This window comes from Rhinolophus ferrumequinum, chromosome 9, assembly GCF_004115265.2.
Source record: "Rhinolophus ferrumequinum isolate MPI-CBG mRhiFer1 chromosome 9, mRhiFer1_v1.p, whole genome shotgun sequence".
Taxonomy (NCBI): Eukaryota; Metazoa; Chordata; class Mammalia; order Chiroptera; family Rhinolophidae; genus Rhinolophus; species Rhinolophus ferrumequinum.
Genome location: NC_046292.1, coordinates 8,597,019 through 8,738,820, shown reverse-complemented (window position 1 = coordinate 8,738,820; position 141,802 = coordinate 8,597,019). Strand labels below are relative to the sequence as shown.

Genomic DNA, 141,802 nt, shown 5'->3' with positions numbered 1-141,802 from the left:
AGACCTTTGTCCTTTCCATTCCCCAGAGCCTGAAACAGGGCAGGCGCAGAGTATGGGTTCAGTACGTATTTGCTGAACAATATAGAACTCACTCTACTGCTCTACATTCATACCACGGAACCTTTGCAAGAGCTGTATCCATGCGGACGTGGGCTCAGGGGATGTGCATCTTTATATTTATCTGAAAATACCGGAAAATGGCCCATTTCTTTGGTTCATTTTTCTTTTTCAAGTTGTCCTGAGGACAGAGGATTTCCTGAAACTTGTCCCAGGATTGGGCTGGCAAGGCCTCAGCCTTCCTGCCACTCGTTTCCAGATTACACCCCCCTCACCTTTTCCTTGCATTCAGCAGAGTGCCCTGCATAGAACAGGTGACCCATCACTGTTTACTGAATAAAAGCCTCATTAGATGAATCTGAACAAATGAGGTGGTGAACACTGCATGCAACAACCCCCCAATATGGAGACCTCAAGCAGCCAGAAAGTAAATAGTAACGTGAAATCAGCTCCAGCCTAGCTTTTGTCAAAGTCGGAGAATTCAAAAACTGAAAGGGAACCCGTTTTATAGGTGAGGGCTCCCAGGTGCAGGGAGGTTAAGAAAACTGTTCTGAGTTACTGAGGGCTGCGGGCAGCTGCTGACTAATTCAGCCTCCTCTCCATGTATCCAGCTGCCTCGACTGCTAAGTCACAATTTGAACATGGGAATTAACAAGTATTTAAATGTATCTTCACTTCCTGTGGCTGGCTTGGCACCCCTTCTTCTCTCTTAGATGGCATGTTTCTGCTCATTTGTCCCTCGCGACACCCTTCGTGAGCCATCACCCACCACCTAGACCAAGAAGTCAAGTAGTGTCAACGTATGGTCCAGTTGCAGTGTGCATGCCATTTATATCATTTCGTTATATTTCATTTTCATAATGAACTTTCCAGAGGTGCATTATCTTCAACCCCCCTGCCATTTCTTTTCTGCTGAAGAAGCTGACACTCAATAGAGCTCAAGGGCCTTCAGCAGGATGGGGACCGGAATCCAACTGTCTGCCTGATCCCAAAACAAAACCCACGTGGCCCCCTTGTGTCACCCCAGGTTCTCAACCTGGGCACCGTCGACATTTGAGGCTGGATAACGCTTTCTTGTAGGGGCCATCTGTGCAGCCTCTACCCACGGGATGCCGGCACCATCTTCCCTGTAGTGACAGCCAAACAAGTCTCCAGACGTTGCAAAATGTCCCCTGGGAACCAAAATCACACACACAGCCTCTCACGGAGAACCGCTTCACTACATCATGGCACCTCTGATCCTAACGCACAGCATGTCACTAAACATGGACCCACATCGTGGGACCCCGCTAAGAACACAGATCTTACTTGGCCTCCCATTTGTATAAAGAGGCCGTTTAGCATAACGTTCCTTGGCGTCTGAACACAGCCAGAATGCCTGGGTCAGATCCTGGCTCTGCACCTCACTAGTTATTGACTTTGGACGAATGGCTTACTCTGCCAAACAGGGATGATAATATTACCCGACTCATGAAATTAAGTCAGATTAAATATTTAAAGACTATTGTAGGGGATCAGAAGATGCCACCCCAAAATATGCCACTTTGGCATAAGGATTACTGTGAGCTACAGACAACTGAGAAACAGAGACCTCCCCCCACCAAAAAAAGCTCTCTGCGCTCCCTCGTTTGCCTAAAAGTAGGACACAAATTTCCCTTCATGAAGACAGCTCCCCTCTCCTCTCCCGTCTGAGGAAGGGCAGAATGAGACAACTTTAGACAGTCATCAGCCCAGAGATGACACCAACAGAAACCTACATAACACAACTTCCTAAAATAAGCTTGTCTGCCATCAGCTTCCCCTACACTTCTTACCTTCGCACAGTTTGCCACCCCTAATAGCCGAAACCCCTTTTCCTTGGCCATTTCTCTGGAAATGTACTGTTCTTTGTCAAAATGGTAGATAAGCTCTCAGGCCTCACCACTTCTTTAGGGTTTTCATTTCTTCCTGGACAGCTTCCTGTGCCATGTGAAAATACCAATATCAAATAAAATTTGTATGCCTTTTCTCTGGTTAATCTGTCTTTTGTCAGTTAAATTTCATGGCCCTGTACACAGACACTGAGGAGTAGAAGAGTGTTTTTCCTCTTCTACACCACAGAAGATAAACTCTACCAAGAGCAGTGCTCGCCGCCGGGAGGACATTAAAACCTAGTATTGTGCTTCATGATGGTTCGAAGCATCTAAGACTGACAGACAACCACAAACTCTGAGCTATCCCATCATGCTGGATTCTCACTTCCCACACTGACCGACAAGCAGTGTGTTTTAACCAACTGGGTATGGACTTACAGTCATTGTGCCCCCTGCCCCCCACAAGTAGGGCCACCACGTACGTACTACCTCTTCCCAATCTCTAGCATCGTCTCTAGAACCCCTAATTCTTTCCCAGCAGTAAATACTCCATGAATTTGCTCACTGTTGGCTGTTCCCTTGCCTGACGTGTAAATCAATTCGGAGCTCATTTTGATGGTCACTTACTGGCCGTCGTCTCGCCTTTAACAAGTCTTTAGCACAGTGCCAGGCACATAACAAGTCCTCAATAAACATTAGCTAATATGGTCATTACTTTGTAGCCCGATGCAGATGCTCTCCCGAGGCCTCTCTTATCTTTTCTGAGGTTCTCACCCCTTAGCAAGACAGAGTCATCAGAAAACAAAGCTTTACCCATTTTATTGTCAGCGGGAAGACGCAGTAGAGAAGCCAACACTGGCTGGCTGATGGGAAGAGGGACCTGGGCAGTGAGGAAATGCTCACCCAGAACTCACACGCCGACCCCCAGACCCACGACACGCACCAAGCAGTGACGAGGGTCTGCTGTCAAGTGACTCTGGTGCTCTTGTGTTTTGACAGTGAGCAGAGGAAGAACTGTCACCTGGAGGAGACTTAGTGTAACTCTCCCCTGCAGGATGACTCCAGGGCCTGTCTCTCCCCCGTAGACAGACACTTTGGCAAATCAAACCATCCTTATGGAAAGTGTCAGATCCTAGCTGGGGAGGCCCTGTTTCTGCAGGAGTGGAGGCCTGGCACCTGTCCCCAGGAGAAGGAGTGCTTAACACCACCGTTCTCGTCAGGAGACAGGCCGCAGGGGAGGTCTACTGGGTCAGGAGCCCAAACCCCGGCTGGACTCCTGGGATTGCAGAGTCATGTCAGCTGCCTTGGGCTCTTGTCTCAGTTATAAAATCAGAGATTAAGAGAGCTGGCCAGTGTGCCTAGGTCAGCCTGGGTGAGGAAGAACAAATCTCAGATGGGAGGCATTCAGCCCACCCCATTCTCTCCTCTCCTGACCTTATTGACTGGCCTGACCTTCTCAAGCTAATGAATCAGCTTCATAAATACTCCTCGTATTAACTTCTATGTGGGGTTTTTTTGGCGGGGGCAGTTCTGATCCTTTATTTTTGGGGAGGGCGTTTCTGATCCTTTGACATCTGTGGCCCTGCTGACTTCGAAGGGACAGCCCCACCCAGGGTTAGCCAATGCTTAGATAGAGACAGTAAACAACTTGCCTGGAAGTGTGCCTTCCAAAGGCAAACCAGCTGGTCCAGAACCCACACCCCCTCTATCCAGCTGTCACACTCTGGCCACTATCTCTTGCCCTAATGCCCCCAGGGCCAGGTGCCAGACAATTAGCGGCAGAACCTATGCTGCAGAGCCACAGAAATTATTCACACCAGCCAGTCCTAAGCCTGCTTGCTCTGCTTCATCTGTGTTCTCCATAGAAACCACAAAAAAAGGCTCTTGCCCACCCTTCCCCATCTCTCTCTGCCCCCTGATGCTTCTTCCTGTGGACTGGGGGCCAAACCCCTGATGGAATCACCAAAGTGGAGAGCTGTGGCTTCTCACCCCGTTTCCAAACCTAAATCAGTTCACAAACCCAGAACCTCTTGACTGAAGAGGAGGCCAGGTCCCTTGAGGAAAGAATCTGCATTTTCCCTCAAGTAGGTACCTCACATCTCCCTCTAAGACGTCCCTGAAGGCTTCTGCAGGCATTCACCAGGGTGACTCTGCCAGGGGGAAAGGCAATACGCAGACCTTTCAGGACTCACTAGACACCAGTTCTGATCTGATACGAATCCTGGGACCAACAACGCGACTGTGGCTTCTCCTGGTCACAGTGGGGGCTTACTGTGGTCAGGTGACAGACGCAGTCCTGCCTCGTCCAGCTCACAGGGTCCCCATTGGCCCACTGTTATGTCTCTAGTTCCTGAAGGTACAATTGGAATAGACACACTTGGGAAGCCTGCAGAGTTCCCACACTGGCTCTCTGACCAAAGAGATGAAGGTCATGGCTACACTATGACCGCTGGAAGGTCCTGGGTCTTCCCCTTCCTATCAAGATAGTAAGCCAGAGGCAGTGCTACATCCCCAAGGGAACTGCCGAGATTGTTGCGCCATGAAAGATGTGAAAGAAACACCTGTTTAAGTCACCCAGTTTACGTCATCAGGTTGGAATACGCAGAAGTCACTGGATCTCGGAGAATGACTGTGAGTGATCCTAAACGTAGGCAGTGACCCTGACTTGCAGCTGCTCCCCCAGCTGTCGTATCTTTATTTGGAGCACATAAACACTGGCACGTGATTTGCAGCCAGTGACCTGGCCGATGTGTTTTCCTCCACACTAGTTTGTAAGAAATACCAGAGCAATTTTCCTTTATCTGGCAGGGCCAACAGTACACCTTTACAATCTCACCTCAGGGCTTTATCAGTTCTGCTTTTTCAGGGAAGTGTACAGTGTGCCATCTCTCTCTACATAAAGTTTGTGTAAGTATACATAGTGTGCAGCGATCGTGACATTCTACCAGACATCATACTGGCCCACAACACTGATGACAAAATGTGCAGATTGGATCATTTGAGCAGAAAGTAGCAAATTCTTTTTTCTGAGAGATGGGAAAATTTATGAAAGCAAATTTAATCGATATTTTAAACTTTATCTCCACAGGGGTTACACAGAAAAGAAGTGAAAACCCAAAAGAAGCAGCCAGGCTTGGAAGATTACATACCGTTTTAACAACAGTTGATAAATTGTGAAGTAAATAGGTGAAGGAAAAGGAGTCTGGGCTTTTTAGGGGTGGTAAATTGTGGGAAAGTAAATATATGGGGAAACTGATGGAAGATAAGGGTTACTTTATTTAAGGTTTGTTTATATAGATCCATCTCAGTATCATCTCTGTTTCCAGTGATAAGGGTTGTTTTTCTCTTCTTAGTACAGGAGAGAGGAGACACCTTTACAAAGGAAATTCTTTTCCTCCCTAGGAAATTTTTCTTTATGGCTACCTGTGGTCCTTTTTAAAAAATTATTTCTTTTTCAGTTACAGTTGACATTCAATATTATTGTTACTTTCAGGTGTACAGCATAGTGGTTAGACATTTATATAATTTATGCAGTGATCACCCCAGTAACTCTAGCACCCACCTGGCACCATACATAGTTATTATAATATTATTGACTATATTCCCTATGCTATATTTCACAACCCTGTGACTATTTTGTAAGTGCCCATTTGTATTTCTTAATCCCTTCACCCTTTTCACCCAGCTTCCTAGCCCCCTCCCTTTGGGCAACCATCAGTTTGTTCTCTGTATCTATGAGTCTCTTTCTGTTTTGTTTTCTCATTTATTTTGTTCTTTAGATTCCACATATAAGTGAGATCATATGGTATTTGTCTTTTTCTGTCTTATTTCACTTAGCATAACACCCTGTAGGTCCATCCATATTGTCACAAATGGTAAGATTTTCTTGTTTTTTTATGGCTGAGTAATATTCCATTGTACATATGTACCACAATTTCTTTATCCAATCATATATTGATGAGCACTTAGGTTACTTCCATATCTTGGCTGTTGTAATTAGTGCTGCAATGAACATAGGGGAGCATATATCTTTTCAAATTAGTGTTTTGGAATTCTTCAGGTAAATACCCAAAAGTGGAATTGCTGGGTCATAAGGTAGTTCTAATTTTAATTTTTTAAGGAACCTCTGAGCTATTTTCCATACAGGCTGCACCAATTTGTAATCCCACCAGTAATGTATGAGGGTTTCCTCTGCTCCACGTCCTCACCAACACTTGTTGTTTGTTGGCTTATTGATGATAGCCATCCTGACAGGTGTGAGGTGATATCTCATTGTGGTTTTAATTTGCGTTTCTCTGATGATTCGTGATGTTGAGCATCTTTTTATGTCTATTGGCCATCTGTATGTCCTCTTTGGGGAAATGTCTATTCAGATCCTCTGTCCATTTTTCAATTGGATTGTGTTGTTGTTGTTGTTGTTTTGGTGTTGAGTTGTGTGAGTTCTTTATAAATTTTGGATATTAACCCCTTATCATATGTATCACTGGCGAATATCTTCTCCCATTCAGTAGGCTGTCTTTTCATTTTGTTGATGGTTTCCTTTGCTGTGTAAAACCTTTTTAGTTTGATGTAGTCCCATTTGTTTATTTTTTCTTTTGTTTTCCTTGCCTGAGAGATAGATCAGAAAAAAATATCACTAAGAGCAATGTCAGAGAGTTTACTGCCTATATTTCCATCTAGGTTTTATGGTTTCAGGTCTCACATTTAAGTCTTTCATCCATTTTTAGTTTATTCTTGTTTATGGTGTAAGAAGGTGGTCCAGTTTCTTTTCTTTTTTTTGCATGTATCTGTCCAGTTTTCCCAACACCATTTATTGAATAGACTGTCTTTACCCCACTATATGTTCTTGTTTCCTTTGTCATAGATTAAATGGCCATATAGGCGTGTGTTTGTTTCTGGGCTCTCTATTCTGTTCCATTGATCTATGTGTCTGTTTTTATGCCAGTACCATATTTTTTATTACTATAACCTTGCAGTATAGTTTGATATCAGATAGCATGATACCCCCAATCTTTTGTCTCAAGATTGCTGTGGCTATTCAGGGTCTTTTTTGATTCCATATAAATTTTAAGATTATTTGTTCTAGTTCTGTGGAAAATGTCACTGATAGGGATTGCACTGACTCTACAGATTGCTTTGGGTAGTATGGACATATTAACAATGTTAATTCTTCCTACCCATGAGTGCACTACATGCTTTCATTTATTTGTACCTTCAATTTCTTCAGTGTCTTATATTTTTCTGAGCACAGGTCTTTTACCTTCTTGGTTAAATTTATTCTTAGGTTTTTTTTTTGGTGCAATTGTAGATGGGATTGTTTTTTAAACTTTTCTTTCTGACAGTTCATTATTGGTGTATAAAAATGCAACCGATTTCTGAATATTAATTTTTGTATTCTGCTACTTTACTGAATTCATTTATCAGGTCGAATAGCTTTTTGTGTGTGAAATCTGTCAGGTTTTCTATAGATAGCTTCATGTCATCTGCAAATAATAACAGTTTTTCTTCTTCCTTTCTAATTTGGATGCCTTTTATTTCTTTTTCTTGTCTTATTGCTTGGGCTAGGACTCCAGTACTATGGTGATTAATTAAAAGTGGTAAAAGTGGTCATCCTTGTCTTGTTCCTGATCTTAAGGAGGATGTTTTTAGCTCTTCCCCATTGAATATGATGTTAGCTGTGAGTTTGTCATATATGGCTTTAATTATGTTGAAGTATGTTCTCTCTATTCGCACTTTGCTGGGAGTTTGTATCATAAGTGGATGCTGCATCTTGTCAAATGCCTTTTCTGCATCTATTGATGATCATAGGATTTTTATCTTTCATTTTGTCTGTGTGGTATATCATGTTCATTGATTTACAGATACTGAACCAATCTTGCATCCCAAGAATAAATCCCACTTGATCATGAGGTATGATTTTAAAAAGATTTTTATTAAAATATAGCTAACATACAATATTATATTAGTTTCAGGTGTACATCATAGTTATTCAACAATACCCACCTGGCACTATAGATAGTTATTACCATATTATTGATTATACTCCCTATACTTTACATCCCCGTGACTGTTTTATAACTACCAATTTGTATTTCTTAATACCTTCACCTTTTTCACCCTGCCCCCAACCCCCTCCCATCTATCACCCCAATAGATCTGATTCCCATCTGACACCTCATATAGTTATTACGATATTATTAACTATATTCCTTATGCTATACCCTACATCCCCATGACTACTGTGTAACAACCCTTCCCCTTTTTCATCCACCTCCAATTCCCCTCCCATCTGACAACCATCAACATGTTCTCTCCTGTTTCTACCTGTTTCTCTCATGAGTTTCTACCTGTTTCATTTGTTTGTTTATGTTCTTCTTTAGATTCCACTTATAAGTGAAATCATGACATTTGTCTTTCACTGTCTGATTTACTCAGCACAATACCCTTTAGGTCCATCCATGTTGTCACAAATGGCAAGATTTCTTTCTTTTTTCTTTCTTTTTTTTTGTTTTTTACAGCTGAATAATATTCCATTGTATATATGAACCACCTCTTTCTCCATTCATCCATTCAGGGACATCCGTATCTTGCCTTCATATCTTGCCTATTATAAATAATGCTGCAATGAACATAGGGATGAGCACATCCCCTCAAAGTAGTGTTTTAGGTTTCTTTGGATAAATACCCAGAAGTGGGATTATTAGGTCCTTCTCTGTCTCCTGTTATAGTCTTTGTTTTAAAATCTATTTGGTCTGGTATAAGTATTGCTACTCCAGTTATTTTTGTTTGTTTCCATTTTCATGAAATATCTTTTTCCACCCCTGTGTTTTTCAATCTGAAGTGAGTCTCTTGTAGGCAGCATATTTAAGAGTCTGTTTTCTTATCCATTCAGCTCCCCTATCTTTTGGTCGGAACATTTAACCATTTATATTGAAAGTAATTGTTGATAGGTATGTAGTTATTGCCATCTTATTCGTATATATATTTTTTCATCTTAAAGAAGTCTCTCTATGATTCCTCGTAATACTGGTTTGATGGTGATGAACTCCATTGCTTTTTCCTGTCTGGAAAGCTCATGATCTGTTTTTCAAATCTAAATGATAGCTTTGCTAGGTAGAATAATCTTGGTCACGAGTCCTTGCTTTTCATCACTTTGAATGTTTCCTGACAATCCCTTCTGGCCTGCAAAGTTTCTGTTGAAAAATCAGCTAAAGTCTTATGGAGAGCTCACTTGTAGATAACTGTTTTTCTCTTGCTGAATATTCTCTGATTGTAACCTTTGGCATTTTAATTATGATTTGTCTTGGTATGGACCTTTTTGGGTTCATCTAGTTTGTTACTCTGTGCTTCTTGGACTTGTACATCTATTTCCTTCACCAGGTTAGGGAAGTTTTCCATCATTAGTTCTTCAAATGAGTTTTCAATTCCCTGCTCTCTCTCTTCTCCCTCTAGTACCCCTATGATGCAAATGTTGTTACATTTGATGTTGTCCCAGAGGCCCCTTAAACTATCCTCATTCTTTTGGATTCTTTTTTCTTTTTGATGTTCTGATTGGTTGTTTTCTTTTACATTGTCTTCTAAATCACTGACTTGACCCACGGCTTCATCTAATCTATTGTTGATTCCCTATGTATTTGTCATTTCCATTATTGTATTCTTTATTTTTGACTGGTACTTTTTTATGTTTCCGATCTCTTTGTTGAAGTTTTACCTGAGATCATTGAGCATCCTTATAACCAGTGTTTGGAACTCTGCATCTTGTAGATTACTTGTCTCCATTTTGTTTAGTTCTCTTTATGGAGGTTTGTTCTGTTCTTTTGTTTGGGACATGTTTCTTTGTCTCCCCATTTCAGCTCCCTCCCTGTGTTTGTTTCTATATATTAGGTAGGGTTAGGTAAGGCTGCTCTGTCTCCCAGTCTCAGTAGAGTTATCTTATGTAGTAGATGTGCTGTGAGGCTCAGTGACACACTCTTCCTGGTCACCCGAGCTGCACACTCCCGGTGTGTCCCCTGTGTGGGATGTGTGTACCCTTCTGTTATAGTTGAGACTTGGTTGCTGTTTGCACTTCAATAGGAGGGATTGACCCTCAGGCTCATTGGTTGTGAGGACTGGCTATGACTACAGTGGAGGAGTTGTGGTATAGGGGCTGACCCTACAGAGCAGGATCTGCCTCAGCAGGGCTCTGGTGCCTGTACAATCCATCTCTTGGGTGTATCATCCTTGGAGGTTGCTAGGTGATGCCCCAGCTCATTTCAAAGCTGGACACTGGGTGTGCCAGCCCCAGGGCTACCTGGGAGGGGAGCTACTGCAGGTCAAGTTCAGCTATATCTCATGCCCCACCCAGGGCCACCCAGCAGGAGCCACGAAGTAATCCAGGTGATGGTAACCTCGTGCAGATGGCCACCACTTGCACCGCGCTTTGATGTGCCTCAAGAGGCCAAGCCGCAAACCAAGGCCAGCTGCTGCTAATGCCGGGCTTAGGGCTACTCAGCCAGAGGTACAGAGCATGCTCAAGCCAGATGCTGCTTGTCTGGGTTCTGCAAACCTTTGAGAGACCCTAGGAAAGTCTGTAGCATAAGGAAAGGCAGGCGGTTTGTATGAAAAAGCCACTGGAAAGAGCTTTGGTGTGTCCAAATGTTGGGTGGAGTAGGGTCTCAGAATCACCAGGGCATGGAGAACAAATGGCATATGTATGGTGGCCACCTGCATCTGCATGCTGGGAAAGGGGAGGGCTCAACAAAGAAACAATGGCTTCTGCCAGCTCCTCCGTCTGGGAGAAAGCTGCCCCTCCAGCCCTTGTCCTGTAGCCAAACAACTCAATTTCTCACGCCCTCCCTTCACCCTTCTTATGTCCCTGTTGCCTCTCCAACCATTGCCCCAGAGCTGGAGCTCAGAGCCAGTGAGTAAGTCTGTGCCCAGTCCCTTTAAGAGGATCACCTGGGACTCCAGCCACCCTCCATTTCACTCGGCCACAATCTCCACTGGTTTTCACAACCAGAAATTATGGGGACTTCTCTCCCTGGCACTGGAATACTGGGCTGGAGAGCCTGGTGTGTCACTGGGACCCCTTGTTTCTATGTGCGGGACCTCAGCAGCCAACATATCCCTCCTAATTTTTTTTTTTTTAAGATTTTTTTGGGGAAGGGGAACAGGACTTTATTGGGGAAGAGTGAGTACTTCCAGGACGTTTTTCCAAGTCAAGTTGTTGTCCTTTCAATCTTAGTTGTGGAGGGTGCCATTCAGCTTCAAGTTGTTGTCCTTTCAGTCTTAGTTGTGGAGGGCGCAGCTCAGCTCCAGGTCCAGTTGCCATTGTTAGTTGCAGGGGGCGCAGCCCACCATCTCTTACAGGAGTTAAACCGGCAACCTTGTGGTTGAGAGGATGTGCTCCAACCAACTGAGCCATCTGGGAGCTCAGCGGCAGCTCAGCTCAAGGTGACGTGTTCAATCTTAGTTGCAGGGGGCGGAGCCCTTGCGGGACTCGAGGAATTAAACTGGCAACCTTGTGGTTGAGAGCCCACTGGCCCATGTGGGAATCGAACCGGCAGCCTTCGGAGTTAGGAGCACGGAGCTCTAACCACCTGAGCCACCGGGCCAGCACCCTCCCTCCTAATTTTCAATGGTCACACGCTGGTGTGGGACCAGCCCATTCTGTATCTCTGCCCTTCCTACCAGTCTCAAGGTGGCTTCTTCTGTATGTCCTTAGTTATAGGGCTTTGGTTCAGCAAGATTCCAGGTGAATCTCAATGATGGTTGTTTTGTAGTTTAGATGCATTTTTTTTTGTTTTATTTTCCCCCCCCTTCTTCTGCCTCTCCCCACCCCCACTCCAGTTCAAGCCATTGTTTCTCAGTCTAGTTGTGTAGGACACAGCTCCCTGGCCCATCCTGGTATTATGAGCCTTGTGCTCCCCCCGACCCCCGCTGAGGCAGTCAGTTGCCAGTCGTCGGTCAGCAGCTCACAGCAGCTCACAGCAGCTGCTGGCCACTCACGATGGCTGCTGGCCACTCACACTGGTCACCAGCCGCTCGCGGCAGCACATGGTAGCCCATAGCAGCTCACCACAGCTTACGCCGACCTCCAGCTGCTCATAACAGCCCAGCTCCAGGGAGAGCTGTTGTTCACAATCTTAGCTGTAGAGGGCGCAGCTCACTAGCCCATGTGGGAATCTAACCAGCGACCTGGCATTAGGAGAATGGCGCTCCAACCACCTGAGCCACTAGGCCAGCCCTAGTTGTAATTTTGATGTGGTCATAATAGAAGCGAAGCACAGCATTTACCTACTCTGCCATCTTGACTATAACCTAGTGTATGATTTTTAAATATATTGTTGAATTTGACTTGCTAATACTTTGTTGAGAATTTTTGCATCATTAGGAATATCGGCTTATAATTTTCTTTTTTTGTAACGTCTTTGACTGGTTTTGGAATCAGGGTAACGGTAACCTCGTAAAATTAGATTGGGAGCTTTCCTTCCTCTTGAAAGTTTTGGAATAGTTTGAGAAGGATAAGTGTTCATTTTTCTTTGAACATTTGGTAAAATTCACCTGTGAAGTCATCAGGTCCAGGACTTTTGTTTGTTGGGAGTTTTTTGATTACTGATTCAATTTCATCAGTAGTAATTGGTCAGCTTAGATTTTCTGTTTCTTCTTGATTTAGTCTTGGAAGATTGTATGTTTCTAGGAAATGTATCCATTTCTTCTAGATTGTTCAATTTATTGGTATATAATTGTTCATAATATTTTCTCATGATCCTTTGTATTTCTGTGGTGTCATTTGTCACTTCTTCATTTCTGATTTTATATATTTGGGTCCTCTCTTTTTTATCTTGATGAGTCTGGTTAAAGGTTTATCAATTTTGTTTATCTTTTCAAAGAACCAGCTCTCGGTTTCATTGATCTTTTATATTGTTTTTTAGACTCTATTTCATTTATTTCTGCTTTGATATCTAATATTTCCTTCTACTAACTTTGCGCTTTGTTGCTGTTCTTTTTCTAGTTCCTTTAAATTTAAGGTTAGCTTGTTTATTTGAGAGTTTTTTGTTTGTTTGTTTGTTTTTATTAGTTTTAGGTGCACAAAACAAAGTAATAGTTAGATGTTTATTATTTATATCCCTCACACTGTGTCAACCCCCCGCCCCCCATCCCACTATCCCTCTGACATCACACACAGCCATTACGTTTTATTTGAGGGTTTTTTTGTTGTTTCTCGAGGTAATCCTGTATTATTATGAATTTCCCTCTTGGACTGCATTTGCTATGTTCCATAGCTTTTGGGTCGTTGTGTTTTCATTTTTATTTGTCTCAAGGTATCTTTTGATTTCTTTTATCTCATTGTTAACCCATTCATTATTTAGTAGCATGTTATTTAGTTTCCATATGTTTGTGTGTTTTTCAGATTTCTTCTTGTAATTTATTTCTAGTTTTATACAATGTGTCAGAGAAAACGTTTGATGTGATTTCTATCTTCTTAAATGTATTGAGACTTGTTTTGTAGCCTAACATGTGGTCTATGCTGAAAATTGTTCTATGTGCACTTGAAAAGAATGTATATTCTATTGCTGCTTTGGGGTGAAATACTCTAAAAATATCAATTAAATATGTCTGGTCTAGTGTGTCATAGGCTTCTGATCCCTTGTTGATGTTCTTTCCGATAGATCTGTCCATTTACGTCAGTGGGATTTCAAGTCCCCTACGATGATTGTATTATTGTCTATCTCTTCCTTTATGTCAGTCAATATTTGCTTTATATATTTAGGTGTTCCTATGTTGGGTGCATAAATGTTTACAGGGGTTGTATTTTTTTGTTGTGTTGATCCCTTTATCATTAGGTACTATCCCTGTTTGTCTCTTATTTATAGTCTTTGTTTTAAAGTCTATTTTGTCTAATATAAGTAGTGTTACCCCAGCTTGTTTGTTTGGTTTTTTGCCATTTGCATGAAATATCTTTTTCCATCCCTTTACTTTCAGTCTGTGTGTATCTTTCAATCTGAACTGGATCTCTTGTGGGCAGCATATGTATGGGTTTTGTTTTCTTATCCATTCAGCTATCCTATGTCTTTGGATGGAGCGCTTAACCCATTTACATTTAAAGTGATTATTGATAGATACATAGTTTTGCTTTTTTATTATGCATCTTTGTGTTCTTCCTTCTCCTTCACCTCCTTTTCTTCTTCTTCCTTCTCCTCTTCCTCCTCCTTCTCTTCCTCTTCCTCCTCCTCCTCCTTCTCTTTCTCCTTCTTCTTCTAGAAATTCCTTTAACATTTCTCATAATACTAGTCTGGTGGTGATGAACTCCTTTAGCTTTTTCTTGTCTGGGAAGCTCTTTATCTCTCCTTCAATTTTAAATGATAGCTGGGTAGAGTAATTTGGGTTGTAGATCTTTGCTTTTTATCACTATGAATATTTTGTGCCAATCCATTCTGGCCTACAAAGTTTCTGTTGAGAAATCAGCTGACAATTTTATGGGAGCTCCCTTGTAAGTAACTAATTGTTTTTCTCTTGCTGCTTTTAAGTTTCTCTCTTTGTCTTTAACCTTTGGCATTTTAATTAATTTAATGTGTCTTGGTGTGGGCCTCTTTGGATTTATCTGTTTGGAACTCTCCACACTTCCTGGGCTTGTATGCCTATTTGCTTCACCTTTCTGTCATTATTTCTTCAAATAGATATTCAATTCCTTGCTCTCTCTCTCTCTCTTCTTCTTCTGGTATCCCTATGATGCAAATGTTGTTATGCTTGATGTGGTCCCAGAAGCCCCTTAAACTATTTCAATTTTTTTTGGATTCTGTTTTCTTTTTGCTGTTCCAATTGGTTTTTTTCTGCTACCTTGTCTTCCAAATCACTGATTCAACCCTCTGCTTCATCTAGTCTGCTGGTGATTCCTTCTAGTGCATTCTTCATTTCCGTTATTGTAGTCTTCATTTCTGACTGGTTCTTTTTTATGGTTTCTGGTGTTCTTTTTAATGCTTACTTACTATTTCTTGGTTGAAGTTCTCACTGAGTTCATCTATTCTTCCCCTAAGTTCATTGAGCATTTTTATAACCATTGTTTTGAACTCTGTATCTGGTAGGTTGCTTGCATCCATTTCATCTAGTTGTTTTTCTAGGGTTTTCTCTTATTCTTTTATTTGGGATGTGTTTCTTTGTTTCTTCATGTTGGCTGCCTCTCTGTTTTTTTTCTATGTATTAGGTAGATCTGCTACGTCTCCCAGTCTTGGCTGAGTGACCTTATGTAGTAGGTTCCCTGTGTGGCCCAGGGGCACAATCTTTCTGGTTACCTGCACTGGATGCTCCAGGAGTGTCCTTGTGTGGCTTGTGTGTGCCCTCCTGTTATATTTAAGCCTGGATTGCTAATGGCATGTCAGTGGGTGAGACTGAACCTCAGGCTGACTGGCTATGGGGTTTGGCCACGTCCACAGCTTATCAGCTGTGGGGGAGATTACCCATATGCAACAGGATTCACCCCAGTGGGCTCTGGTGCCTGTTGAGAGCTCTTTGGGTGTGCCACTTGTGGGGTTAATTTTGTGGTGCTCTGCTGTGGTCTGAAGCTGACCTCCAGGTATGCTGGTTCTGGGACCTCTTGGGAGGGGCTCCAGTGCAGGCCCAGGTCAGCCACTGCCTGTGACTGGCCCGGGATTACCTGGTAGGAGCTATAAAGTGATCCACAGTGGGTCACTGCCTGTGCTAGATCAGGAGGTACATGGGAGAGGCCACACTGTGAACTGAGGATGGCTGCCACCTCACTACCAACCCTGAGGAAGTGCTGCAAAAAGCTCAGGACACTTCAAGGCCTGCTGTTGCCTGCTGGTTTCCGTGAGGCTCTACACTAATAGAACCTTGTGCAGTAAACAAGCTGGGTGAGGCAGGGTCTCAAGGAGTCATGAGGGTGGGCCAAGTGGTGTTCACTAGGTTAGCTTCTGGTTGAGTGTCAGTGCTGAGTCTGGAGCTACTCAGCAAAAGTCTCAGAGAACACCAAGGCCAGCCACTACCCACCTGCAGCCTACAGACCCACTAGAGTTGTCCAAGAAAGAGTGCAATGTGGGTGGGACTGGCTGTTCACCAAGAAAATGCCTCTGGCATTGTGCGAGTTGGGTGGGGTCTCAGGGAGCCGTCAGGGTGGGGTGAGTGGTGCTCACCCCACCAAGTCAGGTTCAGATTTGGTACATGACGGAGGGCTCCACATAGGAAAGATGGCGCCTGCCTGCTGGCTGCACAGGAGGAGGATTCTACGCAGGGAACATAGTGACTGTCCCTCCAGTCCTCGTTTTGAAGCCATACAATTCAGTATTTCCCTGTATGTCTCTGACACCTCCTGAGTCACTGCCCCTCCACTGGAGCCTGTGAGAAAGTGAGTTTGTTTGCAGGCCCTTTAAGAGGACATCTGGGTTTCCCACAGCCTTCCATCCCACCCAGATGGTCAGAATCCCCACTCATTTTCATAGCCAGGTGTTGTGGGGTCTCCTCTTCCTGGCACATGTACTCCAGGCTGGGGAGCCCACTGTCGGGTTGATGTTTCTTACCTCTTGGGGGTCATACCTCAGTGGCTAAGACATCCCTCTCGATTCTCAGCCACCACAGCAGGTGTGGGGCGGTCCTGTTCCACATCTCTGCCCCTCCTACCAGTCTCAATGTGGCTTCTTCTTTATATCCTAGTTATAAAACTTGTATTCAGCTAGACTTCAGATAGTTTTCCAGGTTGATGGTTCTACAGTTTAGTTGTAATTTTAATGTGGTCACTGGAAGAGGCAAACATAGTGTGTATCTACTCCACCATCTTGGATCCTCCTACAAAGGGGAAATTCTAGCAAATTCTGTAGATGCTGTATTGGTCAGGGTCAAACTGGACACAGAAATAGGCAGTCAAAGATATAATGAACACACTACTCCTAGGGAAAGATCCAGGCCTTATTATGGAGGGCATGACCATAGCTAACTGGAAGGGTTGCCAAGGGAGCCCTTCATGGGTAAGTGCCTCATTGGTGGCACCTTGATGCAAAACTGCCTGAATTGGACCAAGGGAAGCTGCTAGTCACTAAGTGTGCTGGCCACTGTGTACTGCAGGAGCCAGGCCCTGGAGGAGCCACTCAACTACAGGACCCATATGCTGGAGAAACCTTATGCTGCAGGTGCCAGGTTCTAAAGAAATCAGGAATTGCAAGAGTGCAGCTAGAAGAGCACACCAGAACCAGGAAGATAACCCTGTCCTTTCTCAATGCTCTTCCAGCACCCTCTATTCACAAACCTTAACATTGTTCCAAGTGGCAAAGGAGAGCTATGTAAAGGGCATGTAAAGAACTATGAAATAGGTCTGAGCTCTTATCTTATTTGCCAACTAAGTTAGTGTGCCTCAATTTCATAGACACTGTCAGAAAATATGAGATACCCTGGTCAGATTCAAAGACTTTTATGACTTCCAGCACAGCAAACAGAATGAACCTTATTCTAGCATTGATTCTCCTTGCCTATGAAGTCCCATGACAGTGACACAGAGGTGTACATACAGTAGGTCTGCATCACAGCTGGGGGACCCTGGCATTGGAGAACTCAAATCTTTTTTAAGGAAGCAAACCTGCCTGACCTTTTCCCATTGTTTTTTTTTCTTTTTTCTTTTTTTAATTAATAAATTTTATTTTTAGAGGAGTTTTAGGTTCACAGCAAAACTGAGCAGAAAGTATAGAGAATTCCCATAGACTCCCTATCCCCATATGCATACAACTTTCCCCTCTATCATCATCGTGCACCAGGTAGTACATTTGTTATAATCAATGAACATACACATCTTTATCACCCAAAGTCTGTAGTTTCCTTTAGGTTCTGCTCTTGGTGTTGTGCATTCTATGGGTTTTGACAAGTATGTAATGACACATATCCACCATTGTATTGTCATTCAGAGAAGTTTCACTGCCTTGAAATTATTTTGTGCTCTGTCTATTCATCCCTCTCTCCACCTTAACCCCTGGCATTCACTAGTCCTATTACTGTCTCCACAGTTTGGCCTATCCCAGAATGTCATATAGTTGAAATCATATAGTATGTAGCCTTTTTACATTGGCTTCTTTTCACTAAGTAATATGCATTGAAGGTTCCTCCGTGTCTTTTCACAGCTTGATAGTTGATTTATTTTTAGCACTAAATAATATTCTATTGTCTGGATGTACCATAGTTCATTTTATCTATTCACCTACCAAAGGACATCTTGATTGCTTCCAAGTTTGGCAATTAAGAATAAAGCTGCTAGAAACATTCATGTGCTGGTTTTTGTGTGTACATAAGTTTTCAATTTATTTGGGTAAATACTAAGGAGCACAATCACTACATCATATGGTAAGGGTATGTTTAGTTTTGTAAGAAACTGCCAAACTGTCTTCCAAAGTGGCTGTGCCATTTTGCATTCCCACCAGTAATGAATAAGAATTCCTGTTGCTCCACATCCTTGTCAGTGTTTGATGATATCAATGTTTTGGATTTTGGCCACTCTAACAAGTGTGTAGTGATAGCTCATTGTTGCTTTAATTTGCAATTCCCCGATAACTTATATTGAACATCTGTTCACATGCTTATTTGCCTTCTGCACATCTTCTTTGGTGAGGTGTCTGCTCAGGTCTTTTGCTCATTTAAAAAAATCAACTTTGTTCTTTTATTGTTGAGTTTTATGACTTCTTTGTATATTTTGGATATACAAATGTATCCATTGCAAACATTTTCTCCCAGTCTGTGGCTTGTCTTCTCATTATCTTGACATTGTCTTTCACAGAGCAGAAATTTTTAATTTTAATGAAGTCCAGCTTATCAATTATTTTTTCATGGATCGTGCCTTTAATGTTATATCCAAAAAGTCATCACTGTACCCAAGGTCACCTAGATTTTCTCCTTTGTTATCTTCTAGGAAGTTGATAGTTTTACATTTTATATTTACATTTATATTTAGGTCTATGATCCATTTTGCATTAATTTTTGTGGAGGATATAAGATCTGTGTCTAGATTCATTTTTTTGCATGTGAATGTACAGTTGTTCCAACACCATTTATGGAAAAGATTATCCTTTCTCCATTGTATTGCCTTTGCTCCTTTGTCAAAGATCAGTTGACTATATTTACCTGGGTTTATTTCAAGGCTCTCTATCTGTTCCACTGATTTATTTGTCTATTCTTTTACCAATACCAAACGGTGTTGATTACTGTAGCTATATCGTAAGTCTTAAAGTCAGGTAGTGTCAATTCTCAGACTTTCTTCTCCTTCAATACTGAGTTGGCTATTCTGGGTCTTTTGCCTCTCCATATAAATTTAGAATCATTTTGTTAACATCCACAAAATAACTTGCTGGGATTATGATTGGGATTGCATTGAATCTATAGATCAAGTTGGAAAGAAATAGCATTTTGTCCTATTCATGAACATGGGATATCTCTCCATTTATTTAGTTCTTCTTTGATACCGTTCATCACAGTTTTGAAGTTTTCCTCATGCAGATCTTGTACATATTTTGTTAGATTTTTACTTAAGTATCTCATTCGGGGGGAGGGGATGGTAATGTAAATGGTGCTGTGTTTTTAATTTCAAATTCCACTTGTCCATTGTTGGTATATAAGAAAGCAGTTGACTTTTGTATATTAATCGTGTGTCCTACCACTTTGTTGTAATTGCTTCCTGGTATTTTTGTTTGTTTTGTTTTGTTTTTGCCAATTCTTTTGGATTTCCTGTGTAGATGATCAAGTCATCTGTGAATAAAAATAATTCTCTTTCTTCCTTCCCAGTCTGTACACCTTTTTTTTTCCTTATCTTATTATATTTTGTAGGACTTCTAGTACAATGTTGAAAATCAGTAGTGAGAAGGGACATCCTTGTCTTGTTCCTGATCTCAGAAGGAAATCTTCAAGTTCTCTAACCATTAAGTGTGATGTTAGCTGTACGTTTTTTGTAGGTGTTCTTTACTAAGTTGAGGAATTTTCCCTCCAATCCTAGTGTGCCAAGAATTTTTATCATGAATGAGTTTTGGATTTCGTCAAATGTCTATTTCTATTGATATGATCATGTGGTTGTTCTTTAACTTGTTGATATAATGGATTACATTAACTGATTTTCAAATTTTAAACCAGTCTTTCATACCTGGGGAAAAACCCCACTTGGTTGTGGTGTATATATAATTCTTGTTATAGATTGTTAGATTCAATTTGTTAATACTTTATTGGGGATTTTTACATCTATTTCATGACAGCTATTGGTCTGAAGTTTTCTTGTAATGTCTTTGGTTTGGTAGTAGGGTAATGCTGGCCTCATAGAGTGAGTTAGGAAGTGTTCCTTATGCTTCTGTTTTCTGGAAGAAATTGCAGAGAATTGGCTTAATTTCTTCCTTAAGTATTTGGTAGAATTCACCAGTGAGACCACCTGGGTCTGGTGTTTCTATTGGGGGAGGTTATTAATTATTGATTCAATTTCTTTAATAGATATAGGCTTATTCAGATTGTTTATTTCTTCTTTTGTGAGTTGTGGCAGCTTGTGTCTTTAAAGAAATTTCATATAGGTTATCAAATTTTCAATATAGAGTTTTTCAGAATATTTCATTATCCTTTTAATGTTCATGGAAACTATACTGATGTCCCCTCTTTCATTTGTGATATTAGTAATTTGTGTCTGATCTCTTTTTCTTAGTGAGATTGACTAGAGGCTTATCCATTTTACCAATCTTTCCAAAAAACAAGCTTTTAGTTTTGTTGATTTTCTCTATTCATTTCCTGTTTTCAATTTCATTGATTTATGCTTTAATTTTTATTATTTCCTGTTTACTTTGAGTTTAATTTGCCCTTCCTTTTCTAGTTTCCTAAGGTAAAAGCTTAGATTCTTGATTTTAGATTTATTTTCTAATACATGCATTCAATTGTATAAATTTCCCTCTAAACACTGTTTTCTTTCACTGCAGCCCACAAATTTTGATAAGTTATAGTTTCATTTTCATTAGTTCAAAATGTTTTTTTTTTTATTTATATTGAGATTTCTCCTTTGACCCATGTGTTATTTAGAAGTGTGTTGTTTAATTTTTTAAACACATTAAGAATTTCGGGATTTTTCAGCTCTCTTTCTGCTGTTGGTTTCTAGTTTAAATCAACTGTGGCCTGAAAGCAGACATTGTATGGTTTCCATTCTTTTAAATTTGTTGCGGTATGTTTTTTGGCCCAGAATGTGGACCATCTGGGTGAATGTTTCATGTGCAAGTACATTATAATAACAAAACATTACTAATTCCTCTCTCTCATCCTTTGTATCATTGTCATACATTTCATTCACACATAACCATATATAACCAAATACACTGTTGTTATTATTATTTTGAATAAACTGTTATTCATTAGATCAATTAAGAGTAAGAAAAATAAGAGCTTTTATTTACCTTCACTTTCTGATGTTCTTCCCTTTTTTACATAGATCTGAACTTCTAACTTGTATCATTTTTTCCCCTCCAAAAAACTTCTCTCTTTTTTTAAACACTTTTTAAATTTTATTTTATTGGGAAATATTGGGGAACAGTGTGTTTCTCCAAGGCCCATCAGCTCCAAGTCGTTGTCCTTCAATCTAGTTGATTCAATCTAGTTGTGGAGGGCACAGCTCAGCTCAAACTCCAGTTGCTGTTTTCAACTGGCAACCTTGTTGTTCAGAACTCGTGCTCTAACCAACTGAGCCATCGGCCACCCCCAAAAAAACTTCTTTTAACATTTCTTGCAATGCAGGTCTATAAGCAATAAAGTCCCTTAATTTTTCTTTGTCTAAGAAAGTTTTAATTTCTCCTTCATCTTTGAAGGTAAATTTCACAAGGCACAAAATTCTAGGTTGATTTGTGTTTTTCTCTTAATACTTTAAATATTTCATCCCACTGTCCTCTTGCTTGGTTGGCTTCTGAGAAGGTAGGTGTAATTCTTATCTTTGTTCCTCTATAGAAAAGGTGGGTTTTTCCCCCCTTTGGTTTATTTCAGATATTTTTCTTTATCTTTGATTTTCTGAAGTTTGGATATGATATGCCTAGGTGTAAGTGTTAGGGCATTTATCCTGCTTGGTGTTCTCAGTGCGTCCCAGATCTGTAGTTTGATGCCTAACATTATTTGGGGAAAATAATTTTTTAAGTCATTATTGCTTCTGTTCCTTTCTCTTTTTTTTCTCCTCGTTCTCAGATATTCTGTCCTGCTTTTTTTCAGTCCTTTTTCTCTTTGGTTTTCAGTTTTAGAGGCATCTATTGTCATATCCTCAAGCAAGATACTTTCCACAACTGTGTCCACTCTATTAATTCGCCCATCAAAGGTATTTTTTATTTCTGTTATAGTGTTTTTGATTGTTAGCATTTCTTTTTTATTCTTCCTTAGAATTACTATTTCTCTGCTTACATTTTCTATTTGTTCTTGCATGTTATCTGCTTTTTCCATTAAAGCCCTAAGCATATCAATCATAGTTGTTGTTTTTTTTTTAATTTCTAGTCTGATAATTTCAACATCCCAGCCACATCTGACTTTGGTTCTGATGTTTATTCAGTCTCTTTAAATTATATCTTTTGTCTTTCAGTATGCCTTGTAATTTTTTTGTTGACAAGTGGACATCATGTACTAGGTAAAAGGAATTGTGGTAAATAGACCTTTAGTGATAAATGTAGTGTTAAGGTGTGGGAGGAGGGAAACATTTTATAATCCCATGATTAGGTCTCAGTATTTTGGTCAGCCTGTGCCCTGGACTGTGGGGCACAGTCCCCTCTCAGTGTGGGGGCCTCCTAATGACAGTCACGTCCATGCTGAGCCTCCAGCAATTTGTCAGTTCCAGTTCAGGTTTTCCTACCCCAGCACTGACTCCCATGGAGGTCTGTAACCTGGATGCATTTCAGGGCCAGGGCAATGTTTCCTTAAACACTTGCAGGCCTCCCATAAGGCCTTCACCTCTTAGAGGGTACAAGTCACTGTACTGGGGAGGAGAGAGACAAATTAATACATGGCTTCCACATTAGAAGTATGGTCCCAAGGACACACAGGGTACCCCTGAAAGAAAATGTGGTTTACAGTTTTGGGGGTCACCAACAGGGACCTACACCTACATCAGTTGTAGGACAAGGTGGTGAGTGCTTCCAATGGATGCTGAAAAGAAAATGTGGTTTAAAATTTGGGGGTTCACCAAGTTGGACCCACATCAATTTTAAGGCACAGGTTGACAGTGTCTCCAACAAATACACGGGTTGCCTGGTAATATGCAGTCGGGTTTCCTAGTGGCAAAGCAGCTTCTGGTATAGCTTGAATTGGCCGCAGAGACTTCTCTTGCTCTGGTCCCCACTCAAAACACGCAAGCAGGGTATAAGGAATTTTGTAGCTGGGTATTTTGCCTCCAAAAATGCTTTTAGCCCTTCCTACCCCATGACTTTCATCTTTTGGTCAAAGAGCCAGTGTGGGAACTCTGCAGGCTTCCCAAGTGTGTCTATTCCAATTGTACCTTCAGGAACTAGAGACATAACAGTGGGCCAATGGGGCCCCCTGTGAGCTGGACGAGGCAGGACTGCATCTGTCACCTGACCACAGTAAGCCCCCACTGTGACCAGGAGAAGCCACAGTCGCGTTGTTGGTCCCAGGATTCGTATCAGATCAGAACCGGTGTCTAGTGAGTCCTGAAAGGTCTGCGTATTGCCTTTCCCCCTGGCAGAGTCACCCTGGTGAATGCCTGCAGAAGCCTTCAGGGACGTCTTAGAGGGAGATGTGAGGTACCTACTTGAGGGAAAATGCAGATTCTTTCCTCAAGGGACCTGGCCTCCTCTTCAGTCAAGAGGATCTGGGTTTGTGAACTGATTTAGGTTTGGAAACGGGGTGAGAAGCCACAGCTCTCCACTTTGGTGATTCCATCAGGGGTTTGGCCCCCAGTCCACAGGAAGAAGCATCAGGGGGCAGAGAGAGATGGGGAAGAGTGGGCAAGAGCCTTTTTTTGTGGTTTCTATGGAGAACACAGATGAAGCAGAGCAAGCAGGCTTAGGACTGACTGGTGTGAATAATTTCTGTGGCTCTGCAGCATAGGTTCTGCCGCTAATTGTCTGGCACCTGGCCCTGGGGCATTAGGGCAAGAGATAGTGGCCAGAGTGTGACAGCTGGATAGAGGGGGTGTGGGTTCTGGACCAGCTGGTTTGCCTTTGGAAGGCACACTTCCAGGCAAGTTGTTTACTGTCTCTATCTAAGCATTGGCTAACCCTGGGTGGGGCTGTCCCTTCGAAGTCAGCAGGGCCACAGATGTCAAAGGATCAGAAATGCCCCCCCAAAAATAAAGGATCAGAACTGCCCCCGCCAAAAAAACCCCACATAGGAGTTAATACGAGGAGTATTTATGAAGCTGATTCATTAGCTTGAGAAGGTCAGGCCAGTCAATAAGGTCAGGAGAGGAGAGAATGGGGTGGGCTGAATGCCTCCCATCTGAGATTTGTTCTTCCTCACCCAGGCTGACCTAGGCACACTGGCCAGCTCTCTTAATCTCTGATTTTATAACTGAGACAAGAGCCCAAGGCAGCTGACATGACTCTGCAATCCCAGGAGTCCAGCCAGGGTTTGGGCTCCTGACCCAGTAGGCCTCCCCTGCAGCCTGTCTCCTGAGGAGAACGGTGGTGTTAAGCACTCCTTCTCCTGGGGACAGGTGCCAGGCCTCCACTCCTGCAGAAACAGGGCCTCCCCAGCTAGGATCTGACTCTTTCCATAAGGATGGTTTGATTTGCCAAAGTGTCTGTCTACGGGGGAGAGACAGGCCCTGGAGTCATCCTGCAGGGGAGAGTTACACTAAGTGTCCTCCAGGTGACAGTTCTTCCTCTGCTCACTGTCAAAACACAAGAGCACCAGAGTCACTTGACAGCAGACCCTCATCACTGCTTGGTGCGTCGTGGACCTGAGGGTCGGCGTGTGGGTTCTGGGTGAGCATTTCCTCACTGCCCAGGTCCCTCTTCCCATCAGCCAGCCAGTGTTGGCTTCTCTACTGCGTCTTCCCACTGACAATAAAATGGGTAAAGCTTTGTTTTCTGATGACTCTGTCTTGCTAAGGGGTGAGAACCTCAGAAAAGATAAGAGAGGCCTCGGGAGAGCATCTGCATCGGGCTACAAAGTAATGACCATATTAGCTAATGTTTATTGAGGACTTGTTATGTGCCTGGCACTGTGCTAAAGACTTGTTAAAGGCGAGACGACGGCCAGTAAGTGACCATCAAAATGAGCTCCGAATTGATTTACACGTCAGGCAAGGGAGCAGCCAACAGTGAGCAAATTCATGGAGTATTTACTGCTGGGAAAGAATTAGGGGTTCTAGAGACGACGCTAGAGATTGGGAAGAGGTAGTACGTACGTGGTGGCCCTACTTGTGGGGGGCAGGGGGCACAATGACTGTAAGTCCATACCCAGTTGGTTAAAACACACTGCTTGTCGGTCAGTGTGGGAAGTGAGAATCCAGCATGATGGGATAGCTCAGAGTTTGTGGTTGTCTGTCAGTCTTAGATGCTTCGAACCATCATGAAGCACAATACTAGGTTTTAATGTCCTCCCGGCGGCGAGCACTGCTCTTGGTAGAGTTTATCTTCTGTGGTGTAGAAGAGGAAAAACACTCTTCTACTCCTCAGTGTCTGTGTACAGGGCCATGAAATTTAACTGACAAAAGACAGATTAACCGGAGAAAAGGCATACAAATTTTATTTGATATTGGTATTTTCACATGGCACAGGAAGCTGTCCAGGAAGAAATGAAAACCCTAAAGAAGTGGTGAGGCCTGAGAGCTTATCTACCATTTTGACGAAGAACAGTACATTTCCAGAGAAATGGCCAAGGAAAAGGGGTTTCGGCTATTAGGGGTGGCAAACTGTGCGAAGGTAAGAAGTGTAGGGGAAGCTGATGGCAGACAAGCTTATTTTAGGAAGTTGTGTTATGTAGGTTTCTGTTGGTGTCATCTCTGGGCTGATGACTGTCTAACGTTGTCTCATTCTGCCCTTCCTCAGACGGGAGAGGGGAGGGGAGCTGTCTTCATGAAGGGAAATTTGTGTCCTACTTTTAGGCAAACGAGGGAGCGCAGAGAGCTTTTTTTTCGGGGTGGGGGGGAGGTCTCTGTTTTTCAGTTGTCTGTAGCTCACAGTAATCCTTATGCCAAAGTGGCATATTTTGGGGTGGCATCTTCTGATCCCCTACAATAGTCTTTACATATTTAATCTGACTTAATTTCATGAGTCGGGTAATATTATCATCCCTGTTTGGCAGAGTAAGCCACTCGTCCAAAGTCAATAACTAGTGAGGTGCAGAGCCAGGATTTGACCCAGGCATTCTGGCTGTGTTCAGACGCCAAGGAACGTTATGCCAAACGGCCTCTTTATGCGAATGGGAGGCCAAGTAAGATCTGTGTTCTTAGCGGGGTCCCACGATGTGGGTCCATGTTTAGTGACATCCTGTGCGTTAGGCTCAGAGGTGCCATGATATAGTGAAGCGGTTCTCCGTGAGAGGCTGTGTGTGTGATTTTGGTTCCCAGGGGACATTTTGCAACGTCTGGAGACTTGTTTGGCTGTCACTACAGGGAAGATGGTGCCAGCATCCAGTGGCTAGAGGCTGCACAGATGGCCCCTACAAGAAAGCGTTATCCAGCCTCAAATGTCGACGGTGCCCAGGTTGAGAACCTGGGGTGACACAAGGGGGCCACGTGGGTTTTGTTTTGGGATCAGGCAGACAGTTGGATTCCGGTCCCCATCCTGCTGAAGGCCCTTGAGCTCTATTGAGTGTCAGCTTCTTCAGCAGAAAAGAAATGGCAGGGGTTGAAGATAATGCACCTCTGGAAAGTTCATTATGAAAATGAAATATAACGAAATGATATAAATGGCATGCACACTGCAGCTGGACCATACGTTGACACTACTTGACTTCTTGGTCTAGGCGGTGGGTGATGGCTCACGAAGGGTGTCGCGAGGGACAAATGAGCAGAAACATGCCATCTAAGAGAGAAGAAGGGGTGCCAAGCCAGCCACAGGAAGTGAAGATACATTTAAATACTTGTTAATTCCCATGTTCAAATTGTGACTTAGCAGTCGAGGCAGCTGGATACATGGAGAGGAGGCTGAATTAGTCAGCAGCTGCCTGCAGCCCGTTGGGTAGCTCAGAACAGTTTTCTTAACCTCCCTGCACCTGGGAGCCCTCACCTATAAAATGGGTTCCCTTTCAGTTTTTGAATTCTCCGACTTTGACAAAAGCTAGGCTGGAGCTGATTTCACGTTACTATTTACTTTCTGGCTGTTTGAGGTCTCCATATTGGGGGGTTGTTGCATGCAGTGTTCACCACCTCATTTGTTCAGATTCATCTAATGAGGCTTTTATTCAGTAAACAGTGATGGGTCACCTGTTCTATGCAGGGCACTCTGCTGAATGCAAGGAAAATGTGAGGGGGGTGTAATCTGGAAACGAGTGGCAGGAAGGCTGAGGCCTTGCCAGCCCAATCCTGGGACAAGTTTCAGGAAATCCTCTGTCCTCAGGACAACTTGAAAAAGAAAAATGAACCAAAGAAATGGGCCATTTTCCAGTATTTTCAGATAAATATAAAGATGCACATCCCCTGAGCCCACGTCCGCATGGATACAGCTCTTGCAAAGGTTCCGTGGTATGAACGTAGAGCAGTAGAGTGAGTTCTATATTGTTCAGCAAATACGTACTGAACCCATACTCTGCGCCTGCCCTGTTTCAGGCTCTGGGGAATGGAAAGGACAAAGGTCTCGCATGGAGCTTACCTGCTAGTGGGAGGAGATGGACAACCAGTGAATGCACTCAGCGGCCCACTAAGACAATGTGCTAGGTGGGCAAGGTGTTTTGGAGAGGGCAAGGCAGGTAGGGGGATGGAAACTCCCGACCCAGGAGGGCCTTGATGGGGCTGCTTTGACCACTAGCTGAAGGAGGTGAGGGAGTGAGGCAAAAGCATGTTGGAGGAAGAGTGGTGCAGAGGGCATGTGTGTTTGGGGAACAGCAAGAAGGCCCGTGTGGCTAGGACAGAGTGAGCGGGGGGGCATCAGACAGGGTTGTGGGGTGGGGGACAATGCAGGGCATGGAGGATATTCTAAGGCCCTTGATGTTTCCTTGAGTGAGACGGGAAGCCACACGGAGGATCCACAGGTATAGATATGCCACTTAGAGACAACTCCTCGTGCTCTGCCTTTGAGCAGATGACCGTGTTTGCAGAATCACATGGCAAGCTTCCTAATTCAGTCCCAGCCACACCTGGTAATAGAGCTAATCAACTGATTTCTGTGGGACGTTGGGGTCACTAGGTTCCAACAGCACATTTTCTTCCTTCAGGAATCAAGACAAGGAGGGGCCTGCCTGGTGGCTCAGGTGGTTGGAGCGCCGGGGGTGCTCCTAATGCCCAGGTCGCTGGTTCGATTCCCACACGGCCAGTGAGCTGCGCCCACTGCAGCTAAGATTGTGAACAACGCTCGGCGTGAGCAGCCGGAGGTCGGTGTGTGTTGCCACGTGCTGCTGTGAGCGACCAACGGGACCGACGGCCTCAGCCAAGGGGCTGGGGCAGCGCAAGGCTCATGATACCAGCACGGGCCGGGGAGCTGTGTCCCACACAACGCGCCAGGGAGTTTTCTCTACCAGATGGTAACCACATACTACAATGCAAAGGCAGAGAAATAAAAGCAGCAGGATACCAGTGTAGGAACTGCCAAAGAGACCCACGGAACAGAAAAACGTTTTCAGAAATAGACTTGATAGGTGATAGCTGGTACCCCAAATCAATGAGGAAAAAGGCGGGTTGTGTAGGAGCTGGTGTTGGCATCTCATTCAAGATATGGAGAGAAATGAAGGTTGATGACTACCTTACACTATCAACACTTTGAATAGAAGTGGAACCCAGATGGCCTAAGAACCCCAAGATGAGAGATAACACTAGAAATCTACTAGAGGATAGTGTGGAAGGAGATTTCTGGGGCATGGACTTGGCAAACAGGTTATTAAATAAAACCGAAAGAGATAAACTGCTGGGCAAAAAGTGATGTGAATTTGGCCACACAAAGCTTAAGAATTTCTGCTCAAGACAGACATCACAGAGAAGTTATCAGAAAAATGACCATCTCAGAGAAAAATAAAACATGCAGTGTCTGCAAGTAGCAAGAGATGTCCAGCAGACATAAGGAATTGCTGAAAATCATCAGAAAACCAGAGAAACCTACCTAAAAGTGGGTAAAGGATGTCACCAGGCAATTCACAGAATGGGAAACAGAAGTGCTACGTGTGTATGAAAAAAATGTTCACACTCAGTAAAAATAAAACATGTAAATTAAAACAACAGCAAGGTGTGCCTTTTCAATCATCAGACTGGCGAGAATGAGAAAGAGGGCAACTGTCATTGAGGGTGTCGGGAAATGGAAACCGTTGCTTATTGCTGGTAGGAGTAAATAGATACAGCTCCTTGCTGGAATTGCCATTTCCTTGGGGGGATGGAAAATAAGCAGGCAACACAAACAAATATAATTCCAAATTCAAAAGTGCTTGGAAGGGAAGGGGTAGGGAGCCGTGACTGAGAATAATAAATAGGATTCATATACATGTGTTTGGCATCTAGATTCGAAAGGCCCAGGGCTGTGAGGGCTGCAGGAACAGGAAGAGTCACGGAGAACTCTAGGGATTCTGGTAGGACCCAGAGCACGGCAATTTGCTGAGATGGGAAAGAAACGGGACAGAAAAGGGCACATGAAGAGGACAGTTGGTTATTTGAGCCTGAAACTCTGGCGGGAGCTTGGAGCTGAAGATTCAAATGTCTGTGAGCAGTCCTTAGAGCCATGGGAGTGGAGAGTGTTGTGGAACGAGAGAGAGGGATTTCTAAGACTGGTCAGACAGCCCAGCGCTTACATTTGGCTAGAGAAAGCTTCCAGCACAGGTGGAAGTGGGGGTGGAAATAGATTCAAGCCTCCCTCCAAATCTCCCCTCTTCAAACTGGGTGACCAGCACGATTCTTGCTCACAGACGAGTCCTTTTTATGTTTCTCAGCAGGCGATGCTCACGACATACGAAGCTGGGAGGATGGGGCAAATCATGAAACTGCCTGGTCCAGTGCCTGCCCTTCCATGGAGGTCAAGGGGGAGTGAGTTTTCCCTCCTCCAATGCAGGATACAAATGGTTTCAGGGGGTTGAGAGTATTACCGAGAAGAGACAAGAGCATGTCAATCACTGGTCTTTGATTCCTCCCCAGATACCAGAAATCCATGAACACAGGTTCCAGCCGTGTGTATTGATCATCTGAATGCTTCTATCATCTTGCTGAAGACTCTGAAGTCCTAGTGGGGGGACCCCATCCTGGTGGTCACCTGTGGAGAGAGCTTTGTAGGAAGTCCGGGGGCTCTGACTTGCCAAATGAGCCTCCCATGTCACAGCAGCTCAAGATTCAAGCCCAGCTCTTCATCTGCCCAGATCTCCACTTGGTTGTTTCCAACTGCCTTCCTATCAGCAGAACCAAAACGTGACATTCCTCACCCACGCTTTGTTCTTTTAGCGTGTGCAAAGGGTTTGGCTCAGAGCAGGGACCTCAGCATCATTTTGTAGGAGAAACTGAAAACAGAGAGAGGGTGTGTAAACAGCCTGGTGTGGAAGTGCTACATTGGAGCAGAGCTGGAAGAGCCCATGGGTGTCTGCAGTCTGTCCTTTCACTGTCCCTCTCAGAGGGTGGCGGGGATGCACGGCTCAAGTGTCAGAACCAGTGGCTTTCCTGGGAGGAGTCCTGTGTTGAGCAGTCAGAGGATGAAAGCCCAAGGAAGTGAGCAAGCGTTATGCAGAATTGAAGTAAATTTCGACATTGGCATTGCAGCAGTCCTCCAGAGATGTCCCGCTGTCTGTCCTTGCAGCAGGATGAATCAGGAGAGGCTAGCTGTCGTAACAAATAGGCCTACATCTGCAGAGCTCAACACAACAAACCTGCATGCCTTGACCATGCCACGCCTGGCAGGTGTTGCTGCCAGGGTCCCCTCCTGGGCCTCTCACCTCCAAGAGTGACTCGGGGATCCAGGCTCTGCCACTGTGGGGCTCAGCCGTCAGGAGTCCTTCCCTTCTGGAGAGAGGGAGCACAGAGGATCGTGTGGACACTACGACCAGGCCTGGAAGGGGCCCACAGCATTGTCACACCCCCGCTGGCCAGAACACATCACCTGGACCCTCCAGAAGCAGCAGGGGGCTAGAAAGCGTTGTCCTCCTGTGTGCCTGTGATGTGTGCCCATGAGGAAAGTGAGGGGTTTGGAGAACACGTGTAAGTGTCTCAGCCTCACTCAGTGACATCGAGTGAACGTTCCCACATGCTGGGCTCGTGTTCGTGCTTTACAGTCCCGGGTGCCGTCAGTAGGCCCAACAACTCCATGAGGGGGGTACTGTCAGTATTATCCCCATCTTACAGATTTGGAAACCGAGGCCTAGAGGGCATAAGTAACTTGCTCGTGATCACAATGCTGGCATCGGCAGAGCCAGGATTTAAATCCAAGTCCTAGCAACTCCACGTCTGCATTATTGACATGTTGGACCAGGTCACTTCCTGTGGTGGGGACCATCCTGCACGTTGTAGGATGTTTAGCAACGGCACTGGCATCTACTCACGAGATGCCAGTACCAGCCCCCACCCCTCACCACGTGATGACCCCAAAACTGTCTCCAGATGCTGCCAGATCTCTCCTGGTGGGGTGGGGCGTGGGGGGTATGTGTAAAATCTCTCCTATTGGAGGACCACTGCTCTGATCCCACCGTGGGGAGGTGGGAGAGATGGCAGATGTCATCACGATTCCCACGGATGTGGGACTTGGTTGTTAGGGAGGATTTCGAACAGCGACATGTGTCTCTGACCTAACCTGGAAAGCTAGGTGAGCCCATTTACTCCTGCTGTACGATAAAAAGGACAGCGTCTATTTATTCATTCCTTCATGCCATAGGCATTTGCTGAGCACCTACTAAGTACCAATCTGGCCTCTGGGGGTGAAGCAAGGAAAAATAAACCAAAATTCCTATCTTCACAGAGGTTCCATTCTAAAGACAATAAACAGACAAGTGAAGTACGTGTTGTCTCAGGTGACATAAAGGCCATAAAGACAAAGTATGCAGGTGGGGGGAGGGCATAGGAATGGTGATGGGAGTACAATTTTTTTTTATTTAAGTTTTTTAACACTAAAATTCTCGTCACTTCTGGTGCAGTGTCTGCCTCTCCACTTTCTGTCTCCATCCTTCCCTCCAGCGCTTATCAGACCTCACTGTTTCTCCTGACTCTCCCCACCTTTTCCTTACACACCTAGATGTGGTTGGAGATCTCAATAAAAGTGCAAATCAGGGGATTACAATGTTAAATAAGATGACCAGGGACAGCCTCACTGAAAAGGTGACGTGTGAGCAGAGACACGCAGTAGGGAAGGAGCTGGAGGCAGCTGACACCTGTGGGAAGGATGTTGCACAGAGAACAGCAAATGCAAATGCCCTGGGGCCTCCTTGGCAGAGGAAGGCATAGCAAGGGTAGCCAGGAATTAGGAGGAGGGTGAAGAGGTCAGAGGACAGGTGGGGGGATGTCTGTGATGGCCATGGTGACATCTAGCACCAGTGCCAGGATGTAAGTTGGAACCTTGGCACTCTCATGTCCAGCTGGGTCAGCCGGCATGAGCCATTCTCTCCTTTTCGTGGGCTCTGTTAGAAGCACCTCTTCACGTGAGACTGTGACTCACCTGGGCAGGGTCAATGGTTGCGGGAGCTGAGGAGGTGGGGAGGGCAGGTTGTGCTATAAGTAACGAGGTAAGCTGGCTCCAGTGTCCTGCGCTGCGCACAGACTCACCTCAGCCTCGTCTGTAGTGGAAACAGCACGATGGGGGTTCTCCTGGCGCTGCTTGTGGCAGCCGGCGTGTTCTTCTGCGTGTCCTTCGTGGGGGTTGGGCTGTGGGTACTCTACACCCATTTCACCACTGCGGACATCCCTGCAGGTATCAGCCACCCCAAGAAACTGCGGGTTTGCCACTGCATCTTCCTGCTGTTGGTGGCATGGGTGAGTGTTATGTTTCTTTTGTCACCTTGTTGTGAGGGTTAAGGAGAGAGTGGGAAAACATACCAGAAGCTTCTAGCTAAATTGACACTAATGTCATGGCGGTAGAGGCTGACCGTATAGTCTCAAACCTGAATCATTTCTATTAGGTGAACAGTGACTTCTTCCCAGGGATTCTCAAGCTGAATGGGCCGATGGCCCCAAAATTCAAAGAATGATTCGCTTTCTCATTTAGAAAAAATAGAAGGCCTACCTCCCACCCCTTCTTTGGCCCTGCCTCCGGTCTCACTGTTTTACAGCACTCACCACGCTGTGTAGTGCGGAGCTAGGCATGAATTATTCTGAATCTTTGGGCCCCTGTTACTACCTACCTGCCAGCTAGAACGGGCCAACGACAAAAGAGACGGACACATCGGCCAATTAGTAAATTAGTACAGATGAGTGACGCTACAGAATGTGACTTAAAATACGTACCGTTGTTTTGGAGAGATGGGAAACTGTTTATGTAATTAGTCAAATTCTGCTTGTCAGTCTTGATGTGTGTAATGTATTAGGTTGGTTCAAAAGTAATTGTGGTTTAGAAGATTAAAAATAATTGCAAAAACCGCAATTACTTTTGTATAAAATGCTTGTAGAGAGTTCACAGAGAGAATCGTGTCGTGTTTGACAGTAGGATTTGCTGTGCTGTTCCAGAGGGCTGACGGAAACTGAATATAGAAAATATGTTTCTTAAGTATGTTACATAATGAAAAGCGATTCCAAGCTCCTATTCTCATGCGAAGCTCTGGATGGAGAAGAACCCAGGGGCCAAAGGTTTCTTCCCTGCAGAGCCAGCTTTTACGGGAGGCCACGATTCCGTCCTGTGCCTTTTGTGGCCTCGACTCTCATAGTCTCTAGTCAGGCTCCTCAAACACAGGGACTTGGTGTCCTCATCTGCAAAACCAGGGGAAAAAATTGTCCTGACTCCATAGCACTTTGTGGGGACGCAGTGAGTTGAGCCGTCTGGAATGTGTGTTCCCATTCCCGGCACAAAGTAAGCGCTCCCTAAATATTAGCCTTCTTCCTATGCGTTGATTTGTTCTTTCTACCAAGATGTGTTGTGCAACTACTGTGTGTCATCCATCAGTGCTAGCTCTGAGGTTCAGTGATGGGCGAGAGAAACAAAGTCCCAGATAGAGCCCGCCTGCAGGGAGCTTGGAGACTCCTGGTGGGGGCAGGGAATAGCGGGGTGGGGGTGAGATAAGGGGAGACAGCAACACACAGGCAGAATGAGACACAGAGTGGCACATGCTGTGAGGAAAGTAAGACCAGGAAGTCGGGCTTCTCCATGCGTCCCCCGAACCTCCAAGGGTGACAGAATGCAAGGGGTCCATGAATCTGGATGGGGTAAGAATCACCCCATTTTCACGAACTATCAATGAAAATGTAGTATTTCCTTCCATTATAAAGGAGGGTAACAAACCACAGCTGTGACAAGAGAAGCTGCAAGTTTGTCACCTAGAGGAGTGACATATTTCCCGAGCATATTAACAGCTATTGCAGATATTGTGAAAAATCACGTGTGTACCTCTTTCCTTTGAGATTACAACAGGATTAGACCAGTCACTAAATCCCGCTATTTAGTATGCGAATAAGGAAGCACACACAATATTACATTACATATTTACTTCCATATTTTGATAAGTATATTTAAATAAAGCTGCCTTCCTTTGTAATCCCACATCCCTGTGTATTCAAAACCATTCTGCAACAAGGTCCCCAGACTTCACTAAAAGCCAAATGGCCTTGGCACAGGAAAGGGTTAAGAAACACTGGAAAGAGAGTAGCCAGGGAGAGCCCACTTTGATTGTTCATTTTTATATTTTATTATGCAGACTTCAGGCATCCACGAAAGGAGACGGAGACTGGAAAGGAGCCCCAGGTCCACACCCCATTGCGTTCATGATTATCTATTCCTCGCCAACCTCCTTTCAACTGTGCCCCACCTTGTCTCACATTCCCCTTTCTTATAAAGCAGATCTCAGACATTGTATTATTTTATCCAAAAGTATTTCAGTAGGTATCTCTAAAAGATAAGAACCCCCTGCCTTTAAAAAACATAACCACAATGCAGTCATCACATCTTAAAAATAGAAACAAATGCTAGGGGGGCCACATTGGCCAGGGGGGTCCAGGAGGGGCTATTTCGATCATGTCCCGGCCCAGCTGGAGCAGGGACCTCAGGGGGTGGGGATATCCCAGGTAGAGGGACCCTCGAGGGGTGGCCAGAAGCCTGGTTTATAGGGCTGGGGTGTTGGGGTCTACGGAGAGCGATTTGAGAGGGGCGGGTGCTGGGGCAGCGGGGTCCTGAGATTTTCTGTTCTGCGGGTGTGATGGGGACACAGAGAGGGTCCGGCCGGGCTGTGGTCCACTTTGCCCTCTGTAACTCTGCAGAGGGTACATGTGGCAGCCGTACTCCTCCAGGACTCCATCTGGGACACGCTAAAATCCTTCTCACTGCATTTCCTCTTCTCTCACCAACAGGGGAAGATTTTTGAGAAACTGCGCATCTGTTCTATGCCCGGATTTGTCCGTTTCATGCACGACCTGCTGCCGCTAAAGGAGGATCCGGATGTCATGGTCACGGACCTCCTCTTCGGGACTATCCCGGTGAAACTGTACCAGCCCAAGGCGTCCTCCTGCACCCTGAGGCCTGGCGTTGTGCTCTACCACGGCGGTGGGGGCATCATAGGGAGCTTGAGTAAGAGTTCTCCCCCCAGACCTGGCTGCACTGCAACCCCTCAGAGAGGGAGGGTGGGCACCGTCCTTCCAGCAGGAGGCAGCACTCCTGCCGTCTGCCTGGCGTCTAAAAGCTGCTGTATGACCAGGGAGCACCAGTTAGTGGGCCCCAGATCATTCAGGTGGCAAAGATATGGAATGTACGGATCTTTCTCTGGAAATAAGGAGCGATATGGAATACGTATGTACGTACACATAGAAGGTATGAGGTCTGACAATTGGGTTCGCGAACTCATCCTAGAAAAAGTGCTCCGTACCTCACTGCTGAGTATCACCATGGTCACCTTCCAAGTACTCCCCTTGGGAAGCTATGCAGTGACACCAGCGCCTAGTTCACCCTTCAAAGCAATTTTGGAAGTCGTTTCCTGGAATGGCCATCAGAGCTGTCCTCATATTACCCTTGATGTCCTGAATGTCATCAAAATGTCTTCCTTTTAGTATTTCCTGTATCTTCTAGTAAAGAAAGAAGTCATTGGGGGCCAGATCAGGTGAGTAGGGAGGGTGCGTCAATACAGTTATTTGTTGACTAGCTAAAAACTCCCTCACAGACAGTAGTGTGAGCTGGTGCACTGTTGTGATGTGAGAGCCATGAATTGTTGGTTGAAAAGTTCAGGTCGTCTAACTTTTTCACGCAGCCTTTTCAGCCCTTCCAAATACTAAACTTGCTTAACTGTTTGTCCAGTTGGTACAACTTCATAATGACTAATCCCTCTGATATCAAAAAAGGTTAGCAACAGCGGCGCAACAAGCTCGTGAACTTCCTTGTCAGACCTCATATGTGTGGATGTGTGTGGATGTCTCTGCAGGTTTCCCTGCTATCCAAAAGTAGGGCACTCCTATGACATCTTTTATAAGCCGAAACGAGGCAAAGCGAAGCGGTTATCTCCGGACCTATGTTGCTAACGGACACACAGAGTACGTTGAGATGCAGCCCAGATGCTCAGGGACGCAGTTCAGAGCGCCGGGGCCTGAGGCTGTGATGCTGGGTGGAGTTCCTGGGACAGGGACAGGGTGGGGCCACGCTGGCTGCTGGGGTGCCGGCTGCCCCTGTAATGGCTCCCTGCACAACAAACGCTGACGCTGTGTTTGCTTTTCACCTCCTGGTTTGTAAAAGTGAAATCCTCTTCCGATTCTTTTGGTTTGTGAAAACAGGCACTAATGTAGAGGTGTCGGAAAAGCAGAGAGGCCTGAAGCAAACCTGCGGAGAGCAGGGGTACCTCAGTGCAGAGGCAATGCACACAACACAAAACTCACGGTTTGGCAGCGTACGACTTAGTGCCATTAGTACAGTCGCCGTGATGTGAGACCAGCACTGCCACTTAGTTGGAAATAAGGATTCTTTTAAAAATGAAAACACATCATTTTGTTTCACATCAGGTATTGCTTGAGACCAATTGTGGTAGAGACAGGAGGACCAAAGAGTTGAGGAAAACGAATGAGAGCGAAAACAAAAAATTGAGGCAATTTTATTACCTTAATTCCCTTGCCCCTCCGGGAATGAGGGGAAAAACACCTTTATAACGCTTTCTAATCTGTGGGATGCCAGGAGCCATTACAGTAGAAGCCTTCGAGAATAGGGGATTGAATGTAACCATGGTCTTGGTACGGGCTGCAAAATCCACTATAACAGCCAGTATCTATGAATTGATTTCTATGAATATTAGTAGTTACGTGGCCCGCCTCTTCTTACACATGAAAGCTCTTTATGTGTATTACCTCGTTGAAACTCCCACCAGCTCTATTATTATCATTATTCCCATTTTACAGATGAGGAAATCAAGCCTCAGGGAGTGAAGGGACTTGCCCCTGCTCTACTTCAGCTCAAAATAAAAGGAGGCAGAGTCACGATTAGAACTCGGGTCTGATCCCAGAGCTCACACACTGACCCACTCTGCTGTATGGCCAAAGAGCTGCTCAGAAATTGTGAATGGATAGTTGTAATCCAAGCGCTCTGTCCGCGGTGGTTGTCAGTGAGAAGGGGGCAGCTGATGGTGAGGGTTTGGCTCGGCTAGACCACTAGCCTTCCTAGTGAATTTGAAAACCTTTATTTTCTAGAAACCCACCATAAAATATGCTGTCGTCTGTCCAAGGAGAGTGACTCAGTGGTTCTGTCAGTGGGGTGAGTACATGCGGAGGCTGGGAAAGGGCGGGGAAACCAGGCTGTGACCTGGGGGGATGGGACGAGATGGGAGGTAGGAACTCCAGCAAGAACAGGGGAGCCCGCGAGGAGGAGAGGAAGGCAGAGGGGAAGACAGAGAGGCTGAGCACACGCACTCCTTCCTGAGGGTGGCCGGGGGTACGTTTCACCAGGCCGTTCTGTGCGTGGCATCACTTGGAAGCTGGGGAGTGGGTTTAGGTAAGCAGCTCAGGTGCCAAGCTTCACAGCCAACGTCCTGCACGTTCCAGACACTCCCTCCACTAAATGCCCACAGTGCTCTGCACCGTCACCGGGGCACCCGGCACATTTCCAAGTGTTCCCGACAGGGAGTCCACCCAGGTGAGATCCACCGAAGGAAGTGAGAAAAATGAAAAAGCCACTCACTCTCCTAACTGGTCTGAGAGTTACCCCTCCAACCTGGAACCTCCAAGAGGGCTTGGGGGACACAGAGTAGGAGAGACCTGGGACAGCCCCTCGCGGAGCCTCCACGTCAGACAAACTGGACACCTACAAAGAGTGGTCACTGTAGAGGTGTGGGCTTGTTCTCCTGCCCTGCTGCCTGACACACTGTCACACTGTGGCATGGCGGCTCCTCCTGATGAAGCATTTCCTGCAGTTTCATTTCAGTGCACATGCCATAAAGAAATACCAATCGTCCGCATCTCGGTGGGGTTACATCCCCCCGCTTTCTTGTGGCACAGCTAGTTGAGCAGAGTGAAAAAATACAGAAGTCAGTCCTGGATGAGGCAGAGAGACAAGGAGAAGTCCCTCACTTCACAATTCTCGGCCCCAAAACCATTCTGCGCGGGGTCGAAGTCTTGTTGGCCGCTAGGTGCCTTCCCGTTCTGGTTGTGCTGAACCAAGAGGTCGTGAGGAGGTTACACTAGCAAAGCTCTGCAAGAAGGTTATTTTATGGCTCAAAAGTAGACAGGGTTTAGGAGCTGAAAGCATTGCTCTCCCGGATAGCTAAGAACAGAGGGCATCAGAATGGAAACGGTTGGCAGAAGGTTTGTTGATCTCGGAGAGCCTTCCTTCCTTCCTTCCTTCCTTCCTTCCTTCCTTCCTTCCTTCCTTCCTTCCTTCCTTCCTTCCTTCCTTCCTTCCTTCCTTCCTTCCTTCCTTCCTTCCTTCCTTCCTTCCTTCCTTCCTTCCTTCCTTCCTTCCTTCCTTCCTTCCTTCCTTCCTTCCTTCCTTCCTTCCTTCCTTCCTTCCTTCCTTCCTTCCTTCCTTCCTTCCTTCCTTCCTTTTTTTCATTTGAGGCCAGCGTTTAAAATAGTGAATTTTCTCATCAAATCCAGATTTCTGGAATCTCTTGAAAAACGGGAAGGTCTAATAATGCCGAGCTGGTGAACTCTCATGGCAGCAACCTGAGCATAGAGCCATGGGCGCAAGGGCAGGTGGCTGGTCCGGAGGCAGCCCGTCTGTGATTTGCTAGCCCCTGCTGGCATTTAAGTTTTCCAGGTCCCCCCCAGAAAACCTGTGAGCGTGACAGGGTTAATTAGAATCTAAACCCAGGCCAGCCTGAGGTTGCTGATAAAAGAATAAAAAACCGGAGCAGGTGTGCATCAGGGAGGCACCATCAGGTATGTTCAGAAGGACGGGGCTAAGTTTCTGGTGGAGAGCTAAGTTGTTGTCCCACAGGTGATGACAGGGTTCTTGTGGTCACAGCCTGTCCCCAAATTGGTGTCGAGACACGGGAAATAGCAACTAACACTTACTGATCCCTTGTGCCAGCACTGAGGGCTTTGGTTCTTTCAGTTCATTTAAGCCGCAAACCTTAATTTCACCTGCTCAGGCTTCAGAAAGAGAAGTTAATGGAAGAAATTTGGGCTCAAAGATGCTAGATACAGGTGTTTTGGGCTCTGCTACGGTGATGAGTGTAAGCTGTGTCCCTTGATTTCTTTTTAGGTATCGCATGTCGCCGCAGAGTAAGTTTCCGACGCCGGTAAGAGACTCTATCGCGGCCACCATCCACTTCCTGAAGTCTCTCGAGACTTACAAGGTGGATCCAGCCCGGGTCGTGGTCTGTGGTGACAGCGCGGGAGGGGGCATTGCGGCAATAGTTTGCCAAAAACTAATGGACAAGCCAGATCTCCCTAAGATCCGTGCTCAAATCCTGCTCTACACGGTCATCGAACTCTTGGATCTCAAACTCCCTTCTTTTCAGGAGAACCAGAATGTCCCGCTGCTCACTCACGATTTTATCTATTACTGTTGGTTTTGTTACTTGGACATCAGTCCCTCCTGGAAAAGCGTTGTCATGGAACGTGGCCATTTGCCTGCCCAAGTCTGGGAAAAATATAGAAAGTGGTTGGGCTCAGAAAACATCCCGGAGAGGTTTAAGAAGAAAGCCTACCGGCAGGCATCCCCTGCGCCCCTGAATGAGGGTGCCTATCTGGAGACAGAACACATTTTGGATTTGATGTGCTCACCCCTGATTGCAGAAGATGAAGTGATATCTCGGCTCCCGGAAGCTTGCATTGTGAGCTGTGAGTACGACATTCTGCGGGACCATTCGCTATTGTACAAGAAGAGACTGGAGGACCTGGGAGTCTCGGTGACTTGGCACCACATGGAGGATGGTTTTCACGGCGTGCTGAACACCCTCGATATGGGATGTTTGCAATTCCCCTGCTCCACAAGGATTCTGAATGCCATGGTCCGTTTCCTAAAGGGGTTGTGAGCATCTCTCCTTCCTGCTAGAGCTATGAGAGCGAGGGCCCTCCAGGAGCCCGTTCCCAATGGGGCGCTCTTGCTGACGTAGGTGATGCTGAGTGGGGCTAGGGAGGGTTATTTAGATCGCTTTTCTCCTTCTTGCTCCAGGTTCTAGAATCGGAGGATGCTTGTTTCTGATGTCTGAAGGGAGAGGCAGGTTTGGGGGAAGGTGAGGCTGTCTGTCCATGTTCACTGTGGGGAAATTTTGAGCTGAGAGTCTTCAGTGGCTATTTGCAAAAGTGAATGAGAGTGTAAGGGTTGCCCATGGCCTCCCTGAGGGAGACTTCTGTCTGCTCCGCCTGACCCAGGCTGTGGGTGACAGGACTGTCCCCTTGGCTGGCCTAGGAATAACCCAGGGGCAGCATGTGCACTCTCCTGGGCCTTTTCCAATCTGGCTCAGAGGGTGGGCCCTGATGTTCTAGACTGCTGTATGGAGGTGGGAAAACTGGTTCCATTCTCCTCTGTTTACACAGTGACGCTTTCTGCTGTTCCTCTGTCTCTGGGTTCAGAGTCTCAACTGCCTGTGCGGGAACAGTTAGGATAGCATGGGTCAGTTTTCTGTGGGGGTTGGCACCTAGTGGCAGATAAAAATAGCCCAGAGTCACTGGATTGGGGGAGCTCTGGAGCTGTGGGAGTCAAAAGTCAGGTTTCCAAGGGCCGGGAAGTGACGTTGTCAGTGTCAGAAGGGAGGAGGTGGGAGGGAATCTGTGTCCTGAGTAGGAGACCCAGAGAGATTGCGTCGGACCAAACTCAATCATAGTGGAAACTGAGGGAGGGCCGAAGGGACCGAAGATGTGTTAGCAAGGGCTCTTTCTGTTTTAGGACCCAGAGCCAACCCAAATCGACTGAAATCAGAGACAGGATGTATTAGATAATGTAACAACGAATTCTAGGGATAATCAGGCATGGTTTGATGTGGAAGTGAAACAATGCCACCAGCTACCTTCTCTTCTTCCTTCTAGTCGATGCTTTTCTCTAGTTAATTCACCTTCACCTTTCCATATGGTGGCCCGAGCAGCTCCATGCTTACGTGCTCCCAGAGTCGAGTCCGTTATTATGAACTTGCCTCATTCCCAGCAGAAATTGCATTGTCTCGAGGGCACCGTGCGCTTTCTGAATGGTGTACCCAGTTGCCACAACCAAGGGAATGAAATGTTCTGACTGACCAGTTGCAAGTCCCATGCCTTCCTGGGAGTGGAGAGTGGGGTCAACTCCACCTGGTGCTTGAACTAAGCCCGGCGGAGGGAGGGGGGACTTCCCTCCCACCAACACTTACTCTACTACAGAAGCTAAATTGAACCCCGAGCCGAGGTACTTGGAAGTGGCAAGAGACGTCAAGGACCACGGGGCAAGTTGACTACGTGCCTGTTAGGAATAAAAATTCCTTTGAAGGGATGGCCCATGCTCCCATGCTGGCCCTGCCTGGTATTCAGGAGGCTCTGCTCCTGGCTGGCCAGTGGTTTTATAGACCCAGGTCCCAGTTTACTGCACAAGGACCCCGCGCACTCCTTTAACTTGCTTTCAGTTGAATGTTTGTGCCGACACACAGAGCAGAGACACCCCCTGGATGGCATCTCGATCCATGCACAACAGGCCGACCAGCAAGTGGCTGTTTGGAGAAACATGAACCACTCACTGAAAGAATATAATTTGGTGGCCACGCAGCTGTTGGAGAGCATTAGGAATGTCCTTCTGAGACAGGTGGCTGTGTTGAGTCTGGGTTGATTTCTCTCCCGGAGTGTGACCTTTGTTTCACCCCTGCCTCTGGAGATGGGTGGACAGACATTAGTTGACCATTACAGTCTTTCCTGTAACCCATTCGTGAGGTTCAGGGAAAGGAAAAGGGATAGAAATGAATGTTCACGAGCGTCAACTACATGCCAGGCACTGTCCTGGGCTGTTTAGGATTGCCACCTCATTGTGAAGAGAGAACATCGATTGTGAGTTGCTGCCCAGGCATTTTATAGCATGACAGCCATGCTCCCACCTAGGCTTGGTATTTGGGGAAGAGCCTGAGCTCAGGATTCCCGCCACAGTTTCCTGCTTGGTTTTCCTGGGTCACCTTTTTAAGTAAGCACTTAGAGTGGAGTCTGTGAAGCTGGTGACCTTTGCCCCAACCGCCTTATGAGTCAGAGGTCCTTGCTACCCTGCTCTCTATCTCCTGGTCACTCGTGACCTGGGATGGAAGCCTGGCCTTCCCCTGGTCCACTCCACCCCTTGACCCCCTGCCTCTGGGATTTGTAAGTAATAAAATCTTGTGACTTCACTTCTTCTGTGTGTGTCTTGAAATTGCGCCTTCAGTCAAAACGACCTGGGGTTTTCACTTCCCCAAGTGGGGGCTGAGATGCTGAGGGAGCTACCTGCCGACTCTGTGAGGGCAGCGCGTGCCTTGTCAGTCAGCAGGTCCTAATGTGCACACTCTGGGGGAGTTTTCTCCAGAAGTTCTCAGGACTTCCCAGAAACATTCACCAGTGAGTCTAGGGAAGTGCCATCTGCTAACGGACAGTGTGTTCCATCACAAATTGCTGTCTTAGGTCAGGAGGCAATTGAGGACAGGTCTCGGGCAAAGTCAAAACATTGGCCAAATTCGTCTCTGCCGCTTTTCACCCCAGTTCCCTGTCAGCATCCTCCTCAGGGCGTTCCTCACCCCCCGCCAGGACCTCCCTGCCTTTCTGACCCCAAACCTTGTCTCCCTCTCCCCCTGCACTCTCTGCTCCAGAATGCCTGCTTGCTCTCTCCTCTTCTCCCTGGGCTAGGATAAGCTAGTAGAGGTTAGGCTCTCTGCAATGACAAATGGCCCCAGAGTCTCAGTGGCTTATGAAAGCGAAGGTCTATTTCTTGCTCACGTTACACATTACACAGCCCTCCCAGGATGGCTGTAGCTCTGTTCCACACTTGTCTACTCGGGGATCCAGGCCTCTACGAGAAACATCGCCAGTCTTATGGCAGAGGGAAAAAGAATATGGCTGATCACACACTGGCTCCCCCAGTGTCTGTTCCAAAATGATGTTCACTGTACCTGCTCACCTTTCATTGGCCAGAGCAGGTCATATGGCCAAGCCTGACGTTGATGGGACAGACAAACATGATGGTCCCCAGAGAGGAGCAGTGGATATGTTTGGACAATATGACAGCTACCGCACTGTCAAACATATTTCCATTTCCACACTACCTTTTAAAAATTAATTTTAAATGACATAAGTGACACACATATATATTCTCCATTTAAATAAAACCTTCAAATGCTAGAGAAAAGCCTCAAGTGCCCTTTGTCTACTCCCCTGCAACTCTGTTTCCTTTTATCTGGATGTGTCCACTGTTCCTTTTGGGGGTGGGGTAGGGTCTTCTAATCCTTTAAAGCCTGTTTCCATGCTTTTACACACACAGATCATATAGAGTAGTATTTGTGGGATGAATTTGCCATATATTTGTACATAACAGAATAGTTCTGTACATGTTGTGCCACTTGGATTTTTTTTCACTCAATGACATGACTTAGAAATCTAACCTAGTAAATGATGGACATTTATCTTTCCCTTTCTCTTTAGCTACTGCGTAGTATTCCACGGTGTGACCGAATAGCAGTCTTAGCCATTACCTACTGGTAGACACATTTGGTCTCTTTCCAGTGTTTTACAGACAAACAAGTGTGTAGTGAACATTTCTGCACACGCCCCCTTGCACGCATGTGATTCTCTGTGATAAATTCAAGAAGGGGGTCTGTTGGCTGAGCACATTTTAAATGTTGACAGATGCTACCGAAATGCCTGTCTCGTTCCCTTTTTTTTCCAACAGATCTCAGCTGGGAGGGAAGTAGTCGAATCATAACCACCAATGCCCAAAGCAGAAAGAAAATTGACTGGCTTGACAATAGCAGGTGGAGCCACGTTGGCGTGGCACGTCTGCATTTTAAAAGGAAAGTTCCTGAACTCAGACGAACCTCTACTAGAATCAATGGAGGAACTGAGCAGGTTGCAATCTTCTTGGGTTGTTGCCTTGAATACCCTTGCTTCCATCTAACAGTGGAAAGGGTGCCAGAGTCGGAAAGCTGGCTCCTTCCTCCACAGGGTTGGCAGGGCCCGCCCTGTTCCCTGGCCACACAGCACTGTGCCAACATTGCAGCGAGGTGTCTTGCAATAGCAGCACAAAGTTGAATCAGACAAGACAGTGCCCAGGGTTCAGTGTCCAAGCATTTCCAGTAACAGGCCAAACCCCTCAAGGGTCCACTTCACTGAATTCTCATAATATTATGAAGTACATGATATCGACTCCCAATTTATAGATTAGGAAACCAAGGTGGACTCGGCCAAGGAACTTGGTGGAAGGTAGAACTGGAAGTTGAAGCCAAGTGTGTCTGGATTCCAAGTCTACTACCCACCACCATTCGGTTCCCTGTGCAATAACCCCGACCTGATTGGACACCTTTAAGAAGTTTTTCTAGGTCACACTGGGGCAGGAGGGAAGAAGTCAGTTCATCATTCACCTCTCAGGTCTCGTTTCCTGGGCGTAGCCTCCCTGCGCCCAGAAGGTTAGATCCTTCCCCTGCGGGCTTGCAGAAGATGCTACAGCTCCTCTAGCATAGCACTGAGCACACAGGACTGTGACCCAAAATGTCTCAGTTGGATCGCAGTGATCCCCAATTTCTAATGTCCACAGGGGACTGGTAGAGCAAAAGGCAATCATCTCTGGAGGAAGATAATATCATCATAGGCCTCCCATTATTTCTGCAAATAAATTTTCAGATACCAGGCACATGAGAAGAGCTAGCAACAGTTATCACAGAAACAACAGTAAGAAACAAACAAAAAGAAGGAGCCACGGACTGTAAAATGGCTCTGTTCACTATGTCCAAGGTGATAAACTCTGTATAGATATATTTCTAGATATAATTTATAACTGTATATAATATATAAATATAATCTGTGAATCTATACATTTCAAAATTTGGAAGGCAAAATTTGAAAATTGGGATGGCAAAATAGTGGTAACCTGAAAATTTAGAAGGTAAAAAAATTAAAACTTTGGAACTGTAAAAAGTGACATTATATATAATACTCATAGATGTGAATCAAACAGAAATGTTAGAACTTAAAACTGCAACAAATCAAATAAAATATTCAATGGATGGGTTTAATTTCACATTAGATTCAGAACGTAGAAAATACAGAAAAGGGAGCAAGAGGCATGACGATTCAGTGAGAAGCATAGCAAACATGTAACTGGTTTTCCAGAAAGAAAGGAGAAAGGATGCAGAAGCAATATTTGAAATATAACGGTGGAGAATTTCCTAAGACGATTGAAAGATTAAGTAATAAAAAGCATTTTTATGTTTCTTAATATTTAAAAATGTTTTTAGACTTTCTAATATCTTTTGGGCAAAATCCCTAAAGTGTGAAATAATCGCACAACAGAGGTGATCAACAATGTTACTTTTTGGCTCTTTGAAAAGACTGGTAAAATTGGTCAACGTCTGGTGAGACCAAGAAAGAAAACAAAAGAAAAAGCACAAATAGTAAGTACTAGGAATAAAAAGGACCTCAGGACAGATTCTAGAGATATTTAAAAAGATAATAAGAAGACATTATGAGCAACACATGCCAAGCAATTGAAAATTTAGGTGCAACGCATAAATTCCTAGAAAAATACAACTGACCAACCTGACACAAAAGAGCAAATCTGATTACTTAATAAAAGGTATTGAATCTAGCATAAAAAGCTGTCCAACAAAACAAAATGAACAACTCCTGGCCTTGACTTATTTAATATTCAAGGAAGAAATAACATTAGTCTCACATAAACTGACCTAGAGATTATAAAAAGCAGATATGTTCTTCTTTCTATGAGGGTAACTTAGTAATAAAACCTACAAAGACAGTGGAAATGAAAATTACAGGCTGTGACAATCTTACTCATGGATATAGAGGCAAAGGCTTTTCTAAAAAATATTTAGCTAACTGAATCCAGCAATATATGAGAAAGATTATATCATGGCAAGTTGGGTTTATGCTAGAAATGCAAGATCAGCTTAACATTGCGAATTTATCACATTGATGGATTCAATGAGAGAAACTATGTGGTTATCTTAATAGATGCAAAAACTAAAACATTTATGAAAAAACTTTCAGCAAATTTAGAACAGAAGGCAATTGCTTTATCCCAATAAATGGCAACTACAAAAAATACCTACAGCAAACATCATGCTTAACGGCGAAACATTGATCTTTTTCCCTTCAATATCAGGAAAAGGACAAGAGTTGCTTACTCTTTTTTATTCAACATTGTACTGAATCATAGCTAATACAAAAAGAGAATAAAACTGATGAGGATGGAAAAGGAGTTATTGTTTGCAGATGTTATAATCCTACATGCAGATTCCCAAAGAATCTATAGAGAAATGATCAGAATTAATGAGTTAACAAGGTTGATGGATATAAAATTATTATCTATAAAAAATCAATTACATCTTAATCTGTGGGCAAAAATCAGTTAGAAAAGGAAATAAAAATAATCTACTTAAGTAGCATAAAATATAAAATACATAGGAATAGACAGTATCAAATGAGTGAAAAGACAACTCTCAGAATGAGAGAAAATGTTTGTAAATTTTTTAATCCAGAATATATAAATAATCCCTATAACTCAACCACAAAAAAAACAAACAAACAATCCATTTTAAAAATGGGCAAAGCACTCGAATAGATGTATCCCTAAAGAAGACACACCAACGGCCAGTAAGCACATGAAAACATGCTCAACATCATGCGTCGTCAGGGAAACGCAAATCACAGCCACAGTGAGATATCAGCTCATAGCCATTAGGACGGGCTATTATCATAAAGGAAAAATACGAAGTGTTGGCAAGGATGTGGAGAAATAGGAACCCTCGGTATTGCGGGTGGAAACGTAAAATGGTGTGGACGCTGTGGAAAACAGGTCTGTGGTGCCAATTCCACTCATAGGTATATACTCAAAAGATTGAAAGGGGAAACTCAAAGAGATACCTGTACACCGAGGGTCATGGCAGCCGTGATGGCCTAAAGGGGGAAACAATCCTACGTCCATCAACTGATGAATGGATAAACAAAGTGTGGTCTCCACATGTAGTGGAATATTATTATTCCATGATTATTATTCATTCTGAGAAACGAATTTCAGAACAAAATTCTGATACACGCTACAACATGGATGAACCTTGAAAATGTGAGGCTAAGTGAAATAAGCCAGACACAAAAAGACAAATGCTGTGTGACTCCACATATATGAGATATCCCGAACAGGCAAATGCTTAGAAGGGAGAAAGTAGAATCGAAGTTACTAGGTCCTGGAGGAAGTAGGAGTGGGGACTTGAACTTGCTATTTGGGATGATGAAAAAGTACTAGAAGGTGTGAAGGAATGGAAACAAACCCTCATACACTGATAAGGGACTGTGAATTGACACATTGAAAAATAGTTTGGCATTATCTAGCAAAGTTGAAGACAGATACTCCCTATAACCCAGCAATTCTGTTCCTAGGTATGTATCCTGAGAGCAGGTTTCCAAAGTGTGCTCCCTGGGGATCCCCAAACCTCCTTCAGGGGTCCTGCAAGGTCAAAACTATTTTCTCAATAATACTAAGATCTTATTTGCACTGACGGTGCAAGAGCAATCAATGGTGGATGAAACTTCTGGTGCATGTGCATGAATCAAGGCAGTGCCATGAGTTATGGTGGTTATTGAATCTCCACCATCATGTACCCGCAGTAAAATAAGAATAAGCATAATGCCATTTGCACTTGATGAAGAATTAATCATTACTAATTTCATTAAATCTGGACCCTTGATCAGATGTCTTTTTAATGTGCCGTGTGAAGAAATGGGAAGGAGGTGCGAGAAAAGCTCCGCTATTACACACCCAAGTACCAGTGGTTCCCTTGAGAGAGAGCGCCATATGTGCGATGGTTTAAGTTGTGGGTGAAATAAGCTGGGATTTTTATTTTTTAATGAAAGACGATTTTTACTTGAAAGAAAGACGGGGAGACAAAGCATGATTATTCCAATTGGAACATTTGGTAGATATTTTCTTGAAAATGAATGAAATACGTCTGTCACTTCAAGGAAAACAACGGACAGTAGTTGTTGCCAATAACAAAATTTTGAACTTTCGAGCTAAAACTAGAGTTTGGGAAAAACCTGTATCCACCACCGGGAGCTCGTTGACTCCCTAAAACTTAAACGCCTTTTCTCGAAATGGTGATATCTGGGCACGAGGAGACATGTACTGTGTACAAAACAGTCATCGCAACCACAGCTTCGTGCAACATGGGTGAACCCTAAAAATATTAACCACATTGAAAAAGAAATCAGACTCAAATGAATACATGCTACAGGATTCCATGTATACAAAGCGAAAACAGGCAAAACCGTGTATTAATGCTTAGGAACACATCCTTTGGTGCGAAGCATATACAGAAAAACAAGGAAGTGATTGCTACAGAAGTCAGGATAGAGTAGGAGGAGGCATGTGGGGACACCCTCGGGATGGTGACCACATTTTACTTCTCGACTTACATGCTGGTTTTGTGGGGTTTTGCTTTATCATAATTCATGTATCTGCACATGTATTTTTACTGTCCTTTTTCATGTTTGTGCTCTATTTCACAATAAAAAGTTTTAAAGAATGGAACTATACGGAACACATGGCTCCCCTGCGCTTTGACTGGCAGGATGTCCCCTCTTCCTGGCCCTAGGTTTGCCCAGACTGTGGTCCTTCCAAACGGAGGTTTGCTCTGCTCTGTGGTGCATCTCCCACGTTCATTCCTGCCACATGGTTAATTTCAAGATGGAACAAATAGTTTCCTGGAGTTCCTCTGTTTTTGTTTAAAGGCCATTGGAAAACAGTTTCTCTGAGTTGCCTACGTGACATCGAATGTGTTTGTTTGTGGCAAGCAAGACTCCAGGGCTGCTGCTTCTTTAACTTAACCATGTGTTATAGGCATATTCCGACGTCAGCATTTGTAAATAGCTACAGAGCATTTCATTGCATGGATGCACCACAATTTATTGAACTAACCCTCTGTTGACAGATATTTAGGTGGTTCCTGATTTTGTTGTTTTGGCTTAATGAGTAAGCAGATCGTGGCCTTTATCCCATTTGACTGAGCTCCGTGGGGACGGGGCCCTGTCGAGTCAGGATGCACGGCATGTGCGCCGAGATGTAGTGTGTCTCAGTAAAACGACGGTGGGATGAAGGAATGAAGACTAACCAAATGAACCGTGTTGTATCGGTTTGAGCACAAAGATAGGATTCTTCCTGGAAGGTCCTTAGGCAAAAGGGCAGAAGACAGCGAGCGGAGCCCAGCGGTTTAGGCCTGAATCAGAGTGTATTTAAATCCTCCATCTCCTCCATGAGTGACTTTCGGTAGGAACCTCCTTCCTCTTTGCTTCAGTGTCCTCATTTAAAAAATGAGTACAATAATGGTACCTGCTTCATCGTGCTGCTGTAAGGATTAAATGAGTGAATCCATGCAGATGTCATCAGCATTCTTTAAGTATAGGATGTGATCTCAACTGTAGTTGTAAAAATGCAAGGCTGATGTTGTAAAAATGCAACCACACAGAAACCAGGTCCTTCCGGCCCTCGTTTTTACGGTGGTGGTTGTTGATTTGCTTTGCTTTTGTGGGGTCAGTTTTGTTCTTGAAGAATCAGCTGCCCCCTTAAGGAGAGTATTTGTACTCAGAGTCTATCACCATGGAGACAGTCAACAGTAGGGAATCCAAGATCACATCACCTCTCCCTGCAAGCTGAAAGTGGACTCTTAAGGCCCTTGTATTCTGTGAAGTTGGCAGGGTGTCATCTACTCCGCACTCAGAAGGGTGGCTGGGAAGAGAAAAAGGCACCCGAAACTCAGCAAGTGAATAACGTCTCCCCACCCCGGAAATCTTAAACCGGGTCAAGTCCAAGAAACGCAAAGTCGTACCATGCAGTTTCTGACTGCAGTAAGTCCACGGTCATTCTATACTCCAAGCTGGAAGATTGAGGCCGAGTATTCAACCAGAGTGCTCACTGGAAACTGGGTGGAAGAGAGGAGGACGGTAAGGAAAGAGAAAAGTGGACAAAGCTCTCAGGGGGAGGACTGGTAGGGAAAGGTAAGAATAAGGTCATGAATATTTTCAAACCAAGGCTCGCAGATGGGCACATCTTAAGAATGTGTCATTAGGGTCCCTGTGCTTTAACCAGGGGAGTCATCAAGGACCCCGCTGCATCTTGGACACATCACAGCACACGTGGCAATATACTCATAGTTGTGCCTCACAGTACTATTTTCAGGGCGGTGTTTCTAGACAGGTGATGTCCCCTGTCCCTAACTCCTCTGCACCTGGAATTGAAGAATGACTGCTTTCCCTGGCCTGGTCTTTCCCGAAACGTGCACCTGCCGAGGCAGGCTTGACAGTCCCTCGCTGATGTCTAGGGATGAGTTGCTGCTCTGACACCTGTGACACACCTGGCCTTACCTGTGCATCTCAGGTTCTACTTTCAAACCAGAACAAATGGATGTCCCCATGTCCTTTAAAAGCCACTACGAAATACTTTGCCTGAATTGGCCTACTTAAAATTGAACACCTTCCTTTGTGGCAATCAAGACTGAGCCACTTAAAGTTTTGCGGAGACACCTAGATAATCTCATGTCTTCTTGGGAAATGGGTAAGGAAAAGAGGGTGAGATGGAATTGGCGGCTTTGGTTAAGTGTGGGGAAGGTTACCTGTGACTTCTGAGAACTGGAAAAGGCTGTTTTCATGGAGAACGTTTGCATTCGCCACGGCCCTGGCCAGACATGGCTTGCAGCCATTGTTCGATCTGATTGCACCTGGCCTTTGTGTGGGGGGGGAGCTGGTGTGTGTCAGGGAAGTTCCAAGGGCAAGGAGTGTCTGAGCAATCCCTTCAGGTGGCTGTGCGCATGGCAAGACCCTGGATACTATGGGCTGCTTCTGCCCTTAGAGAAAATTGCATAAAGAGAGCGGAGTCGGAGTGATGTAAGAAAGGTGGCAGATTAAGAAACTCTAGGCCCTTGTTCTCTCATGGAAACACTGAAACTGCTAAAGCCCAGCTAAAATAACTATATAGGAGCTTGGAAAAACAGTCAAAGGTCTGGAGCAACCAATCAGATGCCCAGATTGGAAAAAGCCCCATTCAAAATGGTAGGAAATTCCACGGTCTCTGTACTTGTCCCTTCCCTGTTCCCTTCCCATCATAGCATGGTGGCCAAGCTCCCAGGTCCCTCTCTTGAACCCATACGGAGCAGAGCACATTCTAACCCGCCTGGGGGCTGCCTGAGGGAAATGGTCTCTGTTTTGCCTAACTCAGAGCTCAGACAGGGTAAAGTGGCTTAGTTCATATTTCAGGCGAGGCAAAGCTGTGAGAAGCAGTGGTAATCACCGCTAGTGAAAGCTGCCGGGGACGACCGCCCTGTAAATGTCTGGGGCAAGAGATTCCAGGGAGAGAAATTCAACAGAACACCTAAGGCTCTGAGAAGAAGCAGGGAAGAGACTCTTTGGGAAATGAAGCCATTTTAAAGAAGCCGTGTATACAGGGGACACACACACACACATACACACGCACACACCTAGGCAACAGGCATGCTCAGAAGAGTCCCGAGATGAACTTCAACCTTCATACCCGGCTGATTTCAAGGCTCAGCACCTGCTCTGCTAGTTAGTGAACCAGCGAGGAAAGACTAAGAGTTGTGGCTGTTTTTTCAAATGCCCGATGTTTAACAAAATATCGTAAGGTATACAAAGGCACAAGAGAACATGGCCCACTCAAAAGAAGAGAAAAATAAAGTTGCAGAAACCATCACTAAAGAAGCACAGACATCAGAAGGAAATGACAAAAACTTTATAACAACTGCCTTAAATATACTTAAAGAGCTAAAAGAAAACATGGACAAAGACCTACAGTTGACTCTTGAACAATGTGGAGCTAGGAGGGCGGACCTTCCCTGCCCCAGGCAGTCAAAAATTCATGTATAACTTTTGACTCCCCCAAAACTTAACTATTAATAGCCAACTGTTGACTGGAAGCCTTCCTGATAACGTAAATTGTCAATTAACATATACTATATAAAATTATATATATATATATATATATATAGTATTATAATAAAGTAACTTAGAGAAAAGAAAATGTTATTAAGAAAATCAAAGGAAGAGAAAATACATTTATAGTACTTATTGAAAAAAATCTGCATATAAATAGACCCATACTAGTTCAAACTCGTGTTGTTCAAGGATCAACTGTAAGGAAATTTGAAAATGATATATGAACAAAATGAGAATATCAATAAAAAGATGGTAAAAAAAGGAACCAAATGGGAATTACGGAGCTGAAAAACACAATAAATAAATTTAAAAAATTCACTAGAGACATCCAACAGTGCACTTGAACAGGCAGAAAAAAGAATCAGAAAACCTGAAGACACATTATTTGAAATTATGGAGTCTGAAGAGCAAAAAAGAAAGAAGAATGAAGAAAAGTAAATACAGTCTAAGGACTTATGGGACACCATCAAGCCAACCAATATACACAATATGGGAGAAAAGAGAGAGTGAAAGGGGCAGACCAGTTATCTGAAGAAATAATGGCTGAAAAAATAGATAAATTGGACTTCATCAAAATTAAAAACTTTTACATCTCAAAGAACACAACCAACAGAGTGAAAAGACAACTCATGAAATGGGAGAAAATATGTGCAAATCTTATATGTGATAAAGGAATAATATCCAGAGTATATAAAGAACTCCTACAACTCAACAACAACAAAAAACAAACAACTTGATTAAAAATTGGTAAAGAACTTGAACAGACGTTTCTTCAAAGAAGATAGAGAAATGGCCAATAAGCGTATGAAACGATGCTCAACAGCATTTACCAGTCGGGAAAAGCAAATGAAAACCGTAATAAAATGCCACTTCACACCCATTAGAATGGCTATTATTAAAACCAAATACAGAAAATAACAAGTGTTGGTAAGGACGCGGGGAAATTGGAACCCTGTGCAGTGTTGGTGGGAATGTAAAATGGTGCAGCCGCTGAACTGCCCTATGACCCAGCAATACCACTTCTGGGTATTTATCCCAAATAATGGAAAGCAGAACCTTGAAGAGAGATCTTTGCACATCCACGTTTATAACAGCATTATTCACAGTTGCCAAAAGGTAGAAGTAATTCAATGACAGCTGAATAGATAAGCAAAAGGTGGCACGTACACTCAATGAAATTAAATTCAGCCTTTGAAAGGAAAGATATTCTGACTCATGCTACAACGTGGATGAATCTTGAGGGCACTATGCTAACTGAAATAAGCCAGCCACAAAAACACAAATACTGTATAATTCCAGTTACATGAGGCACATAGAGCAGTCAGATTCACGGAGACGGAAAGGAGAATGCTGGTTGCCAGGGGCTGGGGGAGACAATGGGGACTTGTTGAAGGGGGACAGAGTTCTGGTTTGAAATGTTAAAAACGTTCTGTAAATGGATGGTGGTGATGGTGGCACAAAAATGTGAATGTACTTAATGCCATTGAACCGTACACTTAAAAATGGTTACCATGGTAAATTTTGTGATATATATTTTGCCACAATGAATTTTTAAAATGTCAATCAGAAAACATAACAGAATGGGGGAAAAAAGAGTAAGCTGGGGAGAGTGAGGAACAAAGAAGGAAAATAAAGGGAGGGGGAAAGCAGGAGGGAGGAGAAGGGAGAGAGAAGATGAGAAAGGAAACAGGTTCGCACCTTGAGAAGTGATCTCATGACACCAATAACAGGTTTCCCCAGGGTTCCTGGACGGTGGGGGTGCCAAGTACTGGAAGGGAGGGGACAAAATGGAGCCTGTGTTATGCAGGATGCCCAGAGGTCTGTATTTCTCCTTCAATGTCCAGCTCCCAATAGCCCAGGAGGTGAGGGGTCACAGCCAAAGTCTGAGAAGGGCCATCTCAGAAGTTGTCTGGAATATTTGATCTTTTCCAGTTCACCAAAGCCACTGAGAAAACACCGCAGAGCATTTACAGGAAAGAGTACGTCCCCTTCCCCTGCCACAGACCGGACCAGATATCCAGGTGGTACACCAAGAGGAGAGTTGAGGTAAGAGAGAGTGGCGGCCCCACACTCAGGCTGGGCCCCTCGCAAGGCCCAGGGACTCCAGCAGCCAGCTTCTTCCAGGTCCGGTTCCCTCTGGGGAACACAGGAGTGGTCTCATGGATGCCTCCCCAGCCCAGGGGCTGCGGTGGCCTTCACCTGATTGACCTGATGAGCAGAGATCTGCCTAATCTCAAGCTGGCAGCACCCCTCCCCTCCGGCTGCCCCGCCCATCCTAGCACTTTCCTTCCTGCATCATTTCCCCCATTCCTCCAAACTCCTCCAACAGGACACAGGCAAAGGACAGAGGAAACACACAAACATGGTTAATATTGAATTAAAGTGACTGTAGAGGGAATGACGTAAAGTACTCCAAAAGCAAGCGGCGGTGATGCTTGGATGACAGCGTTTTGTGTCATCTATGCCCCGGCTTCCTGTTCTTTTGAATAAAGTCAAGGGCCACTCAGCAGTCTTCCCCTCACTGGGTGCCTGTGCATTTCGTTGATCCAGGCCTCCGGAGCAGGAAGCTGGGCATGGCAACCTCAGGACACCCACCCCCCACCCCAACCTAACCCTACACCTGCCAGAACTCAGGGTGGGGGTAGAGAGGCATCGAATGAGGGAACATCTGTCAGAATGGGAGCACTTGGGAGCTGGTTGGCACCCAAGAGGTTGTTCAGCTCAGCACCCTCATTTTTAGATAAAAGTTGCCCAGGGGGCGGTAAGTGTCGTCTAGAGCTGTGTGGCTGGTTGGGAAGGGACTAAGCAGGTGTCCCTTCAAGCAAAGAGTGTCCCCAGACCTCTCGTCATCATCATTTGCTGGGGTTGACTCTGTGTCTTCTGCATTTGGAGATCAATGTCAGGACAAATAGTGCCAGGATTTCAGTTCTGTGCTGGTACCCCTGGGCCCTGCTGGTACTTCTCGGCCGTGCTGGAATCCCTGGGCCACACTGGTATCCCTGGACCATGCTGGCATCCTTGGACCATGCTGCTGCTTTCAGTGGCTTTACCATTAGTGTGATGACACACACTAACGTGAAGACGCACATAGATTTTAATATAAGGAAGTAAAACTTAGAACCCACCATCTGGGCCCTCCAGACCCCAACCATCAGCGTCCACGAGGCACTTAGTCTCGTCCTCAGTGCATACTGGGTGCCCTTTCTTAAAGACCTCTGGACCCAGTACAAACCCTGACGAAGAGATGTCCACACATACATACGGTCTGGTTAAAATTAAGACACACACATGAAATAGAACTAAACTCTATACAAATGACCTGTTTGTGTGGCTGCATCCACCCCAATAGCTCTTCTTTGCACTTCAGTTCTTCACCCCCTCATCCCCAAGGACAGCTTTCTTTTCCATCTCCCATCCTCACTTGCTCTTCTCCCTTCTTAGGCAAATGCCAATCCACCTTGGATAGATGAGATGAGCTCCCCCAGGGAGGACGCCCTTCCTGTGCTTTTCTCCCGGGCAGGTGTGTTAATCATGTGTTTTATTTTCTCTATTTTCTGATACTTTGAGAACTCAGGGCCTGGCTAATCCTGGAAAGACTGCCCTCCCCAGGGCTAGCTAATTCCTCGAGACAGGAAACATCTCGCCTGTCATCACGCCTTTCAGGTGCAAACCCACCAATCCAGAGCCCATGCCGCCAACCACCTCCGTGATCTAACACTCACACACCAAGCCAGTAACTCCCTGCCTGAAATCACTCCAGGACCAGGTACCCACAACCAGAGGCACCCCGATAGCCCAGAGCCTGCTGAAGTTATTTAAGCTAGAGAACCCTAAGCTTCTCAAATTTGCCTGCCCTGCCTCACACAAGAAGGCTTGGGGCCACACTTCCCGTTGGGTCTTGCTGCCTTCTGACCAGCCCTGGTGCTTCCCCATGTGGCCCTGCACGGTGTGGCACGTCCCCTCCTCCTGGGACCTGTGAGGTCTTCTTTCAAAGGCAGTTGTCTCTTTGTCTGTCGTCTTAACATACGGGATCAAAACAAAAATCCTGGGAACTTAATCAAGACAGCAGGGCCGTGCCCCAAACTAAGAAAATCAGCCTGAGAATCCCTGCTGGCCTCTCTGTTTCTCCTCAGCACTCCCCTTGGTTGATGGGAACCATTCAACTTGCTTTCCCTGGCATTGGAAAGACTCCCAGCACCTGGTGATACAGATCTTGGGAACCCCTGACGAATGTCTGCGCCCATCCCCCAGTCTCCCCCTGGCATTGTGGTCTGACTTATTTATGGAACCACCACTTGAAAGAGTGGGTGCAGCCAGCATTTGCAGGCCGTAGCAGACACAGACCTCCCTGTCTGCTCCAGACAAGAGGACGGGCATGGAAATCACCATTACCCTCCCCCGTAAATCAGCCCAGGTCCCCAGGATCCCCATCCAAGGCCAAGAGGATTTTCTTAGGAAAAGAACTGATTCAGGCAAATGTCCCACAGTAAGGAGAACACGGCTTTCTTCTCCCTGTAAATAACTCCCCACCAAAGAAATCACTCCCTGAGTTTCCAGCTGAGGTTGCCATAAATCCTTTGCAGGAGACGGCAATTTATGGAACGTTCTTTGACTCTTCCCATAGTAACTGATTGGAATACAAGGTGCACACGTCAGGCGTGGTATTCAGTGTCTTTCACTGGCCATGGAAATAGGCACTTGGATGGATGAGACTTGAGACAAATGAAAGGGTGTAATTTCAGATCGGGGGCACCCAACGAAATGGCCCTGCCTCTTCTTATTCAGCCGGGTGTCCTGACTCCCATGTTAATGAGTCCCCAGTGGCTCTTTCTAGAGATGAACTGACTTGGCGTAGGCTGGGGCCACTCCTCAGACAACTGACGACAGCTAAGTGGAGACGTGTGTGAAGGTGAGGTGCGTTGGGTGGGACAGACACGTGTGTTTCCCCGTTTGGTGGCCCTGAAAGCCTACGCAGCCACACTTGCCACAGCCCACGGAGGCCCCTCTCCATCGAGACCACAGACCTCCATGGTGGGCAGCTTCTTTTTCTTTTTTAAGTACGTTTTTCCAGGACCATCAGCTCCAAGTCAAGTGGTTGTTTCAATCTAGTTGTGGAGGGCACAGCTCACAGTGGCCCATGCGGGGATCGAACCGGCAACCTTGTTGTTAAGAGCACCGCGCTCTAACCAGCGGAGCTCACCAGCCGCCCCCATGGCAGACAGCTTGTGCCTCCGTCCACGGCCAGGCGATGCCTGGTCAGTAACGTGCCCACTGTGTCTGTCCTTTCAGGGGCTCCCGTACAAACACCTGATCACCCACAACCAGGAGCCCTCGCACTGCCACCTGATCAGCTCGTATGACGACCATTACAACCGGCACAATTATAACCTGGGCCTGCCCCCATGCCGCTCCTGGAGTGGACACAAATTGCTGTGGCTCCCAGAGAAAGCCGACTTCCCCCTTCTGGGTATTTTGATAATTCAGGGTTTCCTCCTGGACTGGGGTGTAAGGGGTCCACACTTGCACAGGGCTGAGGTGTGCCCGGCTCACGCGGGAGGACTCGCACGGGGGACCCTGGCTCCAGGAGAGTGTTAGAGTGAGGTGATGGGGGAGAGTCCTACTTGCTTCCCAGGGCCCCCCTGCCCTCTCCCCTTGATGCTGGAGCGTGGCTGGCTGTGTGATGAAGCCCTCACCTGTGCACCGAGGCAGCCTGTTCACCTGGAGCGCAAGTGGCAGAAGCAACATCACTGCACACTCGTGTCAATCATTCATTCTGTCAATAGTAACTATGTCCTAGGAGCAATGCCCTGTTGTAGCTTCTGGAGACACAGCAGTGACAAACAGGGAGGAATTTCTGCCCTCAGGAGTCGGCATTCCAGTGGGGAGCTGGGTGAGAAACCATGAATGAATAACTGAGATCTAGTAAATAAGATAATTTTGGAGGGGGGGTTATATATAAAATGGGTAATGAATAGAAAGTGAGGCGGGTCTGGGTGGAGTAGGGACGGGCTTAGAGGAGATAGCTGAGTTGAGAAGGAGGGAGCCAAGCAGGGATTAGGGGAAGAGCATTCCAGGGTGGGAATAGTGAAAAAGCCTCCAACACAGGAGTAGAGGAAGCCCCCTAGGGCTCACGGACCACAGTACAGAGTCGGCTTGTCTTTCCCTTCCAGCAGTACCGAGACTTGGAAGGTAAGACTTAGGAGAGTGCTTGAGCTGATTTACACAGGTTGACAGTGTCTCTCACAAATACACAGCTGGCTGGTAAGAAGTAGTCAGGTTTCCTAGTGGCAAAGCAGCTTCTGGTATAGCTTGAATTTGCCGCAGAGACTTCTCTTGCTCTGGTCCCCACTCAAAACACGCAAGCAGGGTATAAGGAATTTTGTACCTGGGTATGTTGCCTCCAAAAATGCTTTTAGCCCTTCCTACCCCATGACTTTCATCTTTTGGTGAAAGAGCCAGGGAACTCTGCAGGTTTCCCAAGTGTGTCTATTCCAATTGTACCTTCAGGAACTAGAGACATAACAGTGGGCCCATGGGGCCCCCTGTGAGCTGGCCGAGGCAGGACTGCGTCTGTCACCTGACCACAGTAAGCCCCCACTGTGACCAGGAGAATCCACAGTCACGTTGTTGGTCCCAGGATTCGTATCAGATCAGAACCGGTGTCTGGTGAGTCCTGAAAGGTCTGCGTATTGCCTTTCCCCCTGGCAGAGTCACCCTGGTGAATGCCTGCAGAAGCCTTCAGGGACGTCTTAGAGGGAGATGTGAGGTACCTACTTGAGGGAAAATGCAGGCTCTTTCCTCAAGGGACCTGGCCTCCTCTTCAGTCAAGAGGTTCTGGGTTTGTGAACTGATTTAGGTTTGGAAACGGGGTGAGAAGCCACAGCTCTCCACTTTGGTGATTCAGATTAGGTGTTTGGGCACCAGACCTAGACTTTTCCCTGTTATATAGATCAAACAGTAATGTAGAAGGCTAATCATCTATGTTATTCCTCAGCCAACACGATCGCTTAGTAACCACCAAAGATTTCTGTGGGCCAAAGCATTCTCATTACTGGGACCGCCTTGTTGTGCTCTACGGTAGCTATGCCCACTTATCCCTATTGGTTAAATGCTCCCTTGGGATTCCATCATTCCCACGGAAGTCAGGAAACCCATGTAAATGAAAGCAGCCCTCACAGTCACACTTTATCTACAAGGAGAGCAACCACAGAGCTTTTCAAGAATTTAAGCGTTCCCCCAACTGATTCGGTTTTCAATACCATAGTGAAGTGACCATCTTCTGGTCCTTCTCGTGGAAGTGGGAAGTTGAGGGGTGGGACGTGCAGTGTGCACCGGATAAATCCAATGTAGCATTCCAATTTCTCTAAGGTTTTTGATTCTTTCCTCCACATAATGCTTGGGAAACCATGGCATCGCAGCCTCATTGAATATAGGCTGACGTTGAGCCAGTGTTTCTGTCTAGGAAACAAGGGAGCTATTGAGACCCTCCCCCGCCTTCTTCTTTACTGTGTTTAAGTATTCAAGAAACCCACCCCACACTGTCGTCCTGATAGTCTTCATTATTGCCACAGTGGTGAGCTGTAGCAGCCACATGGTCTCCTATGACATGGGCTTCAGTGATCAATTGATTAGCTGTGATGTCATAGTCACTAATATGCCATAGGTCACTAGCTGTATACCGTGGGTTACTAGCATCTCATGTCCCCTTGGCAAGGAACTCAGCACTGAGCTTAAACCCAACGGTATAACCAAACCAATCCCCAAACTACCTATTCATGGTTCTGTTTCCTGGGTACCACTTCTGACACCAATTCTGCATCAGCCCCAGTCCAACCAGGAGGCAGAAACCACACTATAATTTGAACAAGGATAACTTCATACAAAGCTCTTATTAACTAGAACAGAGGATTGGCAACTGGCTCGCAAGAAATAAAGAGAACTCTAAGGAACCCAGGAATCAGATATAAGGAACGGCCTCTACCTCTTGGGCTGAGACCCAGACCCACTGCCGAGGACGTTGCCATGGTACTGGACAGCAGGGAAGTTGCTGAGGTGCTGTGCTGCTAAAACTTGCTGGGAATCTACTCTCTGGGGTTCAAGGGAAGCCCTCCATGGGAGGTGATGCTCCTTTGGAATATGCTGCAGGCTGTACAAGGGATGCCAGGAAAGACGTTCAGAGAGAGACAGACTGTCCAAAAGGAAGCCACCGGAGACCGGCACCAGAGAAGCCATTAACCAGAAAGAGGAGCCCACAACCAGGGATTGGAACCCATCGCTCCTCTAGCGTCCTTCCCGTGCCCTCTATTTACAGAGCTGAAGCTGTGCCCACTGACAAAGGAAAGAGATTGAAAAGGCCCGTCTCTGTTTTCATATGGCATGCAACAAAGAGCAGATTTTCAGCCTAGAGGCAATAGATGGATAACTGGCACAGAAGCCTGTGTGAGATACACGCAAAGTGGAAATTCGGAGATGACTACCACAAAAATCCAGGAACCCGTTCCTTCAGCAGAATTCCTGGGAGTTCAGTGGTCTGGCACATGTTGAAATATTCCCTGCAAGGTGAAGGGCAAGTTGCTGAACCTCATACTACTTACTATAAAAAAGAGGCACAATGTGTGGCAGGTTTTTTGGGGGGGTTTTCAACATAGCATGCTATTGTTTCTTACTATTCATGGCAGTTATGTTCTAAAACATCACCACAAACACTGCAGTAAGTGAAGCTGAATCATTGTCCCTAAGGGAAATACAGAATTAGGTTCCTGTGAGCCTCCGGCCACGTTTTTCATCAATCAATGAATACATAACTTTCTCTGATGTGTGTTTCTGTTTAAAGACACCTTATTGAATATATACTGTTGATTCAGTAACACTGAATTCACAGCCTGCGGCACTGTCAGGCCTGAAGGAACCCATGGGCTTTCTGCGGAAGGCACATCACAGCCTTCTACACTTCGGAGCATGAGACAGCACTTCAGCGCTACGTTTGGGGGTCATTTTAAACAATGAAATCATCAACCCAAACTGCAAAGCTGCCCAAAACGTGGCCCTGCAGAGACTTGTTTACAGTCTGAGAGAGCAGAGAAAAAGGCGGAGCTTTACCTTTTTCAACCTTCAATGGGAACGTTTCAGGCAACCCCAACGTTTGCCAATCGGTGCATGTCCTTGTCTGCAAATGACCGTGGAAGCCCCGTGAATATTGATGTTGGGGTTACAAACAAACCTTAGCCAGTAGATGAATTCACAAATGATGGATTCTGCAAATAACGAGGATCGACTCTACCACTTTTGAGTGTGGCATTTCAACCTAACTGTAATAAAGTCAAGTCCAAGGCTTCCAGTTTCAAATGTGGGCCAGAGCAAGAGAAGGTCCCGAAGATCATCTGAGCTGGAGTGAGAGCTGCTCTTGGACGTGAACTTCAAGATTCAGCCGACCCAATGATAGACACCATAGAAGAATCACCACGCAGACCTCCAGGATTTGGGAGTGAATGTATGCCCTCTTCTACAGAGAAATACTCTCCTTTTGAGGAACAGCTGTGGTTTGCTATGGGGGCCTGACCATGGGACTATCAGACGACCGTGATTGTGAACGGGGTGTTGTCTGATACACCTCTCTGTACAGTTGGGTGTGTGCAGCAGCCATCCGCCATCAAGTGAAAATAGCACATCAGAGACTGGGGCCGGTCTGGTCCAGACAGTACAGGTGAGTCGCATGAGCACACAGCTCAGACACCTTCAATATCAACGCCTACGTCATTGCCTCCACTTCCTCCATCCATGCGTATGGCCTCATGGGGAGGTCCTTACACCCAGACTGAAGAAGGGCACCCGAGCGCCAGGTTCCTATGCACCAGACCCAGCATACAGCACCCCGCCGGGCATCTCCGTGTGGACGAGCTTTGGCCCTCTGTACCCTACGCCATCCGCAGGCCTGTCGCAGCCACCTGCCAATGGACAGAGACTGTCTCTCAGCCTCAGCCCTCGTCCCTCACTCCCGGAGGGCGGCTGCTCCTGTGTTTGTGATTCCTAAATTCTTTAGGATCCTTTTTAACCCCCTTTGGGTAGTTAACCACCGTTTATTACTTATCAGTTAAATTCATTTGCCCTCTCACAATTACTGGTGTCTTACATAATGTTTCCTCTGTGCCCGACCAACACCGCTTTCAATTCTTTACACATTTTAATTCTTTTCATCCTGGTGACAATCTATGAGGTGGGCACTTTTCATGGGTGTGGAAACTTAACTCGCTGTCTGGACCCCGCGTCCATGTGGTTGGCCAGTTCACGCTACACACCACGCTCACCTTGGACACGTCCCTCCTCATCTACACCCTTCTAATCTGGTCACAAACTGCTCTTGACTCTCCCCCTGCCTCCCTAACAAATTGCAACTTTGTTCTGTCTACTCTGTCCCCACAGCCACTGCTGTCATCCTACTCCTCCATCCTTAGTTTCATCCTAGTGGGTTGTTTCTGGTTTTGTTTCATGTGTTTTTGGTTTTTTGCTTTTGCTTTTGCTTGTTGTGGGGGAGGAGGGGAGAGCAGGGAAGGGACGGGAAGATGGTTAAAGCATTTTAACAAAGCATCTAGTCCTTTGCAATGTGTTTCCCAACTGCCTCTAGAACAATTATTCTAAAATATAAATCAAATCATATTGCTTCCCTGATGAAAAGCATTAAATAGTTCCCCAAAGGCTTTAAGTTAAACTCTAACTTCTTTACATGGCCGACAAAGCCTGTGTGCGCTGTTCTTTCCCTGATTTTTCAGACACCCTTGCCTCTGCCCCGTGTACACCTCCCATATCCCTGTGTGACCTTGCATGAACCATCTCACTGTCAGAGCGGCTGTTTCCCCAACTGCAAAGTGAAGGGTTTAGCCTAGAGGGGCTCTATGTCTTTGCCCAGCCCTTCAAAAGAGCCACGACCCTGACACTTTACTTAACTCTTCCATCGTGATACACTTAGCTGTCGGGATCTTCTTGCGTGCTTATAACTTCTCATAAGTTCCTGGATGTAAGGTTTAGGTCAGTCTTTGAAGGCAGGAAATGTCTGAAGAAGATTTTATTGTACTTTGAGGCTGAGAAAGGACTTTCAAGAGAAAACAAGAACACTACTGGTGTGATATCTTTCTCCAGATTGGGCCTCTTCTGGGGGACCCCCCCGGGGAGGAACCTCAAGATAGAGCCCAGAACCATCTGTCACTAGTTCCAGGAGGTCAAGCTAGTGGCTGAAGACCGACCTGTGTCGCTTAGGAAGAGAAGTTGTGTTGACTATTCGTCCCATCACCTTCTGCTGAGACCTGTTGTGGTGGACAGACTCTAAGGTGGCCTCATGTTCTCCACCCCCTGGCATTCCCACGCTTGTGTGAGCCCCTCCTCTGGGCAAGACCTGTGATTTGCTTCTAATCGAATATGGCAAAGGTGACGGCATGTAAGTGACTACATTAGACTCTAATGGTCATCTTGCTGGAGTCCGTCTCTCCCTTGCTGGCTTTCAGGAAGCAAGCGGCCATTTGGGGAACGTCATGTGGCAAGAAACTGTGAGTGGCCTCTAGAAGCTAAGAGTGGCCAACTGGCCAAAAGCTAGCTAGAAACCGAAGCCCTCCATCTACAAATCCAAGGAACTGGGTGCTGCCGACGACCTGACTAAGCTTGGAAGTAGATCCTGCCGGAATCAAGCCTCAGGTGAAGCCAAAGCCCAACACCTTGGCAGTAGCGAAACTGCTCCCAGACTTCTGACCCACAGAAGCTGTGACATAATAAGGTGTGTTGCTTTAAGCTACTAAGTTCATGGCAATGTTTCACAGAAATAGCATAAGACACTCTTCCATCAAAGCTGTTTGCATGTAACACATGGGTCATGATGCCTGCCTGCCCTTGCCTCCAGGAGCCCAGTGAGAACTACATGGATATATCTTTGCCCTCGGGTCTGGTTCTTGCTCCAAGAAATCACAAGTCACCAGGAAACAGTTTAGAGAAGGCAAGTGAGAGAAACTAAAGACTTCCCTTTTAGATTCAACCTCTGCAACCAGCCCCTTCAAACCTTGGCTGCCCGAGGCGGGGTAGACAGCTGTGTGACTTAAAGCAACTTACTTGGCATCTCTGGTCTTCTCAATGAGATTGAGCAAGGCAGTACCTTTCCAGAACTCATTGACATACGCGTACTTCCCGACCAACTTAGCACTGTGTCTGAAATTGCATTAGAGTTTCTGTCAGACTGTACATCTCCAAAGGCCTTTGTGATAATATAAATATTCCTTGAACAGGTGGCACATAATGGTGTTAATAAGCATCCACATTTAATTCCTTGTAGGGAATTGCTCAGGATGTCATTATTCTAGAAAGTTGAAAAGACCCAGTGCGTGGGTCTGACCAATTTTGATGGCGTGGCTGGTGGAGGTAGAAAGGCAGCGAAGGTTCTTCAGGCTGCCAGGGGGCTGCAGGTGGACGGTGCCTGGGAGGCAATGCTCTGACAGGCACTGAGAAAAGGGAGACGCTCAGGGTCTGGGTGCTTCCGGGTTCCTCATCGGACACAAGGTGACTCCCCACCTAAGCTCCTGGAGGTCAGTCTCGTGGCCCCTTCTGCAAAGCCTTCACCCCTGCCCTGGGTGGGCAAGAGAGAGTACAGGAAGGCAGGTGGGCCTTTCTGCCTTTCTAACAGGTCAGGGATTCTGCTCATAGAAAGCATAATGTTTGTTATTTCCACCATAATGTCAGATTTGCCCCTCCATCCACTCAAACCCCCCCTTTGTGTTTTCAGAAGACTTCGGGTGCCCAGAGTTGTGTCCTGAGATGCTCCCAACATTGGTCCCTGCATGGCCAGCAGTTAGCTGGTTGGTTGGTTAATTAGCTATTAGTTTTAAGAATGCAATCATCGTTTTAACAATGCAGGACCATCGTCCCAAACAACAGCCAGGACCTTGACCGTGACCTTCAGCCAACCCTGAAACACCTGTACTACCATCTCATCTCACTGCCTCCCCCATCTGAGGGAACGGTTACCCTGATTCCTGTATCCATCATTCCTTTTTCTCTCCTTTTTACATAGTTTTAGTGTGTCTATGCATAGTCCTTAAAAGTATTCTTTTGATTTTAATTATTTTTAGCTTTCTAAAAAGAGTATCAGAATTTATGTAATTTAAAAAAAAATTTTTTTCACTTCATTTTATATTGCTAAGATTCATTCACATTATGGCGTGTTCTTCCGGTTCATTTATTAAAATGACTCCACCATAGTTCCTAATACCTAACGGCTGTGTAATATAATATTCACTGTGCCACAGTATATTCAGGCACTCCTCTGCTGATCAGCATTTGGGATGTTTTGGGATTTTACTATTTTGAACTCTACTGTGTCTGTCTCCGTGGGACCATGTGCCAGAGTGCCTCTTGGGGCTTAGGGCCTCTCTCTGTTCTCCAAATCACCCATGTGCTCACCTCTACCTCCTCCTATCCATGTAACACCCTCTCACCTTCTCCAGAAACTCACCCAACCGACAGCAGCAAAGAGCTGGTCCCCCAGGCCAGAAAAGTGCACACGTTGGGGTAGAGTTCTGCAAGACAAGACGAGTTACAGAAGCAGGAGCCCGAGAAGATGTGGGGCTGGCACTGCCTACCCCAGCCCCGAGCAAGAGCCCACTGACAGTGCCTGGCACTGGGTGCGATGTCCCCCCTTTGCTCCTATTCTTGCCTCCTCTGAGGCGACTCTGGCCAGCTCTGCGTGGGCAAAGCCAAATGCCAGGCCAAGTCAAATATTTGCTATCTGCCCCAGTCTCCTTGATATCAGGGCTCGGATGCATCTTGGGGCTCAGCTGTTGCAATGTTTTCTTTTACAGTGGGGGACACTGAGGACCAAGAAGGCGTGGTGACTTGCAACCGAGAAAGCCAAGACTAGGGAAGGTAGGCACGCTTGCCCTGCAATGTCCATAACAATTATAGATACGTGCACATGTTGTTAAGAAGTGATGGTTGGATGGGCCGTTTCTATTAGCTGAGCGGTACCTTTGAGGTTCTCAGAAAGCAGGTCCATTAACATCCGTGCCTTGACCATCCTGACACACAGCCAAACATGGAATCTGTTCCAGATCAACCTTTGTCTAACTCAACCTTGGCTGTATATAGAAGTACGAGGGACATTTTACAAGTCCTGATTCCCAGGCTGAACCCCAAACCAACTGAATCAGAATCTCTGGGGTGGGGGCACAGGCGGCAGGATTCCCCAAATCACGCCTGCTAATAATTCCAATGTCGGGAGAAGTTGTGAATGACTGATCTGATGGAAAGAAGTGACAGGGGATGCAGGCTTTGTTAACGCCATGAATGACGGGAGGTAACAGAAGAAGCATCAAAATGGAGTCAGAATGGGCAGCTCTTAAGTAGGGCTCAGTTCTGCCTTTGGGTTAGTTCCTGGGGAGCTTTTTAAAAACCCTGAGGCTTGGGCTCCATCTCCAGAGACTGACAATCAGCCTGGGGTGCGACCTGGGTGCAAGTGTGATTTTAAAGCCCCAACGTGATTTTAAAGCACAGTAAAAGTGGAAACCACATTTACGTGGGTTTATTTCTAGGTTCTCAATTCTATTCCCTTGATCTGTGTGTCCGTTTTTCTGCCAATACCATACTGTTTTGATTATAGTTGCCCTATAGTACAAGCTGAAGTCAGGGAGTGTGATACCTCCAGCATTGGTCTTGTTTCTTAGGATTTCTTTGGCTATTTGGGGTCTTTTGTGGTTCCTTACAAATCCGATGATTTATTATTCTATTTCTTTTAAAAATGCCATTGTGATTTTGATGGGGATTGCGTTAAATCTGTATATTGCTTTGGGTAATACGACCGTTTGATCGGTAGATGATTGGATAAAGAAGATGTCATATACATACACAATGGAATACTATTCTGCCATAAGAAAAGATGAAATAGTGCCATTTGCAACAGCATGGATGGATCTTGAGATTATTATGCTGAGCGAAATAAGTCAGACAGAAAAAGTCGAGAACCATATGATTTCACTGATACGTGAGATATAAAACTGAAAGCAGCAAAGGAACAAGACAAACAAAGAAACAAAAACTGATGGCAACAGACAATAGTTTAGTGGTTACCAGAGGGTAAGGGGCGGGGGGTGGTAGAAGAGGGTAAATGGGATCAAACATAATGTGCGGTGATGGAAGGACACCTGACTCTCGGTGATGAACACACAATGTGATGTACAGATGATGTATTACAGAATCGTCTCCTATGTGGAGACCATGCTGAGTCCTGCCGACCTTTCCCGCTTCATCTCCCTGCCCTGTTGCCCTGACAGTCCTTTCTTTCCCTCAAGCACCTGTCTCAGGCTCTGTGCTTGCTGTCCCTTCTGCTTAGGTTGTACAGGGCTGGGACTAGGGTAAGGCAAGTAGAGCACTGGCCTTAGGTGCAGATTTAGGGGATCGCCAACGTGCTCGTCCACTGAGACACCTAATACTGTGGTGCGATGTTCTAAGAATCAAAACGAATGCCAAAAGTATCTGAGATGAACAACAGATCAAAATTTTACACAGACAGGATCCTACTTTGCATTTGTACAACTCACCCGGCCCTGTTGGATCCTGCCTTTATATACATGTTGATATGTTATTCATCATAGATTTTTTTGCATTAATATTGATTTTTTTAATATTGCATACAAATATAATTGATCTTGATCACTGCCTTTTTGGGGGCGGCCCTTTAAATATGGGTCCCCAGGCAAGTGCCTTACCTGCCTCACCCGATTCCAGGTCCAGCTTCGAATGTTCTTGCCTGGCCTCCGTAGGGCAAGAAGCACCCCGAGTCATTCTCTGTTCCATTGCCCTGTGCTACCACGATGTGAAATTAGCCTACTTATTTGTTTTCTTTTTCATTGTGTAGCCCCCTCATTTGAGTCAGCTCCATGGGGGCCCTTCTTATTCTCCACTGTGACCCCTGTTCCCGGAAAAGGATCTGACACAAAGTAGGTGCTCAGTAAATATTTGTTGAATAAGCCCTGGTTTTACTTTTGGAAATAACACCACTACAGAGGAAGAGTAACAGTCGCAGCCAACAAACAGGGTGCTCCCGGGACCTTTGAAAGGGACGCGTGGTCTCGGACAAGGGCGAGGCCAGGAGATGGGAGATATTCACAGTTAACTTCTAAAACAGGGAGAGCATCAGGGCAGCACACGCAGATGTTATTTCCACCACCAGGTGGCAGTACACCCTAATCTCAGGGACGTTATATACTGGGAGAAGCCCACCTCTTTACCCTGGCAAATTTTCTCACATATGTCCGTCCATCCATCCATCCACCTCTCCATGCATTTGTTTATTCATGTACATATCCTTTCATCCAATTATTCACCCATCCATACATCTATGTATCCACACACTCATACATTTATTCAAAGATTAAAACCACAGGCCAGGCACTGGGGATACAACAACAAACAAATCAGAAGTCTTCCCTGCAGGCTCAGAGTTTCCATTTTCAGTTGGGGGAAGACAGACAGTACATAAGGAAACTCATGAAGGAAAAGGATCAGCTCAGACTGTGACAAGTGCCATGAAGAGAATTTAACAGGATGACGTCAGGGATGGACATGAGGGGACAGGGTGAGACGGTAGGTAGGCAAGGAGTTAATTCTTCAGATAAGCTGTCCAGGGAGGCCACCCTGGGGAGGGACATTTGAGATCAGACTGGAAGAACAAACATGGGGTCACCAGTCATGAAAAGTCAGGGGGTGGGACCCCTCTTTTGAGGCCTCAGGAAGAGCAAGTGCAGAAGATCCAGAGTGGAAAGGAGCCTGGGGTGTCTGAGGCACGGAGACGGGCAGCGTGGCAGCAGCGGAGTGAATGGCTATGAGAAGAGGGAGACCCAGGTGACCGGATGGCAGGTTGGCAGGGCCAGCTCGGTCAGGGCCTCACAGGCTGTGGGGAGCGCCTTGGATTTCCTCTAAGGACACTGGCACGCCACAGGAGGGGTTTACGCACAGGACTGACAAGCTCTGACTTGACTTTCTAAAGACATTTCTGGCTGCTGGGAGAGGAATAGACTGTGCGGGATGAGAGGTGAAGCAAGGAGAGCCATTGTTGGGGTGCAGGGGAGAAGGGTGGTGGGTCAGAGATAAAGAGGCAAATGAAAGAGGAAAAAGAGGGACAAGGGAGGGAGGGAGGGAGAGAGAGAGAGAGAGAGAGAGAGAAAGAGAGAGAGAATCCTAACCCATGATGGAGCCTGAGCACAAACTCACCCCGGGACCACACGCAGGGATGGTATGCAGAAATCAGAACTTGGCAGGATTATGCAGGTTGGCGGGGCCATATGTGGTGAGGAAGCACTGGAAGACGGCCCCAGCAGACTCCCAGGGAGAAGGTGGACAGTGCCACCAGCCGCACCAGTCACAGGATTGGTTCCCGAGACTGTGAGGGGCCACCGCCCTGGGGAACCAACTCGGGAACATGGACTGACTCCTCCCGCCCACTCTTTTTGGGCTAGCCTTGACCTAGCCTGGCTTCTTACACATAAACCCAACGAGGCCCGAGGCGCAGGGGAGCTGCGGGGAACCTACTTCCCCAAGGGATGCCGGGGCTGGGAAAAGGAATCCTGCCATCAGGGGGAGTCTTAAGAGCTGGGCTTCCCAAAAGCTGGCCTGAGCTCAGGCTCTGTTGACACCTGCAACCTGGGCAGCCAGGGAGGGGCCTCGTGTGATTGCACAGGCCTCTGTGGCCTGGTTTTCTCTTGTAAAACAGGAGACACACCGCCCGCCCTCCTCACCGGCGTCTGGTTGGGATGAGCATAGCGCCTCTCATTCCAGTTTGGTTCCCTGACCCCACTCTGATGCTCCAATCCAGGCCACGGGGAGAGGCAGCGTAGCCGAGGGCTAGGAGGACCCACTCGGACGCCAGCCTGCCTGGGTTTGAATCCTGCCACAGCACGTCAGCGTCAGATAAGGCCACTCGGGGACTGTGGTGGAATAATACAAAAACAAGAGCCCTCTGGAACCATGTCTGAACCCAGACAAAACACCGACATGGTCTAAGCCATAAGAATGACCAAAAACGGCTACTCTGACTGCTGCTTTTTTTTCTTTTCTTTTTTTTTTTTTTTTTTTTTTTTTGCCATTTATAGCTTTGGCCTCTGTCTAGACTCCCTGCTTCTAAACAAGATTGTCTAAGAATCACCTTGCTTCCTGACAGCACGCAATTCAGAGTAAAGCCCCGCTGCCTTAAACCACAGCACTGCCCGTGGCTTCTTTCTAATCCCCTGCCCGCCTTGGCTTGTGCTGTCGAGGCCCGGCTCTGCCTCACCTCAGCCCTGTCGCTTTCCGTTGTAGGAAAGCCAGTCACTGTGGGCTTCTCGTGCATTCAGAAACTTCACTGGAGTGTGGGGGAATGAGACGGAGAGTCATGCTGCTCCCACCTCCCAGGATCCACCTCCCCGGGGTACCTTCCACACACCTACTCTATGGCCAGCCTCCACCGCCCACTCAGGGGGGCTTCTCCTGCCCAAACCAGAACTGCCAGGTGGGGCTGAGCACCCAGCCCCGGAAACCCTGGTGCATAGACAGGCTCCATCTGGTGGCATGGGGGTTCTCCCCCGTTCTCCCATAACCACATGGTATTCGATTACCTTTAGAATCAAGAAAGAATTGTATGACTTTCCTAAGCTTAACGGGAGTCTGCATTTCTGTGTTACCATCAGGTCTGCCTGTTACCCCGGGCTTTTACTATTGACTCACCTGGGTGGGAGAAGACGACAGAAGGGAGGAAGTGAGCACCTTCTGTGATCACCGACAATATGTTAGTTAGTCCTCAGTCAGTCCTCATAATAACCCACAGTGCAGCTGACAGGGAAGAGAGGCCACCTGGTAGGACTTGGTGCTACAGAACGTGAGCTCTGGGACCGACCACTGGATTTCGCACCAGTTTCCTGCTTGAGCAAGGTGCGTAACCCCTCTGTGCCTGTTTCCTCATCTGTACAGTGGGGATAATGGTGCCTCCTTGTATTAAATAAGGCAACACCCAGTGGTAGACCTTGTGGTTATATACCCTGCTTTTCTGAGCACCTCTATCGTGTGAGTTTGGATGTAAGTAACTAGTCAGATGAGCGAACAACTGCCAGTTTGTAAGCAGAGGGGTTGAGCCTTTTGCGGGTGGAGAGAGGCATGGGACAGGCATGGAAGGGGAGCTCTGTCTTAGAAACACGACCTTGTGTTGTGGTTGCCTCCTGGCAAGGTCTCCCTGGGTGTCCAGGACATAGCAGGGCTCCCTGCTAGGGAGGAGAAGCCAGGAAATGCAGGGGGGAAGAAGCTGGATTCAGAGAGGTCAGCAAACCTCTCTGCCATATTGTATTCTGGAGAGGAAAGGAAAAGGGTTGAACCTACTGGAGAATAATATTTGCTGAGCATCTAACATGTGCCAGGCATTGTGCCAAGTATTTTAAGACTATCCTCTCATTTATTCTTCATTAGAAGCCCGTAAGGTCTGTGTTATCATTATTCCCACTTGACAGATGAGGAAACTGAGGCTCAAAGAGCAGAAGCCCTGGACTAATAAGTATTGGAGTAAGGATTTGTTTTAAGGGGTTTCAGCCTGAGTCCACAATCTAAATCAACATTCTTTCTCCCAACATGGGGGGTCTCTAGGGGACAAACAGGGCAAGGAGAGCTCAGGGCTTTGGCGTTTTGACTCCCAGACTATTCTGTTCCCATGACCTCCAGCCCATGTGTCTTCACTGAGACTACGGTTTAGCTTAAGTGGAAAACTTCAGACCTCAGAGAGCTGTGAGGCCAGCAGTGGGCATATACAATGTCCTCCTAAAATTTCCAAACCCAGAGGAGAGAAGGAAGCACAGGCCACTTTGGTACATCAGGTGGGACTGCCCCAGGCTGGAATCGCAGGTGCTCAAGGCAGTAATGCAACTAACAAATAGTTGCCATTTACTGAGGACCACCAAGCACCTGTCCTACCACGAGCCACTGGAAATGAGTCCACAGACAGGAAACAGACTCTGCAAGATTGGTGCAAGTTTGTATCAGCTTCCTAAGACTGCCCACAAAGGTAGTTTCCTCCAAGTGTGTGAGACTATGTGTTAATTTCATGCAGGTTCCCTTAGCAACATAATAACAGCAACAGCAACAACAACAATAATAATAAATAAGGTCCAACGTTGGTTGAGGGCCTACTGTGAGCCAGGCACAGCTGTTCATTGTTTTACCTGTATGATTGATAAAATCTGACAATTAAGTTCACGAACTTGTTGCACCGCTGTTGCTAACCTTTTTTCATATCAGAGGGATTATTCATTATGAATTTGTACCAACTGCACAAACAGTTAACCAATTTTACTAATTGGAAGTGCTGAAAAGGCTGCGTGAAAAAGTTAGATGACCTGAACTTTTTGCCAACAATCCGTGGCTCTTGTATCATGACAGTGCACCAGCTCACACGGTACTTACTGTCTGTGAGGGAGTTTTTAGCCAGTAATACAAATAACTGTATTGGAACAGCCTACCTACTCACCTGATCTGGCCCCTAACGACGTCTTCCGTTACCCGAAGATAAAGGTAATATTGAAAGGAAGACATTTTGATGACATTCAGGACATCAAATGTAATACGACGACAGCTCTGATGGCCTTTCCAGAAAAGGAGTTCCAAAATAGCTTTGAAGGGTGGACTAGGCGCTGGTGTCGGTGCATAGCTTCTCAAGGGGAGTACTTCGAAGGTGACCTTAGTGATATTCAGCAATGAGGGATGTAGCACTTTTTTCTAGGATTAGTTCCCGAACTTAATTGTCAGACCTCATGTGTCCAAAACCATCCCAGGAGGTAGGTACTATTGTCATCCCCACTTTACAGATGAGTACACCGAGGCCCAGATTGCCTGACTTGCTGGGAAGTAAAAGGACTCAGCCCATCGAATCCCTAATGACTAGACAGATGGATGGGCAGATGAATTGTGGACGGACAGGTGGATGGCGGCTCACCTACCAGGACTTCCGAGGCCAGCGCCCCACAAAGAGGTATTCTCTGAAGCTGGCTCAACACACCTGTACAGGTGGGTGGGTACCTTTCTGGAATTAGACATTGAGAGACACGTGGAGCATCACTGATCACAGCAGGGTTTGGAACCCAGGTTCCAAAACCCGGACTCCAGAGGAGAAAACAACAGAGGACATTCTGGGTGGCATCAGTGCCTCCCCGTACACAGCCAGCCGAGTTACCTTGAGGATAGGACGTCCTGGCCAACTCGGGCCTCACCTGTCTCTTCCCAACACCCTCAGGTTCTCCTGGAGATGCCAGGCACAGCAAGGTGGTGGTGCCTCAGAATTCCACCCCGTGTAGGGGGTAATGATTTGAACCTCATTTTACCGGTGAGAAAATTGGAGTTCAGGGAGGTTGAAACCTGCCCCAGTCTCACAGAAGGCAGCCGGCAGCAGTCCAAGGACTTGCTCCCCTTTGAAGGGCCCAGGGCCCCTCCCTCCCAGGCTGGGTCCCTCAGGGCAGTGCTGGCTCCATTGGGGTGTGCCCGGGCTGTGTGGTTGCTCCTGGACCCGCTCCCTGCGCAGGGAGAAATTCTGGGACACCAACTACTGGGGAAGATGAAGTCGGGGGCTGAGCGCCCCAGGATGCCCTAGCCTCATGGGCCAGTGGGAATCCTGGCTCTGGGTGACCCCTCCCACCCCATCCCACTCACTGGACTGCAGCCCAAGCCCCCTGCCATGTAAATCAGCCCAGCTGACCCAGCCCTGGAAAAGACCCCCTGAGGACACTCCCCTTAGCCAAGACTTCCAAGAATTCAGGGGGCAGGGCCCTTGTAAAAACAGATCTGTGACTTGCTTTGGGCCAACTGCAGCATTTCCATCCCTGGCCTGGGAGGGCTCACACCAGGAAGCTGGGTGCATCTTCCAGAGGGAGAAACCAGGCCCCAGGGGGCAAGGGCCAGGCACTCCTCCCAGGCTTCCACAGCACTAGCTGGGAAAATCCTGAGCAATGTGCAGCCTTGCCCTTTGGACGCTGGGAGGGGCAAGCAGTGAAGAGGCCTTGAGTGGAAACTTGGTTAGGTTTCAGACTCACAGGAACGTCCTCCTTACTGAGTCTGATCTTTATTGAACAACCACGCTGCCTGTTCTAAGTATTTACAAACACTAAGCAATAATAGCATAATGGACATCATGTTCATTTTACAGGTCAGGAAACTGAGGCACAGAGAGGTTCATTAACCTGCACAAGGTCACACAACAAGTGAATCAGAGCAGGAACCTAACCCCAAGGAGCATGACCCAGAGTCTGTGCTCTGGCCGTTGTGAGATCCTGCCATCCCTTTGACCAGCGTTCAAAATGACATGGCAAGGGTTCATTGGCACCATTTCCTACAATACAGTCTTGACAATACAGCCAGGGTCTCGTCTTCGGTATGACAAACCATGGTAGAGGCTGGCGTGGAGGCTTCTAACCTTCCCTGGTGCCCCCGCAGGGAGCCAGCTGGTCAGGGCCAGAACTCTTTGGTAATAGAACCTGAAACGCTCACATCAGGTGAGGGGTACGTGGGGAGTACCAGGCCTTTCTCTGACAGCTTTACCACATCATCTCAAGGGCTCATCTACTCCCTGACCCAGACACTGCAGGGGCCCCCATTACATGGGTGTGGGAGCCAAGGCTCAGGAGCACCAAGAAACGTGTTCCAGGAAAGGCAGCTGGTTGGAGAAGGCACATAAGCTAATTTCCTAGGGCTGCTGTCACAAATTATCACCAACTTGGCTTAAAACAACAAGAATTTCTTCTCTCACAATTCTAGAGGCCAGAAGTCCAAAAGTCAAGGTGTGGGCAGGGCCACGCTCCCTCTAAAGGCTCTGCAGGAGAAGCATTCCTGGCCTCTTCCAGCTTCTGGCCGTGTTCCTTGGCTCGTGATGCCATCATCCAGTCTCTCTGCCTCTGTCGTCACATACCCTTCTCCTCGTCACTGTGTGTCCCTCTTCTGTCATGATGACACAGGTCATTGGATCTAAAGTCCATTTGGATAATCGAGGGTGATCTAGACTCTTAGCTTCATCACGTCTGCAAACACCTTTTTCCAAACGAAGTCGCATTCTGGAGATTAGGACATATCTTTGAGGGGCCCCCTTGCAACTCACTGCGGTAGGATTTGAAGCAGTGTGGCTGTCACCCAGGCTTTTTAAAGGCATAAGGCATCGCCACAAGTGCCTAGGATGCCAGCCCCTGGGGTTCCTGCCTACCCCAGGTGGATCTTAAAACAAATAAGACCCACTTCCTCAAGATGCCTGGTCATGTGGGGACAATATAGCCTGGGGCTCCTAAGTATTGGGGACAGGAAGCCTGGGTCATCTTTTCACCTCCAGTAAAGCTTCCCCAAACCCACCTACTCTGCTCTGGACATATTCCACTTATCTGATGCACACGCCGAACCCTGCCTTTTCCCTTGGGACAACCCCAGTGTGAATTTGCTTTTGTGACCAATGATTTCTATGTGTCTCCCCAGTACATGCAAGGAGGGGGGCAGCAGGGTCTGTACCTACTTTTGTTGGACATCTTATCCTTCCAACATCCAGTGTGGGGCCCCTGGGGTTTGTTTGGTTTTTTTATAGCTTTATTGAGACATAACTCACGTGCCATACAATTCACCCGCTTAGAGGGTCCAATTCAATGGTGGTTAGCGCATGCACAGTTTTACAACAACCAACGCCACCAACTTTAGTACATTTTATCACCCCAAAAAGAAACCCTACATCTATTAGCAGTCACTCTGCCATTTTCCCCGGTTCAGGCAACCACTAATCTGTGTTCTCGCTTTATGGATTTGCCTGTTTGGGACGTTGCATATAAATGAAATCAGACTATCTGTGGTCTTGAGTGTCTGGCTTTTTCCACTTGGCATAACGTTTTCAAGATTCATCCTTGTTGTAGAATTATACATCAGTACTTCATTTCTTTTCGTGGTTGAATATTCCATTGTATGGATGCACCACTTTTGTTTTATTCATTCATCAGTTGATGGACATTTGGGTGGTTTCCACTTTTTGGCTGTTGTGAATAATGCTGCTATGAACATTTATTAAAGGGTTTTGTGTGGATGTATCTTTTCATTTCTCTTGGGTCTTTGCCCTGGTGTGGAATTGCTGGGTCACATGGGAACTCCATGTTTAACCTTGTGAGGCCCTCGTGGGTTCTGAATGAAAGACTGACTGCCCCTCACCAGCCACGCCTTTGACCTGGTGACTTGATCTTCCCGAGCCTCAGTTTCCTTACCTGTATAATGGGAATTGACTTGCCCACTAAGTGTTTATTGAACACCTACTATAGACTGAGCCATATTCCAGGTGCTGGGACACAGCAGAGATCACAGCAGGCAATTTCCTGCCCTTGGGAGCCGACGTCCAAATAAAAATAGACAACCATTTACATACAGTACGTCCGATGAGAAGTGCTACCGAGAAAAACAAGACAGAGAAGGATATAGAGAGTGTGGGGTGCAGCATGGGGGCCAAGTGGTACCACAGGGTTGATGGGGCTGCCGGGAAGGCCTCACTGAGGAGGTGACATTGAGCAGACTCAGAAGAGGCAAGCGAGTGAGGCTTGTGGAGACGGAGTGTCGGAGGCTTGGGGGGTTGGGTAGATTACATTCAGTCCGACTTGTGGGATCGCTCTGCCAGAATCGAAAAGACACGTTGATTATTTGCATCCTCACCATCTTGGGTATAGTTCCTGTGAAGGGAGCTGAAAACCATCATTTAAACTCATTAGAAACCCAGGATGGTGAACACACAGGATGAGATGAATCACTCTACCTTGGGGAAATCTGGGAGGCCTCTAGGAGGAGGTGACATTCAACCTGGGCCAGAAGGATGGGTAGAAATGAGGAGGGACTGGCTGACTCCGCAGCCTCTGACCATCAGGGGCTCTCTGGGTGGCTTCTGTACCTTCTCAAAGGAGCATCTGTGTGAGTCCAGCAAGGAAGCTGACCAGGCTTTCTGAGGCCAGGCTGCCTTCAGGGAGTGCCTGAAGCTTGGTGTGTACAGGGCAGCTCCTGTTTTTATGCAAAGCAGCGGGCACTTCCCTGTCCACAACAGGCTTTGTTTCCTCCACAGGGACAGCCTTTCTTTCCACATCCTTCTTATCTCCCTTCTCCCCAAGCTGTCACACCTGTGGACCAGGGGCTAATTTGAAAGTCTGAATCCAGGGCAGGACAGAGGCAAAAAGTGGCAAGTGACTGCTTTGCTCCCAGGCCAGCCTTGGGGAAAACCTCCATCCTGGCGCCTGGCCCTGCTTTGCCTTGGTTGAATCAGTAGTTGGTTCATTCACTAGTCCGTTCATTCACCAAACATTTCCTGTACTTCTCCACTGTGCCAGGCTCTGTGCTGGGTGCTGAGGACACCAGATGACTCAGACACCATTCCGGCCCTCTCGTTGAGGCGGGAGACCAACACGTAAATAAACATGTGCAACAAAATGTCCCTGGCACTCTGATAGCCATCGTCATTGGGTGCAGAGCCAAAGTACGAGTAGTGTGAGGTCTTGGGAGCCAGACACTGGCTCCTGCCCTGCAGCCCAGCATAAAGTGAAAATGCATTCCCCTTGTTCAGAAATTATGAAGGATTTCAAGATGGCAACAGTAGAGCTTTAACCCCGTGTGGGGCCTTTGCAGTGTGGGGCCCGTGTGACTGGGTAGGTCACACACCCATGAAGCCTGCCCGGCCCATACCTTCCAGAAGCTCCCAATCTGATGCAAGATTTGGACAAGTGAATTTCACCTCTGTCTTCAGTTTCTTTATCTGTAAATTGGGTTTGTACCTGCCTGTTATATTGGGTTGTTGTGAGCATTAGATGAACTCTATTGATAAATCTACTAAAACAGAAACTAGCATATCCCCAATAAGTGATAGTTATTATTCTAATACATTCAAAAAAGGGGGAGAAGGGCCAATGGGTCGGTGGGCGGGGGGCAGTTCCAAGAGTAGCTTTGTTAGAAGTGGTGTTGAGTCAACTGAGCCTTGAAATATAGATATATGTCTCCACAGACAGAGACAAACTATATGACATTTGCTCCTGATTTACGAGTGTACACTAGTTATGGTAGTAGACTCCTTTGTTGTGTTTTGTGTGTTTATTCAAATGAGTTTACCTTCCCTAGACCCACCTGGCTCCTCCACATCCTAGCTGTGTAACCTTAACCCCTCCATGCTCAGTTTTCCTTATCTGTAAAATGGGTATAACAGTAGTATACACCTCAATATGTTGTTCTGAGGATTGTGCACATGATGCCCTTAGCACAAGCTGGGACATAGGAAGAGCTCCTTATTTTAGTTGGAGGAAGCATCTAGAAGTATCTGAGATGGCAAGAATAAACTGAGACCAAGCTGAGGGACAGTTTACAAAATCACAGGTGTGTGTTACTTTGCTCGGGCTGCCATGACAAAATATCATAGCCAAGGCGGCTTAAACAACACAAACTTATGTTCTCACAGTCTGGATATGGAAAGTTCTAGATAAAGGTTTGGTGTTTCCCTCTGTCCTGCAGAAGGCTGCAGACGGTCGCCTTCTCCCTGTGTCCTCACAAGGTCATCCCCTGTGCACGCTCATCCCTGGGGTCTGTGTGTCCAAATTTTCTCTTCTTATAAGGACACCAGTCAGGTTGGATTAGCACCGCCCTAAGAGCTTCATTTTAACTTAGTCACCCTTTTAAAGGTCCTGCCTCCAAATATAATCAAATTCCGAGGTACTGGGGTCAGGGCTCCAACATGTGAATTTAAGGGGGAACACAATTCAGCCCATAACAACCTGTGCTTTTCAAAAATGTCAAGGTCATGAGAAACAAAGAAAGGTAGAAGACCAGATTAATGGAGTCAAAAGAGGCATGACGACTAAGTCCCACATGTTCTTCTGGACTGCATCCCAGACCAGAAAAAAATTGTTTGTCTTTTGTTATAAAGGATGTTAGTGACACAATTGGCAGAATCTGAATAAGGCCTGTGGATTGCATAATAGTATTCTGTCAATGTCAACATCCTGATTCTGATTTTTTTAAAAAGCACTATAGTTATGTAACATACAGTTCTTGTTTTTAAGACATACGTTCAACTATTTGGGACTATGGGTCAATCAGATCTGCAACGTACTTTCAAAAGAATATGGATGGATGGATGGATGGATGGATGGATGGATGGATGGATGGATGGATGGATGGATGAGTGGATAGATGGATGGATGGATGGATGGATGGATGGATGGATGGATGGATGAGTGGATGGATGGATGGATGGATGGATGGATGGATGGATGGATGGATGGATAGGTAAAGCAAATGTAAAATATTAACTAACACATGAGTGAAGAGGACACAGAAATTCTTATTCCATTTTTGCAACTTCTCTGTAAGTTTTTTCAGACCTACAGTTTAAAAACTTTTAAACACTGAGCTATAAAAACCAAGGCACTAGGCAACCATCCAGGGGCAATATGGTGGGGGCAGGGGAGGAAGGAAAGGACACCTATGAGGTGTCAAACAGCCTCTAGGGTCTTACAACAGCCCTGCAAGGTAATTAATACAACCCTCATTTTCAGCCTGAGGAAATGGAAGCACAGCATGCTTACCTATCTTGCCCAGAGTCATTTGGGGTTTTGTTTGGGCAGCACCCACTCTCAGGTAGCACCACTTCCAGATGTGGCAGCCAATATTTATCCTCAACTCTGTCCCACTTTTTCCACCATCCCCCAAAGCAGCGGCAGAGAGGGCCCAGCCCCTAGGGAGGGGCCAGTTGGGGGAGGTGGGTAACCACTGCTGGATTTACAAATCTGTGGTTTCCTCTGGGTCCCAAAACTTCAGAGGCAGCCTCAGCCCCTTCTGGCCCCACAGACTTTCAGCATTCAAGTAAGATGAAATAAAGACCCAACATGATCCAAACAAAGTGTTTTTATAAACTCATGAAAAGAGTCCTTATTAGAAAGAGCTTAGACAGGAGGCAGGCATGGGGGTTGTGACATGTCTGATCATTTCTGCAGGCTCCTGGCAAGCAGTGATCATTAGCAGATTTTCTTCTGGGTAGGCTCAGTGTCAGCTCTACAATATGGGATTTTACGGGATTTGTGCACAGAACTTTCCTACAAAGCAAGGTATTATAGGACGGATTAGGCAGTTCCAAGAAGCAAAGGTTCTGGCTCCCCTGTCTGATTTTTTAGCAGATTTTTTTAAGAGGCCCGTGGTCAGGGGCTCTGTGGCCCCACACCAGAACCTCTGTATCTTGCTGACTCTAAAACAAGCATACTTGTACAAAAAGACCACTGACTGGGTTTTTTGTTAATATAAACTCATTATGGAACACTGAGAATATGGAAAAAAAGATTAAAGATCACATGTACTGCTATCATACAGACACCGCCACTATTAACATGCTGACGTGTGTCCTCTGTCTTCTTTCTGTGTGTGGACGTGTGCACACCTGCATGCATGCATTTGTGCCTGCGAGCATGTGTGTGTGTGCATGTTATGCATTCATGTAGAGAGAGAGAGAGAGAGAGAGAGAGAGAGAGAGAGAGAGAGAGAGAGAACTCCAGAGCAGGAAGAGAAAGAAACAGAGAGAATGGGGCTTTGCAGTAAAACTGAGCTACCTTTGAATTCCATACCTGCCATTCATTGGCTCCATGACCTTGGCCAAGCTGCTGGACCTCCAATTCCACAGATGTAACCAGGGAATACAGACCCCCCTCAAGGGAACTGTTTTGATTAACTGAGATTAAATGAAATGAATCTGAAGCACTTCATGCACTACTGCCTGACACACGGTCAACCCCAACCAAATGGTAACTAAATAAATATGAACACGTACTTGAAGCTTTTCCTTTCCAAAAGTGGGATCATGCTGGCGATACAAATTTGCATCCTAACACTTCAAGGGTTTCGACTCTTATAACTGTGGGAAAACAGATTTCTATTCCCCGGAGCTTAAAAAAAAAAACACAAAACATAAAATCCCCAATTACACCCTGCTCTTCAGACTGAATTTTTAATGGTGTAATAGTGTCACTGCCGTGCATGTTCGGGGGGTTGTTATTCTCGTCCTTGGAACTGACTGCCCCAGCATAAGCTCAAGACACCTGACAGGCTACATCACGACATCCAGGAGATCTGATTATTTCACCCATGTCCCAGCAACACCACTTAAAACCTCACTGTTTGGACAAGTTACTCCTCCTCTCTGGGCCTCAGTTTCCTCACCTGTTAAATGGGGATGGCACTAGTGCCCCTCAGCAGGTGGCTTGTGATGGCTCTGTGGCATCATTCACGTGACACACAGGACCTGGTGCCTAGCAAGTGCTCAGTAAAAAGTAAAATAATAATTAAATTTCTTACATTAAGAGATATAATCTTCACATTACAAATATATGCGCTTCTGTTTGTCTCCTACTTGTTTTTTATAAACTGATGAGTGCCATATGCACTAAGACACAGAAATAATTGCCCTAATGGGGCTTTTCAACAATGGAGCCAGAGCTGGCAGGCACTAAGAGAGAGCAGGCCAGTCGTGGCCAAGGAAACAGGAGTCCAGAGTGTCTGGGATGCACGTGCAAAGCCAAGGGCCTCACGTCTGTCTCTGCACCTGAAGACAGAGACAGGGCCTTCTCTGGCATCTCTGAGAGCCCTCACACCAACTGGCAGAGATGCAGCAGATCCTAGGGGAGGTCTGCTGTTGAGAAACAACAAAGGGAAACACCAGGATCTCAAGTTAGACCCCGAGGGTTCTACCTCCTGCTTGAAAGTGTCCAGGCCTGTGGTCGCAACATTTGGAAGTCTGTGTCCTCATCCGGTAGGGCTGATTAAAATATTACATTTGAGGAAATAGAAACGGCACTCGGGGTGTGGTGAACATGTGGTACGTTCGCTGGTTGTGATGGCTTAAATCCATCATTGGACTTGGGTTGCTCTTTGTTGTTTTATAACTTTTCAACGAAATCGATCTCCCCATTGATCCTCCCCTTCTTACAATGAATGTGATCTTGGGTCCGTCCCTATGAATCCTTTTCCAGAAAGGGCAAGAAAACAGATTCTGCTTTTCTAAGGCTCATGCTTCATTGATGTCTTAGGTCTTGAAAGACTGACCTTTGCTGCCTTGATCTAGGTCTAGGGCAGAAGTTGGCAAACTACAGTCCACAGCCCAAGTCTGCTCCACGGCCTGTTTATGCAGAGTCTGCGAGTCTAAGCATGGTTCTTCCATTTTTAAATGGTTGAAAAGTAATCAAAACAGAATGATATGTTGCGACCTGTGAAAGTTATATGAAATTCAAGTTTCAGTGTCCATAAATAAAGTTTCATTGGCAAACAGCCATGCTCATTAGAGAGGGCCTGTCTATACGTTTTACATATTATCTATGTACGTATCATCTATTTACATATTGTCTATTGAGTCTGGATGGCCAGAAGAGCCCTTTACAGAAAAGCTTTGCTGACTTCCGGCCCAGGGTAAGTACTCGGCATTCCTCTGGCCTCAGTTCTAGGCCAGTTCCGGTTCCAGGGAAGGCGTTGCACAACCCTCCACTCAAGTTTCCCTACCCTTTACTACCCCCTAGAGAGTGGCCTGTCACTGAGGCTCCCTACCTGCCCCCACCCCATCCCAGATAGTGTTCCTTGAGGACAGGAAGCCAGGAGGAAGACAAAGAACGGCCACTGGGCATCTTCTCCCTGCCAGACACCATGCCCTTCAAAGATACCATCTCAGTACGTGGTAAAATTCCCATTTTAGGGATGATAAAACTGAGGCTCAGAAAGGCCAATAACCTCCTCAAGCTTACACAGCTATTACATGGCAGAGCTTGTATTTGACCCCAGCCTTGCCAACCCCAGAACCATCCTCACACCGAGACTCCACACCCGATTTAGAATGATTTGACAACCAACCAGGAGGCGCTGGGAGCCCTCCTGGCCTTGGCCCAGACTTTCTCAGGTTACACCCCCACCACCCCCCCACCTGTGTTCCTGCCACGTTCCCAGCCTTGGCTCTGGCCTACATTTCCATCCGACCTGAGCAGCCAGAATAAACACAGCCTACCCCAGCATCCACTCACACGGAGCCTGCAGGACCCACCTCCCTCCTGCCATAGCCTGGGACTGGGGACAGTAATGAAAAGGAAGCCTGCCTGTACACGTACACTGTGGCCTGGAGAGGACCAGAGACATAGTTCCACGGAGCATACTCAATTGTGTGGGCAGGTTTTCATGGACGGAATGGAGCCATTTTACCTGCCTTGGTTTTCTTCCTTTTTTGTTTTAATGTATCCAATCCTATTAGCCAGGCCTCTCCAAGAAGAAAAGGGACTCTCCTGGCAAACGTTCTGTGTTAGAAAGGGAAGGTGTTTTATGAGGCTTTGAAACACCTCCAGCCTTTGCAGACCAGTGTCTCCTTCCCACGGGGATTTTCCACCTGTCTGAAGCCTGTTTTCCCCTCTGTTTCCTTTAGCCGGGTTGGCACCCCAGGTTGGCCATCTCACACAGCTTATGGCCCCCCAGGAGTCCATCGCCACAAAGTCCACCCCCCTCCCCCCCGGCAGCCCATTTCAAACTTCATGGAACACTGGTTTCCACTAGACCAGGAGGCTCTCCAAATCCAACCCCCTCATTCAACACTGCCAGTTTGTTCTGCTCAGGGCAAAGTAAGCAATTGTCCAAGAGAGCCACAGTGTGTTTGTGTGTGTGTGTGTGTGTGTGTGTGTGTGTGAGATATGCCAAGTATCAGACCCTTAGGGAAGGTACTTCCTGGGATGTCCCTGAGCTGGGTGCTCAAGGCAGTAGGGCCTCCAGGTGTCACTGTCCACCAGTGGTTTACCTAGCCATCTCTCCCTGAATGTTGCACAGGGCGTCCTCACCACTGTCCCCATGTCCACTCTTGGTTTCCTACAGGCTGTTCTCAGCCCAGCAGCTGAGAGCTGCTTCTAGAACACAGATCCCATCCATCTCCTCTCTGCTCCTGTCACACTGAAAATGAAACCCGCAGCCTCGTGACCTGTGGGACCTTACCTCAGCACTTCTCAAACGGCAGTGTGCACAAAAAGCACCTGGAGCTCCTGTTAAATAAAACGCAGAATCTGATGCAGGCGGTCTGGGGTGGCGCATGGGATTCTGCATTTCTCACATGTACCCAGGGGACTCTGATGCTACTGGTCCAGGACCACAGGCAGCATGGAGGCCCCAGTGAGTCAGCCACACCCCCCTCCTTCTCCCGCCCCTCCCCCACTGGCTGCTCCAGCCCACCGACCATCACCCCCCTCCTGTCCTGGTACTTCTTGTCCCTCCATCTGGGTGCTTCACCCAGATTGCTTCGGGTTTCAATCTCCACTCCATTCAGGTCTTTGCCCCAATGTCACCTCAGAGAGGCCGTCCCTGGTCACCTGATGAAAACAGCTGCCCAACCCCTCCCCGACACTCTGACCCCCACCCACTTTCCTCTCTCTGTCCCCCACCCACCCCCACCACTGTCCCCTGCCTCCCTCACTCTGGTCCCCCATGACCCCCATCTTTCTTTGCCCCCCCCACCCTGCCTGTATTCTTCCTGGCACTCTTCACCTCCTGGCAATGCCACCCCCATGAGGGCAGAGAGTTAGCTGTCTCTCCAACATACAGGACAGGGCCTGGCACACAGTAATTGTTCAGTAAATATTTGGCGAATGAGTGAGTGACTGAATGGAGACACACATTTGAAAGATTTCACTACCACTGCTCCCTGGGTTTTGTGTCTGTGACTCAGTTTCTTCACTGGGGTATAACGGGTCCGACTTCACCTTAACACACGTTAAAGACAAAACACCAATTACAAGATGATGACAGCAGAGCATCAATCCACTCACACAGCGCCGGGTCCTGTGCCACTCACTACACGGTCACACACAGCCCCAGCCCTGCCCCGCCCCCCAGCCCCTACCCTTGGGAAGCTCCCAATATGATGTGAAATTCAATGAGAAAACCAGCAGGAACAGTACAGTGTGATTGTGTTGGGAGGGAAGGAAATACAGGAGCCCAGAGGAGGGACCCCTGGGCCAGCCTCGGCTGGGGACAGGAACGCTGGGGACTGAGGGGACAGCTGGGAAGAGCTTCCTGGAATAAAATACCAAGGAGCTAAAAGAAACCCTACAAGATGAATAGGGGTTTACTCAGACAAAAAGAAAAGGTCCTGGAGAAAGTGTGCTGGCAGAAGTGGGGTGGAAGGCGGGGGTGGGGGAGAATGAGGAGTGCCCAGGCCGGCTGGTGGGTCCAGTGAGTCCTGACCTGCTCTGGGGCGGCCCAGGAACACCAATGAAGCTGAGGAGACTGACTCCTCAGCAAGATGAACGGGCCCTGGCCAGCGGGGACCACACCACCATAAAAACGGGAGCAGGTATTTACTGAGCTCTGGCGTGGGATTCTACAAGAATCTAATCATATCGTTATTACTATTCTCCCTTTACAATGAGGGAGCTGGAAATCAGAGCGGAGAAGTGGCAGAGCTGGGGTTTGAACCAGAGCTGCACCGACCCCAAAGCCAGAATGTCCGCCAGACTCTCCCCTCTGACCCATCCTGCCTTACCCCCTCCATGGCCCCAAACCCCGATGGGGGCGGCCCAGGGTAGAGGACTCAACTGACTAACTGACAGATTGAATGGGTGAGTGAAGGCAGCCCTGCTCCTCTGTCTTGTTTTCTTGCCTGTTAGGTATCTGGGAAGCTGAGGAGAACTACCCACCAAGAGCCCTTGAGTGAGGGGTCATTGTCCGGACACATCCCAAGTGCAAAGGACAGAGGGGCTTACACTGGAGTGAAAGGAGCAAGGAAGTCTTCATGCAGGGCTGGAAATAGGAGGCGCCATGGACAGGCAGCACCGGGAGGTTCTAGAACAATTGCCTGCTCGCAGATTCCTGTCCCCCTACCCAGCATGCTGGTTCCAGATGTCTAGGCTGGGAGCCCAGGAACCTGCATGTTGGCAGCTCCCCGGGTGATACTCCACGTTCTGAGATGCTCATGCGTAAAGCAGACAGAGCTGAACATGTGACCAGGGTTCAAATCCCACCTCCATCTCTTAGCTGCATGACTTTCTTAACTTCTCTAAGCCTCAGATAAGTAGAAGGCAAGGCTTGAGACCCCTTTCTTTTTCCAGCTCTCAGCTGAGATGATGACAAGAAAAGTGCCCGGTAAAGGACCACACATGAGCATTCGTTTGGCACTGAGGGTGCAACAATAAGTAAAAAAAAGATGGAACTTGGCCCCGGCGTGGGGGTGGGGACTGGTTACAGCCTGGTGGCCCATTCAGGGCCAGCAAGCAGGTCACAGGGAAGGCTCTCTTGGGAGCCCACCTGTAACCCTGGGACTGGCTGCCTGGGCGAGAAGGTGGCTCCCGCCTGCCCTGTTGGGTCCTTGCACCTCCCATGCCGCCTGGGCCAGGAAGGCTGAGTCATGGAAAAAGTTAGTTCTTCAGGCTGCAGCTTGCCTCCCTCCTCCATCAAGTCCACAAAGGCTCCTTTCACATTTGGGGGGGGGGGTGGCGACTGTGGGGCCCTCTCCCCAGGCTGGGATGTGAAATTTCAAACTTTGCCTTGGCGTTAAATTCCCCAGCCCTTGCCTCAAAGGAAACTAAGGGAGGAGGGGGACCAAGAGGGAAGGACATGGGACGGGGGAGGAGGGAGAGAAGGAAGCAGGGTCATGTCCCATGTGTTCTCACTGAAGCCAGGCCACAGGGACCCTCGGAGCCAGCCTGCTGAGCTGGGCATCCCCCGGCCCAGCACCCCTCACCTTCATCTTCACGTGGAACTTGGGGGTTGGGGCACAGAGAAGGTGACAGCACCTCTCCGGGCAGCTGATGATGGACGAGGCCTGGGGCTCAGAGGGATGCCAGGCCCACAAAACCCACATCCTGAAGGTAGAACGAGAAAAAAGGTGTCTGTTTCCTGGCCACGGTCCAACCCCAATTCCTTTTAGGATTGTCTGACATGTTCCTTTTTCCTGATTTTGCCCCAAACCTGACGGGTGGGAGAGGTAAGAGAAGCCCCCTGTGTGGCCTTGCGTGACTTACTTAGATGTGCTGAGCCTGTTTCCTCCTGCATTAAGTGGGCACTGTGACATTGACCTCCTCGGCTGCTGAGGTTAAGTGAGAATATGTGTAAAGGGCCTGCTATGCTGAAGGTCACTTTGGGTTCTTAGCCTCCTGCCCACTCAAACACACACCCATCGAAAATGTAAGTAGGACCTAGTGGTTACCCAGCTGGTCTGGCATCTGAGCAGGGGAGGGTACCTGCTTAGGATCAGAGGACTTAGGTGACCATGCGGCTGCATGTACGAGTTGCTTAACATGTCCTTCAGTCTCCCCATAAAGCAGTAGGTGTGTGGGGAAATGAGGCTATGACCTTGGCCAGCCTTTTTAGGCCTGAAAGAAAAAGGACAGCTGGGTAGTTAGCAGGAACATGGGAGGCTGGAGGCTGGGGCCGCTTGGAGGCGCAGTTTCGCAGCCAGGCCACTAGGCGGCCTCAAGGATAACAGATGAGAACGGGCTGCGAGCACCGCGTTCCAGCTCCAGACTTTCCCAGTTATCTTCTTGGCGGGACTGGCAGACACCAAGCACCGCTGGATGGGGAAGGGCCTATCTTTCCAGGGTTAGGATTTCTTTTCCATTTTTACGGACCTCCAAGGTAAGAGGAGGCAGTCACTCGGCCAGAGTCCTGCCTTTAGTCGTGGCGTGGGAGTCAGATGAAGGCAATGACCTGCCTTTCGGTCATCCTTCTGGAGGATTAGATGGAGACAGGAGAGCACTTCGTCCTGCACCCCTCTCTTCTCCTGCCCAAATGGGGTGGGATGAGAAGAGGAATCACGTTTGGACGTGGATTCCTCCCTTCTGCACCTTCTGGCAGGATAACCTGGCAAACGGGGATTAATGATACCCCCCATTGCAAGGTCACTGGGAGGGTGAAATGTCAGAATACAAACTTTCAGGGTCCCTCTTGTCCAACCCCCTCTTCCAAACCCTGTTTGCTCTTCCAGAGGCTCTCCGGATAAAAAGTTTCCCAAATCATCTGGAGGGAAGAGCCTCCCTGCAGAACATCTCCCAGAACTAAAAGGTCTTTGCAGCCCAGAATGAGGTAAAATCCAGCCATCCACTCCCAAATCAGTGTTTCTCGAGCGACTTTTTCACTGGATCCTCAGCAGAACTACCAAGGGGAACATAAGACATGCCAATTCCAGCGAAGCTGCCCCTGCTGAATCAGAATGTTTGGGGGTGAGGCCCAGCACTGCCCAGCTGAACAAGTCTCCTGCTGGAGAGCCACTGCCCAGGATTACAGGGCAACTCCCTGGCTCACCCTCTCTCCTGGCCTGGGACCATCGGGGTAGCAGGAGACAAGTCCCATCAGCACTTTTGAGTGGGGCTGCTTTTCAGTGACTCACCTCCCAGACTTCCTGCAACAGACAGCTCTAAATAGCTGGGTCCCACCCTCCAGCAGGGGAGACGTGTTTGTTGGGGGAGGGCAGAAGGTTACAAGGTGGGTGCCCTGCTAGGGAGCCCAAGGAGACAGAACGAGAGATGTGGCTCCCTGCACAGCACAGGGGCACAGGTTTAGGACGTTTGTTTACAGGCTTTTGTTATTAAGGAAATTGCTGTCAGTCAAGGTAATTCTAGCCCAGATGAGTAATAAATATGCTCCCAGCTAATCTTATGGGGATTTTATTGGCACCTTGGGGGCAGAGGTTCCTTTACCCTGCCCACCCTTTTCCCTCAAAGCAAAATCCTGCTCCCCAGCTGCTCCCCCGTCAACGTGAGGAACTCGGAGCAGCTTTAGAAAGTGCACTCTAAGTGAAGACAGAAGACGTCTGGGCAAAGGTCGAAAGTGGCTTCCTGGTCCTACCTGCAGGCAGGGGGTGACCAAATGACCTGAAATAAACCCTGGGCGACCTGGTTGGATCAAGGCATGCGCGTGCTCCCACCCCCGCCCCCACCCCCGGGCCTGCCCCGAACGTAGGGGCGGTCACCTGGTCCCCGGGCGCCCCAACTCGGGGAGACCGCGTCCCGGGCTAGGAGAAATGTCTTGAGCTGGGAGCCGGTTCGCAGAAATCGGTTCCAGAGTGTTCGTTCGAGTTACCGCTGCCAGCCCTCAGAGGCACTGCCGGCAAGTCCCGGCTTGCAAAGAGGGGAGCCACCCCCGGGGAGAGCGCGAGTCGGAGCGAGGCCGAGTGCGCGCCCGCGCGCGCACCCCGCGACAGCGCAGGGGGAGGGGAGGCCGCGGCAGCCACTCAGAGGAACCCGAGTGAAGCCTCTGACCAACTTTAACTGTCAATCAGACTTAATTGGGTATTAAAAAAAATGGGGGGGAAAAACAGGGCCGCCCTCTAGCTCTGCGCCGCTGCTGCCCCGGGAGCGAATGAACTAGGCGGCGCAGACTCGGGCGTCCCATCCACGCGCGCTCCGCACCCGGGCCCTCTCCAAGTTGGAAAGGACAAAAAGAAGGCAATAAATGCTAACAAGGGAGAGAGAGGGAGCAGGATCGAGCGGCAACTCCCAGCCTCTGCTGGAAGAGAGAGGGAGGGAGCCGGAGAGAGCGAGAGCGCGCGAGGGCGAGCCATGCACGTAAAGAAACTGACACCCGGACCCCCCACTTCTCCTGCACGTTGCTGGCAATCAGAGCGCGTTTAAGCAATTTCCTGAGCCCAAGAATAGCAATGAGTCGGGAGACTTTCGCGGGCTGAAATTGGGAGCTCCAATCACTCCCCCCCACACTTTTTTTTTTTTCCTGGAGAAGGGGTGGGGGGGGCGCTACAATTTGGAAACAGATTTTTTTTTTTTTTTTATCTTGCACTTTGAAACCGCGGGACTGTAGCAGGGTGCGCGCGTGTGGTTGGTGCCTTTTTTTTTTTTCTTCCCCTGCCTAAACTCCTCTGTCAGCCTGTAAACATTACCTGAGAATTCCCCAGCCGAAAAGGCGGCTGGGGCAAGAAACTTCTTGTTAGAACTTCCCACCTCCGGCTTTCCCTCCACCCCTCTTACTGTCCCAACCTTCTGAGACGCTGTTTCTCCTCCCGAGGAGGGTTTATCTTTTATTTTTTTCTCTTTTTGTCACCCGGTGCTTTGCATTTGGGAAGAGGTGATTTCAAGAGTGGCCAGGTGGGACGCCTCTCTCCCCTTATTCGGTTTATTATTGTTTGGGGTGTTTTCTTTTTCAATTCCTGTTTTGTTCGGCCCGGGGAGTTTCGCCCCCCGCCCTGCCCGGCTCCGCGGCGCGGAGGATGGTGTGGAAATGGCTGGGCGCGTTGGTGGTGTTCCCTCTGCAGATGATCTATCTGGTGGCGAAAGCAGCCTTCGGACTGGTGTTGCCCGCCAAGCTGCGGGACCTGTCGCGGGAGAACGTCCTCATCACCGGCGGCGGCAGAGGCATCGGGCGCCAGCTCGCTCGCGAGTTCGCAGAACGCGGCGCCAGAAAGGTACGGGGGCAACTGCGAGTCCAGGGGGTGGGGGCTGAAGGTGAGGGCGTGCGCCCACCTGCTGCCGCTGCTGGAACCCGCGCCCAGGGTCTGAGGGTCGCCGGCCACCCGACTTCTCTGCGCCACCCGCAAATGCTGAGCTAGTCAGTTTCACATTGTAAATTTCCCGGGTACCGGACTGTCGCTTTTTTGTCAAGTCAGAAGATCCACTCCTTTGGGATCCGTGACTGACTGGCGGGCTGTTCACCCCCACCCCGAAACTTAGGAGACCCACCCATTTCCCACATTGCTTCCTCCCAGAGGAAGGTGTTGTGTTCCCCCTCTCGTCTTCCCCTCTTTGCCACCACCCTGCTGAGTGCAGGGTGTGTGCGCTCCTCGGTAGAGCTGGGAGCAGCCTGCTAGCTGGCGCTTCATATTTTCCTTGGCAACCCGCTTGCCAGCCCCAACCTGGGCTGCTGCCGCTCTGGAGGCTCAAAGACCGGGGATAGATACTTGCTTTGAGTTTGAAAAGGAGGGGTCTGTCTTGGATGGTCTGGCCTGGTCTGACAGGCACTTGGAGGCCCAGGTGTCTGGAAACCTGGAGAGAAGGGGACAGGGCTAACCAGCAGTTGATAAAGAGCCCTTGTTCTCACCTTCAACCTTGCCCCTCCCCCCAAATACAGCCCCAGAGGGGATCCCTCCAAGTTCTGCTTTCAACTTGTCTGTCGTCCCAGCACCTCTTCCTCCGGTTTTCCCAGACCTGGTGCCCGAGAGTGGGGAGGGTGAGCCGGCTGTCACCCAAGTCTGACCCAAGCCAGGCTGACTCACCCAGTGACTAGAGCAATGGAGAGAGATTTGAGGCGGGCCGGCCGGGGTGTCTCCAGCAAACCCTGTGAAGAGGAAGAGCAAAAACAGGGAATTCGTTTGAAACTTAAACTGTTGAGAGCAAGGGGGGGTGGGGGGGAATGAAAGGGCCAGCAAAGCCAGCTGATCTGACAGGGAGCCACATACCTAGGAGATTAAGTAAATATGTACTGTAGAAAACCAAACCTGCATGTAATTCCAGGTTGCTTTTGTTTTGTTAAATACTGCCCTGAGATTTACAATTCCTCTGGGGTGGCACAGACTGGGACTGAACTTTGGAGCCTCAGCTATCAGCCAAAGCTGATCGCCCATTAACTCTTCCTGCACCGGCCGTAGGGGCCTGTCCTGGCCGAGCTAGCTGGGGTCAGCTGTCCGGGTCTCCTGCTTCTCCTTGGGTGGTTTGGACAGCTGCTTGACCTTGCAGTTGGAAGGGGAGTTCGGAAGTGTTTTTAACCCTTGGACACATGGAAGAAGGAGAAGTAACAGTTGTTCTCAGCAGTTTCATTTCCTTGGGGTGATGTCCCATTCAAGGGCTCCCAAAGCCCTTTGTGGAAGGGAATCAGGATGGCGGATGAAGGGATGTGGAGTTTGGGACAATTGCATGGGGATTAGGACAATCGCGTGTGATTGTCATTCCTTAGCTGTCTGCATCCCACAGAAACTTTCTACTGACTCTTCCAGCTGGCCCAAGTCCTAGGTCTCTTACTGCTCTTGTAACTGGCTGCAGTAGGCATATGAAGAGCTCCTTTAGTCAATCTGGAAAAACTTGACTGACCATAAACAAGCCTAAATTGAAAGAAGTATATGGCTTTGAGGGAGGAGGGTAGAAGAGTACAGAGTGGGCCCTGCAAGTTCATGCACTGGGAGCCACGCCTTCCAGGGAATAAACCATGTCTTCCAGGGAATAAACCCAAGCCACTTAGAAATATGTCTTAAATTGGTGATCAGGTCACCAGACACAGCATCCATGGGGAACTATGAAATTTCCAATGCCATTCTCCCTCGGTTCAGTCATCGGACCAGTCAGGATTCCCAGAGCGCTCCCTGGAACTCATAATTATCTGACCAATTACTTGAGCTACTTTCTAATGAGCCATCTTCTTGCTGTCACGGTGGAGAATTTGGAACCCAGGCTTTTTGCCTGAGTCTCTCTGGGGCCAGTGAGAGGGTCTTGGAACAACCTCCAGACCTGGGAGTGTTTGGAGGTCCAGTGGGCTTGGGGACAAACGGCCAAGCGTGGCGGGGTGGGGACTTTCCAAGGGACTGCTGGAGTGGGTTGTGTGAACGGTGGACTCCTGAGCGGCTGAAGAGAGCTGGGGAGGCCCGCGCTGCCAGGCAGCCTGCAGTGGTGTTAGACAGGCAACGGAGTCAACCACAGACGACGCTCTGCCCTTTGGTCGAAATAGAAGCTGCATCTGAGCCCTTCCAGCCTGGATTTGGGTGGGATTGGCCCTGGAGGGGAAAGCCCCCCAAAAGAGAAAGAAAGGAGGGAGACCTGCGTCTCTGGAAGCAGCTGGCATGTGCAGAAAAGGTCTGTTTACTTTGCGGGGGAGTGACAGTTTTGCCCAATGACCTTGAGTCAAACAGGGTTTGGCAATGTTTGTGGGCAGTAGAGTGCCTTAGGCTGCAAAGGTGACCCAAATGAGGGTTTTTCTTAAAGGGTCACAAAGGCTCCAGGAATTAGAAAGTTCCTCACCTGGAGACAGTTCTCCTTCCCCACCATGTACTGAGGTTGCCACGGCAGGGCCAGTCGTGCTTGGGGTCTTTAAGGGGAATGCTTTGGCTGGGGTGTTACCCACTACACTCCTTTTGTATTTTCTATGTCCTCCTGCAATTCCTCCCCGAAAGCATTCATAGAGCGGGGGCCCATCCCTCTTCCTTCCAAGGCTCTTGGCTAGTGAGCTGGCCCAGCCTCCAGTCTTTGACCTTGACGTGGTTTTAGCAGGAGCCCTCGGGAGGAGAAGTGGACTGTTTGTTTGTAAGTATTTGCAGTGGCTGTTCCAGACTTTGGTCCAGTATGAGGAAGTGGCTGGACATGAAGCCTGGGCCATGATTGCAGGCAGAGGCCACATTCCACGGCCGGCCCAATCCCTCCACCGAGGAGGGGTAGAGCTGGTACTGGGACCCCTTTCCTGGAGGTAGTATGAGAACTGGATCAGAATTACATCTGTCGGACCCGTTTCATGGAGGTAGTATGACAACTGGATCAGAATTATATCTGCCTTGCTATTATTGAATTTGCAGGACATGGGTTTATGGCCCTATTCCTAAAGCAGGTAGCCAGCAACCAACCCTTTATATAAATTGACAACTCTGATTGTTCATCACATCCGTTCAGCAAATCCCATATCCTTCCCGTTTCTGGCACTGGGGCAGGCCCCGGCCCAACTATCCGTGACAATGGTCTTTGAGAACTTAGTTCAACAAACTTGCCTGAGGTGTCTGTCTGGTGTTTGATGCCGCGTTTGACCCAGAGAGGAGAGGTGGGTACAACAAAACTGAATAAAGACACAGAGATGTGGCCAGATGCTCCCACAGTCAAGGCACAAGTTCAGTGTGCATGAGCTTCCTGTGGCCGCCATAACAAGTTTCCCCTAACTCGGTGGCTTACAACAATAGAAATTTATTCTCTCCCAATTCTGGAGGCCAGGAATCTGAAATCAAGGTGCTGGCAGGGCCTCACTCCCTCCAGAGAGTCTATGGGAGAACCTTTCTTGCCTCTGCCGGTTTCTGGTGGCTCCTGGTTGGTGTTCCTTGGCTTGTGGCAGCATCACTCCAATCTCTGCCTCCATCTTCACGAGGACTTCTTCCCTGTCTCTCTGTGTGTCTCTGTGTCCTCTTATCTTCTTATAAGGACACCAGTCATTAGATTTAGGGCACACAAGAAATTCAGTGTGACCTCATCTGAGATCCTTAACCAATTATACCTCCAAAGACCCTGTTTCCAAATAAGGTCCCAAGGTGAGTTTCCAGGTAGACATGAATTTTGGGGGGACACTACACAGAGGAAGCCCAGTGGAACTGTTAGTCTAGCTCACAGAAGGCTTCATGAAGGAGGTGGCGTTTGAGTGAGCCTTGAAGAAGGTCCAGAGTTTCAACCAGAAGGGATGTGAGAAGGGTGATCGAGGTACAAGAAACCACCTGACCAAAGGCTTGTGTATCTGGCTGAAATTGGGGGAGGAAGACAGAAGGCAAATAAAGAAAATATTGTTAAGGTGGGATAGGGAGCTAGCAAGGCAAGCACTCAGACTGTGAGTTAGGCCAGTGTTGGTATGAATAGGAAAAAGGAGAAAGAGAGCAGAGAGGTTCCGGTAGATAATCTTGTGGATCCCAGAGTAAAATATCTGTATTAAACAACTGATGTGTGATGGAAGTCCCAAAGGTGGCAGGGGTGGCGTGGGGGACAGCAGTGGCCTGTCTCCCTCATCCTCATTCCTGAATACAGCATTTGTTGGGAATTTCCAGGAAAAGTACTGGGCTCCCATTTGACCTGTCCTGGGAGTCGGAAGGTAAACTACCTGTCCTACCTGGGGCGTCTAGAGGAAGCCTTTCTGCTCCTAGCATCTGGCCCTCCGGGTTTCAGACAATGGGCTTTATAATCTGGGCTGTCTTGTGAATAGACAAACACCTCCCTGTTATGGCCCCACCTTCTTCCCCTGGGGAACAAAGCCAGCCACATCTTGGGTCATTGCCCCCTCTGGCCTGGTTCACCCGAGCTAAGAGACCAGAAACTGGGTGCTAGACTGGGCTCGGCTGAGACCCTGGGAAAGTCGCTACCTGCTCCAGGCGGCAGCTAAGAAGCACAGCTATGGAGAGAGAGGGGACACGATAATCGCTAAGATCCTGGCCTGCTCTGAAAATCTCGTATTGTACATCAGCATCCCAGGAAAGCTCCCTGAGTTGCGAAGAGGAGACTTCTGCAAGAAAACCCATTTGTCCTAAGGGCTGCTGATTTCAGCCTTTCTTGCTAGTCATCAGATTCCACTGAATGAAAAAGGGGCTTCTGGGTTGGGAAATGTGCCCTGGGTGGGTAGGCCACTCCCCCACCCCCACCCCAGGTAGCCATCTGCCATGAATTTATTTCAGTTCTTGTAGATGTTAATGTTTTCAACCTGTAGCTTTGAAGAGAGAAGGGGGGCAAATTGCCCAACTAGCATATCAAGCAGAACTTCCTGTTTTTCTTTTTAATCCTAAAATCACCAAATTGTGTATCTGGGCTTCAGAGAATGCTCCCTAGATCCAGTAACACAGAACCTGAGTCAACAAGTCCCTCTTTGGTCTGTCTACGCAGTAGCACATCTGGTAATTCTTGTTCAGACTCCAGGTGCTCTGGAACTCCAGTGTTTCAGAGCGCAGGGCACTCGTTGACCCCTGCACAGAGCCCTTCTGATTTCTTTGGCATTATGCTTACCTCTCTGGTCCGTTTCCGTCTTGTTATTGGTTGAGGTGTCACTTGAGAAAAATCATCTCAGCCATATTCATGAGGTTGCGCCTAGCTGTCCTGTTCTCTCCGGGAAAGAGATCTGGTTGTGCAATCACTGCCGCTTGTTCCTGAAGGCCTGGTCCCAACCTGCCACCATTACAGTCCAGTATATTTCTGGGCATCAGTTGAAGACGGATTCCAGACCCAACACACTCTCCTTTGTCTTTGGGCAAAAGCAGGACCACACCTAGAATGTTATAAGATGTTCCCCTGTTGCCTTCAGAAGACACAACCTAAAAAGTATACCCAATATGTGAGATATTTGAAAGGAAATGTTTGAAACATTATTCCGATGAACCACATAGGCCAGGAAACAGTTGAAAGCACTGAACCGGAGACAAGTGAATCTCTGTAGGTGTGGCATTCTCCAGTGTGTGCTCGGGAGGGTGGTATTAAGAGTTCTGAAAATGAGGACAGGTCGGATTCTCACAAAGAGAGTGCGAAAATACCAGAACAGGTTAGCCAACAAATGGTGGATGGGACTCATTCATTTATTCAACAAAACTATGGTGCCCCTTTTGTGTGCCGGGTACCATTCTAGGCACTGAAGGTACAGCAGTGAACAAAGCGGGCAAGCATCCCCACTGTGTAAAGCCAACAGTTTAGTGGGGCAGGCAGATGGATAATAAACAAGATACATAAAAGAGATAGTACGTTAGATCATAGTAAGTACGAAGGAGAAAACAAATGAGGCAAGGCGTACTGAAAAGGCCACAGCAGGAAAGGAGGGAGCAGCATTCTATACAGAGGGAAGATGAAGGGCTCTGAGGAGAGAAGGTACCTGGGATATTTGGGGAACAGCAAGGAGGCCAGTATGGTCTGAGCAGAGTAAGTGAGAGGGAGTAGAGGAAGAGTATGGTGGGTGGGGGAACAGGGCAGGGGTGGGGGAGCAGGGCATGGGGTGGGAGAGCAGGGTAGGGGTGGGGGAGCAAGGCAGGGGTAGCAGAGTAGGGTAGAGGTGAGAGGGAAGGGATGGGAGAACAGGCAGGGGAGCAGGGCAGGGGTGGGGGAGCAGGGCAGAGGGTAGGAGAGCAGGGCAAGGGCTGGGAGAGCAGGGCCGGGGTGGGAAAACAGAGCAGGGGTGGGGGAGCTGGCTAAGGCAGGCAGGCAGGGCCCAGCAGTGATCTCTAGAACATTGGTTTTAGAAGATGCTGACGCTGACGTGTCCTCCGGTATCTTTACAGTCAAATGAAGTGTATGGTCGGAGGGGGAATCTGGGTAGGCTGCTGTGCAGCTGGTAGAGTGGGTGGGAGTCACCCGGGACCCAGGCCTCAGCGTCTGCTGGGGAGACCTGCTGTCAGCCGGGGCCGGATCTGTTCTTGCTCATGTCTTGGGTGAAAAATGCCGCCCAACTCGAGGGTGACGTGGCTCTGGGGAATTGGGACCGTGTTGGATTTGTTCTTTAATTCAGCCAGCCAGGCCTTGCAGCTGCTGCAGGGGAACCCCGTAAACAAGGTCCTCTCCAGGGGGCACTGACGTCTTGGTGCGATGACCATCTCCAGATTGATAAAGCCTCTGATGCTTTGGACCGATGAGTGCACTCTAGCAAGGAATAATGCGTAATTGCCCTAAAAATAAAATAAAAGGGGCTGTATTGGGACCCGGAGTGAAGGCGATGATTTCTGTTCTGTCGAAGGACTTCTGGTCAGTGTTGTGGTCAGTGCTGGTCCACACTGTGAGACGGGGCTGGTGGGTGTCAGGAGCAGGCTCGGAATGACCAGGACTAGAGGCCATGACTTAGGGTGTGGGGCAAATCTGTGGGCGTTTTTAGGGGGCTGGAGACAGAATGGGCCGCCTCCCCTACTGCACAGGCATGGGACCTAGGCCAGGGGGCATGGAGGGCCACAGGCCCCTGAGCGTGAAATAGGCAGGGCACCCGTCCTGGGATCCCCTTCCCGCTCTCGCTCTGGGAGCTTCTGCAGGTGAGCAGGCTGTTGTCAGCCGGGGGAGTTCGGCTCTGGGTGACTGACTATCCAGGCCCCTTCACCCCTTGGATTCTGTGAACAGTCATTACCAGAGTGACGTCAGTGAGGACGTTGACCCAGCCAGGGTCCGGGGCCAGGAGGAAGACGCCAGATTTAATCTACCGACATTTAAAAATTAAAAGAAGGAAACCCTTCTCAGCATGACCTCACCAGGGTCTTTCAGCGCTTATGTCAGGTTCTGTCAGTTGTTTGTCCGGGTTTGTCAGGGTGCTGGAGAGACGACAGGAGGAGGAGATGGAAGGCTGAAGGGCACACCTACGTTCACATCCTTCGCTCTGAACGTCAGCTGTAACGTAGACCCTGTGGCAGGCGGTGGGGGTGCTGATTGCTTCCTTGAGCTCCTAGTAGTTCGTGTATGTGACCGTATGTGATGGTGGTACAACACGTGGCTGTTGTACTGTATGTGACTATAATATTGTATGTGAGTGGTACTACGTGCGACTATAGTATTATCATTAATACAGTACTAACGTGACGGCGGTACTCTACCTGACTGGTACAGTGCATGCGTGTAGCACTGTGCGTGACTGGGGTACCGTAAGTGACTGGGGCACTTCCTGGTACTGTGCGTGACTGGTACTGTAAGTGACCGTGACTGTGCAAGACCGTACAGAGCTTTTTCACCTTCACTGTTTTGCCCATGCCCAGAGGAAGGTGGGGTCAGCAGCCCATTGCTAAGATGCAGGTGAAGTGAGTTGCCCAGGCCTGTGTTGGACTTTGAACCCAGGATTCATAGCTTCCAAGGAGGAGATGGAAGGGTGAAGGGCACACCTACGTTCACATCCTTCGCTCTGAACGTCAGCTGTAACGTAGACCCTGTGGCAGGCGGTGGGGGTGCTGATTGCTTCCTTTCCCGCAGGAATAAATCCCCTCCGCCTGGCCGGCCTACCCCATTCAGGGTTATGGAGAGGTCAAGAGGCAAGCTGTTAAATAATGGGGTCTAGTACACAGAGGGTTCTGGAGAGAGGACTGATAAGCATTACGGGAGTCAACAGGATGGGGCCAGGATGTAGTTAAATTTACTTTTACAAAAACATTTTTTTAAGCACGAGTAGCAATATTTGCATACAATGACTGGGATACTTGCCAGAGGATTGAGGTAGTCATTGGTTATCAGGCTTTGCTTTAAACAACTAACTGATAAGCAGGAAACCAGCACAGCCATATTTCATCCATGTGACAACCAGGGTAGCACCTCAAATATGCAGGGAGCCAGCTTTCAGGGATGAGTGAGTGCTGGCTCCTTCCAGCTAAACCTGAGGTCACCAAGCTGGATCCTTTGAAGCGACTGAAAGCTCTGACACAGAAGGGAGGGATCGCTGTAAATTCAAGGAAATCTTAGAAGACTTCTTGAAGGAGGGTGGGCACTGACGTTGCAGTAAGTTTTGATCTTTTGCTGGTTGTAGAGCCCTTCGAGGATCTGAAGAAAGTATAAACCCTGTCCCAAGAAGAATGCACAAAGATATATAATTTAATACTTTTAAGGGGTCTTCGGACACTCCCCCGCTCCTTCCATGTCCTCATGCCTATCCCAGACACCAGGTTAAGAAGGCTTGGACTAGATCTGATCAAAACCCATCTAACTCCTTGAGGCTTGGAGTCAGGCCCAGGACTGAGGCTCAAGTCACAGGCAGAAGACCTCTGGTATCGTGCGAACTAGAAGCCAGGGGCAAGCCCAGGGTGGACAGTGCAGATATGTGGCCTGGTGGTGCTTAATGCCAATTCAGTCAGCCTGGCAAAGGCCCCCCAGCCCAAGCCTTTGTGACTGTTGGCCTTCCCCCGCTTTGGGGAATGTGACCTGAATTCCATTTCAGTCGCCTTTCAGGAAAGGAGGTAGAAAAGCATTTGGATCCATGAACCCTATGGTCATTTTTGTCCACATGGAAACATACTCCTGGGGTGTTTATAGATCATTGTCTCCTGTCTACATGTCCCCACTTCTAAAGACCTCTGACCCATCTAAACCCTGACAGCCGCCAAGGCAGCCCCCAAACACTAGTTGAGGTTCTAGACCCATATTTCCCAACTGGGTCCCAGAGCCCCGCCCCAAGGGGCTGCGAAAAGGTGTGACCATGTGGGAGGTGGAGCAGATAGGCTTCTGAGGGGCCCCCACCTCCCCTGAACTAGAGCAGCTTCATTTCTGTTTCATAGTTAAAATTCCACGTAAGGGGTGTGTGTGTGTGTATGTGTGTGTGTGTGTGTGTGTGTGTGTGTGTGTGTGTGTAATGTCATTGCTATAAAGAGAAAAAAGAATAGGTTTGAAAATAACTGTGCTAGAAAATTACTCAGGACACATTCCTCTCCCCACTTGATTTTCCTAACTTGGATCTATTGAGTGTCTTCTCACTGGGTCCTCAGCCTTTGGCTCTTCACTCCAAGGTGAGGAAGCTTGTGGACAAAGGGTCCTCCTCTTAGTTTGTGCCTTTGCCCCTCAGGAGAGGGCCCCCCACTCCCACACCAGGCGTGTGAAACTCCAGGCCCTGCTCACCCCTCAGCCAGGGCCCCTCCACCACCACTAGGGAGCCCTAATTACTCAACCAAGACTTAGCCTCCCCACAGGGACCCAGTCCAAATTCAGCTTCCAGCTTTTGGAAAATGTGACGTAGCCACCCCAGCCCCAAAGTCAAGGGCTGGTCCAGAGGCAGTGTCCCAGCTGCCAAGGTCTTTTGAGCGGTAGAATCCAGCCCACCAGCCAGAGCATGTATGCCATTTGTAGTGCCAGCCAGGGCTGCTGGGAGTCAGTGTCCGATCCCATAAATTCTAGGGGGCCTCCCAGCGACCTATGTGACCTTGGACAAGTAACGTGTATCTCCCTGGGCTACAGTTCCCCCGTCTGAAAAATGAAGGTGTGACGATTTCAGTGAAAAAACATACGTAACCTCCAAGTTCAGCATGAGAAGATTTGCAAGCAATGATGGCTCCATCCATTCAGGGAGGGGGTACAGTGGACAACCCCTAGCCCCAGCTCTGTACCTTTTGCTTATTGGACCAGGTGTTCTGCTGGGCAAGAGGGACAAAAGCAAGGGACGTGCTGACCGGACTCACCCTGGTTCTGGGATTCCCCAGGAAGGAAGGGGAGAATTCTGCCTGTGCCACAGAAGCCCTCGGGAATTTCAGCTCCTGACCCTTTCTGGAAGCCCATGGGCAGGAATCACTCTCCCCATAGGGAGGTCTCAGAGCCTGTTGAGATGACTGGTGACAACAGCCCCTTTCTTCATGGGCAGGGGCTGGTCCAGTGCAGGCCCTTCTGTGGCTGAGGAGTGGAGGCTGGTCCAAAGCTGGGCATCTGCTCTGGTCCCGGCTGCGCTTACAACCACCCAACTTCCCCTACATAGGCATTAGTCATTTTCATCTCTGCATCCAAGTAGCTCAACTGGTCAGGGTTGGGCCGTGGTGAGGTCAAAGTCATGGGTTACCATGGCAACTCGCCACGCTTTGCAGCTACTTGTTGCCATGTGTCTTCTCCAAAATATTGTAAGCTCCTGGGGGACAGGGGACACATCCTCTTACTCGCCGAGTATTCTAGGCACCTGGTACAGTATCTGGCACACAGTAGGTGCTTAATAAATGTTTGTTGCCTGAGAAAATGCATGACTGACCCATCATAGCTAGTTCGAGCCCATGTTTAGTGAGCACCTACTATGTGCCAGGGACCATTCTGAGCACTTTACAAATAATAAAGTTATTTACTCCCCATAGTAAGCGCCTTCATGGGTACTATTATCAACTTCTTTTCACTGGTCAAGACTCTGAGAGTCAATAACAAGATCACACAGCTAGTAAGCAACCAGTTAGGATTTGAACCCAGGGCATCTGCTCTTGAACCAGTGAGTTTTGTTGCCTCTCTCAGTTAATCGTTCTATGGAACAGAATAGATCACATTGACAGCCCCTAGCAGAGTCTGTGCAGTGCGTGCCAGGGAGTCTAAATGGGTCAAATACCGTCAACTACAGCTTTTCTGATGCTGGGTCTAGAGGTGTCCTTTAGATTGGTTTATTGACTCATGTGACCGACCAGAATGTCCATGGGGAGGTCTAACTCCAGGCATAGTTTGCAGGACTCAGTGTTGTCAGGACTCTCTCTCCTTAGGCAGGGCCTCTCTGCCCTGGGGCTGTTCACACCTGCCTTAAATCCCCCCAGCTCCCAGTCCAGTAGACAGACAGACTGGTGTCCTCTGCTCAGCCGTTCCAAAGGGTCCAGGAATTGAGTCTCCCTGGCTGTGACTGGGTTGAGCCTGAAGCCATCACTCATGATGGTTCAATGACTGATTGGCCAGCTGTGGGTCACAGGCTGTCTCTGAACCAGGGGTGTACCAGCCGCAGCCACACCGTGGTGTTTGAGAGTAGGGAGGTGGGTTTCTGTGGGTGAAATTGGGGGTGCTGTTACCAGGAGCAAGGGGATTGGGAGCAGATGTCTAGTCCTTCTTCTTGTGGAAGGATCAATCCAACTTGCAGTCATCTCAAGGGGAAACTTCCAGGAGATCCAGGCCTGCCCGTTAGCTGTCCTCCCAGGTCTAGTCCTGCAGACCTTTTCAGGTCATTTACTGAAATGACTCACAGGTATAAAGATCAGATGGACTTTTCAGGGTTGAACTGAAACCTCCCTGCCCTCAGGGAGTTTATAGTTCAAAGAGACTAAATAAGCAGCCACTCAAGGTGGCCTAGCATGTTGTCAACAGACCTCGTTGTCATTTTTTCTAGATTTAAGGTCCCTGTGATAGGAGAGTAAAGGAAGGCCCTTTGCTGGGTCCCTGTTCATGGTGAGATTTCCCTGGGCATGAGAAGCCCGCTCTCCCTCCTTTCTGGCTGCAGGCAGGAGAATAGAGGGAGCTGATACCAGGTCCTTCCAAAGTGGGAGGAAGAGTTTCTGGGGTCCTTTAGAGCTCCCAGGACCGGTGGGACGCAGTCGAGCCCAGCCGGCCCTGACTGACCTCTCACCAGCTCCGAAGCAGGTCATCGTGGGGAGCTGGGACCAGCATGACTACAGAGGGCGGCATGACCTTCCTGCAGGCAGGCAATCCTGCCAGACACACGTGTGAAGTCAGGCCACCCTTGGCTCCCATAGCCCATGTCCTCACTTGGCAGAGAGGGGGAGTCTCACCTCACCTCTCCAGGCAACTTCTGTGAACACACAATGAGGGGGTGGGATCCTCCAGATCCTCCAGAGGCACAGGGCCAGTGTGGGCTGGGCACACTGCGCCCTCTGAGGCTCACGCCTCCTCAGCTGGCAGATCCATTGTCCTGGGTGGGGGGCCCCCTTGAGCCTTCGTGTTGACAGATGTGTATATGTGTGTGTGCACATACACTCACACATGTGAGCATACGCACCCATGCTTGTTTGTTTGTTTTCCTTAAAGGAGCCAGTATAGAATAATGATTTCCGATTTTGAGCTCAAGAGTCAACAAACCAAAGTTTGTATGCTCGGTGACTTCCACTCACTTGCGGAGTGGCTCAGGCCAAGTTACTAGACCTCTCTGAGCCAGTTTCCTCATCTGTAAAATGGGGATTCTGTGAGATAATGTATCACAAGACCTGAGCACAAAATGTGTACTTGGTGTGCGTTGGCCATGATGGTCAGATTACGGATCGTGTTTGACTGTCCTCTCCAACGCCTCTTGTGCACTCTCTACAACAGCCTCTGGGGCATTTCTTTATGACAGAAAGGATTTGTCTTAAGTAATACTGATAGGTTAGCATGGGGAGAGGCTGCTATGCCCCTGAGAGCCCTTAGACTTTGGAGCCCACAGACTCTGGTTTCAATCCCAGCTCCTCTGGCTGGAGGCCTTAACCAAGTCCCCTAACCTCTCTGTATGAGCTTCCTGGGGCTGCTCTAACACCTTGCCACAAATGCAGTGGCTAAAAACAGCACACATGTATTCTCTTACCGTTCTGGGAGGACAGAAATCCAACATGGGTTGCACAGGGTTGAAATCAAGGTGTCAGGGCCACGTTCCTTCTGCAGGCTCTAGGGCAGAATCCATTCCCTTGCCTTTTCCAGCTTCTAGAGGCTGACTGCCTTCCTTGGCTCGCGGCCCCTTCCTCCATCTGAAAGACAGCAAGACTGCATCACTCTGACCCAGCCTTCCACCATCAAATCTCCCTGTCCCTTCTCTGTCTGCTTCCACTGCTAAGGCCCCACGTGGTTATGCGGGCCCACCTGGGTAATCCAGGATAATCTTTCTATGTTAAAGTCAGTTGATTAGCAAATTTCATTCCGTCTGCAACCTTAATCCCCCTTTCCCATGTAAAGTAAGATGTTCCTAGGTTCTGGGGCTTAGGATGTAGTAGGTATCCTGGGGGAGGCCATTATTCTTCCAGCCATTCTCTCTGAGCCCACCTTTCTCATTTATGAAGCTGACAGTGCTATGGTAAACCTCCAGGGCCCCTGGGAGGAATCCAGGAGCTTGCTGACTATGCCAGCCAGGGGCTCAGAAAATGATGGTTGGATCTGCTCCGAGCACCGGCTGAATACAAAGCTCTATTTCAGGTGCCACCCAGAGTCACTAGGGATGGAAGATGTCACAGTCCCTGCTGCAGAGCAGCTGGCAATGTGACTAAGGCAGTAGAACGTCATCAGGGAAGGTTTGTCCTTGGAGAGCAAACCAGAAGCGGGAGACTTTCACCCTGCACTGGGTGGGCATAATCTCCACAGAGGAGAAAACTGGGGGCCTTCCGGAAACTCTGGGCTTCCTATGGGGGCAGATCTCCCAGGAGGCAAGGGCATAGAGAGGGGCTCTCCGAGGTCACAGGGACCAGGTGGGCATTGCAGGGAAAACACACACGGTTCCAGGTTCCATCCTCAATCTAGCTAGGAAGACGGACCCGTGGCCCTCAGTGACAGGATGGTGTGGTGAGGGCTTTGATGGAGCAAACCGTGGCAGGAGGCGGCAAAGAGCACAGAGCATGGCTTCCAACCAGTCTTTGAATCGTTAACAAAGTTCTTCCCACATAGAAAGTGACTTACAGAGACAATCTGATCTGCTTCTCAGAGCACCCCTATGAGGTAGGATCTATTACTGATCCCGTTTTAAAAAATGATAAAACTAAGGCTCAGAGAGGTCAAATACTTGCCTGACGTCACACAGCACACACAGAGCCATGGAATTTGAACCCAGGCAGTCTAGCTTCTGGGGAAGAAAGGCTGGCAGTGGTGAGGGCTAGGGTCTAAGGTGAGGATGAGGTGGGGGCTAGAGGAAAATATCCCAGACAGGGGAAGAGCGTGTCTGGAAAATGGGAGATGAGAGAATTTGGCCCCTTTGAGAAATCCCAGAGAGCTTGGGCTGGCTAGAACTAAAGTATGAGTGGGGAGTGGTGGGAAATGGGCAGGGCCAGACCTCACAGAGCTTGTTGGTCATGGGGTGGAGTTGGGACTTCACTGGGAAAGCACTAGGGAGCCAAAGAAGGGTTTCCACAGGATGCGTGAGCAGACTGGCAGAATGGGAGGGGAGGGAAGCCTGATGGTGGAGAGATGGGGGAGGGAGGGGGACTCTGTGGACCAATGAAATCGCTCTCTTCAGGGCTGGTGCTGAGGGGAAACCCCACCACCCCTAGCTTCCTGGGCTGAGGTCCATGCTGGTTTGCTCCCAGCATCCTGGCCTTTGCGGGATGTGCTGACCAGGCCATTCCCCGTCGCAATGTCCCATGCCTCCCCTGAACCCCTCAGCCCTGTGGGCCCGATCCTCAGCCTGATAGCTGGATGACAGCCGCCAGCCCGCCAGAAGGGTCAACTCCGTGGTGTTCGACCTTCGTCTAGCAGAAATTCAACCAATTCCTAATTAATAGCTGTAGGATAGATAGTTACCTGGCACAGCTTGCAAGTAATTTAAAGCTTGTCCTTGGAAGGCCAGTCCATAAATTATGTTTCATTAGTTGAGGGTCTCCCTGAGACACTCCAGCGCAGGGACCTCCAAATTTCAGGGGATGCTGAAAGAGTTCCCCTGATAAAAGTCTATCTTTCCTTTCCCAAAACAACAGCTACATTCTCTCCTCTGCCAGCAGCGTCTGGAGTATTGCCAGGCTTGGGTCCCAGCTCAGCTGCTTCCTGGCCCCACCCTTAACATTTCCAGGACCTCAGTGCCTCGTCTCTAAAATGGGCCAATAGCTCAGGTCCGCAGCCCTTTGAGGACTTGCCTACATGTATGGGTCAAATGAAGAAAGAAAAAAACATTTGAGAGTTTTGGATTGTGGAACCGAAGCTAAGGGGTTGTGGGTTCCCTATAAATGCTAACTGTGGCGATGACTATTCTATGATAATTTTTGACCCTAACTCTAATATGCTTCCGTAATGACTGCTTCTCCTTTTTGCACGGGTAGCGTGGGTGTGCAGTCCCCTCGTAGCTAGCTAGCTGTTGTCAGCTGCCTATTTGGGATGTGTTATACACTCTGCATCACCAAGTGGCCCTGCTGCCCAGGAAAGGGGTGGAAGGCTCGTAACCTGGCATTCAGTCCCCCGGGTACTACTACTGAGCACCCGCTGCGTCATCGCGCTGGCCAGCTTCCTGGGTGTGCGACCTGTGCAGTCACACAGGACCCTGCACTTGTTAATGTCCTACTGTTACTGTCTTGAAATTCTCAATAATTTTGGAACTGCGGGCCCCGAATCTTCATTTTGCACGGCGCCATGCAAATGACGTGACTGGTACTGGTGACAGCTATGCCGCATGGCTGGTCAACTTTTATCCTCCTGAGGTCCCCTCATGGGAAGTTTCACAGGAGAGGCAAAATGACTTCATTCATTGGTTCACATACTCAGCAGGCACCTGATTACCATGACAGGTGCTAGGGGGAGAGCCTCCATTCTAAAGTGTGTGTGTGTGTGTGTGTGTGTGTGTGTGCACGTGCGCGCGCCAGGGGAGGGGGCTCAACAATAAACAAGCAAAGAAATTACTATTAAAATTTCAGACAGTGACAAAACGCTGTAAAGACAATAAAACGGTGGCGTGAGGGAGAGGGATTTAAATATTAACTTCAGTGAAAGAGAGGCTAGAATTGGCTCTGGCGTTAAGCTCTGCTGCTGCATTCCTGGGGCGCTTTTTAAAGACCTGGGGTCATTTCTAGGTTCCCCCTAGTCCCCACCAGGACTTTAAGTTGGTGAGGTCCAAGCAAGGGAGGCAGTGTGTGGGGTCCTTGAGCCCAGGGGACTATTTATTCATATGTCTCCATTGCCCCAGCTTCTCACAGTGAACCCTGAAGGCCAAGTTTGGGAGGCAAGTGGGTGAGGAGAGGGCCTGGCTTGGTTTCTCCGTGCATCTCTAAGCTCTCACTACTCCAGGTGCTGCACCTAAGGCTTTTAACGAACCCTCGGAGCCTGGTGAGGGTTTCTTGCAGTTACTTGCACTTGTGACCTTCCCCACACCAGCATAGGGAGGACACTTTGGATTCTGTCCACTTCCCCAGGGGGAGATGGTAAAGCCCAGAGACGCCAAGTGACTCATCCAAAAGTCACACAGCAAATCAAACCCAGAGCAGAGTGCTGGCCTGGCCGGCCCCAGCCAGGCTGCTTTCCATTACTAAGGGTAGTTCAGACAATGGCTGCTGCCAAGGGTTTGCAGTCCAGGGCCGGCCTGACAGCTCCCTGGAATAAAGGGTGGCCCCTTGCTTGGTGGAGGCAGGGAGCACCTGGTGGGGACACTTTGGCATCTGCTTACACCTGGAGAAAGGTCCCCAGTACTAGCTTCGCTGAAGAGAAATGAGCTTCCCAGGAAGCGGAGTGCAAAGTCAGGCACTTCCCCAGTCTGGTGGGCAGAAAGCCCAAAGCTGGGGTTTGGAGGCCCCCTGAGGAGGCACAGGACTGGTCCTTACTGGAGAGGCTGACCCCAGGTGGGTGGAAGCTGCCAGCCCCCAAGGATGCCCCGGAGGAGGGAGGCCGAGCTCCAGCTGGGCGGGTGCCCGCCAGGGGGGCGGTGGAGGAGGGCGTTGGGACGGTTCACGCTGCGGCCAGCAGACTGGCTGCGTGTTGCAATGTCTGGTGGCGTTTGCAGCATCCTGTCCGTGTGTGCAGCTGGGGTAACCTCAGGCCGGCGTGGAGGAGCGTGTGTGGCTTGCAGGCTGCGCGGCCCAGAGGCTGCTGGCACCTTGCATCTCATTTACAGCTCTGGGTTCAGCCGCAGGTCAGCGGCGCCCGTGACATCACCGCGTTTGTTTACTGCTCGGCTGGAGGGAGGAAGCGCAGGCGGTCCCTGCTGCGGGAGGGGTACCCCCCACCCCCCATCTGCGCTGGAGCCCCTATCCACACCCCAACGCCAACCCCGCCCTCTCCCCTGTGCGCACCCCTTACCCCAACCCGGCCCTCCTCCTCAACCCCCACCCCTACCATATGTATCCCCCTATCTGCGCCCCAACCCCAGCCCCAACCCAGCAGCGCCCCTCCTTACCCCCCTCCCCATGTGAGCCCCATCCGGCCTCTTCCCCACCCCTTCCCCTCCCCTCCCCCCACACCTCCTCCTCCGCACCCCTACCAGATGCCCTACCCCACCTCCTCCCTATCTACCTACCCTTTCCATCCTTTTCCAATCCGCCAAATGGGATCCCAGCCCAATCCCCACCCAGGACTCCAGCCCAGCCCCGCCCCATTCCCTCCCGAGACCCCCGCGGTCCCCACCCTCTGCCTGCCCCCGGGCCCACTTTCAGAAACACTTCCTGGAGCCTCCTGCTAGACCCGTTGAGGTTTTTCCACGAGAGGCTCCTCCTGCCACCCCCTCACCCCATCATGTGAGCGGCAGACTTGCCTCCCTGCAAGGAGCAGGCCTCTGCCTCATTGCTGTCCCGGGCAGGGTTGGGATGGCCCGCCACTGTTATTGGAAACTGGCGTGTTTACCAGGGCGCTAGGTGGGTAGCTGGCCTGCTTGGCCTGCATCCAGGTACCTCTGTTTGGGGAGGCTGCCCTGGCCACCTGGGACTCTTTCCTCACTCAGGGCCACCCCTCCCCCTCCCTCTGCTTACACCCAGTGTTCTGGAAGCTGGAAGGACTTGGGGATCCAAGGCAGGATCTTGTTTATTCTCCATACCTGGGACCTGCCAAAGCCGCCTTTCCCTGGAGAGGGAGGCTCAGGGGCTCAGTACATGGCATCCCCGTTTTTCCATGTTCTCAGGCCAAACCCTTTGGGGTCCTCTTCCTCTGGCAGCCCAACCCTGCAGCCATGCTGACTCTCTCCTCTTGTATCACCTCCACTCAAGTGCCTCAGCCCCACCCCCATCACAGCTGACACCTGCCTGCCAATACAGCAGCTCTCCACTGCCCTGGTTCCCACCCCCATTCCAAACCCCAAATTCAGCAGTCAAAACTTGTTCCAAAGGCTGTCATTTCTCTGTTCACAACCCTGAAGGGCTTCCCATCACTGGGAATAGACTTCAAAGCCCCCAGCCCCCATGGCGACAGTCCCCAACCTCCGTTCTCCCACTTGGCTCAACCACTTGGCTTCCTTGCTGTCTGTCCCCCAACATACTAAACTCATTCCCCACCCCAGGGCCTTGGCTCTAGCTGTTTCCTCTGCCTGAAATGTGTGCATGGCTGCTGCTTTCACTTCCCTCAAATCTCAGCCCCAACGTTACCTTGTCAGAGGCTTTCCCTGTCTCTGCCCCCATCTAAATGCCACTCCCAGCCATGAGTACTCTATCTACCCCCGCGAAGCTTCCTTTACCTTCTATGCACTTCTGGCCACCGTTACATATTATAAGTTTGTGTGTGTGTCATCCATCTCCCCACATACACACATGAATGTAAACTCCAGGAGAGTGAGATGGGTTTATTTTCTGTATCCCTGGGCCTCCAACAGTGCCTGGCATACAGTCACCACCCAATAAATATGAGGGAGGGAGGGAGCGAGGGAGGGAGGCAGGACCTGCAGTAGTGAAGGAGTTTGGCTTTGGAGCTGGACTCCAAAGTGTTGCTTTGAAACTTCCGGTGGTGCAGCCCCCGCGAGTTACTTAGCCTGTCCGAGCCTCCTCCTTGCGCTGGACTGACGGTCCCATTTCTCAGGATAGTAATACTGAGGATGTGCACCGTGCTGGAGAGTGGTCTGTAAATGCGGGCTGTCCTCGCCCTTCCTCGGCACCCTCAGCTCTAGGTCACCTGGGGGTCTCCACCAGGAGGTCCAGAGGGAGGAACCGGGGCAGAGGTCATGGGGCTTCAGCCATCCGCCCCGTTTTGCCAAGTGCAGCCTGAGGGCAGAGGGAAGGAGGCCCAACTCTGGGGCCAGTCTCCTAGGCTGTTAATATTTGTGAGAAGAAACATGAGCCCATGGGTTTCTGGCTGGAAGTGAGAAGTTGTTCGCTTTCCGTACAAGTCAGCTTTGGAGACAGTTTCCTGGAGGGTTTTCCCAGTGGTCCCAGCACCAAAAAAATTCACAAGAATCACACCCAGGGAAGAGATGGGGACTTAGCCCGGTTGTCACACTTGGTTTCTGAGCACCTGCTCTTGGCAGGTGGCGGTGGTATCAGGTCTTGAGGGGGTGCCCTCTATCCTCAGGAACATGAGGCACCCATCAGAGCGGGAGACCTGTGTCTCAGCGACCGGAAAAGAGATCTGGGAAGTAAAAAGGCCAGGGACATGCACACAGATATGTACAGCAGCTTTATTCAGCACTGACAAAGCTTGCAACCAACACGCCCTTCAGTAGGTGAATGGATAAGTGAACAGTGGAACATTCAGACACGGGGATGAACAGAAATGAGCTATCAAGCCAATGAAAGCACATGGAGGAAACTGAAATGCATATGGCTACGTGCGAGAAGCTTATCTGAAAAGGCTCCATACTGTGTGATTCCAGCTAGTATATGACACTCTGCAAAAGGCCAAATTATGGAGACAATAAAAATGCCAGCAGTTGCCAGGGGCTGCGGGAAAGGAAGGATGAATGGACAGAGCACGGAGGATTTTTAGGGCAGTGAAATGCCCCGGTATGATTCTGCAATGGTGGATACGTGTCATGACACATCTGTCCAAACCTTAAGAACGTACAACACCCAGAGTGAACCCTAATGAGCACTGTGGACTTGGGGTGACGATGTGTCAGTTGCAACAAATGGTGCTTATATCAGTTGTAACTCTGGTACTTATGTTGATATTGGGGGAGGCTGTGCATGTGGCGGGGGCCAGGGCTGTGTGAGAAATCTCTGTACCTTCTACTCAGTTTTGTTGTGAACTTAAAACTGCTCTAAAAAATAAAGTCCAGTAATGAACCATTTATAAAAATCAGGGATACGGTTGGGAAGTGAGTGTCTGTGGGGGTGAAGGGTATTTTACTTGAAGCCTCTCAAGCCTCTCTGGTAAAGACACACTCGAGCAGAGCCTATAAGAAGAGAGGGTGTGGGGAGAGGGCCACACGGGGCAGAGAGCAGAGAAGAGCTGGTGCGAAGGCCCCGAGAGAAGTGAGGGGGTTGGGAGGGGCAGGGCCGAGGGCAGAGAGCTGGGACTCGTCAGATGAGATGGGGTCGGAGGGCCCTGTGCTCATGGTGAACATGGCAGATCTCACTCGGGGTAAAATGGGGGCCACTGGGGGTCGTGACCACAGTGACAAGGTCTGACCACAGTGACAAGGTCTGACTCGCGTTCTACAAAGATCTCTCTGGCTGCTATGGTGAGACTAGGCTGAGCAGGGGCGGGGGCATTGGGGCAAGGGTCGAAGCAGGGAGACCTGTTTGGGCCGTTGCTGTGGTCCAGCCGAGGGGTGGTGGGGGCTGGGCCCAGAGTGGCAACCACAGAGGAGGCGAGACCTGGTCAGCTTCTGGCTTCCAGGGGTCAGACGGACGGGTTGGGTGTAGGATCAGAGAAAACAATCAATGTGGGACAGTGAGAGTCTCCAGGGGGTAAAGGAGCTGGGCACCTCCTGTCCTCATCAGTCCTCCCTCTGCCCTGAAGGCCCCCAGGATCCTCACAGTGGGGTGAGGGTCCTCATTGTCACCCAGCCAGCAGACACTTGGCCAGCAAGTCTGCGCTGCCCCATGGCAGGTCAGCGGTGTCCCCTCCTTCCCTGGGAGCTGGATGCCTCACCATCCAGTCCTTCTCATGTGGCAAGTGCTCGGTGATACCTGTGCAGTGAAGGGATCTGTCCTTTTATGGGGTCACCTTGCTTCTACAGGTGGAGTTCAGAGGCCGAGGGCACAGGTTGGGCAGCAGACCGAGCAAGTTGGAGTTTGGCCCCACAACGTACTGAGTAACCTTGGGTGTATCGCATAGCCCCTCTGTGCCTCAGTTTTCTCATGTATGAAATGGGTGCAGTACCTCCCTCCTACAGCTGTCAGGACCAGGTGAGAGGCTGCGGAAGGTACTCAGCAGGGTGCAGGCAGGTAGTGAGTGCTTACGGTTATCCCTGTGACTCCCAAGGGGCCGGTTCCAGGCTGGACATCAGCCGGGAGGAAGTCTCTGTGCAGCTCCAGGCTGTGGTCAGGGACCTGTGGAAGGAGGACAGCCCATCTAGCTGAGGAGCTTCATAACAGTCCTCTCCCACAGCTGAGCCAGCGGCAGCCAGAACATTCTCTGCAGGCCCCACGGGGACGAAACCAGTGTAAGCCTACCACTCACAGCTATGTGGGGAAGTCCTGCCTGCCGCGTGGGCAGTGCGCAGTGCAAGGTCCGCAAAAGGGGAGACACGCTCAGCCTAACAGAGAGGCCCAGTGCTTTTGTCACCTCTGACTTGCTGGGGTCACGGGTCAGCGGTGCGACCCAGGTAATGAACCTGAGGCTGCATAAAGGGCAAGGTGCGGCCATGTAGAGTTTGGAAATAGGGCTCCCAGGAAGAAAGGTAGAAAGATTAGGAAGTCTGGGAATGTCTCAAAGAGGTACCCCGTCACTGTCATCCATTCTGAAGGGTTGTCTTTGGAAGAAGGGTGGTAGGCTTGTTGGGTGTGGGTGCCGGGTGACAGGCTGGCACTCCCGATGGGTGAGGGCGAGAGGCATCCAACTGGCGTTTATTCCTACAAAAAAAAAAAACCCTTCTGGAAAAACAGCGGTGGCTTGGATCCTAGAAAGGAGAGTGCCATGGATCAAGGGTGGTAGCATTGAGACTTTATTATTTTTTAGCATCAGAATCTTTGTAGAAATGATTGGTCTAGAAGCCTAATGCAAGTCCCACTGCTCTGGATGACCTAGGACCCTATTTACCAAGCCCCCCACCCCTCGGCAGCCTCTAAGGGTCCTCACTGGAACCCCTAGGGTTCCCCAGAGCTCAGTGTGGAAACTTCTGTTACTGAGAAGTCCTCCTAACAGGCAACCTGCAGTCCACTCTGCAGTCGGACAGTTTTGACGCCAGTCTCCGCCTTCTTGGGCCAGGCGTGTGGACAGAGGAGGGTCTGCTAGGTCAGGTGGAAGGATGGGAAGAGAGGTCTCTGAGATTCTGTGGATCTGCCACAATCAAGGCTATGTCTAGAGGCAGAAACGCCCGTGTTGGGGTCTTCCAGGTGTCCGTTACCCCAGCAACTCCAGTTTTCTGGGGGACGGTGAGATCTTCTGCAAGCAAGGAGGGATCTGTTTCTGTTCCTGGGTTAATAATAATAATAAACAGTAATTATAGTTAGCATTTATCGTGTTCTTTCTTCATCCTCCCAACCACCCTTCAAAGTGGGTGCTTTAATAACCTTAATTTATAGAGCGGTTAAGTGGGTTTTCCAAGTTCGTGTAACCCAGCAGTGGCAGATCAGAGACCTGAGCCCAGGCAGTTCAGCTCCTGAGCCTGTGTTCTAGGCCACCCTACTCAAGAGAGAGGGGTCTCTTTTTGGACACAGACAGGGATGACAAAGAGGAGAGAGCTCAAGATTTAACTTACACTCCACACGTACTTATGAAGAGCATGTGTCCATGTTTCAAGTATCACCTGCCCGCACACACCCACTCACGCAGTTCTCATTGGTACCACCCCTGCTCGAAATCTAGAGTGTTACACACGCAGTTTTATTGCTTGCCTATTCTCATCTGGCCACAAGGATGGATTTTGATTAACACCCCCTTGCTGGAGGTGCTGGGTGGAGAGCTGTGCACCCTCCAAATTGCAACCTTCCCACTCCCCACCCACCCTGCACGTGGTTTGGGGTCTCTGGTGGGTATTTTCTTTCCTTTTGCGAAGCCAACTCAGCACCACTCTGGTCCAGAACACGGGGCCCCTGGGACATGAGCTGGCCTGCCAGACCTACCCAGGGACTTGGACCTTTCCAGGGCTGCCAATTATAGACAGATGCTCCTCTGGGGACCCACCCAGAGACCCCCCTCCCCCCCGCTCATGTCACTGGTGGGACTGTGCTCTGCAGCTGAACTCCAGCAATGAACGCGGAATCCAGGCATGAGAGAGAGCCCCTGGGCGAGGGAGGCAGGGCTGGGTAGAGAGCCCCTGGGCGAGGGAGGCAGGGCTGGGTAGAGAGCCCCTGGGCGAGGGAGGCAGGGCTGTTCTCTGGTCGGCAGATTTTTCTAGAGGCCGCCTGTAGCCAGTGCCATGTGACAACGTTCATTGGGTTTTCCTTGGTGCCTGGCCCATGCTGGATGCTGACGTGAGATGAGTAGGATTTTCCGGGGCACCTTGCAAGCTTGTCTGGGAGGTAGGGGGACTCACAAACAGGCCCCAGCACACTGGCATCTCTGTGCTAGTGGAGGTACAAGCAAGGGTTTGTGTTGGCGGTTGGGAACGTGAGTTCTGAATCATATGGCTCTGTGAATTGTGAGCAGTGTGACCTTGGGCAAGTCCTTTTCCCTGTCTGAACCTCACCCATAACATGGAGACAGTAACCATACCCACTGGTGGGAGTGTGAGGATGGAAGAAGAAAACACATGGATGTAGTCAGCACAGCACCCGGCCCCCAGCAAGTGCTCAATAGATACTAGCCATTGTTAGAGTGTTGTTGTGGGGAGGATAGAAGGACCAGCCAGGGAAGCTTTGGGACTGAAGGGGCATTCACGCAGGGTCCTGCAGGATGAATAGGAGTCCACAAGTAGACTTGGCATTTAAAACAGAGATAAACAGCCTGTTCTGGACACCAGGTAGAGTCACAGGGAACCCAAAAGGGGTGCGATTTAGTTGCTGCCCCCCAAGAGAGAGGCTGTAACTCAAAATGGAGATGACAGCACACATAGGGCCAAGTGCAGTATGTAATGAGTGAGTGTAAACCGGGGACTCTGGAGGCGCAGCCCGCTCCCTCACTCATCCACTCAACAAATGGGGAGAGAGGTGCCAACAGTCACCTCACAATGGATGGGAGCCCTGAAGAGGCACTTCCAGGGGGCTGGGGAGCCGCAGGGATCGGACCCACCGTGCTGAGTTACCTGTGTGTAAATGCCCTGTGGGAAAGCTTAGTGCCGCCCTCCTGTCTTAGACCCTAAATAATGGTACTTGTCCTTTAGAGACCAGCACAAGGACGCAAACGGGTGGCAGCCATGCTTCCACCCCGAAACAACTGTCCCTATGCTCCCTGGTGACTTCCATTAACTGGTTATATTTTTAGAGTTGAGGTTATCCTCTAGGGATAATGCTGCACCCTTTCTTCTGAACATTAGCTCCCTGAGCATTTTTCCGTGTCACGAACACTCATCAATCTAATGGCTATAGAGGAGGATACATCAAAGGGCCGTGCTGTGCTTTTCTCAGCTCTTCCTCCCCATGGAAAATAATGAGAGCACGTACTGAACACGCGGTGGGTGCCAGCGTCTGCGCGCTAAATCCCCACAAGACCCCACCAAGAGAGGAAATGGCTTTTCTTCTACTGGGAGAAGGAATGGTGGTAAAAACAAACAAACAAAAAAACCTCAGTTCACATCCAGCTCTGTCACTCAGGTGCTGTGTAACCTCATTAGTTGCTTAGCCTCTCTGAGCTGCAGTTTCCTTATTACATGATGGACGTACCGTGTTTCCCCGAAAATAAGACCAGGTCTCATATTAATTTTTGCTTCAAAAGATGCATTAGGGAGTATTTTCAGGGGATGTCTTATTTTTTCATGTACAACCATCTATATTTATTCAAATACAGTCATGTCATCTTCTTCTGGAAATTCTTCATAACGTACTAAATGCGTCCGTCTGGCTGACGATCTTAACTGGGGCTTATTTTCGGGGTAGGTCTTATTTTCGGGGAAACACGGTACTATAGCGGCCTCGTAAATCTCCCAATTTAAATGAAGTTCCACGTGTATTCCTTATCCCACTCACAGTAATTTGCGTCTGACTGTTTTCTCATTCCTTCGTGTCTTCTCCCACTGGAACACGGGCTCCCTGAGGCAGGAACCATGTCTGTTTTGTTCTCTGTTGGATCCCAGCACTGGGCACAGCGCCCAGCCCACAGCTGGCCCTCTGCGGTCCTGGTGAGCAGATGGATGGGATTGCTGAGAACATGGAGCGAGATGAAGCAGAAGAAGGATTGGGTGGAAATGAACGCTGTGCGAGGACACGTGGAATCTGGGAGCAGAATTCTAAAAGCTCAGAATATCCCACCATGCCTTGGGGCTCGTGGGGGCATCTGTGGAAGACAAAAGGCTCTGGGTTCAAATCCTGCCTCCACCACCCACTGAGTGTGACTTTGGGCAAGTTACTTAGCTCCTTTGAGCCACAGTCTCCTCAGCTATCAAAAGTGAATAATAATAGCCTTCAACTTAGGGGGCTGCACAGGGGTTCCCAGGCTCACTGTCACCTCTGTGGGGGTGGCTCTCAGGGAGACAAGGGCAAGAACTGCGTCTCTGCTAGGAGGGCCTAGCTGGGCAGGGCAGCCATGGCCAGTGTGGGCCCACCTCCCCTCCCCTGGGAGGCCACAGGTCTTCCCTGCTCCGCGCCTGTCACGAGGCGCTGGAGGACAAGTGACCCGTTTGCCGCAGAGGGGAGGGCGGCCCGCAGGTGCTGAGCTACCCTGAGCCCTTACTTTATAAACCCAGCTTAAGAGTAAATCCTGGGCCGCTGACCCCCTCCCAAGCTGCTCCCTGTCCTAGGAGTTAATTAACAGGCGGCCGTATTGGGTTCCAAGGGGTCATACGTCTGCCCCTCTCCACACTCCTCTCAGACCCCTGCCTCCAGCCTGCCCAGTCCTCACCCTCATTCTGGTACCGGGTGGACTTCTCATTCTGTCAGCTGTCCAGGGTCAACCCCAGGTGACTCGGGGCAGGGGCCACCTGGGCAGTCCCGCTGAGCTGGACTTGCCACTTTCCTGACTCTCGGTCCCCAGAGAGGTCTGAGCAGGGGACTGGAGGAGAAGCCAAGAAAGGACAGTGGCTGCAGTAGCTCCAACCACTCCCCTCTCAGCTCTCTCCCTCACCTCTCATCCCCATCCTCAGCCCCTGGCCACCCCATCACCATGGAGACGCACCCGGTCCTACATGGGCACATGCCCAGTCTGGCTCTCGGGGACATGAGCATCTACCACGGGCCTGAGGACATACACAGCAGAGCAAAAGGCTGCGCGCGCTCGCGCGCGCACGCACACACACACACACACACTCACAGGGACACACAGCGCTTCACACTCATACCCACCGGAGCTTCCTTTTCTTCTGAGGCTAACCACTCGCTTGGCTTCAAGCGTCCCAGCCTCTGGCCTGGCTCCACACCTCACAGCTCAGCTCCAGGGTGGTTCTGAGGCTCTGGGGAAACCTCGGGTCTCGCTTACTCTTGGTCTAAGTAGACTCTGTGTTAAGTGTTCTGGGACCCTAAATGGATCAGTCAAGGAAGATGGGATGGTCTCAGCCTTAGAGAGGCCATTTAACCACCTCCCTCCCCATCCCACCTGTGATCCTGAACTTTCATTCATTCACTCAACAAACAGCACATGGTGAGCATTGGGCTATGAAAATGAACAAGCCAGGATCGGGGCCCTCAGGGCTCCCAGCCCAGTGGGGTTGGGGGGAGGAGGGCAGAAAGGAAACCTGTCACAGCCCAGGAAGAGGTGGGGCTCTGAGCATGGAGTGAGGAGGCCAGTCCCCCAGCCAGCAGGGCCGTCCTCCACAGACCCCTGAAAGGAAATGGCCAAGCCTCAGGGTCCAGCCCAGGGGTAGCCCCTCCCATGAAAGGCAGTGGGGCCAAGCCTTCGCTTCACCTCCCTTCCACCAGCCCGTGTCCCTCTCCAGCTTGTCCCTCTCCAGCTTGTCCCTCCAGCCGGGTCGCCAGTGCTGGCCTCCTTGGTGCCCTGACTTCTGGTTTCCTGGCAGACCACAGTGGGGCCTTAGACCCCTGTCCTCCTTGCCCTACCTGAGAACTGGGGGGCCAGAGAGAGTTAGCTAATCTGGGCCAGGAGCCCCTAGGCCCTTGGTGCCCCTTCTGCTGGAACCCCATGTACACCTGTTTGTGCTGAGAACCCAGGGTCCCCAGAATGAAGGGCACGCATATGGGCTGCTGCCCCAGACCCTCTGAGGTGCCCACTTGTGCTCCCAGATGTCTGGAACCCCTGTACCTTCCAACAAGCCCCCGACTTTAAGCTTCCTCTCTGTCGATTTGTCCAGAAATTCAGTCCCCAGAGGCACCTCTCTCCGCCTCAGAGACTCTAAGGAATCATGCAAGCCCCAGGGTCCTGTTCCCATATGAGCTGGAGGTGAGATGGGGTTGAGCAGTGACCAGGGCAGGAGAAAGAGGCCATGGATTACCTTCAGCTCAGGCAGACATACTCCGCAATTGGATGGGTGGATGGGAGGAGAGGAGAGGAGAGGAAAGGAGAGGAGAGGAGAGGAGAGGAGAGTTTGGGGAGGTGGATGGTGGGTGGACGGATGGAAGGAAGGAAGGGAGGAGGAAGGAAAGAAGGTAGGTTTGGGTGGATGATGGATGAGAGGAAGCATGAGTGGACAGACAGATGGGGTGATAAGGAAAGATGGAAGGGAACTTGGGTGACAGTGACTACAAGGCAAGGGTGAGTTCTGGTGGAGTGGAGGATGCCTCCACCAAATTGCCTTCCTCGAACAGATGTCTGTCTCTTCTCCATTAAGTGAGTCTCCCCAGCCTCTCCTGGAGGAACCCACGCTAGGTCTGTTTTTAGTTCCACAGACAAGAAACTGTCTCTGGAAGCCTGTGTAATTTCAGTCGGTTTGCCCTTGTTGGACTTCCGTGGTCATGGAGTGCCACTGATGGAGTCCGCTCCGTCAAAAACCCTTCCTGTATTTCAAGACTTCAATTAAAGTAAGTGGTTGGATGAGGCGGATTTTCAAACTGGGCTTTCCCAGAGATGTTTCAGCAGTTGAGAGAACACTTTTATCTTCTTTTTTAAACATTTCAAAAGTTTTTAAAACTCGAATAACAAAATCTAATTCGTTGGAGACCACCAGCAGCTCTCTGTGTCCCATCGGCTATACTGATTTGGCTCCTTTCTGCTTAAGATTTCAAGGTAAACAGCTGATAAACGGTTACTGCCCACAACTGCTTATTGGTGTGACTGTTCTCTACACCGAATCACAAAGCAAATAGAGAAATCAGTTGTATGTCTTCTGATCTGGTGTGATTGGTGCTCCGTCCATATTTCCCACTTTAAAAAATTTGCCTTCCCAGACAGCCTGGCTCTTCTCATTAGTTGCTTTTAAAGTAAGAAAATATGGACTTGGACATGTAGTTTATTCCTGGTACTGGTTTCACACATTGGGGTTTCCATGTTGGGTTTTATTTTTAAAAGAGAAATGTCATTGATAATTTTAAAAAGAAAGAGAAGAAACAAAAATAGAAACCCATTAGACACATCCCCAAGGAGCCTTTTATCTCTTCCTTTCTCTGATGGTCTTCAGCCCTCTGTGATAATTAAGCTGAGTTTGAGGGTTCTTATTCCCCGCCACCCCTCCCCCCACCCTTGACCCCCTGGCTTCTGACCCTTTTACCAACAGGGACTTCTCTGGACCCAAGGACACATCATGAGAAGGTGTGTCATCCTCGCTTAGGTCAAAGTTGAGAATTAGCCAAGCTTCTCTGCTGAGCCCTTATGGTCAGCCATTCATAAACTTGTCTAACCCCCTTTAAGAAGCCATTTCTTGGTCCTGCCGGGCTCACCTCCTGGCATAATGAGTCCGGAGTTTATTACCTGGCGTGGGGGGTGAGGCAGTTTCCTTCTCAGCGGGGGCCTGGCTGCTGCTCTTCCTGGCCCTCCTTCCAAGTGTGACTGACTGTGAGCACAGCGAGGTGGCCAGAACCTCCCAGTGCGATCTAACCCACCTCCCAGTGCGATCTAACCGCTGGTGTTCATAAACCTGGCTCTGGGCCTAATAGTGGAGAAGGCCAGCTTGTTCCTGAGAACATTCTGGAACATTGCATGAAAGAGCTCTGCTATTGCTTCTAACTATGTAGGAAAACTGGAATTGGGCTGGCCGGAGGTGTTCTGCTGGAAGGAATCTACAAGAAAGACTTGTAAATAACATGTCACTTGATTGGTCAGAAATAGGCTCAGAGGGCAGCCCAGTGGCTCACGCTGTTGGAGCTCCATGCCCCTAACTCCGAAGGCTGCCGGTTCGATTCCCACATGGGCCAGTGGGCTCTCAACCACAAGGTTGCTGGTTCAACTCCTCAAGTCCCGCAAGGGATGGTGGGCTCTGCCCCTGCAACTAAGATTGAACAGGGCACCTTGAGCTGAGCTGCCGCTGAGCTCCCGGATGGCTCAGTTGGTTGGAGCGTGTCCTCTCAACCACAAAGGTTACTGGTTCGACTCCCGCAAGGGATGGTGGGCTGCGCCCCCTGCAACTAGCAACAGCAACTGGACCTGGAGCTGAGCTGTGCCCTTCACAACTAAGATTGAAAGGACAACAACTTGACTTGGAAAAAAGTCCAGGAAGTACACGATGTTCCCCAATAAAGTCCTATTCCCCTTCCCCAATAAAATCTTAAAAAAAAAAAGAAAGAAAGAAATAGGCTCAGAAACTATTGGTTCACGTCAGAGTAGGCTGTGTCCCTTTAAAAAATCATATTACTAATTTGCTTTGCATATTCTCTTTGGATGGAATCAGAGAGACCAGTCCTTGGGCAAATTCCTATAAATACTGAATTTCTGATGGCACTCATTGATTTGCAATAGCTTACTTAGTGACCAGCTGTTCAATGTTGTTATTCTCTCCTTCCAGATCGTTCTCTGGGGCCGGACTGAGAAATGCCTGAAGGAGACGACAGAGGAAATTCGGCAGATGGGCACCGAGTGCCACTACTTCATCTGTGATGTGGGCAACCGGGAGGAGGTGTACCAGACAGCCAAAGCTGTCCGGGAGAAGGTACGCAGCCTGGGAGGGTCCGTCCTCAGCTCAGCAGGACACAGAAATGCTGGCCAAAAAGAACATTCTCACGTGGCCTGGGAGAGAGTGTTGCTTATGACAGAATGGCTATTTCAAGGCCATCTTTGGGGAGTGTCCCGTGAAACTGGCCCAGATTCCGTGTGTGTGTGTGAGTGTGTGTGTGTGCGCGCATGCCCGTACATGGGCACGTGTATGTACTTGGGGGTGCATGAATGTGTGTGTTGCAGGGGGGAGGGATTCGGGGTGTGGGTTGATTACAGAACAGAAGTAATCACCAGTTGTCCTCTTTGGAAGTTTAGACCTTGTGACTTTCTATCCTAGACCCTGGGGACAAATGGCCCTCTGGGAAAATCCTCCTCCTGACTCTAGCCATGTTATGTAGGCTGAGTGTATCAGTGAGCTCCAAGAGAGCAAAAACTACCCTGTTAAGTATCTGGCACATGGTAAATGCTAACTATTTTTATGTGACAATAACCTCACTTATTAGAAATGTGTTCTGTGCCATAAGTCAGTCCTAATCCTCACAACGACCCTGGTCTGCTCATTGGCTCCATCTTACAAATCAAGGCTGAGGCTCAGACAGGCAATGTGGTTGCCCAAAGCCACAAGTCCCGCCCCTTCAGGTGCAACCACTCTCACCACAGGTGGGCGACATCACCATCCTGGTGAACAATGCCGCCGTGGTCCACGGGAAGAGTCTGATGGACAGTGACGACGACGCCCTCCTGAAATCCCAGCACATCAACACCTTGGGCCAGTTCTGGGTAAGTGCTGTCCTGGGCCAGACCCAGCCCTCGGAGTGACAGTGACATGTTCCTTCCCTCCTGGGAGCCTGGGTGTTGTAGGGGAGGTGGGAAAGGCTCACCGGGGCTTGGGCTCAGGCCAGGGAGGGACGTTCAAGGGCAAGGGAACTGGACAAGAGGAATGATCGCCCCCAGGAGGCATCTGGACTCAGTGCCCTGCAGCAGGCAGCCCTCAGGCCCCTCCCGTCCCAGGAAGGCTCGGTCACTGGAGTAGTGCGTGTGTCTGGGAGGGTCTGTTCTCCCTGAGAGAGGGGTAGAGCGGCTTTTGGAAGCTATGGCTGCTCCACACTGACCTCCCCACCTGCCCTCAGACCACCAAGGCCTTCTTGCCGCGCATGCTGGAGCTGCAGAATGGACACATCGTGTGTCTCAACTCCGTGCTGGCACTGTCTGCCATCCCCGGCGCCATCGACTACTGCACGTCCAAAGCCTCGGCCTTCGCCTTCATGGAGAGCCTGACGTTGGGGCTGCTGGACTGTCCTGGCGTCAGCGCCACCACCGTGCTGCCCTTCCACACCAGCACCGAAATGTTCCAGGGCATGAGGGTCAGGTCAGTGCAATGGACCAGGGCAGAGGCTTACGGTGAACAGAGGAAGAAGCAAAAATATAAAAATACCCCAGAGCCCTTTGTCTTTGGCTTTGAGGTCTGCTACCTGATTCTCCACCTGCAAGACAGTGGAATGCTATGGGGGTGTAGGGTCCTGCTGCTCAGGTCAGGGAGCTCTGACAAAGTATCGGTGCCCAGTACCAATGCACGCAGTGGAAAACTATCTACTATACAAAAAGAACAGAGTGTCGGTACACAAGCAACAGGGAGGAATCTCAAAAGCATTGTGTTGAGCAAAAGAAGCTAGTGACCAAAGAATGCACTCTGTGTGATTCCATTTGTATGAAGTTCTAGACTAGGCAAAACTGGGCACCGACATCAGAACAGTGGCCACCCCTGCAGAGGTGGGGATATCGTCTGGGAAGGAGTATGAGGGGACTTCCTAGTCTTTAGAAAGGTTCTCTCTTCTTGATCTGGCTTGTGGTTACATAGGTAAAAATTAACCACCACAGCGTACACTTAAGATTTATGCCTTTGATTGTCTGCAAATTATAGCTCAGTGTAAAGAAATACTGAAGCCCAACCACCCCTCCCCCAAGCCAGTTAAATCAACCAGCACGAAGACCACTGGTTTAGAGTGGAGCCAGGCACACGGGGCATCAGCTTACCTGCACCTGTAATGTACCGTATGGCCTTAGGTCCCTTTAGTTCCCTCTCTGGCCTCCATTGCTAATCTATAAAATGAGGCAAAGACAATGTCTACACCTAGAGTTCTGTGATCGGGATAAAATGGGATCCAGCATGGAACACCGTGTGTGCTACATAGTAAGTGCCCAATAAATGGTGCTATCATGAAGTGCGGTGGTGAAGGGTCATAGATAATAAACGAAAATAGGGAATCCCCAAACTATAGTTCTTGTTTGATGCAATGCAGCAAATAATAATAGATTTGACTTCTACATTATATGCACCAGCTTCTTCCAAACATGAGAATGACAGGAAAGGGTCATCCTGAGAATTTGAGACAGGTGGTGGAGGGCGTTCAGGTCGTGCATGCCATGTGGGCACCACTCAGTACACCGTAGCTGTGATTATTGAATGTGCGTTTAGTGATCAGGAATCAAAACACCAGGTCAGGGATCACACCTCAGCTGCTGTACAGTTGTGAAATCTTGAGCCAATTTTGTTACCTCTCTAAGATTTGCTTTGCTCATCTGTAAAATGGTGGAAATAATATATTCTTCATGGGATTATTGGGAGAATTAAAAATAACACATGTAGCACCTCTAGAGCCAAGCCTGGGGCATACTAGAGGCTCAGAAATGAACCACTGCTCTTATTATTTTTACTCAGAATAAATGTCTTCATCAACACATATGTTATTAATCTTCCTAGCAGAACATATCTTCAGGTAGTCGGTAGAAGTATACATTTCTACCTGACTTGCATGCAAATTAGCATAGATTTTGAAGGTAGAGGAGGTAGATTAACCATGTTGGCTTTTCCTCCCCATGAGGTCTTGGTTTGCTTTCTTTTCATCGGGGCATATAGGAGGTGCTCAATAAATGTAGATTGAATGAAAGTACAGCAGTAGCAATCCACAGTTTTAATTGGACACTGAGCACAGAAGTGGGCGGGACATTTGCAGACCTCACATTCGTGTATCTACTTGTTCTCCTTCTAGCGTAGTTTCCTCTCCACCACTTTAAGCAGGAAATTCAAGGTTTTCCTCAAGTCATTTTTCCACAGTGGTCCTAAGTGTGGGCGCAAACTGCCCAGGGCCAAATCCCAGCTACGTGTCACCTGGGGCAAGTCATTTAGTTTTTCTCTGCCTCAGTTTCCCCATCTACAAGAAGGGGTTGATAATAGTACCCCCAACTTCACAGGTTAGATGCTCCCGTGTGTGAATCAGCTAGCCTGCCTGACAAGTGGTAAACTGGAGGGGAAGGTGACTTACTTACCTGTGGTTAGGGAGGTGAGCCCCGAGGGCTTGGGAGAAGAGTAGTGAAAGGATGATTAGTGCTTAACCAACTCCCATTTCCTGAAAGAGGAAAAGCACGGGCTTCCTCCCCATCCAGGCTCAGCCCCTTCCTAGGGGTGAGGGTGGGGGACACATGGTTAAGACAAGATTGATGGATTTTCCCAGCAAACGTGGCCATATAGGTGAGTGCTGCTATTTGTACGTTGTTGTCGGTTGATCTTCTGTGTTCCAACCACACCAGACACTTTACAAACACCACCTCATTTGGCCCTAAGCAACCCTGTGAGAGCTCTTAGCTCCATTTCACAGATGAAGGAACTGAGGCTCAGAGAAACGAAGTAACTTGCTCAAGGCCACACAGATAGAAATTGGCTGCGCACGCTTTTCCCATGCGTTTGTGCTGCTCCGTGGGAGTGAACAGCTCTGTCGGCTCCCCGGATACCCTCCCCACAGTAGAGGGAAAGGAGCAAGTCCTGTCAGCAGATGTGCACAAAGTATCCTCTGTCAGGTCCTCTTGCAAGCGTCTTACCAGAAGGGCCCCCCAGACCCTGTGGAGCTTGGGTCTCCATCCTGTCTCCCTTTCCCCCAGTAGTAGGGCTGGCCCAGGTGGGGACTGGAAAACCAGACAGTCTGCCGTGTCTATAGGGTTCCAGCCTCAGTGAGCCGCCTCAACATGTTTGTCTCTGCAGGACTCCGGAGGCTAGCCTTGCAGACTGCTGGCTTGTGGGATCTTAGCGGCACATCGTGACAGCAAAGGAAGCATAGGGTGGGGGGTGAGATCTGTGGATTCTCTAAGGCCAACCACGTCCGAGCTGGGGGCCCAGGACTTGCCCTTTGCACAGGGTGACATCAGACCCAGGTGACTCATCGCCCTTAATCCTCCTGGTGCCAGAGCAACTCACGAGCCCTTTGTGGGATTGAGGTCAGAGACAGCAGCCTCAGCCCTGTGCCTGCAGGCCCCAGAGGGGTGGGACAAGTAGTGAGTGAGGGCGGGGACAGAGCAGTGGCCTGGGGCTCGGGCAGGCCTGGTTTGAATCCCTCCTACCCCACGAGCCCCCCAGGGCCTCAGTTGCCTTCTCTCTAAATTGGAGTGAATGATTCCCATGGAGCACCTAGCACAGGCCTGGCACACAGGGAGCTTTATCACTGCAGGGGTCTTAGGTCAGATGCCTCTGAATAGGCATGAGAAGCCCTGATGTTTGTTTATTCAATCATTCATTCATCAACCCCACAGAAAGTACTCTGTAAATGTTTATATGAATTAATGAATCAATCAATGAATTAATGAATGAGTAAACCAGCAGGCTGGGCAGAGAAGGGCATTCCCGGCAAAGCCCCTGCTTCCAGACAGATGAGCAGGATACATTTGGGGAGAGGCAAGTAATTCAGTGTTTGTTCATTCAGCAAGCATTTATTGAGCACCTACTATGTGCCAGATACAGCACATGGGGGATACAACATGGAGCAAGACCGACCGAACCTCTGCCCGTGTGGAACTCACAATCTGATGGGGGTGACAGGGCACTAACAAGGAAACAAGCAAATAGGCAAGGCCATTCTAGTGCAGTCAAGGAAATTTGCAGGGGGATGAGGTCAGAAGCCACCCTGAACAGGAGCTGGGAGGAGGGAGCCAGGCTGACAGGACAGCTGGTAGAAGGTCCTGAGACAGAAAAGAACTTAAGTGACAGAAACTGAAAGATTGGCCAGGATTGCTGGAGCAGAGCGAGAAAGGATGAGAGGGTCAGGCGTGAGGCAGGGCCCTGAGTGAGCAGAGCTCTGGAGTGCTGGGAGCCCCGGGGGGTTACGAGCAGGGCAGTGACACCATCTCAGTGGCTTGTTACAGGAGCCATCTGTAGTGCTTTAGAGATGGGGCCTTGGGGGCTGGATTCAAAGACCTCGATTCTCAAGGGGAGACTCAGGGGAAGAACGGAGGCACTGGGGAGCTCGTGCTGTGTCTGGAGCAGCAAGGGGAGGGGGGCAGAGAATTCCAAACAGGTCTCAAGTCTCCCAATCCCAAGTCTTCTCAAGAAGCCAAAGGGATGACCCAGACCTGACAGCCATGGAGACTTTCCGCAGAAGCACCTGCTTCTCCTGGAGAAACCCACTGTGTCTCTTCCTGCATTCAGGTTCCCCAACCTCTTCCCCCCACTGAAGCCAGAGACGGTGGCCCGGAGGACGGTGGAAGCTGTGCAGCTCAATCAGGCCCTCCTCCTGCTCCCGTGGACGATGCATGCCCTCATTATCTTGAAAAGGTATGGGGCTGGGGATGAAAGCTCTGAGCCAGGCTTTCCGACCATTTCCCCTTCTCCTGGTGGACCCTGGTGGGGAAGAGGCCTCAGGCAGGAAAAAGTACACATGGGATCGATTAGTCATGTCTGCTATGGGCACGACAATGAAGAGTGGTGGTCTGTGTGCCAAGGATTTCCTGTCCTTACTATAGGGCAGCAGTTCTCAAACTCTCAAACTCTCAGGACCCCTTTACGATCTTAAAAATTATTGAGAAGCCCAAAGAGCTTTTGTTTCTGTGAGTTGGATTTATTACTATCTACTGTATTAGAAATTAAAACTGAGAAAGGCTTTTAAAAGACTTCTACATTTGTTTATATTTAAAATATTTATGCATTTATAAATAGCAGTAACAAATCCATTCCATGTTAATAACATCAATGACTTTTTTTATGAAAACTAAGGATATTTTCAAAAAAGAAAAAGGAACATAGTGAGAAGAATGTCACTGTTTTACATTTGTGCAAAGCTCTTTATTGCCTGACTTAATTGAAGACAACTGGATTCTTATATCTGCTTCTGGTTTGAATCTGTTGTGATGTCACATGTCATGTAGCCTCCAGAAAACTCAACTGTACACTCGTGAGAGAATGAGTGAAAAAGGCTGATAACGTCTTAGTATTATTGTAAAAATAGTTTGACCTCGCAGACCACCGAAGAGATCTCAGGTACCCCGCCAAGGGTTCCTCGGCCACACTTTGAGAACTACTGTTCTAGAAACTAATAGGCCCTAGCCTTCAGGAAGTTTAATGGTGAAGACAGGGCTCCTGATACCACAGGCTCGGGATTCACAAAACCGTCATGGTACTACTCAGGTGGGATTTACCGGGGCAGACCACCTGGGGAGATAGGCTTTCTAGAGGAGACCATCCTCCTCCAGAATTTGCCCAGTATCATGTTCCCTAGAACCATCCAGACTTTGGCCAGCAAACCTTTCCCCTCCCAGTCCCACACTGAAGGGGCCGTTTCAGGTGCCCGCCTAAGGACACTTTTTAATGGGCCTCTCGGTGCTGCAGGGAAATCATCCACTCTGGACTCATGAGTGACCACAGACTCTTGGTTCCTCTGAGCCCCCAGCCATCTCCAGTCCCCAATCCCCAGCTGTCTGAACCCCTCTGACCAGGAAGGCCTTTTTGGGAAGTGAAGTACCCCAGTACCTGTCTCAGACATCAACTGCCAGGAAGCTAGGTTCCCCCCAGGCTGTGTGTCCATGGTGGGCTCCAGGTAAGGAGCCGATCCAATGGCGGGCACAGAAACCACATAACCGACGAGACACATCAGTCCTTTCTCTTCCAAACTCAAAGGACTTTCAGAGACACAGAGTGAGAGGGTAGGAGTTGGGGGCCCCTGAGGGCATTTGGTCCACTCCTTGGTCTCCCTTAGTCTGTCCTGACTGTTGCTCTGAGATGCTCCTTGGCCACCTCCGAGAGCCCCTAGGACAGCAGGGACAAAGCCAGGCTGCCACCTTCCACCTCCGAGAGCTTGTTAGAAGCTTTCAGAACATTCTAGAAAAAAGATAGTTTGTCTAGAATATCTCAGCGATCTCACAGTAAGCCCCCAGCCTACATTTCCTGTTCTATCCCCTACTACTTTGTCACAGAAAGCAAAGGCCACCCTCCTCCCCATTTCCTGCACTGCACCCCCTCTTTATCTTTCCCAAGAGAAATCTTTTCTGGCTCAACTCCAGTACCATCACCTGCAGAAAACCTTCCAGATCTCTCCGGCTGGAAGGGAGCCTTTCCCATCTTGCACCTAGAGTGGGCCAGAGCCCTTCAACTGGACTCAACAAATGGACTGAGGTCCTTTCATGCTGGGCCCTGTACTAGGGGCCAGGATCAGAGGTGAAATCTCTGCCACAAGGTCCCCCATGAGCTTGACAAGTAAAGAGTAAAGACAACACCAAGGCTTGTTGAGAAAGCCTGGTACTACGGGGAGCCCAAGGAGAGGCCTGGGCGTGAGTGTGGGAGGTTTCCCGGCAGGAGGATACACCCAGTACCTATCTCCTCAGCCCCACACGTCATTATTTGTTGAATAAGTGGCATTTGGAGTTAATCGATCTCTGAGATACCTATGGGCCTTAAAATGCTACGACTGTGGCTTTGGAAGTTTATTTCTACCACTCACCCTTTACCTTGTAAATAGCCATTTATCCGCTTATGTGAAAGCCCTTTTTCCTCCATGGAGGTGGGGGGTGGCTTGTGGAATTGGAGAGAGGGATGAGGAGAGCTTACGGGAACCATCACTTTACTACACCGTCTTGTGTGGCCACTGGTCTGACCGTCTTTTCTCCTCCCCACATCCTCAGCATACTCCCACAGGCTGCACTCGAGGAGATCCACAAATTCTCAGGAACCTACACCTGCATGAACACTTTCAAAGGGCGGACATAATGGCAGGATGCAGACACGCTCAAAAGCCACGGAGCCTGAGGGGACCATGGCACCTGGGTACACACCCACACGCCTGTCTCTTGGCACACTTCTGCTGGGTGAGCAAGACTGCTCCTGTCCTGGAGAAGAATCTGTCTGCCCCTCAGGCCAGCCCCAGGACCTTTGCACAGGAGTGATGGGCAGAACTGACCCCCATGGGGAGGCAAGAACCCAGCCAGCAGCCACCTTAATACTTTTGTACATTTCTAATTCTGTAGTTTATTGTTCATTTGCTTCTCAAGTCTAACCAGCCTCAGCAATGTGCATAGACTATTTCTGGGAAGGTCTGTGCCCAGATACTCTTCCTTTCCCTCCAAAATCCACTCATCCTCAGCTTATGCAAACTGGTTGAACGGCAGGAATGAAAAATAAAGAGAGATGGCTTTTGCGAGTTCCTTTGCTGAAATCCTTGACCCCTGGTCCTTGCTGGGTAGAAGGGAGGGGACCAGTCTCAAAACCCTATCCTTTGAAAAGGAATTGGTCTGCTTAGGATCCCCAGCTGCCAGGAGTGGAATGGGTGAGAAGGAGACAGATCGGGAGAGAAATTGGAGCGCAAGTCTGGGAGTACGTGGTTCCTCGCTGGCTCTGCCAGGCCTCTCCCAACAGCCATGGGTTAAGGGGCCCTTTGCCTTCTACCCACCCACTTCCCTTGTATGACCGTCATGAACTAGGCTTCAGCTAGCTGCCCCCTGCCCGGCCACGGCCCCACCAGCCACGAAGCCACCAACTCGGGAGAGCGGAGCCAGTCTTTATTGAGCACCCACTGTGGACCTCGCATGTGCTGGTTGCTGAGAGGCGAATGCTGCTGAGAAGCGAAATCTTTGAAGACCGCTGGCACAATAAAGCCAGGGCTAAGAGGGTGCCCTGGGCTCCCACGCCAGATTTGATGGCAGGAGAGAGAAGTGAAATAACAAAGGAGAAGGGGGAGGTCTGGAATAGCAGAGGAGATTGACACAGGCTCTGTGAATAGGAAAAATTATAGCCAAGGATTAGTGGGGAGAGACGTGCATGGCTCCCCTGGCGTGTGTTCTCCCCTGCCGCAGCAGCTTAATTACCTGACCGTGCGCATGGGGTACAGGTGGACCGTGGAATCTCATCCACGTAGCCTCTGCACAGCTCGTGGGGGCGGAGCGCGTGGGGAGGGGAACAAGCAGTGAGAAGGTCACCGGCCACAAATTCAATGGATGAGCGTCCCCGAGGTTGCTGAAAGCCTGCACGTACACACCACTCAGAGGGACATGAATCTCGCAGCCTGGACAATCCTCAGTCTGGTCTGTGTGCAGAAATGCCAACCCAGGATTACATCCACTGTTAACTGAGCCTCTACCAAAGGCCGCCAAGTCCCGAGACACATTTCACTGATAATTATCCACTACCCCCAGCAGCAGCCAAAGACTGAAAAACAGCTCTCAGGAACCCCTTTAGAGACTTCCAACAGCCACCTTGTGTGTCAGCCAAGGTATGACCCCCAGGTCTCAATGGCTTCTAACGATAAAGGTTTGTCTTAGGATTGCCGCCTGTCCTTCCAGGGTGGCTGCAGCTCTGCTCTGGGTCACCTTCACTCTGGGACCCCGGGTGACAGGAGCCTCCGTCTGCAACGATGTCCTCTCGTAGCAGAGGTAAACTCACCTGGCCACCTGCTCACCAGCTCTGAACATTTCTGCCTCTGAACATTTCTGCCGGGAAACAATGTAAGGCATTTCTGCTCACATTTCATTGGCCGGAGCAGGTCATGTGGTCAAGCCTGCCACGAACGCAGCTGGGCACAACAATCCCCTTGGAGGAGTGGTCTGTAACGTTGAACTATAATAGAATCTGCCACACCGGGGAAGAAGTCCACAAGAACATAAGGGAAAGTTGAATGTAGGCAGAGGATGGAGGAAGCAGGCAGATAACTGCCCTGGACCTGGTTACCGCTCAGTGGTCCACACCAGGTGCTGAGCAGAGCGCCAAAAAGGCACTGACCGTTTGCGGGGGATGATGGCATGGGAAAGACCATTTTGCAGGTGAGAAAACAGGCTCAAAGCAACGAAACTGCATGCCCAGGTTGGTGGGGCTTGTGAGTGGCACAGCCAGAATTTGAACTCCGCTCTACCTGATCCACAACCCCCCTTCTGACTGTCACCTTTGTGTTGGTCCTAGAGGACATGTGCCACTAAAGTATGTGGAGGACAGAAAGCTGCAAAAGGGGTCCTCCTGGCACCTTTGCCAGCCTGGGGAGGTCAGGCCTGGTGTGTCCACGGCCACGCACATCACCCCACTTTGGCGCGTCTGGACAACACTGGGGGGGGTCCCCTGGGCTCGGGCTGCCCCACTGCTGTCCCTGCACCCCCGTCCAGGTGTCTGTCCCCGGCTCTCACAGGAGCTAGGTTAGGGGTAGAACCATCTCTGGTGAGCAGGGATAGAGGAGGAAGAAGTGGGGGTCGTGGCTGCTGACGTTCCTACCGTCCTTGAGCGACAGGCAGATCTCTGTGCTCGTAGCCTGGCTACAGGCCAGGCCTTTGGACAGGATTTGACTTCTGAGGTTTCCATGAAGTTGCATTTGGCCTGCAGGCCAGGAACGCAGTGGGGAGCCCAGGGGTCTGCGTGGACTCGGGCCCAGCCCCCCCTCCCCCAGGGCCACTGAGAACAGAATCACCGCCTTGGCTGCGGTGGGACCTGTGGTTCCCAGAGTCCCAGGGGCTTCTCCTAACAGCAGGGCAGGGCCTGGTCCCACCCTACCACTTCCCTCTCCGCTGGGATACTTTTAGTCTTTTTCTGGATCTTGTCCCAGAGGAACCAGAGAAAAAGCCTTGGGCAGATTCCCAGGAGGCCCGTCCTGGTCCCTCCCTTGGATGGTTGGGCTGCTTGGAGAGCCTTGAGAGTGAGAGTGGGGAGCTAATTCTGTCCCTTAGCTTAGCCAAGCAAAGGAGAGTGACAAGTACTGAAGTCTGGCTCCCTGCACCCCTGAGGGGCCAATCCTGTGAAGAAGACGTGGGTCCTGGGAAACGACCCAGTTGCTACGCCTGGGGCTCCTCCCCATCTCCAAAGAGAACCAGATTTACAGGTGGGCACCATGCCCGGGGAGTCGCCAGACCCAAGCACATCCTGCCGTGGTTCCAGGGGACCAGGCTCTCCGGCCTGACAAGTGGTCAGGAATGAGTCCTGTGGCCACCGTCCCCCTCCCAGGACCAGAATGCTTTGCCTCTCTTCTCAGACCAAACTGATGGCCAGTAGAGATCAGAGTGAAGAAAGCTTCTGGGCTGACCCCCACTTCCAGCCCCACAGGTGGGGCAGAGAGCCCTTGCCCCTGGGGATGTCCCAGGCTGATGGGGACAAAAAGAAAAAAGGAGCCAGGTCACAAACAAACAAATCCTGCTGCTCAAGGACTAAGCAACCCGGAGAGAAGAGGACAATTGCAGGTGGGTAGATGGGGTGGGTTGGGGGGGTCATTTCAGGGCCCCTGGGGGCCTCCTGCCTCCCCCCACTGCATACCGGGAACTTCTCCCTCGGAGGGGTTTTCTTTTCAGGAAAGGCCTTCCAAAGTGTTGGCAGGATCCTCAATAAGAACACGGAGATCAGATAACCCTTGCTTCAGGCAAAGCCAGGAGGTGACTGTCCCTCCTTGCAGAAGGAAGCCCGGGAACAGCTCGTGTGCCCTTTGAGTAGGGCTGTTAGACTGTGATTCGATTAACCAACATTCGTTAACACGTTTCGCTTCATAAACGGAGGGCTGCCTGCTGTGGTCCAGAGCCTGGACTTGGGGACCACTGCCCCTCGGCTGTGCAGGATCCAGCTGTCTCCCCTCCCCTCTCATGGTTCCCTGAGGCCCTTGGTTTCCAGCAACCCAACAGACCCCTGAGCGCCCAGCTGCTCCCAGCTCACCATGAGGCCAGGAGGCTCCCTAAGAAGTGGGAGGCCTCAGTATCTGGGGGCAGAAATCCAGAACTGGAGTTCCACAGGCTCTGCTCCCTCCAGGTGGGCATTACCTTTTCTCACCTGCAGGACGGACGAGATGTACCTGCTCTCCTGTATCCAGTGTGAAGGCTCTAGAAACTCGAGGGGACAATGTGATGCTGGCAGCTCCGTGGGTCCTACTCAGGACCCCACCGCCCTCAGGACACACAGGGTCACTGTCTTGGCCAGCCCTGTGATAGCAGCATCCTTCCAGGCCGGCTGGCTCCCTTGTGGTTGGAGTGGGAGGAAGTTATGCCTCAGAAGACCCCAACCTGGGCAGTGGGTGCAGGGGCTGGGGGAGGGCAGAGGGGAGGTGCTTCATCAGGAATGGGGATTGCTGTTCTGCAGCTCACACGGGCGGGGTGGGACGTTACTCTGGCACCTCCCACCATTGCTGGCTCTGGCCAGGCCCTTTGCGCCCAAGTCTCTCCATGGCTCAGGATGAAAACAAACACAGAAGTCCCATGAAAAGGCACTGCTGGGGGTGGCTGGGATGACCGCTGCCCTGCTCTCAGGACACAGATCCCCTCAAGTGGACAGCAGGCCTCAGAGGCAGGGCCCTCAGAGCCACCATCCCAAACTAGTGGGCAGGGAAGGCCAGTGCAGGACAGCTTGGTCTACCCCGGAGGTTGGCCAAGTGCACAGCTGTGTGACCCAGGGGTCACGACTTCTCTGGACTGAAGCAGCTGTGAGGGAACATTTCTGCAGGGCCCTGAAGCCCAGCTGCCCTCGGCCCCCTGACCAGCCCAGCTCACACAGACCGGCCACCGAGAGTCCCTGGGGCTCTTTGCAGCTCGCACCCCCACTCTCCACCTGGAAGCCCACCTGAGATGTCTCCTCCCAGAGGCGTCTCACCTGACACCTGGGTCCCTCCATCTCAGCCTTTCACTTATTACCTTCAACGCCCGTCTCACTGTTTGTCATTATTATCATTTTCATATATAATAGCTTCACTGAGATATAATTCACATACCCACAATTCACCCATTTCAAGTATACAATTCAATGTGCTTAGTATATTCACAGGGTGGTGCAACTGTTACCACAGACACCTTTTGGAACACACACGCAGGATGTGGTCTTGTGTGTCTGGCTTCTTTCACGAAGCATGAGGTTCCTTTTCGTGGCTGAGCCGGCTCCCATTGTGTGTCACCACACTGTGGTTGCCCAGTCCTCACAAGGAAGGACATTCGGGGCCATTGTTCCTTACTTGTTCTCTTCTTCTGTCTGACTCTCTCTTCCCCTCTAGACCAGACACTGCCTGAGAAAAGGGGCAGGTCCACTTCCGCTCAGCACCTAGGAGGGTGTGGCACAGCGGACACTGGGTAAATATTTGCTGTCTGAATGAAGAGGGACAGAATCTTTGCCAGAGACAGCTAACGTCGGTGCGTGGCCTTCTTCCCAACACACCCGTTCTCCCATCCACCTTCCAGATGGGGCCCCTGAATAATCAAAGCGGCATTTATATTGAACCCCCAGGTGCCACCGCAGTGCTTCTCACCGCGGCATGAGGCATTTCAGTGGGGACCATTCTCTGTTGTCCGAAGCCGTCCTCTGCCCTGGAGGATGTCTGGCAGCATCCCTGGTCTCTACCCTCTAGATGCCAGCAGTACCTGCCCCTCCTCCTAGTCGTGACAACAAAAACGGTTTCGAAAATATCCCCCAAGGTGCTAATTCAAGTCCAGCCTGCACACATTTGCTCATTTCTTTCTCATCACAACCCAGAGCAGAAGGAATTGCCATTCACTAGCAAAGGAGCCTGAGGCCCAGAGGGGTTTAGTGCCTGACGTCGGAGAGGCCAGCTGTGGAACCCATGAGGATGTGGCGCTCCTGCCCCCAGGGATGGGCCCTTCACCCCCAGGAAGGAGCCAGGAATCAAGAAGACCTCCGTCCTCCCTCGGGCCTGCCAGGTCACCGCTTGAGTGTCTCTCTTTGGGCTCCGTTTCAAACTCCCTCACGCCGCCCTCTTGGTGAGTGAAGCCAACATTGCAGAATTTTCCGGCCTGCCTCTCCCCCGCCCCCTAAATCCTTATCATTCCTTTCATTTTTCAATGTTCACAAGACAAAGGAAATAAGCACTCGGAGGAAGACACAAGCTGTGTTTGTTCCTTAGCTGCTGCTGCGATGTAACTGGATCCTGCTTGGAGAGGTCACTCTGGGACCCTGAGCAGTGCCTGGCTGTGGGCATAACTTCCAGTCTTGGCATGTTGAGAGTGAGACGAGGCAAAATGTCCCCCAAGTGTCACGATGGATTCCTGTGGCAGTGGGCTTCTTGTTGGGAGTTCTGGCCGGGCCGCACCTTCTCAGCCATGCCAGGTGCCCACTGGCTAAGGGCCAGCTGATGACTTGGGGGAACCAACTTGGCCAGCCCAGCTGGGAGCCGTGGAGCGTGCAGAGAAGGGGAGAGGCTGTTCTTTGGAGCTGTATCTGCTTGAGATTCCAAACTCTGGCTCTGTGAGGCCTTGAGCAGCTCACTTAACCTCCCTGGGCCTGTTTGCTCCTCTGCAGGAAGCGATCCACAACCCTGGCCTCCGTGGAGCTGTTTCGGAAAATCAACGGAGTAATACACAGAAATTAATGCATGTGTGCTTGGCATTAATACATTAATAGATTTATATTGTGTTACATTTATTAGAAAAGTTGTAAGTTAATGGTTGTACACTTGGCACATGACACATCCTCAGTGCTTCGTATGTATTTAATAATTGAAACCCCCCAACATTGTACAGGAAACAGAGACAGTGAGAGATGAAGTCACCTGCCCAGGGCTCACTACACAGCTAGCAACTGGCAGAACCGGGATGTGAATCCCAGAGTCTAGTTGCAAAGCCCATGTGCTTAACCCCTGGGTTTCATGGTCTCTTGAATAAGACGCCGAGTATGTAAAGAGCGTGGTGTACGATACTTGTCATTATTCATCAGTATGGCTCTGGCTATGCACCCAGGCCGCTTCCTGGCCCATCCACGTCCATGGTGTTGCCAGATTCCAGGAAGTCTTGGCCCACTGCTTGCTCCTAGTTATAGGTAGGCCAAGGCAGCCAGCCTCAGGCAGACATGTTCAAGGTGGGTCTTCTTTCAGAGCTCGTTGGGGTCTGCTCTGCCCCCTTGGCTGTGGGCCTGAGAGTGAGCTGTGTCCACTTCTCCAGTGCCCCAACACATCCTCAGACACACATGTGCACAGATTCTCTCTCTCTCTCCCTCTGTCTCTCTCTCTCTCTCTCTCTCCCCGGCTACCAGGGCTGGGCACAAAGCTGATACTCATGGCAGATTGCTCCCCCTAGCCAATTTTCAATCCCTAAAAAGTTCCTAGGGCCGGCCTGGTGGCTCAGGCGGTTGGAGCTCCGTGCTCCTAACGCAGAAGGCTGCTGGTTCGATTCCCACATGGGCCAGTGGGCTCTCAACCACAAGGTTGCTGGTTCGATTCCTCCACTCCCACAAGGGATGGTGGGCTCCGCCCCCTGCAACTAAGATTGAACACGGCACCTTGAGCTGAGCTGCCAATGAGCTCCCGGATGGCTCAGTCGGTTGGAGCGCGTCCTCTCAACCACAAGGTTGCCAGTTCGACTCCCGCAATGGATGGTGGGCTGTGCCCCTTGCAACTAGCAACGGCAACTGGACCTGGAGCTGAGCTGCGCCCTCTACAACTAAGATTGAAAGAACAACAGCTTGATTTGGAAAATGTCCTGGAAGTACACACTGTCTCCCAATAAAGTCCTGTTCCCCAATAAAAAAAAATAAAGATCTTAAAAAACAAAAAAAGTTCCTAGTACTCTGCCAGGTGCTTTGAGGGACAGGGTGCCTGCTGAGACCGTGAACGGTGGTGAAGTGGTCCTGCCAGTCCCCGAGCTAGGAGCTTCCTTCCCCTGTTTTCCCCAGCTCCCCCTAGTCCTCAGCCCTCCCTGAGGGCGCAAAGCATTGGTGGTTTTTTTGTCCAGGTCCCCAGCAACAGACACAGACTCTGCCGGCAGAGTTTCTGGAATGGATGTTGGGAGCTCAGAGTGGCCTGGCAGACCAAAACGCCAGGCGTGAAAACTGGGCAGAGGCTAAGCAATGCAGTCGGACCACAGCCTCCCAATCCTGTCACAGGACAGTCTGACCCTGCTGCTACCACCACGGAAGAGAACCCCGCCCTACTTCTCTGCATCAGTTGTTTGCTCAAAGGCTGGGGGAAGCTTGTGATTGGTGGAGTCATGATTGTATGCCTACATCTCAGTAGCCAGGAGCAGGGGAAACAAATATGGAGCCTCTTTGTCTATGGCTTTCAGTCAGGGTTCCTCTGGAACCACCCTGAGCCTCAGACAAGGCCTGGTGCCCTGACTAGCAGCTGGCCCCCCCAGAGGACCCGGCATACTCCCTGAGCGACTTCTGGTCCCACCCACAATTTTTGCTTAGGCAAAAGGAAGGAGTTATTAGTTCACATACTGGAAAGCTCAATGAGAATTGGTTTCAGGTATGGCTAGATCCAGGAGTTCACACAGTGTTTCCAGGACCTAGTTCTCTATCTCTGTCCTTCAGTTCCACATCCTCTGGACTGGCCTCACTCTCAGACATTTTTTTTTTAAAGATTTTATTGGGGAAGGGGAACAGGACTTTATTGGGGAACAGTGTGTACTTCCAGGCCTTTTTTCCAAGTCACGTTGTTGTCCTTTCAATCTTGGTTGTGGAGGGTGCCATTCAGGTTCAAGTTGTTGTCCTTTCAGTCTTAGTTGTGGAGGGCGCAGCTCAGCTCCAGGTCCAGTTGCCGTTGCTAGTTGCAGGGGGTGGAGCCCACCATCCCTTGTGGGACTCGGGGAATCGAACTGGCAACCTTGTGGTTGAGAGCCCACTGGCCCATGTAGGAATCAAACCGGCAGCCTTCGGAGTTAGGAGCACGGAGCTCTAACCGCCGGAGCCACCGGGCCGGCCCCTCAGACAGCTTGTTCTAGGGAAGGCAAACTGCCTGCTCAGCTCCAGCCTGACACCCTCCCAGGTTCAAGGGCAGCAGCAAAAAAAAAAAAAAAAACCCAACCAACCAACTAAACAAACAAAAAACCTGTTTCTTCTGTGTTCTGTCTTTGCAGCCTGGGAGGAAATTGAACCCACTGAAACATAGGGACTGAGAGTTGTAGAAGGGTTGTTCCCCAAAAGTCCAGTAGGGTGCTCTAGCTGGGAGAGAGGGGAAAAGAATCTGGGTAGTAAAATCAGCTGTGACCAGAATGACCATTGGTGGACTTCCTGACTTGCCCCGGGGCCTTTCAGAATGACAGCTGGCCGGGCAGTCCTAAGTTCTCAGAATGGGACTTTGGCCTCTGCTGACTGACAGTTGGCAAGTGTGGTGAGAGGCAGTTGGCGGCCCTCCTCTTGACTCCTGGCCCCTCCTGACTAGCAATCAGTGGGTACCCCGGGGGGCAGCTGGCTGGCACAGTGCTTGGCAGTTGACCAGTCCTATCTGGCAGTCCCTCCTGGGGCTGCCCTGAGGTAGGGAGGGAAATCTCCTGGGGTCCACACCATCATGCTCTGCTTCTGCCCCTTTGCACCACCTTGCACCACCACTTATAAAAGCCTTTTGTCCGTGAGTGGCAGCAGGACTTCCTGTCCAGGGGTGCATGAGGCCATCTGGGGCCAGTAGTGCCAAGGACAGTAATTCTGGTGTGCATGGATTCAGGAAATATTAGAATGGGGGCAGGGTTTACCTTGCTCATTTGGTGTCACTCAATTTCCAACGAATTGTTGTGAAAGGCCCACTGTGGTCAGGCATGGGTGTGTGGCAATGAACTTGACAGGCAGAGCATGTCCTCCCTGAGTTTTCAGCTCATCAGGGAAGGGGCCTCAAGTCACGTGATGATGTATGAGCTGTGATGGGAGTGAGATGAAGGTGGGATGGCCCTCCAGAGGGTGATGTGTAAGCTTCGGCCCCGGTGAGTGTTCCCCAGGAGGAGCAGAGAGAAGGCCCAGCTCAAGGAATGTTTCAGGCAATGAAGAAGGTTGGAGCAGTTGGAGTGAGGGGTGTATGTAGGGAGAGGAGCCACTATACTCTGGAGAGTCAGGGAGGCCAAAGCATAGAGGACAGGATGAGCCTCCGGTAAAGATCTGGGACCTTCTCCCAAGGGCAGTGACATGATCAGACTCGCATTTTTGAAAAGTCATTCCAGATCCAGACAGAACCGATTTGGGGGGACACAGGTGGAAGTGGGGAGTGGGTCAGTGATCCAGAGGGAGAGGGAAGTGGCCCAGAGCAGGAGGGGGCAGATGTAAAGAAGTGGGTGATTTGAGGGATGGCCAGGGCTGGGACCAACAGGCCTGGGGGCTGCCCCGTGCTGTGCTTAGTGAGCAGCTGCCGAGGAACGCACACAGTAGGATCTCGTTAGTGTACAAACGAGGGATTCCCACAGGCACACGCGCACCCACGCATGCCGGGTCTGTGTGCATTCGTGTGTACGGAGAAAGTGGAGGAAAGTCACTTGAGATATGGGGGAGGGCGGAATGGGGCAACTCATTCCTTATGCATCTTTGTGTTTTCACGGGTCGCTGCACCGCGGGTCACTCTCACAGTTCTGAAAGGGGATTTTAAGGAATGAAAAGTTGAGAACAGGAAAGTGCGTGCAGCGGCTGAGAGTGCTGGCTTTGGGGTCAGAGCGACCTGGGTTAGAACCCTTGTTCTGTCACTGACAACTCGCAGACCGAAGGAGGGTGACTCGGCCCACGCCAGCCCCCTCTTTCAGCCGTAAAACGGGGCTGCCGCGTGGATTATGGCAGATCACGCGTGTCAAGCGCTTTGCACAGCGCGGGGTGGCTGTCACTGTTGTGATAGCTGTCCTCTCCCTTCCGCCCCCATCCCTCCCCGCCCTTCCTTCCCCCCAATCTCCCTCTATTCCTTCCTTCCACATCCCCAGGGCATGTGTCAGAAAAAAGGAGGCTAAAATGAGGGGTCTGTGTGATCGGCCCTGGAGAGTCCAGAACAGAGGGAAGACCCGGGCCAGCCGCCACCCCGGGGCCAGGGAAGGAGGCCAGCCTCTCTTCCAAGACCGCTGGTCCATACGTTCGTCTCCTGCCCCAGGCCAGGGTGACAGATGGCCCCCGAAGGAAAGGTCACTGTCTTGGGAGCAGTTGTGTGTTTGGCGGAGGCCTGCGGGGTGGAGTGCCTTCTTAGCGCCTGCTCGGTCCTTGTCTGCTGTTTGGGGGCCTGGACCTCGCCAGCAACGGGACTTTATTTTGGTTACTAAGGATGCGAAGGTTCAGGTCATAAATTACTGGCTGGCTGGGCAGCCAGCCTCTCCCTCGGGGCGGCCCGCAGGCCTGAGGCCTCTTCAAGGCCAGTGTGTCCCCCTCCTCTCAGCACGGGGCGGGAGGTCTGGTGGTGGCGGCTCGGAAGCCCAGTGGGGAGGCGGGGGAGAGAGGAAAGGGGTCTCCGGGCCTGGGTTCAGAGCAAGGTTAGCCAAATAGTGGATAAATTAGGCGAGGGAAACAGACAGCTCCCCTCGCAGTGAACTTTTCACCCAGCTAACCTGCTCCTCGCCCACTCTCAGGTGGCGGCAGCTCCCGCATGTGGCTGTCACCTCTCAGGGGGGTTGTCACCTGCCTCTTTCCCCAAGTACCGCCACTGCCACCCCAGGTGACAGGCTGAGGCTAAAGCACCCAGGACAGGCTCTCAGGTCACAGAGTCTCATTTAGAAACTTGGGGATTTCATCCAGCCTGAAGTTCAAACTTGGGCAGCATGGCAACTACCCCATTCTTCTTCTTCTCCTCACCCAACACCCTCACCCCAAGTGGGGCACACGATTCTATTAGACCCAGCACCTGACTTTGACAGGGCCACGGGGGCGGGGGATGCTTGTTGATCTGAAATTAGCCCTAAGGGTTTAGGCAGGTTCTCCAGCAGAACCTTCTACCCAACTCTCCTTCTCTTTGCTTGTTTCTGGCCTGAGCAACCCTTTGGGGAATCAGCTCCATCCTCAGGGAGCAAAGGCAAAGGCCCTCTCTATGGCAAAGTGGGCTCAAGGGGTGACCCAAGCACAGGCCATTGCCAGAGGCTCCCTGCCATAAACAGGTTTGCCCCTGGGTCACCAGAGCCCTCTCTGAGCCTGGCCCCCTGGATAGGAGGACCTCACCAGCCATCAGGCTACAAGGTGTGTGCCAGAGGAGGGCATGGGGGCCAGTCCGAACCCAGGGAGGATCACCAGGAAGGGGTTCTGCAGAAGAGCTGGAGGAGGTCCTGAGACCCAGTTACTTGGCCGTGTCCTCCCACTGTCACATTCACTGGTGGCTGCCCAGCCTGGATACACAGATGGTGCTCGGAGTAAATGCGTGACGGAAAGTACGGGGGAGCTG

The 141,802-nt window shown here is 49.2% G+C and overlaps 3 protein-coding genes and 2 long non-coding RNA genes across 8 annotated transcripts; 3 read left to right on the top strand and 2 right to left on the bottom strand.

Moving 5' to 3' along the window:
- Positions 1-32,694: 32,694 nt before the first annotated feature.
- LOC117027710 (arylacetamide deacetylase-like 3) lies at positions 32,695-42,821 on the top strand. The gene is made up of 4 exons (XM_033115754.1): positions 32,695-32,907; positions 35,428-35,644; positions 37,738-37,801; positions 39,749-42,821. Exons 1-4 carry the CDS (start codon positions 32,731-32,733, stop codon positions 40,521-40,523), a joined length of 1,233 nt encoding a protein of 410 aa, XP_032971645.1. The 5' UTR covers positions 32,695-32,730; the 3' UTR covers positions 40,524-42,821.
- A 7,681-nt stretch (positions 42,822-50,502) lies between these two features.
- LOC117026757 (uncharacterized protein C1orf158 homolog) lies at positions 50,503-58,237 on the top strand. The gene is made up of 4 exons (XM_033113767.1): positions 50,503-50,628; positions 54,565-54,678; positions 57,922-58,099; positions 58,161-58,237. The coding sequence occupies exons 1-4, from the start codon at positions 50,515-50,517 to the stop codon at positions 58,235-58,237; spliced, it is 483 nt and encodes a 160-aa protein (XP_032969658.1). The 5' UTR covers positions 50,503-50,514.
- A 22,252-nt stretch (positions 58,238-80,489) lies between these two features.
- On the bottom strand, positions 80,490-82,295 carry LOC117026908 (uncharacterized). Its single transcript, XR_004423853.1, has 3 exons — positions 81,850-82,295; positions 81,461-81,575; positions 80,490-80,735 (listed from the first exon to the last, which is right to left on the bottom strand). It is a non-coding gene; the product is annotated as an uncharacterized LOC117026908 (long non-coding RNA).
- A 7,648-nt stretch (positions 82,296-89,943) lies between these two features.
- On the top strand, positions 89,944-129,949 carry DHRS3 (dehydrogenase/reductase 3). Of its 3 annotated transcripts, XM_033114153.1 has the most exons (7): positions 90,477-90,737; positions 90,905-91,054; positions 121,348-121,491; positions 122,157-122,276; positions 122,627-122,865; positions 126,970-127,095; positions 129,435-129,949. In XM_033114153.1, the coding sequence occupies exons 2-7, from the start codon at positions 90,905-90,907 to the stop codon at positions 129,517-129,519; spliced, it is 864 nt and encodes a 287-aa protein (XP_032970044.1). In that variant the 5' UTR covers positions 90,477-90,737; the 3' UTR covers positions 129,520-129,949. The 3 variants fall into 3 exon arrangements, with proteins under 3 accessions (XP_032970043.1, XP_032970044.1, XP_032970045.1); XM_033114152.1 differs by having other exon boundaries at positions 89,944-91,054; XM_033114154.1 differs by lacking the exon at positions 126,970-127,095 and having other exon boundaries at positions 90,477-91,054.
- On the bottom strand, positions 91,063-92,943 carry LOC117026907 (uncharacterized). Of its 2 annotated transcripts, none has more exons than XR_004423852.1 (3): positions 92,084-92,943; positions 91,862-91,923; positions 91,063-91,631 (listed from the first exon to the last, which is right to left on the bottom strand). It is a non-coding gene; the product is annotated as an uncharacterized LOC117026907 (long non-coding RNA). The 2 variants fall into 2 exon arrangements; XR_004423851.1 differs by having other exon boundaries at positions 92,045-92,939.
- Positions 129,950-141,802: the final 11,853 nt, after the last annotated feature.

Bases quoted from the DNA above. Each gene is read 5' to 3' on its own strand.
- LOC117026757 (XM_033113767.1), top strand. From the start codon at position 50,515: ATGCAGTTTCTGACTGCAGTAAGTCCACGGTCATTCTATACTCCAAGC. The intron at 50,629-54,564 runs GTAAGGAAAGAG...GATCTTTTCCAG, and splicing joins GGGTGGAAGAGAGGAGGACG to TTCACCAAAGCCACTGAGAA. The intron at 58,100-58,160 runs GTATTTTGATAA...ACACTTGCACAG, and splicing joins AGCCGACTTCCCCCTTCTGG to GGCTGAGGTGTGCCCGGCTC.
- DHRS3 (XM_033114152.1), top strand. From the start codon at position 90,860: ATGGTGTGGAAATGGCTGGGCGCGTTGGTGGTGTTCCCTCTGCAGATG. The intron at 91,055-121,347 runs GTACGGGGGCAA...CTCTCCTTCCAG, and splicing joins CAGAACGCGGCGCCAGAAAG to ATCGTTCTCTGGGGCCGGAC. The intron at 122,277-122,626 runs GTAAGTGCTGTC...ACCTGCCCTCAG, and splicing joins ACACCTTGGGCCAGTTCTGG to ACCACCAAGGCCTTCTTGCC.
- LOC117027710 (XM_033115754.1), top strand. From the start codon at position 32,731: ATGGGGGTTCTCCTGGCGCTGCTTGTGGCAGCCGGCGTGTTCTTCTGC. The intron at 32,908-35,427 runs GTGAGTGTTATG...TCTCACCAACAG, and splicing joins TCCTGCTGTTGGTGGCATGG to GGGAAGATTTTTGAGAAACT. The intron at 37,802-39,748 runs GTGAGTACATGC...ATTTCTTTTTAG, and splicing joins TCAGTGGTTCTGTCAGTGGG to GTATCGCATGTCGCCGCAGA.